General features: G+C 39.0%; 3 protein-coding genes across 6 annotated transcripts; 2 read left to right on the top strand and 1 right to left on the bottom strand.

Annotated features, from left to right (window-relative positions):
• Positions 1-27483: 27483 nt before the first annotated feature.
• LOC107829215 (nuclear intron maturase 1, mitochondrial-like) lies at positions 27484-30547 on the bottom strand. The gene has a single exon (XM_016656684.2). It carries the CDS (start codon positions 30494-30496, stop codon positions 28379-28381), a length of 2118 nt encoding a protein of 705 aa, XP_016512170.2. The 5' UTR covers positions 30497-30547; the 3' UTR covers positions 27484-28378.
• A 12693-nt stretch (positions 30548-43240) lies between these two features.
• LOC142171746 (uncharacterized) lies at positions 43241-81926 on the top strand. The gene is made up of 6 exons (XM_075235443.1): positions 43241-43571; positions 45255-45584; positions 45810-45968; positions 53106-53356; positions 53419-53860; positions 81775-81926. The coding sequence occupies exons 1-6, from the start codon at positions 43241-43243 to the stop codon at positions 81924-81926; spliced, it is 1665 nt and encodes a 554-aa protein (XP_075091544.1).
• Positions 81927-103879: 21953 nt separating this feature from the next.
• Positions 103880-112962, top strand: LOC107829214 (protein MALE DISCOVERER 2-like). 4 transcript variants are annotated; one of them, XM_016656682.2, is made up of 14 exons: positions 103880-104332; positions 104561-105026; positions 105144-105276; positions 105490-105561; positions 107363-107506; positions 107634-107774; positions 109311-109406; positions 109488-109552; positions 109638-110111; positions 111257-111447; positions 111586-111718; positions 111815-111969; positions 112141-112329; positions 112501-112962. In XM_016656682.2, the coding sequence occupies exons 2-14, from the start codon at positions 104912-104914 to the stop codon at positions 112759-112761; spliced, it is 2169 nt and encodes a 722-aa protein (XP_016512168.2). In that variant the 5' UTR covers positions 103880-104332; positions 104561-104911; the 3' UTR covers positions 112762-112962. The 4 variants fall into 4 exon arrangements, with proteins under 4 accessions (XP_016512168.2, XP_075090234.1, XP_075090236.1 ...); XM_075234133.1 differs by having other exon boundaries at positions 109635-110111; XM_075234135.1 differs by having other exon boundaries at positions 103920-104145.
• Positions 112963-144179: the final 31217 nt, after the last annotated feature.

Genomic DNA, 144179 nt, shown 5'->3' with positions numbered 1-144179 from the left:
AAGGAACCTTAGTTACTACTGTGCGGGTTGTGCAAGTCAACTTCAGCCTTGAGATAATCAATGGAATTTATGGCCTTCCCAATGTCGATAATAAGGTTTACAGAGATAGAGAAAAAGCAGGAGGAAACCAGTGGTTGGTGGACAAATTGCATGAAGGGGTGACCCCGAAGTGGTTGACAGTGCACAATGGAGTTGATTCTCAAGACTTCACTGCTAAGGCAAACACGTGGCTCTCCATTATATGTGCAAGGATCTTGCCTTCTACAAATGACACTGATGTGATACCAGAGAGGGCACTGATAATTGTTGCTATCATGGATAGACTACCCATGTACGTGGGGGAGCACATTGTTAGAGAAATCGAGGAAGCCACCCATGGGAGGTCCAAGAGCCTATTCTTCCCATCATTGATCATTCATCTATGCTATGATGTTGCGGTGTTAAAACGCCCAAATGATGATGAGAAAGGTCCGGAAAAGCCGATGATCCACCCATTGCTAAAAAGGGGACCCACTAACAAGTAGAAAAAGATGAGGATTGATGTTGCATCCTCTTTATTTGGGCAGTTCTCTGAGGCCACCATTGATCCCCGTCGGACCCTTTGTGCCTGCACCAGGGTCATTTGACCTCATGGGACTACTCTAGTCCGGCCCTCACACTATGTGGAACTTATCCAGTCAGATATATGGAGTAGATGCACACATTAGGCAGCTTATAGCTGGCCTTCCTACTGGCCCATCTGGGGCTCGCACATCAACTGGCACTGCTGCCCCACCATCCCTGGATGACGTGGTAAATGAGAAAAAAGCAATAACGGGCAAGATGGAGGCCATGAACAACATGTTGGAAAATATGAGTTGTCGACAAGGGAAGATTGAAAAGTGGCAGAGAAAGTTCAGGGAGCACAAAAAGAAAAAGAGCAAACTCCTGAACAAAATTATGGATAAGCTGAGGTCGTTCTGCAGTTCAAATAACTCTAATGATGATAAGGAGGAGGAGGAGCTCAAATTTCCTTCCACCTCCAGCTCCGACTGAGGCCGATTCAGAGAGCCCCTCTAACTATTATGCTTTTTGTTTTAATATTGTGCAGTGAGGACACTGCAATGATTTTAGTTGGGGGTGGCACACTTTATTTATATATTTATGCTTCACTTATGCCCTTTCCGGGCTTATGATTTTGTATGGATATTGTGTGCCCTTGTCGGGCTTGTGTTGTGATTAATATAGTTGTGGATTAATCGCTTTTGTTATTTTATTTTCTTTAGTAGTTTTTAGTTATTTTATTTTTATTCCTTTAGTAGTTTTTAGTTTATATTATTTTTATCTCTTTAGTAGTAATATACTTTTTAATAGATCTCCTTGAGTTTTCTTTATGCTACGATTATTTCCCGAGAAATATGTTTGTGTTGAACCGAGTGACTTTTCCCTATGATAGATGGCGTGAAAACTTTCTTAAGGGATTATTCTTATTTAGTTTTTCTTTTTTGAGTAGTAGTAGTGAATAATTGATTATTGGGAGTGATCTTTTTGTCCATAAACAAGGTTGTGGCTTGCTTGATACCAACATGATTTAAATTTTGGCATATGAATTCTTTATCTTTGAAAAAGAAAAATGATTGAAGTTTGGATCATTTTCATGACTTTTAAACTCAATTTTTGGCTCTTTGATTCATTAAATAATCTCTTTAGGCTATGAGTGAGTTTTTTTAGTCAATTTGTTTTAATTGGGTTTTGGATACATATTTCACTCGACTTTGCATGTGCCGTGTGTGGTGAGGCTTGTTGTGAGTTCTTTTGCATGATTTATAGTCTATAACTTGCCCGTAATGTGCTTCAACGCGAAATCCTAGACTAACTTGGTTTAAAAAATGATATTAGGACTTCCTTGGACCATTCTTTTGCCTTAAATTTCCTACCCTTGAATATTTTCCCTAGTCAACCTCTTTTGAGCCTTTAACTTTTTCTTTGGAAAACATGTTACAAGCTTTGACTTTTTGTTCTTTATTGATCTATCTTTTGGCATCTCACCTCCCTAAGTGCTTTGAATGTGTGAACATAGGCTAAAAGCCTAAGTTTGGGGGTGACCGTTGGAAAGGTTGTGATGTGGAAGTAGTTTATAAGGTGAAAGGATATATATATATATATATAGTGAAACTTTCCTTAGCTTTTGAAAACAAAATACAAGAAAGAAGAAAAAGGAAGGAAAAATAAGGAATTATGAATAAATGGAAGACTAGGTGATGAAATGAAAAATGAAGAAAGGGTGGAAAAGTTATTGGAGGAAGTGTATTTTGATTGTTGAAATATTATAGCGCTTGGGGAGGTTTTGAGTCACTCTAATCAAAATGGTGCCCTACCTTAACCAAAAGCCACACTACAACCCTTTAAGTCCTAATTGATTTTGAACTAAGTGTGTCTATATTAGTGGAGAAATACATGAAGGGCAAGCCTATGGTACTACTTAGGTGCATTTGAACATCTTTATGAGAGAGAGTTAATTCTTTCCATTTGATATTCTATTTATGTTTTGATTACAATTTATGAGTGTGAGATTCTCTCTTGCTTGTGAGGGAACATTGAGATTTGAGTTGTTAATTTGTTCCATTTTCCAATTGAAAAGAATGAACAAAAGAAAAGTTGTTTTATGAGGAAGAGACAAATTTTGAAGCTTTAGTGCCATGACTTGATTGCATTGACTAACTTGGCGTTTGAGCACTTGAAATGAAATGATATTCTTAAGAAGTTGTTGGTGATTCATATGCCTTAGATTAATTGTTGGTATCAATTAAAGTCATGTGTTTGTGCTTAAAGTAGACTTTTTGACTTGGTATGATATTGATGCATTATTGAGTTAAATACTTGGAAGGAGATTTAGTGCTTTGATTGCTTGAGGACAAGCAATAGTTTAAGTTTGGGGGTTTGATAAGTGGGTATTTTACCAACTTATCTCATCTTTAATCTTAGATTTTTGCTATGTTTGATTGATAAAATCATGTGTTTAATGTCATTTACTTCTATTTTACAGGTTTTATGTGATTTAGAAGTGATCGTGAAGAAACCAAGTGAAAATGAATCAAAAAGGAGCTAAAATGAACAATGGAAATTTGCCCAGTGAATTACCTTTCGCGAACACGGAGGTGTAATGCGAACACGAAGCAGCAGGAAACCAACTCTTCGCGAACGCGAAGGAATGATCACGAATGCAGAGCAGCAGGAAACCAACCATTCGCAAAAGCGAAGTAGTGATCGTGAACGCGAAGAAGAAATGGGCGGAAAAACTGGGCAGTTCTGGAATTTCACATTTTTTACCACCAAACCATTTAATACACGACCTAGCTCATTTTGTAAAATATCTTTGGCAGATCTCTGAATATCTTGGACATCTCCTTGACTAGAGAACACATGTTTTGGAGCTAGGGTTCTTGCACACACACTTGGGTCTTGAAGATTTGAAGCTTTTGGTTGACAATTTATTACCCATTTATGTTTATTTCTTCATTTTCTTGCTTTGTATTGTGTATCTAAGTGTGTACTATTTATTCCAACACTTGAATCTTGTTTGTAGGAATATTCATATATAAAGTGTGGATTAAATATCTTGTTGTGCTTATCTATTGAACGATTTTTATTTATTATGAAGTGAGTTATTGTTTCTTTAATTATTCTTGTTCTTTAATGTTTTCAAAGGGATTAGCTAACCCTAGGACTCGCCCATTTACTTTGAATTTATTTTGGAAAAGATAATTTAGGGATGGAAAAGATTAATTAACAAGAAATTGAGGCGTTAACCCTCACTTTATAGATTCTACCTAGGGTTAGGATTGAACTAGTTGTAGCATATTCGAGTGTGCTTAATCTCTTAATTGTTTTAGGGAAAATTCAATTAGGAAGTCTTGTTAGTCTTCGGAAGAAGCTAATATATAATTATTACCCGAGGCTAATTAATATAAACTCGCTCATATTTGTAAAATCATGAAATACATTGGATCGTTACTTGAGTATAATTCCCAGTGCATCCATGCTTGTAGTCATTGATCATTTTACTCGCTTTCTAAGTTAGTTTGCATTTTTTCATTTAGACATAAATATTTTCTCAAAACCTTTCTAAGTGTTTGGCATTGCATAGTAAGTGATAATTCTCTTACACGCCTAATCGCCTACATATTATTCTCAGTGGGATTCGACCCCGACTCATAGTTGGATAAATTATATTGCATGCGACCGTGTCCATTTACTTTTTAGTAGTGGATTTGGATGCCACCAATAGTTAACATTACAGTCTTGGCGTGACAATTCAAGATAGCATAATATAGGGACAACCAATCCATACCAAGAATAACTTCAAAATCCACAATACCAATAATAAGAGATCAACTATAATATCAAAACCATTAATAGTAACAACACAAGACAGATACACTCGATCAACTACTATAGAATTCCCAATCGATATAGACACAAAAGCTGAATATCAAGAGAATCACGAGGTATACTTAAGTGCGATGCAAAATATGAAGACACATATAAATAAGTATATACCGGATCAAACAACACCGAAGCATATCTATGACAGACTGAGATAATACATGTGATGACTACATCAAACGACTCCGCCTTAGGCCTACTAGGAAATGCATAGCAACGGGCCTGGCCACCTCCGGCCTAGCCTCACCTCAAGGACGACCACTAACTGACTGACCTCCACCTCTAGATAGTTGTCCCCCACCTCTGGCTGGTTGGGACCCACCTCTAGCTGGCTAGTTGGATGGTGTAGTAACTGGTACTGGAACAATGGCCTGGCTATCCTGTTGTGCTCCACCTCTCAATCTCAGGCAAGGCCACCTATAAAGCCCCATATCCCCACACTCGAAGCAACCCTTCACTCGACGTAGTTGTTGGGTCTGAGACTACCCCATACGACCCAAATCACCACTATAGAAACTTAGTATCGGAGGTGAATTGATAGGAACTAGAGGCATACTAAATGATGGCTTCTCAAAACGAGGACCATAAGCACCATGGCCATATGGAGTACTGCTAGAAACCTAAAGTGATGATTGGATCATCTTGATAGAATAACTCCACCCCCAGGCGAGGCACTAATTAAACCACAAAAATAAATAGGTCTCTTAATAGATGATACCTCTCTCCCCCGGCTGCGAATGCGCACAATCCTCTTGCCATACCAAAAGAACCCCTGCCCCCAGATGAGGCACTAATGAAATCACCAAATAACGAGGTTTTTTGTCAGACGTCACCTCTCTCCCCGACTGAGAATGCGCACAATCCTCCTACCAATCTCAACCACCTAGGTGAATGAAGTCTCAGTATCGGCCTCTCTATCCATCTAGAGTCTAATATCATAAGCAAGTCCCTCTATGAACCTCCCCACCTTCTCCTTCTTAGTAGGGACTAGGATAGCGGCATGACAAGACAAATAAAAAAACCTCGTCTAATAATGGGTGACAGTCATACCACCCTACTGAAGATGCTCAAACTGGTTGCGCAAATCATCTCTCTGAGTGAGCGGGATGAAATTCTCCAAGACAAGCTGTGAAAATGGATCCCAAGCAAGAGGAGGTGACCCTGTTGTTCTACACATCTCATAAGTCTACCACCACCTCTTGGCCGAACCCTGCATCTGGAAGATAGTGAAATCAACTCCATTGGATTCAACTAGTCCCAAGTTGCGCAAAATCACATACGATCCAAGAACTCCAAGGCATGCTCTGAAGGCGCACCACTGATATGAAAAGGAAACAACATTTGAAACCTATTTTTCCTATTCATCTCATCATCTAACATCGCGGGCCTAACCTTAGATTGCATTACAACTACAGGCTGAACCACACTAATTGGCAATACTCTCGGGGTCTGATACCACTCACCATCTGCTTTGGAGTGTGAGTGGAGAGAGTCTAGGCTCATCCCCTGGCCCGAGAAGTAACTAGGTCCATAGGATGCACACCCGCCTGAACTATGCTCTTCGTAAGGCCAACCATGTGGACCAAAGCGTCCTGAAGCACTGGGGTGGAAATAAACCCCTCTAGAACCTGAGTTGGCCCTACCGGCTCATCCTAAACTGGAATCCCACTATCTCTAGCTATTCGGGGCTCAACCGACGCTGCTCTAGCACAAGCGTTAGTAACTGTGGGTTTCACTGCATGTGCTCTATGTCATGCCCCGACCTCAGGAAGAACGACCGGTGCTCAACCAAGAAAAACTCGGCCGAGCAAGCCTGTTAGATTTTATTCTACCCAAACTCATCCATGAATAAAGAGAAGATATATCTCATTAACAACTCCAATTTCTATTTCCATTAGTAGCTTCATTTATAATTTTCAAAATATTACAAGTTTATAGATATAATGAAAAACATGTTTGCCATATATCAACACTTCTAGTTCAATTCCCAACATCAAACACCACCCACAACCTGTCTACGGAGCCTCTAAGTAAAACAGAAGAGTAGTATAGAAGTGCCGACAACAAGCCCCCGGCTATACCTCAAAACACAAAGTACAACGTCAAATAACATCGGGTCTGGAATAGAGTAGGGCTCACCAAAACCTGCTGAATAGGGAGTAACTGCTAACGAGGACCAAAATTGCCTACTAATGAACCACCTGCATCCATTGAAGATGCAGCGCCCCCGGCAAATGGGACGTTAGTACATATGGAATAGTACTAGTATGTAAAGCTAGGGAGAACCATGGAAACAGTAAGCAACGATCAATGATATCCAAATGCCCAGTTAAAACATAACAATTTTCAAAAAGCAAGATAATACTGTGAAGATGATAATCAACTTATGAAAATAATATTATTTTTGGTTGGGAGATCTTTAGCACCGATATACCACCATGAATTTAGCACGGAGTACGATCACGCCTGATCGGCTAGGACATCTCCCCACAAACAATGTGGATTGACATGTGATGCGAAAGAAAGGTGTTACCAAGAGTAGGAACCTCCATGCGCGCGACATGGCATCCGATCTCTACCTGATCGGCTAGGCCGCCTTCCCACATATGACGTGTGGGTCGACTTCATCATTTTCAATTCACAACTATCATCAATCTCATCCCAATTAAAGGGAATAATCTCATACCAATTAAGGAAAATAAACGCAATCCACTCCTACACCGGCACATGTAGTTTCAGGTGTTGGCCTTACAACCCACCCTTCCTCGGCTCGCTAATGATACTCTCAAAAATATTTTTATTTTGTACACAAATGAACATAAATACAAATGCATTTACCTCATAACATTTCATACCGTATATAGCCCCATTGGTACTTTCAACCACTTACAACATCATTATTTCATTGGCTCTCTTGGCCATACATATGATTCTTCTTTCATGGCACAATGGTCATATTTCATATTCCACGCTTTCATATCTTTTATTTCATGGATCATCATCATAAATACCAACATATAGAATATTGCGAAAATCAAAACTTTAATTTCATTAGAAATGAAGACTTTAAACACAATGAATGAGTAAAATGATTGGCAATCGAAGTGCAAGTTAAAATCATAAACAAGTAACACACCATTTATTCTTGAAATACTTTTCCCCCAAAAGGGAAATATACAATTTCAACTCATAAATATCTAACAACTCAAAACACATTGAAAATACTTACAAAGCATAGCATTTGTTAAAACAACCACATTTGGGCATGACTTGAGTATATAAGCTTTTAGGCAAATCTATTTTCGAAGTCAATTTGGGACAATTGAATCAGTGCTCATTTCATAACCTTTCTCACATCATTTCATCGGCACCATTGGCCACAAGTATAACTTTCATACTTGGCATGTTGGCCATACTTTATATCCCCAATTCACTTATTTCACTTCCAAACATCTTTATAGATTATTAACGGTGAGAGCATCTGAAATCAAGGCCTTAAGTGTGTGTGTGTGTGTGTGTATGTGTGTGTGTGTGTGTATGTGTGTGTGTGTGTGTGTGTATAAGCAATAGGAATTTTAGGCGCATTGAGTATTCTTTCCAAGTCAAGCATAAAGGACTTTCAGTTGAAATATGAGTTGAAGTTATAACACGTTAACACATAAACCATATTTTAACACATTCCCGAAGGATAACATAATGTGATAAGAGCTTTCGGAATACGTTTTGAATACATAACTTCTGACGCTTTGATTACTCGAAATAATCAAATTTATTAGGAACAACTCGAAATATGGAAATAACGAACTTGGTTCAACCACACTTGGAACTTACGGGAACATCATGGAATTCAATTCTAAGAGAGTAGTTTAGCCAACATACCTTGCTTGATCTTTCCTTAAATTACTACAACATTCTGGAAATCCTAGCAACTTCAATCTATTCAGAAATATAACACAATTGAACCATAATTATAAAGGCATTCATGGTTTCAGCTTATTTGAGCATTTTATCAAACACTAGGTGTGCAAATTTGACTACAAGGTTCTTCTACAAGATTTCCTTTACTCAACAACCCAATATTTACCCATTTGAGATCAAAAATCTTCCCACAAACCTTATTGGTACATGCATGTATACATAATACTCTCACACCCAAGAATCATACTCCCAATCACCCATCTTTTACCCAAACTCGAAATTGAAGACTGGGGTTAGAACCTTACCTATTGGATGAAGATCTTGTGAGATTTTCCTTGATTTTTGAAGATTGGGCAAGAATGGATTATTAGAATGCTAGGTCTTCTCCTGCTCTCTCTAAAATACTCTCACTTCTCTCTAAAAATGTCATATTTTTGCTTCAAAAATGAGCCCCAAATACTATTTATCAAAATGGGGTCGGGTTATAAAATCAGAAAACGGGCCCTCCGAAATTAACTTTGCGGTCACAGAAGGAACTGTAGAACAGGTATGCGGCCCGCAAAATGGGCCTCAAAAGTGATGCCAAAAACTGGAATGGTCTGGACAGGTCTGCTTCCCGCAAACCTGTTCTGCGACTGCATAATACATTGCAGATCTGTTCTGTGGTCGCATAATGCACCGCAGAACTTCCCTCCAGAAATCTCCATGTTGATTCTGCGATGGATTGTGCGGTCCCCAAAATGATTATGCGGTCGCATAATGGTCCTAAAATTAGCTCAAGTTTCTGCTTCATTCTCCGGCAGATGTGCGGTCCGCATATCAGTTCTGCGATCGCAGAATGAACCGCATAAATGCCATGTACTGCCAAAATTTTCTCAACACTTCAGTGCATTCTTCAACCTAAAATGTCTGTGCCGCGGCGAGCAAGCTCACCGCGAAAATTTTCTACAACCTTTGTACTCATTAGTATACCTCAGCACCACAAAACCTTAAATTCCTTAGCGAAATTTTTTGGGTCCTTACACTCTAGGTCGTGCTCTACCTCTGCCCCTGCCTTGGCCTCTACCCTTGGTAGTGACTGCAACTTCGGTCTTTGGCTCCTGCTCCGCTACGGCTGAAGCGTGTGTCCTCACCATCTGTCAGAAAATAGCTAGTAAAGATTAAAACCTTTAGGATAAAATAAAGTCACACAATAGAGAAAGAAAGAAATTGAAGTTAACTAAAGCCTTATAGGCTCTCTAAGATAAGTATAGACATCTCTGCACCGATCCTCAAGACTATACCAAGCTTGCTCGTGACTCGTGAGACCTATGCAACCTATGGCTCTAATACCAACTTGTCACGGCCCAAAATTCCAACTAAGGGGTCATGATGGCTCCTAGCACCGCTTGCTAGGCAAGCCAACACTTAACAATAATAAGAGATATGAATCAACATTAAACATCATAGTATGATAAATAAAAGTAAGATTTAGAAATTACATAACTAGCTTAAACCAATACAACCATCTAATAACCACCCATAATTGGTGTCACTGAGTGCATGAGCTATTAAGAGTACTAAATACAAAGTCTGAATGAAATATAATATTGTTTGACACAAGAAACTGTAATAACAAGAGTGAAGTTGACTCTAGAGTTTGTGTACGGGTGTGCAGCAGCACTACCTCGAGTCTCCCCAAACTCCAAGTTATCCATTCCTCTGACCACTGTTAGGACCCATGCTTGAATCTGCACAAGAAGTGCAGAAGTGTAGTATGAGTACGACCGACCCAATATACCAGTAAGTATCGAGCCTAACCCCGACGACGTAGTGACGAGGCTATGACAAAACACTTACCATATATACATGTACAGTTAATAAGTAACAAAAATAGCAAAATAAATAACAATAATAATAGTAGGATTAAAGGCAAATAATAGTAAAAGGAAGTATAACCCCATTTCTCGAATAAAACAACCAAAACTCTTCTCAAAACTCAAATCAATGAGGAAAAAATGATATCCGAGATTAACATATCCAAAACCACAAAGGAGGACAATATCACAACTCAAATATAAAAATTTATGACATATATGTTGTGGCGCACAATCCGATCTAACACACAAAAACTATTGCGGAGGCAACCCGATTCCATGACCATATTGTGCGGCGTGCACCCGGTCCAATCATAATACTGTATTGTAGCAACAACATGATCCAACACACCAAATCATACGGAAATACCCAACAAGCAACCAAGAGTGACAAAATTCATAACATATCATAAAAGAGGACGAATACGCATAATTTACCACGAAAAAATGAATACGAACAAAGTATGATAGACGACTCAATATCCAAGAGCCAGCCCCACTCATATATCTCAACAAGAACTCCAACAAGTCATTAACATGTGAACAATCAAGTAGTCATCCAATAGAACTTAGCATAGAAAAATAAGGCATGAAACAAGTAAAGGCATAAGGCAAGTAAAGGCATGAGACAAGTAGAGGCAAGGAACAAGTAAAGATATGTAACAAATAATGACATGTAACGAGTAAAGGCATGAAACAAGTAAGCATGTAACAAGTAAATTCAAGTAACAAGTAAGGGCATGTGACAAGTAAAGGCATGTATTTAGTAATGGCATGAAATAAAGATAGGCATGAAATAAGCTAGTTCTCCCCACATACTTTAACCCATGACAACGCATATACACTTGTCACCTCGCATATACGTCGCCCCCAACACATAGGACAAGTAGAAATAGACCCAATTACATCTTAAATTTTTCAACTCGAATCTAGTCAAATAATGTTCAAACAAGTCAAAACAAGCTTCAGGAACCTCCTAATACTAAAGAGATTCGATCTTTAACATATTTGAAAAAATTAACAAAAAGACAACTCATGCCCACTTGGTCAAAATCTGAAATAAAGACCAATTCTCGATTACTCATTCATCTCTTAGTCCAAATATGTGATTTATTTTGAGATCCAACCTCAAATCTAGGTCTAAATCTCAAAAATTCAAAATCTTAAGTTACTACCCTAAAACCCTATTTCTACTCTATGAAATCCTAGATTTAGGGATGAGAATCTACGAGAAATAATAAATATTAATCAAAAATAAGTTAAATTTACTAATCTATAAAATTGGGATAAAAAATTCTTCAAAAGTTGCCTCAACGCAAAGTCTAAATCTCAAATATTAAAGAAAATGAGCTAAAAATACAAAACGCTTCCCTTTTACCCAACTGTAGATGTCACATTTGCGAATTATTATTGGCAAATGTAATGTGACCCTCTAGATCGCGGTTACAAATAAATATCGGTGCAGATATTGCATTTGCGACCAGGCATTCCCAAATGTGAGCATCGCAATTGCGGCCCAGTCATCGTAAATCAGAACCTCCCCCCCCCCCCCCCCATGCAAATGCGAGCCAACATTCACAATTGCGGACAATGCGTCACAATTGTGAACCCATATGAGCTCTCCCCAAATATCGCAAATACGAGCTAGCATTCGCAAATGCGAGCCTTGCATTTGCGACTATGCTGTCGTAAATGCTACAACAGCAGTACCAGCAATCTCAACACTTGCCAAAACAGTCCAAAACCAATTTGAAACGCACTCGATCCCCTCGGACCCTAATACAAATATTCATACAAGTGTAATAACCTCATATGAACTCACTCGTAAGCTCAAAATATTAAATAATATCTATAATCAAGAATACAACATCATAACTCAAGAATTCACATGTTCATAACTCAAATTTTTAATTTTCATAAGCGTTGAAACGGCCTCTGGTCACCCGGGACCCCAACCAAACATACATACAAGTGTAAAATCATCATACGAACATATCAAAATCGTTAAAATATCGATCTGAGGTCGTTTACCAAGAATGTTGACCGTGGTCAACTCCAACAATATTAAAGTTTAAAAATCAAGATTTCTTTATCAAAACACATTTAAACTTTTTGAAAATTAAAATAAAGCATGCATACAAGTCATAAATCATCAAATGAAGCTATTCACGGTCTCAAATTATAAATAAAAAGTTAGAACTCAAAACGACATATCGGGTCGTTGCAAATATTTTTCGAGAAATCAAATGAATAATGATCAGGATGTTATGATTTTTAGATGAATAAGTGTTACGATTATGTAAATGAAATAAAAATGAATTGTTGGCTATTGAGCCTAAGCTTAAATATTTGATTATGATTTATAGCACTTGAGTGCTAAATAAAAATATTAATGATTATGTTTAAGGGCGACGGGTTCCAAATATTATGAAAAGGGACAAAGGTGCCAAATAATATGAAAAAATTTTGGGAGTGTCCTTAGATAATTGAGAAGGTATTTGCATAAAAGGGTCATCTTAATCGTGAAATATCGATTGCTTATTGAACCCTGTGAATTGTGTGAAAATAGGACACTCCAAATTCGGGGTCAGAGAGTTTTAGAAAATATTCTTAGTGGATTGAATTGGGTCCATGAATCTAAAAACTAGTGAGAATTCTTGATCTCTCTCAATTAGAAAATACAGGATTTGAATTGATGTCCTCTCTTTAATTCCACCTAAAGTGCATTAATTTATCCTAAAAAAATTATTTCAATTGGAATTTGGTTATTCACCATGACCGAGCGGTCTATAGAAGAGAATTTAATGATAAGCTTGCGCCTGTTTGGAGGGATCATCATAAATGATTAAAGTGTGTCGTTTACGATACATAAAAAAAATAGCCAAAGAAGCTCCTGTATAAGGAGAAAGGTATTCAAATGTAGCATGGAATTTGCTATTTCGACTATCAAAATAGTATATTCCATCGCTCCCTTTTCCTATAAAGTAGCTATTATCGGGGCCGCATGAGATACTTTTTGCCCAATAGCTACATAAACATATATATTATATTTTGACCTTATTGATTGATAATCGTATCTGTTGCTACTATTATTTTACTGGTCTATTTGTTTCCAATAACTAATTTTCGTTGACCACGTCCTATAGGGATCATCGAATCAATAGCAATAAGCCTGATTTGAAGAGGCTCATATAGATACACAAAAGCAAGAATACGACTTTAACAGTATCAGTGCTCAGCACCGGTGAATAGGATAGGATGAAAAAGGATTTCTATTTATTTTTATTTTTTTTAAAACCTTATCATATCCCTCTATTGTATATGAATTTTATGGTTTCCGTTAGTGTAAATCTATTCAGCTGAATTCAAGATAATAAGAAATTCCCCATTAGCAACAAATGTTTATCTCTTAGGCGGAGGAAATACTAATTAAAAAGCATAAAACCTAAAGATTATGTAGGCTCTCATTCTAGCAAGAAGAGACTAAGAGGGTCAGCTACCCAACAAACTTTCAAAATTAAATACCATTGCTATATAGGTAGTTGTGAACGTAAAAGATCTATTACTAAATAATTCATGGGTAGAGCCGATGAGTCTGAATTATACAAGTTTGCGATAACATCAATTAGTTGATTAAATATTAAATCAATCGAAGCTACATGTGCTATTATAGGATTATGGTCGTAACTATTGGTTTGGACGATTAGGTAGTAGTCACCCATGATTAGGTTCACTTGGTTGGAATTATGATTGCTAGCAAAGTTGTCAAAGCCACATGGCATTGTGGTGCAAAACGCCTAGGTGCTCGACTTTCATAAATGTACACATGGTGACAGATATTATGTCAGTTACTAGGGTCTCCCACCAAATATAAGACCTTGCTTAGAGCCTCAAACTTAACTATGATTTATGAAATGTTTCTCTTGCATAGATTTCAATTGACAAAATTAATTCGTTATGAAATGCTTTTATTGAAATCAAAATGCATATTGTCTTACCATGTTTCTTAAAAGTCTGGCCCCGCTTGTAATTTTATACTCACGCCTCTTGCTCGGGTCTGTTGCATCTCTTTCATGGATGCACGTATTAAGATTCAAGATGATGTGGTTACCCGCTAGGCGACTCTCCGTCTCTTCTCCAACTTATTATGGAGATACTGCTTCAGTAGCTATTTTATAGTCTAGTTAGTTTTATGCATTAAGTAATCTTTGTGAGTGAAAATCCTTATTTCCCTTGAAATACTCCTCAAACTATTTTTTAAATTTAAATTTCAATATCATGTTGAAGTCAAAATGATGCATATTTAATATTGGTAAAATAATATAGGCATAATTATAAGAATTAATGAGAGCGAATGAAATTTATTAAACATTAACATATGAAAGAAAAGGCTTAACATTTTTAATAATAAAAAAATAATCGGATACATTGGGTATTATATTACATCATATAATAGTACTTAGTCATTTTGCAGTCGCACAATTTAGGCCGACACAGCGCGGCAGTGCCTATGTCCTTGTCCTTCAGCCTGCTTTTCACCATTGCGCTCTCCATTCACGATGGCGGACTCAATCTAAACTGTCCAAAATCAATAATCTTGAATCTCCACTTTAACATACTTTATTGCTTTTAGCCTTTACATCTTTGATCCATACATCTTCGACATCCTTAAAGCTCTGAATGGATACAAAGATGGCTCCAAGTTCATGATCTCTACAAAGATGCCTATCAGTACTTCTATCATTCTTGTTCATGTTAAGAGAAGATAAAAAGTGCTTCTTCAATCTATTACTTAAACGATTTTCATCATGCTAAATATCACACAATGTTTTCATCGGGACAACATGACCCATTTTCCTTTTTTTCTTTCTTTTGGTTAAGCTTTGTTGAAAGTCATGTTGAACTAGAATCTTTTTTTTAATTTTTGACAAGTATGTTGAACTAGATCATCTTGAATTTTTTGACAACTTCAGGAGCATTTCTTAATTTATTTGACAATTTGAAGTTGTAAAACTTACACATATATTGCTCAAATTTTCAACTAGAACTAAAATTCGAAAATTCTTGAAGGAAGTACAAATACTTCTTAACACCAAGGCAAGACTGTTCCACTCTTTTATTACTAGTAAAAGATAGGCAAGTTGCACAGGAAAGAGTAGAATATGAAGAATGTCTCAGAATGTGGCACTGCATATTCTAGCTGCTGGAAACAGGCACCAGTGAACCAATGCTACTCTATTACTCAACAGCAAAATTGCATTCACTTTCTTTATCTATAGAAAACCGCCAAGAACTACAAACAACATCAGCATGTGCTTCCTTACCATGTTGATTAAATCAGAATTTTCATATACTCTTATCACTAAATTTCTTGATTAGAGCCAGTGCAGAATATCAGATTCTTTTGGATTCGTGTATTTGCTGCCTGCCCATATGTTCAGGAGGGCGTGTCAGCCATTAAATTTCCGAAGACTGAAATATAGGACATTGTAATCCCACCTTAGCCAAGCAGCATGCCTCCTGTTGTACTCGGTCACAAGGAGATTCCCGAGGCAAAACGGGGTTATCACTCTTCATCCCTCTATAATTATATTTCTCACCTTCCCCTTCAACACATAAGGGTCAAGCAGGCTATTCCAGGTCGCGACTTATCTTGAGTTAAAGAATTTCCTCAACAATCAAAAGCTGCAATATCTCGATAAGATCATATAATCCCTTACATAAGATCAGGTCACGAAATGTTTAAATTTGGAACTAAGTTTGAAGCCAGGTTCTCCCATATTAAGAAAGAAGTTTGTGTACGGTGAAAACCGATTCTCAGTCATAAAGACCGGTCGAGACAATGACGTTTCAATCGAAGGGTATCCACATGACAAGCTCGGACGAATTCCGAACTAGGGGCGTCGAGCTTCGAGTTATAAGACCAATCAACGGCAAAACTCGATATCATCGAGTCCGTGTCCGAATCGAACTACGGGGCAACACCGATCTACACAGGCCCCGAATATCGATGCCCCAAGGCAGAATCGAGCTCGAACCAAGACTGGGGGTTAGATCTAACAACGAGCTCGAGCCAGTGCTAAGCTCGCAGACAAGAACCGTTACAATCGCACCGAAGGAGAGAATCTTGGCGAGAATCAAGGAAGAGACAAACCATCATGGGTCCTCCACTATATGTATTATTTTATTATGTCGTTGTAGATAAAGCAGGGATCCTCTACTATAAAAAGAAGAGATAGACTGCAATAGACGGAGATCCTCCCAAGATACATTGAGATTTCATTGTGCTTGTTTTTCAACTCATTCAGTCTTTCTTTTCATCATTCCCATTTTATAGCTAAAATACATGTATTGTCATTTTTGTATCAAAAGGAATTTGCATACCCTTAGAACCATATCTAAATTTAACGTTATCCGATTTTTCGGGTAAACAGTTTGGCGCCCACCGTGGGGCTAAGGCTAACTGTGATTTTTTGATATAAATCTACAGTACACTCCAGCTTACAACTTCAAGTCAGCAATGGTTTTACCTATCGACCTCGAAGCCGGCCTTCAAGATGAAACCAACAACTTGGCACCCGGGGCCGAAAGGCTACCTGACGATGGCAACGAGGCTCGAGTCGAAGAACCCGAAATTCAAGTCGAAGTACCATTGGATGTAAATTCACAAATAGCTCTAGAGGCAAATCAGCGTTCCGAACCGGAAAGAAGCATTCAGGGCGGTGCTCGACCCACAGCCCGAGACACACATAACACGGGAGAAATCGGGGTCAGTTTGCGTATGATCTTCGAAATGCTACAAGCCCAACAAGCAGCGATAGCTCAGTTGCAGTGCCAAACTCAGGAACAAAGCAGGTCGTAGCCTAATCCGATTCGAGAGATCACCCACAGAAAGGAACTAGCCATAGTGAAGTCAAATGAGCCGGAATCGGGGACTACTCCCGAAATTACAAAATTGCTCGAGGAACTCACAAAACGATTCGAAGCCAACGATAAAAAAGTGAAAACGTATAACTCCAGGGTCGATCAGATCCCGAGAGCTCCACCAATGATAAAAGGGCTAGATTCGAAGAAATTCATTCAAAAGCCTTTTCCCTCGAGTGCAGCTCCTAAACCAATCCCCAAAAAATTCTGTATGCCCGAAATACCCAAATATAACGGAACGACCGACCCCAACGAGCACGTCACTTCTTACACGTGTACCATCAAGGGCAATGATTTGGAAAATGATGAGATCGAATCTGTATTATTGAAAAAATTCGGTGAAACCCTGTCAAAGGGGGCAATGGTATGGTATCATAATTTACCATCTAACTCTATTGATTCTTTTGCTATGCTTGCAGATTGCTTCGTAAAAGCACATGTCGGTGCCTTAAAGGTCGAAACCAGAAAGTCGGACCTGTTCAAGGTAATACACAAGGATAACGAGATGCTAAGGGAGTTCGTAGCTCGCTTTCAAATAGAACGAATGGATCTGCCACTAGTCACAGACGATTGGGCTGTTCAAGCTTTCACTCAAGGTCTAAACGAGCGGAGCTCGATGGCTTCACTGCGGCTGAAGCAAAATCTGATCGAGTACCCAGCTATTACTAGGACCGATGTGCAGAATCGATATCAATCCAAGATAAGAGTCGAACATGATCAGTTGATTTCTAGGTCCGTTACGAAAAAGCAAAAGTCGACCAGGGATCGATACCATCCATATAGCGGAAACGATACTACTGCTGAGTATCTGAGGCCTCATTGAACGCACCTGTGATGATTATCAAGTTTGGTGCAAAGGAAGTTACTTCGCTATTTCATGACAAACAATGTCTCAACGGGAAACGTTGTAAGGGCCAAATGATCAAAATGAACCAAGCTTATGTAGTTGGCCGGAGCCCAGACGCAAAACATGAATCCATGTGTAATGACTTGCAAAGAAAGCTCTCTTCTTTACCTATATTCTATGTTCAAGATTTATTATGCGAACAGGATCGAGTTCGAATCACTCGCTCGACTGCCGAGCCTACGGGCTACCTTTATTTCGATTTCAAGCAATCACTCACTCGACCATTAAAGCCCACGGGCTAATTCGACTATTACGCCTACGGGCTACATTGCATCGAGTTCGAATCATTCGCTCGACTGCCGAGCCTACGGGCTACCATTATTTCGAGTTCGAGCAATCACTCACTCGACCATTAAAGCCCACGGGATAATTCGACTATTACGCCTACGGGCTACATTGCATCAAGTTCGAATCATTCGCTCGACTGTCGAGCCTACGGGCTACCTTTATTTCGAGTTCGAGCAATCACTCACTCGACCATTAAATCCCACGGGCTAATTCGACTATTACGCCTACAAGCTACATTGCATCCAGTTTGAATCATTCGCTCGACTGCCGAGCCTACGGGCTACCTTTATTTCGAGTTCAAGCAATCACTCACTTGACCATTAAAGCCGATGGTCTAATTCAACTATTACGCCTACGGGCTACATTGCATCGAGTTCGAATCATTCGCTCGACTACCGAGCCTACGGGCTACCTTTATTTTGAATTCGAGCAATCACACACTCAATCATTAAAGCCCACGGGCTAATTCAACTATTACGCCTACGAGCTACATTACATCGAGTTCGAATCATTCGCTCGACTACCAAGCCTACGGGCTACCTTTATTTCGAGTTCGAGCAATCACTCACTCGACCATTAAAGTCCACGGGCTAATTCGACTATTACGCCTACGGGCTACTGTTATTCCTATTTCGAGCAAGCACTCACTCGACCATTATGCCTACGGGCCACATTATTTCGAGTTTGAAACATTCACTCGACTATTAAGCATACGGGCTACTGTTATTTCGAGTTCGAGCAAGCACTCACTCGACCATTAAGCCTACGGGATACTTTGATTCCGAGTTCGAAATAATCACTCGACTATTAAGCCTACAGGCTACTATTATTCCGAGTTCGAGCAGACACTCACTCGACCACTATGCCTACGGACAACATTATCTCGAGTTCAAAACATTCACTCGACGGCTAATAAGCTACTTTTACTCTGAGTTTACGTTAACTCAACCATTACTTTACACCTACAGATTATGTTCCTTCAAAGTTTGAATCATCGACTCAACAAGAAACATAGGGGCTACAAATCTGATCGATCAGAGAGACTACGAGGTCAACATTCGATTAAAAGTCTTCACAAAAACGAGACGACCTCGTTATATATATACAAAATTGCCTACGTGATTAATTTACAAACATGAAGAATTAGAAACTAAACTTCCTGGTCGAGCTCTTCCCCATCCTCGGATCTGTTTTTGCTACCATCATCATCATCATCATCAGAAGCCAAGGCTTCAGCTTCCGCTTCGAGCTCTTTTGCCTTTTTTACCTCTTCGGTAAGGTCGAAACCTCGAGCATGTATCTCCTCGAGGGTCTCCCTCCGAGACCTACACTTAGCAAGTTCGGCAACCCAATGAGCTCGAGCATCGGCGGTCTTCGCTGCTTCCCGGGCCTCCATCTGAGCAGCCTCAGCATCAGCCCGATATACAACAATGGACTTATCCGCCAAGACTTTCGACGACTCAACCTACGCCTTAGCCTTAACAAGTCGTGTTTCAAGCTCATCGATCTTCTTAGCTTGAACCGACTCCTTTTCCTTAACACTTCGGAGTTGAATGTCGGCCGATAATAATTTTGTTAAGATGGTTTCTTTTTCCACTGCCAGGCGGTCGAGGGTCTCCTTCCACCGATTGCATTCAGCTCGGATTTGATCGACTTCTTCTCGAAGTAACCCGATCTTTTCGATCTTTTGCTGCAACTGAGACAACGAAGGGTTAACTTCCACAGTTGAGTCATACCCATACTTTAACAGAACGAGGCTCACCTGCTTATCGAGCTCGACCCCTTCTTCACGGACCTTAGCCAAATCCGCTTGGAGATCCTTTATAGCCTCGTCCTTTTGGATGCAAAGAAGCCGCAGGGCATCTCTCTCACCTGAGACCTTCCGGAGCTCGGCCTCACACTGGCTAAGATCGACTCGAAACCTACTAATGGCCTGCACAGTAAGAAACACGAGTCAAGTATGGAAAAGAACAAAGAAACCAAGTATGGAAGAATCATTACCCGAGTAATAAAACGCTGAGCCTCCTCTAATAAAAGAGAAGCGTCACCGATATCGGAACCATCGTCGACTCCAGTAAAACAATCCCTAAAAGTATCCCATGCACCATAGCCTGCGCCGATATCGAGAATCTTCAACTCTCAATCTTCCTTCAATGCCTCCTCAGAAAAAGATGGAAGAGAAGGTGAATGACCCATTGTCATAGCCCCGAGGAAATCAATCGGAGTACTCCGGTCGAGACTCAGGTCTTCGGAACCAACCCCGACAGGCACAGCCGCTATCAACTCTGGAGCTCTAGCAACCTCGATGGCCTCCGTAGATCGGACTACCAAAGCCGATGAGCCATCTTCTTCTTCTTATTCTTCTCTCAGACGTTGGACCGAGTCAATCAAAAGGGAAATTGCTTTTTTCCTCACCCTTTGAATTTTTGGCTTGGGGTCCTCTGACCGAGAGGAAGCTCTTCGCTTCTTATCTTTCCCCTGTTTAGAGACTGGGGACTTGTTTCCTTCTTCACAGCTCGAAGGCCTCAAAGCGGCATCCCTGGTTACGCCTGCACAAAAGGAAATCGGTAACAAATAGAACGCAAAGAATACTTCGAAGAAAACAAGAAGCAAACCTCACCATGGTTCTTGGCCTCCCATCTACCTTTTGCCAAATCACGTCAAGCGCGCTCGGCATAAGAGGAGGTCGAGGCTAACTTCCGAACCCAATCCTCGAGATCAGGCACCGCTTGTGGCATCCAAGGGACAGCTGAACATTAGAAAGGACATCAGAAAAAATTGGAAAAGGACATGAAAAGTGGACAAGAATCACTTACGGTCAAAATTCCATTCTTCAGGGAACGACATCTTCTCCTCCGGAATAAGATCACGGGTCCTCACTCGAATATAACGACCCATCCAACCCCGATCCTTGTCTCCATCGATGCTCGACATCAAAGCCTTCGATGCCCGACGATGAAGTCTCATTAGTCCTCAAAAGATCTGAGGCCGATACAGTCGTATGAGGTGGTTCAGAGAAAAATCCAACCCCCCAGCTTTGATAGAGAAGAAGCGCAATGAGATCACTATACGCCATAAAGAGGGATGAATTTGGCCAAGGGTGACTTGATACCTTTTGCAGAAATAAATAATCACCGGGTCGACGGGTCCCAGTGTGAAGAGATAAGTATAAACACTTAAAAAACCCTCCACGTAAGTGGTGACACTCTCATCGGAAGATAGAATCTGCAACACGACCTCGGAACCACAGTTGCAGTCTTTTATGACGGCCTCGAGGTGATCCTCCGCTATGGAGCACGTATACATCGATACGTGTTCACATCAACCCGGAACGGAGGAAGGGTTCTCCACCTTAAAATCGATCTTCAAAGTGCACGGGCCAGGAACATAGTCATGAACGGACGGCTCCACCGGCGCCTTATCATCAAACGGCCGTGAGGAAGAAGCTTTCTTCTTCTGAGGTACGGTTTTGGAAGTTTTCGCCATTGATATAAAAGGAAAGAGTGCAAAGGAAGGCGAAGAAATAGACAGCACCAAAATTCTGGTATGGGCGGCCCTGTAGCAGCGAAATAGAGAGGATAAATAAGATAATTTGGAAGAAGAGAATGCACAAAAGTGGAAAAGGTTGTATGGAAAGACTACTTATAGACTAAGGCATGACGGTTCGGTATCAGCGGTGGCCGACCACCGTCTGACACACATTAAATGCTTCGGTAAAACCGAGCCGATGGGACATCTATCACGTACGTCAAGATCGGGTTCGATAGAAACGTCAGCATAAATTTGATCGAGCCGTAGGAAAATCATATCGTTCTTCGCCACATCTTTTCCGAGAAACGAGGGGACTATTTGTGTACGGTGAAAATCGATTTTCAGTCATAAAGACTGGTCGAGACAATGACGTTTCAATCGAAGGGTATCCACATGACAAGCTCGGACGAATTTCGAAGTAGCGGCGTCGAGCTTCGAGCTATAAGACCAATCAACGGCAAAACTCGATATCATTATCGAGCCCGTGTCCAAATCGAACTACGGGGCAACAACGATCGACACAGGCCCCGAATATCGATGCCCCAAGGCAGAATCGAGCTCGAACCAAGACTGGGGGTTCGATCTAACAACGAGCTCGAGCCGGTGCTAAGCTCGCAAACAAGAACCGTTACAATCGCACCGAGGGAGAGAATCTTGGCGAGAATCAAGGAAGAGACAAACCATCATGGGTCCTCCACTATATGTATTATTTTATTATGTCGTTGTAGATAAAGCAGGGACCCTCTACTATAAAAAGGGAGATAGACTGCAATAGACGGAGATCCTCCCAAGATACATTGAGATTTCATTGTGCTTGTTTTTCAACTCATTCAGTCTTCATGTTCATCATTCCCATTTTATAGCTAAAATACTGGTATTGTCATTTTTGTATCAAAAGGAATTTGCATACCCCTAGAACCATATCTAAATTTAACGTTATCCGATTTTTCGGGTAAACAAACTTAATATCATCAATTAAAGTACAAGTGGAAATCAACTAGTCCCCCAGACTGCCAGACTAATCAACCACTCTTGTTCGAATTCATATGACATTGTTTCCTTCTTTAAGTCCATCCGGAAAAAAGGGGCACATTTTTACGTTGTAAGCTCTTTAATATTAACACTAGTATTAGCACCCGCGCACACTAACCATGTTAAATATTTGAGTTATTTGGATTATATGTAAATAATCTTAAAATTTAAATATTTTCGATAAATATAGATAATCATTGAATATTAATTAAGAAACACTACATGAAAATGATTAAACATTTCTCAAATCTCCTAGTTATAATTCTATTTTTTTTTTTTGGTGTCATTCTCGCCGATGTCATTGGATCCAAAAAATAGTCAGGAAGTAAAATAATAACTCATATTTATGGCAAAACAATCAAAGGTTGAGACTACGAAGGACTCTTTGGATACGACTTGAGTCTTTTACTACTGCTTGAACTCTTATTTGGTGTGTTGATATTTTTCAAAAAATATTTCTATTTTAAAATTTCAGTTTCTAAAACTTTATTTTTCAATAATAATTATTTTTATAATAATGTAAGTGAAAATATTATCCTTAATTCAAAACTCATTTTAATCGGCTATCTAAAATTGAAAAAATTCTTTAGCGAGTGATTATTTTTCTAGTATGACTCCATTTTGATATTTGACATTAACCATGTTAAATATCTGAGTTATTTGAATTATATGTAAATAACCTTAAAATTTAAACCTTCTATATAATTATAGATAATCGTTAGATATTAATTAAGAAACACTACATGAAAAAAGGCTAATATTTTCTCAAATCTCGTAGTGATAATTTTATTTTTGCACCATTCTTATTGGTGTCATTAGAACCTAAAAAAGGTCACAAAGGGAAATAATAATTCGTATTTATGAGCTATGGCAAAGCACAAAGGTTGGCACAATATGAACGATTCTTTGGTTACGACGTGACTCTTTTACTATGACTTGAATTCTTATTTGGTATGCTTTTATGTTTAAAAAAATATTTCTATTTTGAAATTTTAATTTATAAAATATTATATATTTTTCAATAATGATTATCTTTATAATGATACAAGTGAAGATATTATCCTTAATTTAAAATTCACTCTAATCGGCTATCTAAAAATTTAAATGATTCTTTGGCCGGTGAAACTTTATTTCAGTATGACTCTATTTTGAGTTTATCGATATCTCTAGCCACGGATTTTGAATTTAGAATACCCTACATATACAGATTTTTTGTTATTTGAATCATTAAATGTTAGATTAATTGATTGTTTTTATATAATATTGCATATATTATCTTAAAATTGCCAAGTAGTTTTTTTCAACACCATACTTGGCTTAACCTCAATGCAAACTACTTAAATTGCATTTAAATTCAAATTCGAATATCATATCAGTTTGTTAGTAATAGTGATTTTTTTTAAAAACGACACACAATGTAAATAAAAAAAATATTCTAAGATATCCTTATCTTATAATCTATGTATTTGAGTTGAAAAAAATATTTGAAATCGATGAGATCGGCTTCCAAATTTTTTACACTCAACAAAGATGAAACAGAAGAAGAAATTTGTTGTCGTCTCTTATTTCTAGTTTTTAGATTTTTCATATATATTTTTCTATATTTATTTTCTTTAATCTTATTTTTTATGTCTTTCTTCCTTTTGTTACAAAAAATTAATTTATTTCGTAATAAAAGGATGAGTTTTAATAGAAATTGTCTACATAAAAACTTTATTTATATTTTGTCTTTGGTTGAAATTCTGTCATATTTTTCTTTTGACTTTATCTTATCAACCTAAGCATTTGCTCACCCAACCACTTAAATTAAAAAGTTGAGGATCTGTAATTTATATATAATTTATATATAACATGTGTATAATCGTGTGTTGTCAGTATATCATCTATGTATATTAGCTATAAAAAGTAAACAATAAATCTGGCTGGATATTTATGTAATAATCCATAAGATTTTGGTTTCTTGATTTTATCCATGATATGACTTTTATTATAATTATTTTAAAAACTCTCTACTAAAATATCAAAATATCTTAAATTTTATTTTAAAAATTATGTTATAATTTAAAAAATAATCTCATTTCGAAATAATTTGTTTACATTTTAAAAATAACTATTTCACGTCATACCATTTTTTTTAAATATACTTTTTGTTACACTTGAAAATCGTTATAGAAACTATCAATTAGAAACCAATATCCCTCTTGTTGAATTTGAGGAAAAAAATCTTTCACATAATCTAATGATTCAAAACTAATATTCTTCAATGAAAAAAATACTATATCCTTGCAATGTTGGTTTGACTGCAGCTAAATGAAAAGGTTTCGGCTTATACCCTTCAATTCCTTGAAGGTGTTAAATAGAAATTAATGATAGAAATTGTATAGCCAAAGTTTTGTTATTTGTTTGATGTCCATTTATACAAATTGACTCTTCAAACAAACATTTTTCAAAAAGAAAAAAAAACTTGTTTTGAATATTGATTGATTTTTGTAATGTTTCTTTCTCCAGCATGTAGGTTTACTTCATTATATATGTAAGTAAATTTTTATCAACTTTAAACTTTTTTTTGTTATCTGAATAAACATAGACGTTTACCATATATATTACATTTATTTTAAAAGAAATTCGCTTTATTCAAATCTAGCTATGTTGTTTTAAAGAACTATAATTATATAATTTTAAATGTAGAAGAGTTTTATAGTTATATGGAGTATTTTTTTTTATCTTTTTTGCCAGAGGCGAAGTAGTATTTAAATAATTTGAATTAAGGTAACAAAAGTTCCTAATATGATTGCATATGATCATTAACCGAATTAAGTATGATAACATGATAACAAAAGATAAATTTCTTCTTTATTTTAATTCAAATTTAAAAACATTATCTATAAATTGGGAGAAACGGGGCTATAACTCCCGAAACGACCGGCCATGTCATTACATTTTTAAATTTGAATTAAAATAAAAAAGAAATTTATCTTTTGTTATCATGTTATCATACTTAATTCGGTTAATGATCATATGCAATCATATGACTAACTTTTATATATATTTTTTTTTATTTTTTATTTTATTTTTTTGTATTTTTTTTTTGTATTTGACTAACATAGTCAAATATAGAATAAACTTACCATATATTATTGACATTTATTAGCTTGCCACTTGGCTTAACCACAATGTCAATTATATATGGTAACTTTATTCCTTTAATATATATATAGATTCCATTTTTTTCATTTTTTGATACTTCTATAGTTGTAAACTATTTAATCTTAACATTTTCTGTTTGATTTGATGACACACTCTTGGGATGTTGAAAACCGCAAGATAATACTGGTACCTTTGGTATATTATGTATATTTAGCTTATTTATTAGGTAACCTGGTGGAACAGTTGAGGTGTACGCAAGCCAAACCGAACACCACAGTCATAACTTTTTTTATATATTTAGGTAATGTGTCATAAGTCTTTTTTCCCTTAAATTCTACGTCTAAGCAAACGCGGTCATCTAAAATAAAGCAAAGAGAATCAGTTTTCACTTAAGCAGCAGGTCTTTTTACTTAAAAAGCATTTGACTTCAGTAAAAGTGAAGAACTCGATAGCTTTTTCCTGAAATCTATACAGTCCATAAAGTCATTTAACCTATGGTTCCCAGCTCACCCAGAGTTCCAATTGTGTATGCATTGTCAGATAGATTTTGATTCTCATCAACAATGTTGTTCGGACTCAGGTGCGGATCTAAAGCTCGAATTCTTCATCACATATATTTTCGGATTCAGGAATATGGATCCAAGTGCGAATACTGGTGCTGCAATAGGGCCAATAAATGTATATTACAACATATTTAGACTTATATTTCGATTAGTTAAAGTTAATAAACTAAACTAAATTTAATTCTTTATATGGGTACCTAAGATTTTATTCATAAGATATATCATGCATCATGTTCTCATATATATATATATATATATATATATATATATATATATATATATGAGAGAGAGAGAGAGAGAGAGAGAGAGAGAGAGAGTGTGTGTTATCTCCGTGTGACCTATAGGACACGGGTTCGAACCGTGGAATCAGCCAGCCACTGATGCTTGCATCAGGGTAGATTGCCTGCATCACAACCCCTTGGGGTGCGGCCCTTCCCGAACCCTGCGTGAACACAGGATGGTTCGTGCACTGAGCTATATATATATATGACATAAACCCAAAGATCAAACCAAATACCTAATCAATATATACTTCTTGGTCATAGATGTAGCCAAAGCACCCTAGGTAAGTTGACCAAATTCGATGTGGATCCATACCCACACCCAAATAGTGGCGGATCGAAACGGGTGCGGCGTGGATTTTGAAGGGTCCAAGCAGTATAGCTTAACAATGGTCAGAAAAGTCACATTCATCATGGAGGAGCTACCCGTAGGAAAGACCTAACATTTTTTGCAAAATTCTTACTCCAAAAAGGCCAATTGCGTAATGGCAGATGCATACTCCTATGCCACACAACCCATGTTTAGTTTAGTTCAAGCAAAAGAAGCCAAGATACGAACTTTGGCAAATAGAGCAAGATGTTATCAATGAGCAGAGTAAGGAAATTACTAATGATGTCAATGAGGAGCTTACCAAAGTGAAGAGCGAGGAATCGTTGTTTACAGAATCATTTCTACAAAGCTATGCTAATCATCCTTGTGCAGAAAATGTGTAGGCAACCCTTAAGCTCTCCCTTTACAATATATGGGCATTTCAAGCTGAAGATGAACTTTTTTTCTGCTGCAGGAAATGTCTAGGCAATGCAACTTTTATTTTTGTTGGCTTCATTTATTTCAGCATAACTTCTGAGCCATCAGTCGCAAGAACTCCATCACGTTAATTCAGCTTTGGCAGGATATTCATGCTCTGGTTCATCCTACTGCAGCAGATCACAGAGTTTCCATGGGGGAGGATAAAAGCAGATCTCTCAAGTGTTGAGAATGATGAAACTCATCCAACTTATAGATACATTTCAAAAGAAGCTATTCTTCCTGTGGTAGGGAGTGTGAAGATGGCTAGGGCTTGAGTCTGAAGCTAAAAGCACATCTGCCATGTGTCAATAATATATTCATTTCATAAACTCATCCAACTTATAGATGCATTTTCAAAGCAGTTATTCCACTCAAGTCTCAACAATATGAATTAGCAATTTTACAATAGACTTACTAAGCAATGGTCTCATAAATCTGTCTTGACCAAAAAATTTCTGAAGATGTAACTTCTTTCTTCCCTCATACCTATCCAAGTCCATCACATGAATGTGTTTTGAGTTTTTATTTCATAAAGGAATCTGCTCACTTCAATCAAGCTTAATCTGCTCTCCAGGATAGTTATATAAGATCAACTTCTAGCTATAAAATTATCTATCACAAGATAGACATGGATCATCTAGCTTCTTAAAATAAGAAGCCAGTTGGCACCACCAATAGCAACATCTATTGATTAACTTGCATATCTCATGCCAGGTTCATGATGCCGCCATTACTTTCTGAGAAGAATTTTCCATCCCCTTGTCACCACATAACCTCTGTGACAAGCTTCGCACCCCAAGAGTCTTATATTCCCACACAATATCAGATATCTCATCTTGAGGCAAACATATACCGTGCTGTTTAACTGACTTGTGCAGCTGGCAGAAAAACTTAGGATCCTGTAAGTTGATATATTCACACAACACCTTCTCATGGTCAGGGATCCAGTTCCTTGGGAACGGAGTATAATCACATGATGGGATTGAAGACATGTGGGAAAACTGAACACCTTCAATAGCATCAACAAGTCCCATCCTCAAAAGATCTGAATACTCAGGTGCAGAATTGTTGGTGTGCTCCCTCAATGGACGGCTTAAATCACGGGAGGCAATCTTATAAACCTTGGCACGAGATTTCAGTCTATACCTGGCAGCATATAACTTAGCCAGAGAGCTGCGAACCACATAAGCACAAAACCCAACAACTTTTCTCCGATTATCAGCATATCTGAACCACTCAGCCATTGTCTCAAGAAATTTGTTCATTTGAGAATTAGTATGAGCTTGACCTGAGTAAAGCATTGGTGTGCAAGGCAGTGGCTCCGGATCCCTATCACCTTTCACAAGCTTGAGCTTCCGAAACTGGCGAATACATTGTTGCAAGCTAGCAGCGGCAGAGAGCAAAGTCCCTATACCTTTTTCACTCACTATATTACCACCACTCGCTGTGTAACGTAGAGTCGGATAAATTACACGACGGCAAATAATATGATCCAAGAACTGAATTCCCCTACTAATATGCTCCACCTCTATTTTTGAATTGTCCAACCTGACCCCAAATATCCTCTCACAAAATTCGATTATCTCTTTCCTCATTTCCACCGCATCCTGTCTAGGCCCTCGAATTCCAACCAAGAAATGACCACCAAACCTAATAAAATCCATCTTCCTTGTCTTCTCTTTCCCACTTGAAGGAACAAACTCAGGCCAAGCAGGATTATGACAACCGTCATCCATAGAATATTTCCATATCGCATCTCGCTCACAAGGCCTAAAAAACTCAACTATTTTCTGTTCCATCATATGATCGAGCTCACTAAGACACACATTAGCTAGCAAAGGACTAAGAATTCCACAACAACCATAATTGGGTATCTTAGCAGCCTCCTGTGGAGCAAACTCAAAGAATGTCCTTAACCAATAAGGGTCTGGCTTACGGTCGTTCTCATTCAAAATCCTCTTTTTCGTCCGACCTTGCTTTCTTTTCTTACTATCCTTCTCTGCTTCGTCCTCCTCCTCTCCTAATCGGCTCCTCACGGGAGCTCTCAACCCTGATTTGATCAAGTTCAACACTTTCTTATCCTTCACAGCTTTTTCAAGACTACCCATAACAACATTAGCATCAACATCATCAAAAACCTCACTAATATCTCCTTTCAAGAACCACAAATAACCAGCAAAGTTACTTCTGATGGTCCTAACAACAGTATGAGGATTCCTACCGGGACGAAAAGCATGGGACTTTGATGAAAACCTAGGCTCAAAAATGGGTTCAAGAATCATGAGTAAAACTTGTTGTACCACAATGTCCTGAAACGGCGGCGTTTTAGAGGTCAGTATATTGTGAAGCTGACGCCTAGAGAGCTGTTCCGTAATGGGTTTTTCATTAGGGCCGCGAATCAATTGGTGGGTTTTTGCGTTCCAAAGGAATTTTCCATGGATAACAGTATTCCGGAGGGATGAGATGTCGGATAAGACGTGGGAGTGGAGAGCGTTGCGGGGTGGGAAAGAGCCAGTGAAATGAGCATAGGTGCGTTGGTAAGCGAGGACCCAGAGATCGAGCTTTGAGAGAAAACCGGTAATGTTAGTGAAGGGGTTTTGAGGTTGAGAGAAAGTTTTGATCCAGAGATTAGAGAGAATTTCGACTGGGTCTTCCTTGAGGAGGGCATGAGAGTCTTGTTGCGGTGACAGTGGAATGGAGTTGCGGTGGCGGGGCTTGCGCGAGAGGTGGGAGATGTAGCGGATGGACTTGGTGCACGGAAGGTGTTTGAACTTTGTTCTCAGTGACATCTGAGATTTCAGCAGACTCGTGCATGTAAATGTCGCTGATGGCATTAGGAGGTTCCAAAATTGAATCGGGTCTATTTTTACTTAACAAACGGGCATGCTTACGGTCGAACCAATGGATACCAATTTCTTAATGTTCTTTTTGCAATAAATAAAATTACATAAACAACAATAACTTCCTTAACTTCTAGATCATGCTACTTTTCAAGATGTTGTGAAGGAAAATTGGCATGTTGACTTCAGTGCTAATCTTTTCATTATTTTCAATCACAGATTGAAGAAGTTAAAGAGAGCTCTTTAGTGTGGAGTAAAGCTACTTATGAGAATTGTATACGGTTAAAATCGTGTCCACCCGATTTTTCTATGTTGACCGAGACCAAGACGTTGCATCGAAGGTCAACCCCGAAGCGGATCGGGTCAAGGCACGAAGACAAGGTGCCGAGCTCGGAATTCGAGACACCTGCTAAGATCGAGGCAGACAGCAATCGAGACCAAATAAGACACGCACCGAGCAATACCGAAGATAGCGTAATAATGGAAAAGCGAGATATTCGCGACTGGTCGAAGATCATGGCGGAAATCTCGGAACGGATCGAATCAAGAACGGTTATTTAGCTAATCATGGGATTTCCTTCTGTAATTAGAATTGTACCATATATAGAATTCATCTACTATATAAAGGGAAGTTCTAACCATTTTGTGGGGACAACTGATACAAAAGCAATATAATTTTCTTTCTCGCTCACACTCTTGTTCTTCAGCTTATTGTATTTTTATTGTCCCTGCATCAACCAGTTCGAGGATACTCTAACTCAAGGGTTGAGTTCTACTCAAATACTGGTTTGATTTACTTTATTGTACAATTCTATCATTAATCTTCATATTTTTTAATTGGTATTAAGTAAAATCATGTATCCTTAAATCCACATTATAAGTTTAATTGTTATCCAATTTTAAGGGTAAACAGTTTGACGCCCACCGTGGGGCTAAGGATAATAGTGATTGCTTAATACTAATTTCAATAACACACTACTTTACACTTGTTCTCGTAAGAATCTTTGTTTTCAAGACAAACATGTCAAACTCATAAGCAGCACCTACACATGGTGACAACAGCCTTGGATTTCATGGGGAAAATGACAATATAGCCGCCCCAGGAATCGAGGTGCCTCAGGCCAACCTCGAGGGAGCATCAATTGCAAATACCGTCTATGTCAGTTCACATGTCACCCTAAATGCAAATTTGGGCGTTGAGCCCGAAGGTAGTATACACAGGGAAGTTCGATCAGGTGGTCGAGGTACATAGGGCGGAGAAGATGGTGGAGTTAGCCTCCATTAGAGGCAAGCAATTTCACTTGGATTTGGCTTTATTTCTTGATTACCCATGGATGTTTACACCTAAAACTTGCAATTTTGAAAGGAAATTTGGTGTTTTGCCTACACTTTAAGAGAGTGTATTTTGGGGATTTGAGTGCCGATTTGGACTCGGTTTTGGAAACTAATTACATATTTGGACTCGACAGGTGTGGTTCATCAGATTTTGGTGTTGGTTCCTGGGTTGACTTTTGTTAAATTTTGAGAATTTCTTCAAAGATCAAAGATTTATGGATTGAGTTCATTTCCTAATGCATTGTTGACTTCCTTGAATGTTGTTTGGCTCGTATTTGTGCAATTGAAGGGAAATGCCGAGGTTTTGACATGAATCGAGGTTAAAGACTAGCCTAGATGAGGTAAGTATCTTGCCTAAGCCTGGTTTGAGGGTAATTTTCCTACTGTCGGTGATATTTGTTATATGTTTGGGGTGGCGTATGTGCAAGATTACAAGCATATATGCATGCATCGTAGTTCTTTCATTATCTGGGTAGAATCTTAGGCTATTATATGCCTTGTTTTGCTCATGCATCTTTGATATCATGTTTTCTCCATTTGTATGACTACGTGAGTTATTATTCATGCTAGAAATCATGTCTAGGCTATCTGCTTATTTGTTTGAGACACGATAGGGCTATTTTTGCTATGTTGACCTATTTGCATTAGCCGTAGTCATACTGTTCAATGATGATATTATATTCGCATGTTGTATCTCTGTATCAATGCATTTTTGATATATTATCTCACATGTTGTTGGTGTCCTTGTACGTTACACGAGTTTGAGTGTATTGTAGCACATTGGTATATTCTCTATGGTATATTGAATTATGTTTCTATGAGATGTTGGCATATGGAGACTTTAGTGGATTGATGATTGACTTTGGGCGATAAAGCCGTGTTGGTATTAATATTGAGGTTAGTCTTGCTACTTATACTTTCAGCCCGAAGTTAGACTTGATACTTATTGAGTACATATGGTATGTTGTACTCATACTACACTCTACACTTCATATGCATATCTAGGTGTTGTTGATCGTGATAATTTCCCGGGAGCCGGATCCGGATTTGTTGGAGATCTCGAGGTAGCACTGTTGTTCTATTCATAGGCCTTGAAGGCCCTTTCCTTTATCATATGTTAACACTATTTAGTTATTCAGACAGTATTCTATTTGATTCAAATATTGTTATTCTATACGCGCATGTACTCAGTAACCCCAGGTCGTGGGATGGTTTTAGTTGTATTGTTGTTACTTGATTTTAGTTATTTGTGATTATTTCGCTGTTGAGACTATTTCCTATTATTGTTGATATTTATTTCCGCATGTTTTTTGATGGTTTATCATAACGAGCAGTGTTAGGCGTCGTCGCGGCTCCGGTAGGAATTTGTGTCGTGACACCTAATTATCTAAACAAGAATTAAACTTAGAAGTGTTTATTTATTAAAATAAAGAGAACAAATAGTGAACTCTGAACAAAGGAAGAGTAGATTTTTATATTATCAATGTGGTGAAAATGATATAGGGTTATGAACCATCTAAAAATCCTATTGTATTTTTAAATTGAATTGACTAATTAATTTATCTGATTTATTGGTTGATAGGGTTAATATTGCTCATAAGAATCTGTCGAGCTCTTACTCGCCTATTCAAGCTAACATAACGCCTATATGTCTATAGAGTTAGAATCAACTAGAATGCACTTATAATTCCCATATAATAACCAAGAAAGACAATGAGCATATGTCTATCCTAAACACGAATCTATTCCCCAATGCCTAGGTTCAAGAACTTGCTCTAGTCAATCCTATGTGCAAACTAGAACTCCCACTTTTGAGTTCAATTCTAAATTCACAGATAGTATTTAATTGGTGATCCCATAATCAAATAACTAAGAACAAGATTGAATAAGTAAACCAATATGATTAATCAAGAAACCAAAAACAATATCCAAATAACAATAGTAATGAAAGAACCATAACCCAAGAACGTGAAGCTTAGCTCCATATAGGCATGGTAGCCAAATGATAAATCATCCAAAGAAACATAAAAATTACCAAGTTTGGCGAAAGAAAGATGAAATCCAATGAACTCCGGCCTCCAGGGTGGATTCTTGCTCTCCAAAGTCGAATTTCCCCCTCAAAAAAGAGTTCAAGAACTATTTATAGGTGTAGGGTCGAAACTTCCAAGTCCAAAATCAACAAGGAAACAATTTTCTCTTGGACAAGGGTACTTGAAAAGCCTGTCTAAGGCTAGGTCTTATTCTCGTGTGGCCTAATAAGAGGCGAGAAAATAACCTCGCGAGGCCTGGTGAGAATAGAGCTTGAGCTCGTCCTCGGCCAAGTGGGGCGCATTCTGTGGCTTGGTCACCTCCCTGCCTTGCGCCGATTTTTCTTTCGTGCTCTATTCTTGTATTTCAACATCATTTTGTGCAATTTTCCCTCCACTTTGCGTTCAAATGGTCCTTCACATGAAAGCAACTCAATTAAGATCAAACACCGCACAATAATCTCTAAAACACCTAAATGTAATGTAACTAATGTACTAAAAACATAGAATTATAGCCAAACATCACCACCCCATAGTTAAACATTGCTCGCCCTCGAGTCAACCAATAATTCATTCTACCCTTGAGTACTTTGCAACTTAGAACATTCAAAGCACACTACACCTATGACCACGGTTGATAGCGACAATTTAGCTCTAGCATATGCATTTCAACACACACTTCCCATAATTTATGCCATATTTCATAAATAGTCAAAACATAAACAACATACTCATAAATTTCCTAGCATAAAAAATTGACTCAATGTCACAATGAACTTATGGATTGAACACTCAACATTATAGAGAAGTCTCATAACGTAACCTATCTCTCGTGAAACCATGTGCCCTCATGATAAAATCAAGAAGAATACGCAGTCTTTTAAGGACTCACACATATATGACAAAAGTCACTTTCGAAAAGAAGTCACGTGCATGCAAAAGTTACCATAGACTTACCCATTATGTTAACCTCTACTAATGTAGTCTCGCTCGGTATAAAATCAATTACGAATTTGTCATGGTTGTAATGTGGGCTAAGGGATGTGAAGGATATATTTAAGAATAGTGACTAACCCTCCTAAGCACTTTAACACATCATACAATCGACTTTAAGTGAAAATTTCTTCAACCCACCTTTAATTTCACAAATAAGATCATCCCAAAAACGTTCCCTCTTTCTTTTAGCACTATTTTAACTCACACTCACTATCAAGGACAAGATCTCATTATTTCTTTTGCTAATATTTTTCTTCTTTTTTCTTTTCACGATTTTTTTTCTTTTCTTTCAACTATTTTTCTTTCTCTAACATTTTTCTGGTACTTTGTACTCCCCACTAATGGTGTTTTCCTTCAAATACAAGTGCACTTTTCTTCCTTTTTATTGGTTCCACTCAACCATTACCCAAGTTCCTTTATTACTTCTTTCTAGCGCTATTTACAATTCAAGTGCTTTAAGAGGTAAATGTATCAAAACAATGTCAATTAAGAATAAAATGTTATAGGCTTGTAATGCGGGTGCCAAATAAAAGGTCTACAGGCTCAAAAAGTCCAACTAAGAATAATTTTATTTGTGATAAGCAACACAATTCAAAAATATCACGGAAAGACTAAAATTATTTTTTAAACCGAGCAACACCTGGGATTTCGCTTCAGCTCGCATTTCGGGCAAGTTCTAGACACAAATACAATAACATGGACTACAAAAAATCTCACTAGACATGACATATGATCACTCAGGAAAACCCCATTCCGACTCTCAAATCAAGCAAGTATTCACGGAGCCAAGAGATATTAAGCATAAAGTACAAAGTGAACATAAGTCAAGAAAATGAGACATAGGCGTCATAAAATATGCTATCCAACACATAAGGCATCATCAAAGAACAACATAACACAGGGAAGACAATACACTTGCCAAGGCCTCAATATGCTACTATCAAATAAGTCAAAAGGCTCCTAGGAACCTCATAATTCTTTCTCCTTTATTTCCTAAATACTAATCTACTCTAAAGATAAAAAAGTACATCCGGTTCAAGTTACATCCCATGAAAAATAACCGAGGGACAAAGAAAAACCACAGAGGATTATTACTACCTAAGAAAAGTAAAAAGATAATTTTTTTGGATTTGTTTCTATCTGTTTTTTGTGTGTTTTTGTTAAGACTTTAATCCCTCAAGAAAAAGGTATATGAGATCATCGTCGGAAAAAGTCCAATCTTTTTCTACTTTTTATTTTCAATTTTCCATATATTTTATTTTTTTCCAAATTAAGAGTCTACTAGAATACTAAATAACTAAATACTATACTAAGAGTTTTACTACTCTATGCAAGCAACCTAAAATCAAAATAAGTAGCTAAAACAAATAAGAAGTTAACATACTAATATAATGATACTAATTATCAAATGAACTCTCTCACCCCACATTTCAAAAGATACGGTGTCCCCAATGCACGACTAAAGAAAAAATAATGAGGGTGGAGAAGAAACTCCCTTAAAGACCAAGGCCGAAGCAATAGCATCTCACAGGGTACTTAGACTACTCGTAGGAATGGTCTTGTGTGGGCATCCCATACTTAGTTCTAACTATCTCTCTCACTTTTGCACACATTCAATGGTTTTTCTTTCTATGATTATAATCCTACAAAACAAAACAAATACTACAAAAATAATACACTAAAAAAGAATAAACAAAAACAAAAGAAAGTAGTAAAGCTAAGTTTCCTCTGTAACGACCCGATCGGTGGTTTTGTACATTTGAGTCCTATTTCTACTTTTGAAGCTTTCCGAATGTGTATTTATAGTTTTATGACTTGCGGAGATGGTTGGTTTCATTTAGGGGAGGTTTTGGATTGATTTGGAACAATCGATTCTTAGCTTGGAAGCTTAATTTAGAAATATTAACCGAGGTTTGACTTTTGTGCAAGAGATCCTGAATGATATTTTGATGGTCAAATAGGTTCGTAAGGTGATTTTTGACTTAAGTGAATTCCCTAAATTAGATTCGGAGGTTCCTAGGTTGAATTGGCTCTTTTACCGAAAGTTGACAATTGAAGGTTTAAAAATTTCCTAAGTTTGACCATGGTTTGACTTTATAGCTATTGGGTTCGAATTTTGGTTTTGGGACTTGAAATAGGTCCGTTTGATCATTTGGAACTTTTCTGCAAAATTTGGTGTCTTTCCGAGTTGGTTTGGTAGGAATTAGACGTTTGGTTGTGATTTTAGTGATTCTTGAGTTTTATTATAATTTTCATGTGTTTTGCTAATTGATTCATGGTTCTGGATGTTATATTGGTGTTTTGAGACCGTGAATGAGTTCATATGATATTTTTAGACTTGTGTGGATGTTTGGTGTGGATCCCCGGGGGCTCGGGCGAGTTTCAGACGTATTTCGGATTGGTTTGTACTTGTTCTAGGTTACTGATGTGATGGTGCTGCAGTTATCGCAATTGCTAGAAATAACATTGCAATTGAGAAAAGGGAAGGGGGTTATCAGGTGTCGCAAATGCGACGCCTTGATCGCATTTGCGAAGTTAGCACTAGGTCTGGGTAGGTCACATTTGCAACCATATGGTTGTCTTTGCGAAGAGGCTGTAGTCGCAAATGTGAAGCCTATGTCGCAATTGCAGCATCTCTGTGGGTTGACATGGTTTGCTTTTGCGATCCATGTTCACATTTGCGAGTGGTCGCATTTGCGACATCCACAGTTGAACAAAAGGTTGGGATTTGGGGACTTAGTCTCATTTTATCACATTGTTTAGCCCTAGACTTGGTGGGAGGAAATTTTCATACAAAGCTATGGGGCAAGTAATTTTGACTCAATTTCAATTATATAACATGATTATTTATGAGATTTAACATCTAAATCATGGGATTTGAAGAGAAATTTTGGGGATTTTTGACTATGTTTTGAAAAATATAAATTTGAGATTTGAGAGTCGAATTGGACTCGGATTTGAAAACCAAACACATATATGGACTCGTGGAGTTATGGGTAGTCGAGATCTACCCTTTGACTAGTGTTTTGACCGGGAAGGACCATGGTTGACTTTTGTTGAGTTTGGGAGAGTTGTTTAAATATCTTAACTTTATTAATCAAAATTGGCTTTTCTTGCATTGTTTGATATTATTAAGCTGTTTTTGCTTAGATTTGAGCACAATAGAGGTGAACTTTAAGGGAAAAGCATTTTTAGAGTATTGAATTTGCCTAATTGAGGTAAGTATCTTGGCTAACTTTGTCTGGAGGAAGTTCCCTTAGGATTTGGTCTAATTGCATTATTTGTATTGTGTGAAATAACGTGTACATGAGGTGACGAGTGTGTATACGGGAGTATGTGTTGTAATTGACCGGATTAGACCTTAGGCTATTAATTTGCCTTGAATTTGAATTGTTTGTTATTTGAAGCACTCTTATTGTTATTCACTCCTCGTACCCTTGTGTTATGATTGAGATTCTTGTTCATATTGTTGTTGCGCCATGGGTTATGTATTGTTAAGGTTTTGGTATTGTTGTTTCGGCGATGTGGTGGTATATGTGCATGTGTGGTGCAGTTGATTGTTGTGTTATGAATGAGATGTGCATGCAACAATATAAGGGTAGTGTGTATACTGATGCTCATGCGGCGAGACAAGAGGGCTTATGCGCGTGTTGCTAGTAAGGGGAAATACTTCATTGTGATGCACATGCGGATAGATAAGAGGCTTATGCGCGTAAAGATATTTTGGGGAAAATATTTTAAATATGAAGCTCACACGGCGTCATAAGGGTGATTTGTGATTATGATGTGTGGTACGTCGAGGTGAATCTTGTTGTAAATCTTGTGTTGGAATGGCTTGATGATTAAAATATGTCATTTTTTACCTTACTTGATTTCACCTTGCGTTTACTTGTTTCGGTTAATTTGTCGCATTATCACATGCTTGTTTCGGTTAATTTGTTGCATTATCACATGCTTACTCTTTGTTGCCATTTATTGATTATGTTTTCTGTTGTTAGTTCTATCTTGATATTCTGCACAGGTTATATGTCTAGTGAGTGTGTTGACTTGAACCTCATCACTACTTCACCGAGGTTAGTCTTGATAGTACTGTTTGTGGTGTACTCATACTATGCTTACTACTATTTATTGTATTACAAAACAGTGATGTATTTGAGATTTCTAGTGTACTCTCAGTAGAGCTTATGGCTCTGTATTACTGGTTTTAGGATGTATGACATTTGATCAGCTTTTGACAATGTTATGTTATTTATCAGTTTTTATTTAATGATTTAAGTTTTTTATTCTACTAATCTCGTTGTGTGGAATTCATGGTGGGTGAGAGGGTTCTGCTCACATTTCGACCATGAAAGGTGTGATGAGGTTCGGGAATAAGGGCAAGTTGAACCCTCGGTATATTGTCCTTTTGAGATTCTTGTGAGAGTGGATGAGGTGGCTTACAGACTTGCATTTCCACCCAGATTATCTACAGTTCACCATGTGTTTTATGTTTCCATGCTCCGAAAGTATTATGGCGATCCATTACATGTGTTAGATTTCAACTCAGTGCAATTGGACAAGGATTTGACCTATGTTGAGGAGCCGGTGGCTATTTTGGGCAGGTAGGTTCGGAAATTGAGGCCGAATAATACTGCATCGGTGAAGATTCAATAGAGAGTTCAACCGATCGAGGAGGCGACTTAGGAGACCGAGCATGATATGTGCATCCGTTATCCTCATATTTTTTGGCACTTCAAGTATGTCTCTATAGTCGTTCGAGGACGAACATTTTTTTAAGAGGGGCAGAATGTAATGACCCGATCGATCATTTTGTGTATTTGAGTTCCATTTTCCCTTTTGAAGCTTCCTGTATGTGTATTTGTGGTTTTATGACTTGCAGGGATGGTTGGTTTCATTTCGGGGAGGATTTGGATTGATATGGAACAATCGGTTCTTCACTTGAAAGCTTAAGTTGAAAATGTTCACCGAGATTTGACCTTTGTGCAAAGGACCCCGGAACGGTATTTTGATCGTTAATAGGTTCGTAAAGTGATTTTGGACTTAGGCGTATGCCCAAAATTGGATTCAGAGGTTCCTAGGTTGAATTGGCTCTTTTGCTGAAAGTTGGCAATTTGAAGGTTTAGAAATTTCCTAAGTTTGATTATGGTATGACTTTATGGCTATCAGGTTCGGATTTCAGGACTTGAAATAGGCATGTTTGGTCATTTGGAACTTGTCTACAAAGTTTGGTGTATTTCCGAGTAGGTTTGGCAGGAATCGGACGCTTGCTTGTGATTTTAGCGATTCTTGAATTTCTTTATAATTTTCATGTGTTTTGGTATCCGATTTGTGGTTTCAGATGTTATTTTGGTATTTTAAGCTCACGAGCGAGTTCGTATGATACTTTTAGACTTGTGTGGATTTTTGGTGTGGAGCCCTGGGGGCTCGGGTGAGTTTCAAACGTGTTTCAGATTGGTTTGGACTTGTTCCAGGTTGCTGGTTTGATGGTGCCGCATGTAAGGCCCCATAAAATTTTCTAATGGTTTAATATCTTAAAAGTGAACCAACGGTATTTGCGAATAATGTTTTTGAGTGTCCAAGGAGACCTACTAAATCGAGCACATTATTTGGTCACGGAAATATATGAGAGAAGTGATTTGGAGCATGTTGATGAAGTTTAGAAGTAAAAATGGTTTGGTTGGAATAAGTCGGAAATGTTAAGTGGAACAGGGTGTCCTATGTCATGCATCCCTTGACTTTAGACAAGTATAACTCTTTCAGTATAAAAGTATTTTCCAATGAATTTTGATTCTACATTGTTGTAAGGCCCTCAATATTTCCTAAAAAGTTTAAGACCTTAAAGCGCGCCTCGAGATCTTCACTTTTTATTTTGCGTGCCATGGATGTCCACGGACAAGGGTGTCATCATGATAATTCTAAAAATACATACACTTTCATAGTTTGAAGTGGAACATATGATACAAATACAACACCTTTAGTTTAACTTTCCCAAAACAAGATACAACCCACACTATGTCTAATGAGCCTCTAATGGATACAACAAAGTAGTATGATGGTGCCGGCAACAAGGCTCCGGCTATACCTCCAAAACACTATACATAGAGGGCAAAAGATACAAGACCCCGAAAGGAAGTGGGGATCACCAAGTCAGCTGAGGATAGGGTGTACTGCTATCATTGATCAACGCCGCCTGATGTGGCACCACCTGCATCCATTAAAGATGCAGCGCCCCCGAAAAAGGGGACGTTAGTACATATGGAATAGTACTAGCATGTAAAACTAAACACCCTCTCAATAGAATGAGTAATAGTATAATGAGAAGGAAACATGGAATCAATGGGAACCTCAAACAATATTAAAGTGTCAAGTTAAGAGAAAGGTAAGTTTCAATTAAATTTGAATATTTTTAAGTTGGGAGATCTTTAGCACCGATACACCACTGTTCTTTTAGCATGAAGTCTGATCGGCTAAGTCATCTCATCCCGAGACATCCACTCACAACACCACCATGTGCGCGGCATGGCATCCGATCTCAGTCCGGTCGGCTAAGCCGTCTCACCACAATGTCATGTGGGTCGATATCACATCAAAACCAGCTAGCAATCATCTCAACCCATTTAAGGAGAATTATCTCAACACATCAATCTCATCCCATGTAAGGGGAAAAATCTCATCATATCAACACGGCGATTTTACCCCTCCATCACTCCTACACCGACACGTGTAGTTTCAGGATTAGGTTATTTCAACCTACCCTTCCTCGGTGACAAAACGATACTCCCAAAAAATTTATTATTTAAAGGATTTACAGGTCATTTCATAATCTTTCACACATCTTCCCATTTCATTGGCACAAGTGGCCACAGTTGTAATATCATTCTCGGCACGTCGACCGTATTTCATATTTCATACTCACCCCTATATGGGCGATATATTACGCCGCGTGGTCATACCTTGTGGGTGTATATATGAGCTGTGGCAGCTGGTTGAGGTTGATACAGTGTGTTTTTGTGGGAATCGGGTCTTTGGGAAATGATTGTGTGGTGAAAATTTTGGTTATAAAGCTTATTAATGTGAGTGGAAGGAATAATATTCTGTTGAGATGGTGTTTTCGGGTGTATGTGGATTGGGGTGACGTGGGATCACCTGCGAGTATATGTATGGTAAGTTCATTCAGTGATTTCGTGGCTTCAGAACGGTTCTTGGCACGTTCGAGGATAACGTTTGTTTAAGGAGGGGAAAATGTAATGACCCGATCGGTCGTTTTGAGAATTAGCATCATGTTTGGTGGCTTAACGTCTCAAGTAGCTTCGTATTGTGTATTATGACTTGCGTGTGTCGCCGAATTTGGTTTCGGATGAGTTGGGATTGATTTGGAAGAATTGTTCTTGTTTTAGAAGCTTAAGTGGCAAAAGTTGATCGGAGTTTGACTTTTGTGTAGACGACTCCGGAATGGTGTTTTGATTATTCCCATAGCTTCGTATGGTGATTTTGGACTTAGACAATCCGTATTTGGATTTTGATTTAGAGGTCCATAGGTTGATATGATGCATTTTGGCGAAAGTTAGAAAGTTGAAGGTTTGGAAGGCTGAGAGGTTTGACCGGGAGTTACGTTTTTTGATATCGGATTCGGATTGAGATTATGGGAATTGGTATAGCTCTGATGTGTCATTTGGGACTTTCATGAAACATTTGAGGTCATTCCGGGTTGATTTGATATGATTCGGTGCGAGTTGTAGAAGTTGAAAGTTCATTAGTTCAGTAGGCTTGAATTGAGGTGTGATTCATAGTTTTGATGTTATTTGTTGTGATTTGACGCCTCGAGTAGGTCCGCATTATGTTATGGAAGTTGTTGGTATGTTCGGATGGGGTCCCGGGGTCCTTGGGTGTATTTCGGATAGGCTATGGGCCATTTCTTCATGTTTTAGAGTTGCTGGTTTTCTGAAGACAATGTTGCAAATGCTCAAGCGCCTCAATAGCCGCATGTTCAAGTTGCTCAGGTTGTGTTACCTCCAGATATAGGGGAAATGTTTGGTAGTACCAGGGATGCAATCCAATTATTGACCAACCTTGCGGCTCAAGGAAATCAAGCTAATGTGCAACATGCTGCAAATGATTAGGGTTCGATTAATCCAAGGTTTCCTAGTTCATCAAGTTAGGGGTTCGTGAGTTCTAGGGAACCAGAGTACAAGATGATGCTCGATAGTTTATTCAAGATGAAAAGAAGCCTTTGTGGGCTATGAAATGCACAAGTACTGTAGCGGTTGGTTTGGCAGCCTACAGGTTTAAAGATGTTGTTGATGTGTGGTTTACCACATGGTAAGCAGACTGAGGTGAAAATGTTCTACCTGTCACATGGAAGGAATTTGAGGATGCCTTTATGGAAAATTTTGTACCTCAGGCTGACCAGGATGCAAAGTTAGTCCAGTTTGAAATATCGAGGCAGGGTGAGATGAGTGTAAAAGAGTATTACATAGAGTTCGTGCAGTTATCAAAGTATGCAACTGCTGTCATCTGCGATGAAAGAGACAGAATTCAGAGGTTTATTGCAGGCGTGGGTGACTATATTCATGGAAAAACTTATTTTGCATCGTTTGCTCCAGGTTGCACCTTCACTTCTATTGTTGGTGTTGCAAAACACTTGGAGGATAGGAAGAGACAGCAAAGGGAAAGAGAACATAAGAAGGCTCGATTCAACAGCAGTGTTAGTGGTAAATTTGGGGGTTTCTAGCAGAACCAATCCAATGAGGTTAATTCTGCACCAGCTCAGTCTAATGTGCAATCTGTGAGTTCTTCTTTTCTGATGCCTCGACTGAAGTTTAGTGGCCGGAATCTCTAGAGTCAACCCTATCTTCATAATAACAACATTCAGAATTTTCAATAAAGGATCACATATGGGAAATGTGTCCCCCACTTAAGGTAGTGCTTGTATAGGATTCATGCATGCTATCATTGTGGGAATCCAAATCATATGAAGGTGAATTATTCAAAGCTTCATCAAGGTTAGGATAAAAAAGTTCTATAGTTCCAGATAATAATACAGCTACAGGTTCGACAGCACCACCTGCTCATGGTAATCAGACTCACTATAATTGAAATATAAACAAAGGTGGGACTACGGCTACTTCGGGTGCTACATGCATGATGTATGGTATGGTGGCTAGATAGGATGCCAAAGCTTCTCCATATGTCGTCACATGTATTGTTATCATAAACTCCATAAGTGCTTATGCATTAGTTAATCCATGCTCTACCTATTCCTATCTTACCCTATACAATGCGTCCAAGTTCAAACAAAAGTGAGAGCCATTAGATGTCCCAGCTACTCTAACTACCCATGTTAATCTGACCTTGATTGTAACCAGAGTTTATAAGAAATGTCTAATAACAGTCTAGAGTAGAGACACACATGCAAACTTGTTAGAGCTAGAGATAGTACACTTCGATGCCATGATGGGGATGGATTGGTTGCCTTCTATTATGCTACCCTAGGTTTCCATGATAAAATAGTTACTCTTACAATTCCAAATAAACCTATGATCCAATTAAGATCTAGTGTTGTAGAGCCTTAAGATAGGTTTATTTCCTATCTTAGGGAAAATAGTATATTGGATAAAGGGTATATTTTCCATCTCGTAAGGGTTATAGAGGCAGATACAGAAAAGTTAACACTTCAATCAATGTCGATGGTGAATGAGTTTCCAGATATCTTTCTTGAAGAGTTGTTGGGTATTCTTCCAGAAAGAGAGATATGTTTTTTAAGTTAATGTATTTCCAGACACTCAGCGGATTTCTATTCTGCTATATAGGATGGCTCAGCAGAGTTGAGAGAACTGAAGGAACGGTTGAAGGATTTATTAGACAAAGGTTTCCTCCCAAGTGTATCACCTCAGTGTGCACCATTCTTAATCATCAAGAAGAAGGATGGTTATCTCTTAATATGCATAGACTATCGACAATTGAATAAAGTAGCCATCAAGAACAAGTACCCACTACCAAAGATAGATGATTTGTTTGATCAATTGCACGCGCAATATATTTTTTAAAGGTTGATTTGAGGTCAGGTTATCATCAGTTGAGGGTAAAGGAGAAGGATATTCCAAAAATAGTCTTTAGGACTCGCTATGGACATGATTTCGTGATGATGTCTTTTGGGTTGACAAATTCTCATGCAACATTTCTGAGTTACTAAAAGAATGTGTTAAAGCCATATTTAGATACCTTTGTGATCATCATTATTGATGCCATGTTAGTATATTCTCGTAGTCAAGAAGAGCATACAGAAGATCTCAAGCTAGCACTATAGACTTTAAGAGACCAAGAACTCAATATGAAGTTTTCAAAGTGTCAATTTTGGTTCGCGTCTGTGGCCTTCTTGGGCCATATTGTTTCAGGTAAAGGAGTGAAAGTCGACAATCAAAAGGTTGATGCGGTGAAGAACTGGCCAAGACAAACGATGACAACAAAAATCAGAAGCTTCTTGGCATTGGCTGGTTATTATAAAAGGTTCATGGAAGGCTTTTCTATAATATCTGAACTATTAACTAAATTGACTCAAAACAAGGTGAAATTTCGTTGGTCTGAAGATTACGAGAACAGTTTCAAGGAGCTGAAAGATAGATTGACATCTACACCAGTTTTATCATTGCCAGATGGTACTAAAGTATTTACAGCTTATTGTGATGCTTCTGCTATAAGTTTGGGATGTGTTTTGATGCAAAATGGTAAGATTGTGGTTTATGCTTCAAGGAAATTGAAATTTCATTAACAGAATTATCCAACTTATGATTTGGAACTAGAAGTTGTGGTATTCGCTTTGAAGATATGGAGGCACAACTTACATAGCGCTCTTGTTGATGTTTTCACAAATCACAAGTAATTAAACTTATGGAAAAGAAGATGGTTGGAACTACTCAAACATTATGACTTGGATATTCTGTACCATCCAGGTAAAGCCAATGTGATAGCAGATGCTCTAAGTCATAATTCAGTGGAAAGTCTAGCACATTTCAGAGCTGAAAAAAAGGTGATGGGTAGGGAGTTGAGTAGTTTAGAAAATATGGGAGTTTGTATATCTGAGCTAGATTATGGTGGATTCATACTGCAAGGTTCGTCTCTATCATCATTAATCTCTCAAGTCAAAGAAAAGCAATATTGTCACGACCCAAAATTCTACCAAAGATTGTGATGCTGCCTAACCCGCTTGCTAGACAAGCCAACACAATAACAATCATAATTCTAAGGCCAAATAATCAAACTTTAACAAAATACTCAATAAGATAAGAAAACCAAAAAATCTCAAGTTTGATAACATAGATAATTATCCAAGGCAGGGTCTAAACACGACCACAACTGCTAATATCGCCCAAGACTTGGATGTCGCAATCATCACAAGCATCTAACAAGAATATGAGAAATCAACTGAATATATTGTCTATCTAAATAAAGTAAATAGACATAAGAAAAAAGTAGAGATGGTGACTCCATGTGCTGTGAATCGATCAAGTAGAGCAGCTCATCACGAAGTCTCCATAAAAGATCCTATAAACCCGGATGAATTCCACTCACACCAGCCTCAGAACCTATACAAAATGTGTAAAAGTGTAGTATGAGTACAAACCATGGTACCCAATAGCTATCAAGTCAAGCCTCGAAGAAGTAGTGGCGAGGGGTTGACTCGGACACTCACTAGAAGTAAAATAAGCAGATGAGAGAATAATCTAACATGAAACTAGACATGATATCATCAACAAGTATAAAAGCTCAATATACAACTCATACAAAATTTAGTCATGCTTTTATATTAACACAAACCAAATAAGATATCAGCATCCCAATATCCGAATAAAGCATGATACCAGTCAACAAAACCTTCATCATTAATAGCATGAGTCTAAGAAAATATACATGTTCATGTTCAAGATCCCTTTCTCAATAACTCAGCACAAATCCATGTGCCTGACACATGCCACATGTCCAACAAGCACCAAAAGAATCACTGGTGCCTACGCTCACAGGGCCCAAGGTAACATGGGTAATCACCTAACTTCAGAGTGATAGATTCATAATCCAAGTATTGATCATTTTATATTAATGATCACCAATCAATCGTTGCAGTGTAAAACCCGATCCAATTCATAATATCATCAATATAATAATCAGTACCAATATTCGCTCAAGTGCCAGAAATGCCAAAATCCTCAACTTCCTCAATAACCAATTTTTCACTCATGCATATGTTTAAGAAACAATATAATAAAAGGGCACAAGACAGGATAGTAATAATACGGATAAAAGCTGAAATGGCCAAGTGATGGCTGGCAAATCATGTAACTCAACTTAACACAATGGCTCAATAAGCTATTCAATATGTCCTGTCTTAATTAGAATACTATCGTGAGTTAATTAGGCCATAGAACCCATCTAAATCATGAAGAAAATAAGGCAAGTATATGACCATGAATTTATAAGAAAGTATGACATGTAAATGTAATCCCTTATGTCAAATCAACAAGTCATAAACCTAGGCATGCTCCTAAAGCATGAATATAAATTATCCCGTAGTCATAGAATCAATTTGAACATGAATAACAACTTCACATAATTCAATAAAAGCACAACTCAAGTACATAATACCAGATATGGTCAAAACCGCTCGTTACCTTGCATATACGTGTCTCGTAAATCATGTATCAAGTACCAATTATATCACCTATGGGAGCATTCCCTCTTACAAGGATAGAAAGAGACTTACCTCCATGCAGCAACCTCAAATCAAGCAAAAGTCACCTAACCATTCAAATTCAACTCCACATGACCCAAATCTAGTCAAGAAAAACTCAATAATATCAAAAAAGCCATAGAAAACAACCCAAAATAATAAAGCTTTGATCTTTACACAAATTCCCAAAAGTTAACAAAAGTTAACTCGGGCCCACACAGTTAAAATCCGAATCAAGGTAGAATCCAACTACCCATAACTCCACGAGTCCAAATAAGTGATTAGATTCCAAAATCGAGTCCAAATTGACCTTCAAATTCCCAAAATACACCTTTTTAAGTTGTAGACAAAAACCCTAAATTTTCCTTTAAAATTCCATGTGTTAGGTGTAGAAATCCATGAGAAATTAAAATATAAAGTCAAATCAAAGTGAAAATTACTTATCTCCAATGTAGTAGTAAATTTGCTCTCCAAAATCTCCACCTCTCGAAGCCTAGGGTTCAAAATATGAGAGAATGGCTAAACTCCCAAAATTATATCACTTAATAAACTGTCCAGTTGTTCCCATCATAATCAGAGGACCTCTTTTGCGATCGCCAAGGCCAAGCTAACTGCCCAGCTGCTGTCCTTATTCTTGAATATGAAGACCCCCTCTGCGAACGCGATGCCTGATCCACTGAGCCTTCACGAATATGAGCCTAGCTCCGCAAATGCGAAGTCATTCCTTCCTCCTGGCATTACTCCTTCGCGAATGCATCCCATGCACGCGAATGTGATGCTTTAGCTCTCTTCTCTCTGTGAACACGATACCTCCTACATGAACGCGAAGAGGAAAATCCTCCTGTAAACTCCTTCTTCTTTGTGATAGTGAGGCAAGCTCCGCGATCGCGAAGCACTGTTACTCATAAAAAACCAACAATCCGAACCAACAGGAAATGACTTGAAACTACCCGAAAACACACCTGATCCCCCCCCTCCCCCGAACCCCATCCAATAACACAAAAAAATCTCTTTACCTTATCCAAACTTGTATGAATGCTCAAAACACCATGATTAACATCAGAACCACGAATCTATGATCAAAACGCAAGTTAAGCTTCTCTTATGTTCATTAACTTCCCAACTTCAACCAAGCGTTCGATTTAAGCCTAACTAATCTCGATTACATCCAAACTTTGTACACAAGTATGAATCCAATATCTTCAAAGTCAACCCCCAGTCAAACTAATGAACTCTCTAAACCTTCAAATTGTCAACTTTTGGCTAATAGCAACAAAACCTCCTAGGACCTCCAAATCCAAATCTGGATATACGCCCAAGTTCAAAAATAACCATATGAATCTATTGGAGACCTCAAATAACTTATTCGAGACTGTTTATACAAAATTCAAAACCTTGATCAACTCTTACAACATAAGATTCTAAAATAAGATTAAGTGTCAGAAATTCCTCTCAAACCTTCAGAAACCAAACCAACCATCCACGCAAGTCACAAGACAACAAACACATATATAAGAAGTATCAAATAGGGAAATGGGGCTCAAATACGCAAAAGGATCGGTCGAGTCCTTACAAATATGAAGATCCAGACTTACTGGAATTGAAGGGGAAAGTGAAGAATCAGGAAATTATCACCTTCACTCTTGGAGATAATGATGAGGTTCTGAGGTATATAGAAAGATTGTGTGTTCTTGATATGGACATGTTGAGAGAATAAATTATGGATAAAGCTCATAGCCCTCGATATTCAGACCATACAGGTGAAACAAGGATAAATCATGATATCGCAAAGTATGTGGAGAAGTTCTTAAATTGTCAACAGTTAAAGGATGAACATCAAAGGCCTGGAGGGTTGTAGCAAGAAATAACTATTCCTACTTGGAAGTGGGAGCAAATCAATTTGGACTTTATGGTTGGTTTAACACGTAAGATAAGACATTATGACTCAATTTAGGAGATAGTAGACCCACTCATCAAGTCAGCTCATTTTCTTCCAGTCAAGACAACAAACGGTGTTGATCAGTTTGCTAAGTTATATATCGAGGAGATAGTTCGATTGCATGGTTCGCCACTTTCAATTATTTTGGATAGAGGAGCTCAATTTAAAGCTCATATTTGGGTCATTTTAGAGAGGATAAGGCACCAAAGTGAGGCTTAGCACGACTTTCCATCTTCAGACATATGGTCAAGCAAAAAGGACTATTAACATAACGACTCAATAGGTTTTCTTGGGTTTTAGCTTTTCATTTCATGCTTTAAAACTTTTAATGGCCTAATTTGATGATCTATGACTTGCATGCGTGGTGTGCTTTAATTTCCAAAAAGTTTAAATGTGATTTTTTCAAAGAAAACTTTATTTTTAGAGTTGTAAGTCTCTTCGGCGGCATTACTACATATAAAATATTTCGTTAGAAGACTGAATTCTTATAACATAGCTTTATCGCATTATTTAGAGAAGAAGGAAGGACAACCATCCTATAATACCCTGTAGCCACCTATTCAAAAGTATGGCGCGCAACATACTCCTGAACAAGACTTTACTAGACACAACCTATAGACATCCCAAGACTGAATTACTCTGATACCATGTTTGTCATGACCCAGCCTAAGGTCGCGAAGGATAACTGACACTAAGTGTCAATCATTATTAAACCTATTGATAATCTACTAATCATGAATATAAACTGTTAAACTAAACAAGCATAAGCATAGATGATAAGAATTGTACAATCTAGAAAGTCGGCAAGGCTAACAGAAGATGACATATAAAAACATACTAACTACAAAGGTGCATATCTACAGGCCTCTATGAGTGCTTAATTGAACAAGTACTGGACAGAACAGGGCCCCGCCATACCCAAACTAACTGACTGTACATATACTAAAAGATAAGTAACTCCGGGAGTAAGCGGAGTGACTCCAATAGCTGGTGGATGGCCTACTAATGTGGCTCAAGCGCAGATTTATCTGCACCTGCGCGACATGAAATGCAGCACCCCGGAAGGGACGTGATTACGATATGTACAAAGTATGTAGGGTGGAAAGCATATGTAAAGCATACTAAAGTATTACTGTAAGCTAGAAATCTAAATATAAGTTGAAAGTTAAACAAGACTCTAACTAGCAACTAATCTTAAACTGAACCAAAGTTTAAGCTGAAACTGAACTACTATCTGACTTGGTACTTGTCTAGCGTTATGGGCTATATCCCCCAATCAGGTAACTATACATCTGAACTATTCTCATTTATAGTCATGCAATGCAAACTGTAGCTATATACGCGTATATAACATGCCTGGCTGGTGTTATGGGCTATATCCCCCTAGCAGGTAAATATATAATCAATAGGCCCGACTGGTGTTATGGGCTATCTCCCCCCATCATATAATCAATAGGCCTCGCTGGCGTATTGGGCTATCTCCCCCCAGTCCCCCAGCATAATCAATGTAAGCATGTATGAGGCATAACACATGTGGCAGCATCATATGGACTCAAGAGATCATAAAGGAAACCATAAACGGAATCACAAACGTAATCTGCCGCTCGTCGCCCATAAGTTGGACGGAGGAGACTATCCCCATTTTAGGGAGAAACTAGTATGTACATGAGATAATAAGGCTAATTTACTCATTAGTATCCCTCTATAATCAATTTAGAACTAAGAAACTCAAAATTTGTCCAACTCTTCGAATTTCCAACAATTTCGGTAGAGTTTCCCCTAAAACTGGATGATCCCCAAAAACACAACAAGCACCACAATATACACGGAAATGGATACTCGGACAATATGATAACATAAAACTAAAGGAAATCCAGTTATCCAAAATAGTGTGAAACGATCGACAAAACAAAATTATGAACGTAATATCGACTCATAGTGGCTAACTTGTGACATGAAAGTCTAACTATGATTTAGAAATAATATAAGCATCAACACATAATAATTAAACTTATATAATATTAAGTGAATCTATTAGGATCATATGGGGTTAGGTATACATAAACATCATCAAAGGAACGGAACAAACGGAAAACCGGATGGCATAAGCCAAATGGGCAATTCACCTTTTTTGTTTATGTTGTGTTTTGAAATTCCAACATAAATTAGTTTCTTCTATAATTCACATATGGAATTGAATACTATATAAGTATACAATACATGCATAAATTTCCCTTGAAAAACTCTTAAAATATCAAGAAGAAAGGCTAGAACATATCTAAACCAAATCATGCCGAAAACGAAATGAAAATCCTACATACCTCTTGTGTTCTTGCTTCCAAACCATGTTCCCTTTGATACACACCCTTCCTTATGCTTGTATAGATAAAATACAGAGGTGACAATATTTCTCAGATATGAATCTCTTTCCAAAACTTGAGTTATAAAAGAGAAAGTAGGACGACATTGTCTTACCTATGTCGTAGGGATAGCATTGATGTGTTCTCTTCTTGATTTTGAGTTGCGGATGATGGACTTGCTTCAAAATCCTAAGGATATTTAGGATATATAGAGAGATTTTTAAGTATGATTTGGGTCGAAAATAAGGCTTGGAGATGGATGCCACAACTTTATATAGCAAGATAATTCTCAACCAACCTTGTGGGTCCCAAAGGGAGCTGCTTGTGCAGTCTCGCGAAAATATAAATATCTTTCTACTCCAAGATCGTATGGACAAAATATTTAATGCGTTGGAAACTAGATTCGTAGATCTTCAATTAGATAGGTGGATCGCCTACTAAATCCAAGTATATTAGTAAACAAACTCAGTAACATTAGACCTAAATTTCAGTATAATTTATGAATGTAACTTGTGACGACTTTCGTCGACTTTTGTTTCACAACTCGCTTGACTTATAAACTTAACACACGACTATCATAAAAATAAAATACCTCATAAAATCACCTTCTTATCAGTTTAATCACCCTAGTCTCACCCCAAAAGTACGGGTTATAATATTCCCAACTTGCCAACTTTTGACAAAACTTATTTTCTTCGATTCGTTTAGCTTCTAAACCGTCCAACCCTCTTGGAACTTGAAGTTCATGATCTAAAATATGTGTCACCTCAAAGGTTATATGATTAACTTACTTGATGTACTTTCAAAGTTGATCTCATTTTTGAGCTTACATCAATTGACTTACAACGTACTTTTACGTACGAAAACATGGGGTGTAACAAAAAACTAGGTGTGTTAACTCAGATGTTAGTGATAGCAGAGTGGAAGGGGGAGCATATTACTATGGACTTTGTGGTGGGGTTACCACAGACATTGAAAGAGTTTGATGTTATTTGGGTAGTTGTGGACAGACAGACAAAATATGCACATTTCATTCAGGTAATGACTTCGTATACATCATCGAGGTTGGATCAAATATACATCAGAGAGATCATTTGGTTGCATGGTGTGCCTATTTCTATCATCTCGGATCGTGGCACTTAGATCACTTTGCACTTTTGGAGAGTAGTTCAGCATGAGCTGGACATGCAGGTATAACTCAACACTGCATTTCACCCACCTACAGATGGCCAGTCCGAGAAAACTATCCAGATCCTTGAGGATACGCTGAGGGCATGTGTTATTAATATTGGAGGCCAGTGGGACCAGTTTCTACCATTAACGAATTTTTCCTACACCAACAAATACCAGTACAGTATTCAACAGACGCCGTATGAGGCTCTATATGGTAGGCGATATCGTTCTCATATTGGTTGGTTTGAGCGTTATGAGGCTAAGATGTTGAGTGCAGATTTGGTTTGTGATGCCTTGGATAAGGTAAAGTTGATCCAGGATTACTTTCAGCACAGAGTAGGTAAAAACGTTATGCGTACAAGAAGGTCCCTAATGTTGCTTATATGGATGGCGAGAATGTACTTTTGAAAGTTTCTCCTATGAAAGGCATGATGAGAATTGGGAAGAAGAACAAGAAACCGAGGTTTATTGGACCATTTGAGATCGTAAAGAGATTTGAGGAGGTTTCTTATAGGCTTGCATTGCCTCACAACCAAGCAGGGGTACATCCGATATTTTATATTTTCATGCTTCAGAAGTATTATGAATACAGGTCGCATGTATTGGACTTTAGCACAGTGCAGCTTGATGAGAATAAGACTTATGAAGAAGAGCAGATAGCTATTGTAGATTGTCAGGTTCGAAAGTTAAGATCTAAGATTGTTTCTTCTGTGAAAGTGCTTTGGAAAGGTCAACCGACTGATGAGGCTACTTGGGAGTTCAAGTCCAATATGAGGAGTAGATATCCGCATAACTTTACTACTTCAGGTACATTTCTATGTCTGTTCGAGAATGAACGTTTCTTTTAGAGGTGGAGAATATAACAACCTAATAAGTCATTTTGAGTTTTAGCTTTCCGTTATATGCTTTAAGACTTTAATGGCCTAATTTGATCATCTATGACTTGCATGCATGGTCCGTTTTGATTTTCGAAAAGTTTGAATGTAATTTTTCAAAGAAAACTTGATTTTTGAACTTTATAATGGTTAGAGCTGACCACGATCAACATTGTTGGTAAACGGCCTCAAATTTGTATTTTGACAATTCCGGTAGGTTTGTATGATGATTTTGGTGTTGTAAACATATTCGACTGGGGTCCCGGTGACCTGAGGCCGTTTCGGCACAAATTGTGAAATGTTGAAACTTTGAACTTATGAACTTTGAAATCTTTGAGTTTTGAGGGTTGATTCTTGATTCTTGATGTTATATTAGTATTTTGAGCTTACAAGCTAGTTTTTTAAAGTTTATATACTTGTGTGAATCTTTGAGTAGGGCCTGGGGGCTCAGTAAGTTTTGGGGTGGTTTTCAGGCATTTTTGCATAATTTGTAGCAGCAGATGTGCTGCTGGTGTAGTGTGCATCATGAACACTGAGCTTTTCTCATGTTCGCGAAGGTTAATTGGGGGAAGGGGTGTTTTACACTACACGAACGCAATGTGAAGCTCGTGAACCCGAGAACCTGAGGGAGTTGGCCTTCACGAATGTGGTTGCCTAAACACGAACCCATAAGCCTAGGCTCTTGGAGGATGGTAGGAATTTCTTCATCGTGAATGCGACCATAGGATCTCCATCGCAAAGGTTGGGGGCGGTAGCCTTCGTAAATTAGAGGAGGCTTTCACGAACGCAATGGCCAGTTAGCTGTTGATATTTGCGGATGTAGTAGGTGCTTTGTGGACGTGAAGAACACCAGATGCCAAGGTATATAAAGGGCTGAAAATCGGGATTTAGCCACTTTTCACCATTTTTGAGATCTAGACCACGAATTTGAGAGATGTTTTAGAGGATTTTCATCCCAAATTTTAAGGTTAGTAATCCTAGTTTTGATTTATTTTCATGTATTCCCATATATCCTTTATCCCTAAATATAATACTTTTAATTGTAAAAATTGGAGTTTTGGGAAAAGATTCATGAGGGCTAATTTTGTGTAACGACCCGGCCGGTCGTTTTGAGAGTTATAGCCCCGATACCCTATCTACTTCTTTCCCTGTATCTGTTTCAGCCTATGTAACTTGCCGGGAGGTTTTGTTTTTGTTTTTGGGGTGTTGGCACACTTAGTCCCTAAACGGAAGTTTAAGTCTTAGGATTTTGTCCGTAGTCAGAACTGTGTGAAGAAGACTCTGGGATGGAATTTCGTCAGTTCTGATAGCTCCGTTAGGTGATTTTGGACTTAGGGGCATGTCCGGATTGTGTTTTGGAGGTATGTAGCTCATTTAGACTTGAAATGGCAAAAGTCGAATTTTTAGAGATTTTGACTGGTAGTGGACATTTTGATATCGGGGTCGGAATCCGATTCCGGAAGTTGGAGTAGGTCCGTAGGGTTGAATATGACTTGTGTGCAAATTTTGGGGTCAATCGGACATGGTTTGATAGGTTTCAGCATCAGTTGTAGAAATTTAAAGTTTCAAGTTCATTATGTTTGAATTAAAGGGTGATTCGTGTTATTAGCATTGTTTGATGTGATTTGAGGGCTCGACTAAGTCTGTATGGTGATTTAGGACTAGTTGGTATGTTTGGTTGAGGTCCTGGGGGCCTCAGGTGTGTTTCGAATGCTTAACGGATTGAGTTTTGGACTTATGCAATTGCTGAAGTTTTCTGAGTTCTGGTGTTTTTGCACCAGCAGGTGCGGGATCGCAAGTGCGGAGAGGCAAGCGCAGAAGCGGAAAGGAGAGGAGCTGCCTGGGGTCACAAGGCAAAGGAGGTGCCACATATGTGATGCCTGCATAACAGCTCAACGACCCGCAGGAGCGGAAGAAGACCGTAGAAGAGGATATGGGTCCGCAAGTGCGCACACGCAGGTGCGACCCTTTGATCGCAGTAGCAGACACTGAGTTTTTAAGTGGAATCCGCACCTGCGATGGGAATTCCACAGGTGCGGTGATGCAGGTACGATTCTTGGCCCGCATGTGCGAAATCGCTAGGAAGAAAAGGGCTAAGTGTAAGGGTTTGATTTCATTCTCCATTTTTGGACCTAGAGAGCTCGGATTGAGGCGAAACTTAGAGGGATTTTCAGAGGAAACTTATGGGTAACGATTCTTAACTCTTTTATGGTTATATCTCATTAATATATAGTTGATTCCACCCTTTAATTAAGGATTTGATTTGGAAATTGGGTAAAAATGATAGAAACTTCCTAGACTAAGTTTTTGAGATTTGGAAGGCGATTTGAGGTCGGATTTGAGAAATTCTTGTATGGTTGGACTCGTGAGTGAATGGGTGTTTATATTTTGTGACTTATACCTGATTCCTAGACGTGGGAACGGGAAGACTTTTTGGGGCGATTTTCTAATTTCTCGCTTTAGCTTTGATTTCATTAACTAGATTAGTTTCTTATAGTTATATTTATGATATGTAATTGATTTTGGCTAGATTTGGTCCATTCGGAGTCGGATATTCGTGGAAAAAGCATTGTTACGGATTAATTTGAGCTTGGTTCGAGGTAAATGGCTTGCCTAACCTTGTGTGGGGGAAATCCCCTTAGGATTTGGTGTTATTATGATATGTGAGCACCATGTACGCGAGGTGACGTGTGCGTACATGGGATATTTGTGGAAAAACCTGATTTTTACTAAGTAATAGCATGTTTTCATCTTATCTGAGTATACTAGCATGTGTAGTTATCCTGTTAGCCTAGAATAGTATGTCAACGTGTCCTAATTGCCTATTTCAACTCTGTGCAGCATGTTTAGTAAGCCATGCTTCGTTCTTGACTTGTACTTAGTCTAAATCATAGGTTTCATGTTGTAACTGTTATATTCATTTGTTTGAGTTGCGTATTTATTTTGGGACTACGGGACGGTATCCCGGGAGATCCCCCTGCATATTTACTTTTGAGGCTACGAGGCTGTTCCTCGGGAGTTCTCACTGCATATTTACTTTTGAGAGAACGAGGCGGTTCCTCTAGAGTTCTCCTTGCATATTTACTTTTGAGACTACGAGGTGGTTCCTATGGAGTTCTCCCTACATATTTACTTCTGATACTACGAGGCGGTTCCTCGGGAGTTCTCCCTGCATATTTACTTTTGAGACTATGAGACGGTTCCTCGGGAGTTCTCCCTATATATTTACTTTTGAGACTACGAGGCGGTACCTTGAGAGATCTCCTTGATTTTATATTTTGGGACTACGAGACGGTATCTCGGGAGATCCCCTGATGTTTATTCCCGTGTTCTGCATTGCTACTTTGCTATGTTCTCTTTGTTTAAATTCCAGTCTCTTATTATATTGTTATATTCTCCTGCTTATTTATTATATACCAGTGGGCTTGAACTGACCTCGTCACTACTCGACCAAGGTTAGGCTTGGCACTTAGTGGGTACTAATTGTGGTGTACTCATGCTACTCTTCTGCACATGTTTTCATGTACAGATCCAGAAACTTCTTACTAGCCGCATTACCAGTCAGTCGAGACAGCTTTGGAGACTTCAAGGTACATCTGCCGCATCCGCAGACCTCAGAGTTCCTTTCTACTCTTCCCCATGTCCATTATCTTCTATATTTCTTTATTTAGACTCTGGTGCATAGAGATTCTAGTTTCCTCCTGTAGCTTATGACTTATGATGTTCCGAATTTTGGGAAGATTGTGTATTAATATAGCATTGGTTATTGTACATGCTGAGCGGCATTGCTACTAGTTATTCAGTTATCCACTGTTGTTAGTTGCCAAGTTTTACTTTTGTTTTGTTATTTTCCGCAATTTGTTAGGCTTACCTAGCCGTAGAGACTAGGTGTGGCCACGATGTTATATGGAGGGAGTTTGGGTCGTAACAAGTTGGTATTAGAGCTCTAGGTTCATAGGTGTCGTGAGACACAAGCCAATTTATTAGAGTCTCACAGATCGGTACGGAGACGTCTGTACTTATCTTCGGGAGGCTATGGAACTATTAGGAAATATTATGCTCCTTGATTCCTTGTCGTACGAAAATTGTTGACTTCAAAATTCTAAACTTCTGTATTCTATTCTCTCACCGATGGTGAGGACATGTACAGGCGGATCTGATGACCAGACACCCATGCCCCTTGCTAGAGCTGCGAGGGGCCATGGACGGGTTAGAGGCCGAGGACGTCCACGCAGTGTAGCCAGAGCACCCGCACGAGCTGCTACAGAGGAGCCCCGAGTAGCTACAGCTGGAGGGTAGAAACCTGAGGTACTTGTTGTTGCACCAGCCCTCCAGGAGACTCTAGCCCAATTTCTAAGCATGTTCAGCACCTTAGCTCAGGCTGGATTGATTCCACTTGCTCATTCCACATCTTAGGCTGGAGGAGGAGCACAGACTATCGTCGTCGGTACTCCAGAACAGCGGTTTCAGGTCGACTAGGTTCCGGAGATTATACTGATGCAGCCGGTAGCTCCAGCTCAGCCCGAGGTTAGGGCAGCAATTTTTTAGGCAGAGCAGCTCAAACTTGGGAGGTACAAGAAGTACCACCCACCTACCTTTAGCGGATTGGCTACAATAGATGCTCAGGGCTTTCTGGAGGAGTGTCATCGTATTCTCCGTACGATGGGAGTAGCAGAGACGAGTGGGATTTTTTTTTACCACCTTCCAGCTTAGAAGAGTAGCTTATCAGTGGTGGCGTGCTTATAAGTTGAGTAGTCCGGATGAGGCAGCTTCACTTACATGGACTCAGTTCTCGGACATGTTTTTGAGAGAGTATGTCCCTCAGAGTCTTAGGGAGGCATGGCACGCGAAGTTTGAGTAGTTGCGCCAGGGTGCTATGACTGTGTCAGAGTATGGAGTTCGTTTCAGTAATTTGGCCCGACATGTACTGGCCTTGGTTGCCACATTCCGAGAGAGGGTTCATTGGTTTATTGAGGGACTCCACCCCAGTATCAAGATTAGTATGGTCAAGGATCTGGAGATGGATATTTCTTAATAGTAGGTTGTGACTATTGCTAAGAGATTGGAGGGCATGCTCGCCCGGGATAGAGGAGAGAGAGGCCAAAAGGTCTCGAAAGACTAGTTCTTATAGTGATACTCGTGTCCCAGCTACAGTTCGCCATGGTAGGGGCTATGGGAGTCACCCCGTTCATTCAGCTCTTCCAGCCACCAGTGGTATTCCAGTCCCTTCTAGGTCCCATGAGCCTTATTATGCATCGCCGGTGTCTAGTGTGCCTCCTACATGGGGTGCTTTTAGCGGTCAGTCCAGCAGATCTGGCCTGATCCAGTCACAGCATCCATGCCCTCCGAGGGCTTATTTTGAGTGTGGTGACACCCTCCATATGGTGAGGGATTTCCCCAGATTTAGGAGGGGTGCACCTCCACAGGCTTCTCAGCCACCACGTGCTCCACCGGGTCCTCAGGCTATGATTCCAGCACCATCTACCACCCCACATGCTCAGCCAGCTCGAGGTAGAGGTCGGGGAGGTCGAGGTCACCCTAGAGGGGGAGGCCAGGCCAGATATTATGCTCTTCCAGCTCATACAGAGGCATTCGCTTCCGACTCTATCATTACAGGTATTGTTTCGGTCTATCATAGAGACGCGTCGGTCTTATTTGATCCAGGCTCTACATATTCCTGTGTGTCCTCTTATATTTACCTGTATTTGGGCGTATCTCCGGATTCCTTGAGTTCTCCTGTTTATGTGTCTACTCCCGTGGGAGATTCTCTTATTGTGGACTGCATGTATCGGTCGTGTTTGATTGCTCTTAGTGGTTTTGAGACTAGAGCTGATTTATTATTGCTCAGTATGGTAGACTTTGATGTTATCTTGGGCATGGACTAGTTGTCACCCCATTATGCAATTCTTGATTGTCACGCTAAGACTGTGACGTTGGCTATGCCAAGTTTACTGCGATTAGAGTGGAGGGGTACCTTAGAGTATACTCCCAGCAGAGTTATTTCATTTATTAAAGCTCAACGGATGGTTGAGAAGGGGTGTGATGTGTATCAAGACTATGTGAGAGATGTCAGTATTGATGCCCCTACAGTTGAGTCAGTCCCAGTAGTGAGGGACTTTCCGGATGTGTTTCCAACTAATCTTCCTGGCATGCCGCTCGACAGAGATATTGATTTTGGCATTGATTTATTGCCGGGAACTCAGCCCATCTCTATTCCTCCATATCGTATGGCTCCTCTTGAATTGAAGGAGTTGAAGGAACATTTACAGGAGTTTCTTAATAAGGGCTTCATTCGGCCCAGTGTGTCACCTTGGGGTGCTCTTGTCTTATTTGTGAAGAAGAAGGACGGTTCTATGCAGATGTGTATTGATTACCGTCAGTTGAACAAAGTTACAGTGAAGAACAAGTATCCATTGCCTCGTATTGATGACTTGTTTGATCAGTTACGTGGTGTCAGGGTGTTTTCAAAGATTGACTTGCATTCAGGCTATCATCAGTTGAAGATTCGGGAGCCAGATATCCTGAAGACTGCTTTCAGGACTCGATACAGTCACTACGAGTTCCTTGTGATGTCATGTGGGCTGACTAATGCCCCAGCAGCTTTTATGCACTTGATGCACAGTGTGTTCCGGTCCTATCTTGACTCATTCGTCATTATGTTTATTGACGACATTCTGGTGTACTCCCGGACTAGGTAGGATCATGAGCAGCACCTGAGGACTGTGCTCCAGACTTTGAGAGAAAAGAAGTTATATGCAAAAAATTTGAAGTTTGAGTTTTGGCTAGACTCAGTGGCATTCTTGGATCATATCGTATTGAGTGAGGGGATCAAGGTGGATACGGAGAAGGTGGAGGCAGTGCAGAGTTGGCCCAGACCGTCCTCAGCCACGGAGATTTGGAGTTTCCTGGGTTTGGCGGGGTATTACCGTCGGTTCATTGAGGGATTCTCATCTATTGTAGCACCCATGACCAGGCTAACCCAGAAGGGTGCTCCATTCAGATGGACAGAAGAGTGTGAGGAGAGTTTTCAGAAGCTCAAGACAGCTTTGACTACAGCCCCATTATTGGTATTGCCTTTAGTTTCAGGATCTTATACTGTATATTGTGATGTGTCGTAGGTTTATCTCTACGCGGTATTTATGCAGGACCGTAGGGTGATAGCCTAAGCGTCTAGATAGCTGAAGGTGCATGAAAAGAAATATCCTATCCAGGACCTTGTGCTAGCAGCTATTGTTCATGCCTTGAAGTTATGGAGGCACTATTTGTACGGTGTTCCTTGTGAGATCTACACCGATCACCGGAGTTTGCAACATCTGTTCAAGTAGAAGGTTCTTAATTTGCATCAGATGAGGTGGTAAGAGCTATTTAAGGATTATGATATCACCATTTTGTATCACCCTGGGAAGGCCAATGTGGTGGCCGATGCTTTGAGTCATCGGGTAGAGAGTTTGGGGAGCTTAGCATATCTACCAGTAGCAGAGAGGCCCATGGTGTTGGATGTTCAGGCCTTAGCCAGCCAGTTTGTGAGATTGGATATGTCTGAGCCGAGTCGAGTATTGGCTTGTGTGGTCTCTTGGTCTTCTCTTTATGATCTTATCTGGGAGCATCTGTATGATCATCCCCATCTTCTTGTCCTTGAGGACATGGTTCAGCACGGTGATGCTAAGGAGGTCACTATTGGGGATGATGGTACATTGAGGATGCAGGGTAGGCTATGTGTACCCAATGTAGATGGGTTACGTAAGTTTATTCTCCAGGAGGCTCACAGCTCGCGGTACTCCATTCACGCGGGTGCCGCGAAGATGTACCATGACTTGAGGAAGCATTACTGGTGGAGAAGGATGAACAAGGACATAATGGAGTATGTAGCTCGGTGTCTAAATTTCCAGCAGGTGAAGTATGAGCATCAGCGGCCAGGTGGGTTGCTTCAGAAGTTAGAAATTTCGGAGTGGAAATGGAAGCGGATCACTATGGATTTCGTTGTTTGACTCCCACAGATTCAGCGGAAGTTTGATGTCGTTTGGGTGATTGTGGATATGCTAACCAAGTCAGCTCATTTCATTCCTGTGATGACTACCTATTCTTCCAAGCAGTTGGCTCGAATATATATCCGCGAGATCGTCAGGCTTCATGGCGTACCAGTATCTATAATCTCTGACCGGGGTACGCAGTTTATATCACGATTCTGGAGGTCCGTACTACATGAGTTGGGTACTCGAGTTGAGCTGAGCATAGCATTTTACCCTCAAACGGACGGACAGTCCGAGTGCACTATTCATATACTGGAGGATATGCTCCGCTCTTGTTTGATAGATTTTGGGGGTGCTTGGGATCAGTTCTTGCCACTTGCGAAGTTTGCCTACAATAACAGTTATCAGTCGAGCATTCAGATGGCACCGTATGAGGCTCTGTATGGTAGGCGCTGTCGGTCTCCAGTAGATTGGTTCGAGCCGGGGGAGGCTAGATTATTGGGTATGGACTTGGTTCAGGATGCCCTGGATAAGGTAAAGGTGATTCAGGATCGACTTCGCACAGCCCAGTCCAGACAGAAGAGTTATGCGGACCGGAAGGTTCGCGATATTGCATTAATGGTTGGAGAGTGGGTCTCGCTCCGAGTTTCGCCTATGAAGGGCATTATGAGGTTCGGGAAGAAGGGCAAGCTGAGCCCAAGGTTTATCAGCCCATTTGAGGTGTTGCGACGTGTTAGGGAGGTTGCTTATGAGCTTGCCTTGCCTCCCAGTCTTGTAGGGGTCCATCAAGTATTCCATGTTTCTATGCTCCATATGTATCACGGTGATCCGGCTAATGTGTTGGATTTCAGCTCAGTCCAGTTGGACAAAGATCTATCTTATGTTGAGGAGCCAGTGGCTAATATGGACAGGCAGGTTCGAAAGTTGAGGTCAAAGAACATTGTTTCTGTGAAGGTTCAGTGGAGGGGGGTCGAGGAGGCGACTTGGGAGACCAAACATGATATGCGCAGCCGCTATCCTCATCTTTTCACCACTTCAGGTATGTCTCTATACTCAATCGAGGACGAACGATTGTTTTAAGAGGGGGTGGTTGTAACAACCCGGCCTGTCGTTTTGAGAACTATAGCCCCGATCCCCTATTTACTACTTTGCATGTATCTGTTTCAGCTTATATGACTTGCTGGGAGGTTTTGTTTTGGTTTTGGGGGTGTTTTGGGACACTTAGTAGGTTAAAGTAGGTTCGTAATGTTGAATATGACTTATGTGAAAAATTTGGGGTCAATAGGACGTGGTTTGATAGGTTTCGGCATCGATTGTAGAAATTTGAAGTTTCAAGTTTATTAAGTTTGAATTGGAGGGTGATTCGTGTTTTTAGCATTGTTTGATGTGTTTTGAGGGCTCGACTAAGTCCGTATGGTGATTTAGGACTATTTGGTATGTTTGATTGAGGTCCCGGGGGACTCGGGTGTGTTTCGGATGCTTAACGGATTGAGTTTTGGACTTATGCAATTGGTGAAACTATCTGAGTTCTGGTGTTTTCGCACCTGTGGTGGGGAGACCACAAGTGCGAGATCTCAAGTGCGGAGAGGCAAGAGCAGAAGTGGAAAGGAGAGGAGCTGCCTGGGGTCGCAAGTGCGAAGGAGGTGTCGCATCTGCAATGCCTGCAGAAGCGTTCAACGACCCGCAGGAGAGAAAGAAGACCGCAGAAGCGGACATGGGTCCGCAGGTGCGCACACGCAGGTGCGACCCTTTGATCACAGAAGCGGACGCTGAGTTTTTAAGTGGAATCTGCACCTGCAATGGGATTTCCGAAGGTGCGGTGACGCAGGTGCGATTCTTGGCCCGTTGGTGCAAAATAGCTGGGTAGAAAAGGCTAAGTGCGAGGGTTTGATTTCATTCTCCATTTTTGGACCTAAAGAGCTCGGATTGAGGCGAAATTTCGAGGGATTTTCAGAGGAAGCTTGTGGGTAAGGATTCTTTACTCTTTTATGGTTATATCTCATTAATCTATAGTTGATTCCACCCTTTAATTAAGGATTTGAGTTGGAAATTGGGTAAAAATGGTAGAAACTTCCTAGACTAAGTTTTTGAGATTTGGAAGGCGATTTGAGGTCAGATTTGAGAAATTTTTGTATGGTTGGACTCGTGAGTGAATGGGTGTTTGTATTTTGTGACTTTTACCCGATTCCTAGACGTGGGCTCGGGGAGACGTTTTGGGGCGATTTTCTAATTTCTCGCTTTAGATTTGATTTCATTAACTATATTAGTTTTTTATAGTTATATTTATGATATGTAATTGATTTTGGCTAGATTTGGGCCATTCGGAGTCGGATATTCATGGAAAAAGCATTGTTACGGATTGATTTGAGCTTGGTTCAAGGTAAGTGGATTGCCTAACCTTGTGTGGGGGAAATCCCCTTAGGATTTGGTATTGTTATGATATGTGAGCGTCGTGTACGCGAGGTGACGTGTGCGTACACGGACTATTTGTAAAAAACCCTGATTTTTACTGAGTAATAACCTGTTTTCATCTTATCTGAGTATACTAGCATGTGTATTTATCATGTTAGCCTATAATAGCATGTCTACGTGTTCTAATTGCCTATTTGAACTCTGTGCGGACAAGTGTCCCCTTTCAATTGATAGGTACACATATGATAGGTGCTGAGATATGCTCTCATGTTAATAGACAGTGAAAAGGATTCATGAAATTCACCAAGGAGTGAAGTGATTGTTCAAACCGTATGAGCCACATACACCGGAGAGAAAAACATTGACTCAAGAAGGATCTCAACACTAGGCTGCTTTACACTGGATTTGATACCACATAGGTAAACTTCATGACTGAGCATGCAAAAGTACAAGTGAGCAGATGTTATCCATTTAAATCAAAACGTTCTATAAGAAATTCATCAGTATAGTCCCTTGTTGACAATTTAGGGAAGCAACTGGAAATATTAATCATAGAGTTATAACTCAATTGAAGGACGTAATTATAGAGCTCAATTCCTCAAGAGGTCGTAAATAAGAGAATTGTGATCAAGAGGCTTCACGAATACCGCGTCTCATTCAAAAAGTAGGTACATGAAATGTTTTGTGATTCAACGTTTTGGTTAAGACCATATTTATGTAGGCTCTTTAATATGGATGTGCATATACAACAAGAAAAATAATGCGGTGTTTATAATGATGTACCAAGGAGTGACTCACTTGATGACTTTAGATTGACAGGATAGTACCTTAATTAATACTCCTCTACTCCACATTCAAAACATACATTAGTACCATAGTGACATACCCCCGAATGACATCTTATACACTTCACGCAACGAGGATAGGGTCCGTTAAACTGACTCGCCCCACTTACCTGATACTTATACATCTTAGGTATTTCCCTTAGTCTTCCTCCAAACCTTCATGACGGGAGTAACAATCTCTGCAACAGCTTATTGTATGGACTTTTGGAATTACCCAAATCTACCACCCCTAACACGCTTCTGAGCATAATCACAACATGACGCAAATTATTTTCGCCCACATATCGGGCAGACCGGAATAGGTGTATCCAACCTAAGGGAATTTGTTCTTCTTGTGCCCCCTCTTTCCACAACCATAACATATTTCAAGAATCATCCAACATAAACCGAGTGGCTAACCCTGAGTGGATCTCCTCTCATATCAAACATTTCGGCTTATTAATGCCAATAATCCTCTTTCATTTCTTAGGCGCTCTCACCACATAAACTGGTGGCGGGGTAACATTAATAAAAATAGGGACACTTCCCCTAGCAACTGGTTCTTTCATACATCCCTCATTGCCTCGAACTTGTGGGTTACTCATATGGAAAATGAGACATGACGAGGAAATTAGTTTCTTATCTTGAGCTCTATCACACGATCTGGAATATCAAAGAAGTGTGAAATTCCTAAATGTCCATGTAGCCTCCTCATTATAGATATGGTCGACAATACACCGAAAAGAAGGACTCTACTAGACACGGCTCCGAGACATCCTAGGACACTTTAAACCCTTAGGCTGTGATACCAAATTTGTCACGCCCCAAAACCGAGGAGCGCGACCGGCGCTCAACCGAGTAAACCCGGCCGAGCAAGCCTGTTAGATTTCCTTCTACTCAAACTCATCCATGAATAAAAAGGAGATGACTCGGTTAATTAAACACTGAAAAGATTTTATTAACAACTTCTTTTTCATTCCCATTAGCAGCTTCATTCATAATTTCCAAAATATTACGAGTTTATAGAATTAATGAAAAACATGATTTCCAAATACCAACATATCTAGTTCAGTTCCCAACATCAACCACAACCCACAACCTATCTACGGAGCCTCTAAGTACAATAGAAGAGTAATATGGAAATGCCGGCAACAAGGGGCTATACCTCAAAACACAGTACATGAGAAACAAAAGATACATGACCCCAAAATAAAGTGGGGCTCACCAAATCAGCTGAAATAAGTGCACTGCTATCACTGATCAATGTCGCCTACTGTAGAGTCACCTGCATCCATTAATGATGCAGCGCCCCCGGCATAAGGGACGTTAGTACTGTCAAATAGCACTAGTATGCATAGCTAAAATTCCTCTTTCAAAATAAAATGTCCATGTAAGAAAAAGGCAACACTTAGAAACAACAAGTCATAATCAACAATATCCAAATGTTCAGCTAAAACATAACAATTTTCAAAATACGAACTTCATATACAATTTTGGTTGGGAGATCATTAGCACCGATATACCACTGTTCACAATATCACTATTCACAATACCAATGTTCGCAATAGCTGTGTTCACAATACCAATGCCACCGTTCTTTTAGCACGGAGTCTGATCACGACCCGACCGGCTAGGCTATCTCATTAAAGACATCAACCACAATTACTATCATTACCAATACCACCGTAATATTAGCACGGAGTCCGATCATGACTCGATCGGCTAGGCTATCTCCTTAGAGAATCAACCACAATTACTATCAATACCAATACCACCGTAATTTTAGTACGAAGTCCAATCACGACCCGATCGACTAGGCTATCTCCTTAGAGAATCAACCACAATTACTTTCAATACCAATACCACCGTAATTTTAGTACGGAGTCCGATCACGACCCGATCGACTAGGCTATCTCCTTAGAGAATCAACCACAAGTACTATCAATACTAATACCACTGTAATCTTAATACGGAGTCCGATCACGACCCGATCAACTAGGTTGTCTTATTTGAAGACATCAACCAAAATCTCCATTTCAATTAAGAGGAATAATTCTATCACATCAATCTCATCCCAAATAAGGATAATAATTCACAAAAATAACATTGGTGCAAATATATTTACCTCATCATCTTTCACATTGTATAAATGTTCACTAGTATTTTCAGTCATTCACAACGACAATATTTCCTTGGCTCTTTTGGCCATTCGCAAGATTCTTTATTCAAGGCACAGTGGCGATATTTGATATTCCACACTTTTATTTATTCCCTCTCGTATATCATCATCATAAATATCAAAAACATACATGTAATATTTCGGAAAACACAACTTTAAGTTCATTAGAAATGAACAATTTAAACACAATTGATTTCTTTCCGAGAAATGGAGTAATATAATTGGCAATTGATGCGCAAGTTAAAATCATCAACAAGGAACATACCATTTATTCTTGAAATACTTTTCCCCAAAAAGGATAATACATAATTTCCACTTATGAATATGTAAGAACGCAAAATACATTGAAAATACTCACAAAGCATAGTATTTGTTAAAACAACCACTTATGGCATGACTTGAGTATGAAAGCTTTTAGGTAATTCTATTTTCGAAGTCATTTTAAAACATTTGAGTCGAGGCTCATTTAATAACCTTTCTCACATCATTTTATTTCATTGGCACCATTGGCCACAAGTATAACTTTCACTCTTGCACATTGGCCACACTTTATATCCCAATTCACTTATTTCATTTCCAACCACCTTTATACGCTATCAACAATAATACATTTTCAATCTAGACTTTAGGTACACATAGGAGCAATTTCAAGTCTTAAGAATATTGAGATTTTCTCACACAAATAGTATACTAGTTCTCATCTAAATCACGACTCAAAGCCACAACATTTTAATGTGCAAACCATACGTTGAACATCTATATTTTGACATAAGGCTCATTCGAAATAAACAAGTTTATAGGGAATAATCCGGAATATAGAAGTTAGGAATCTTGAGCCAATCATGCTTGATCTTACGGAAACATTATGGATATCTATTCTAAGAGAGAAAGTTTAGCCAACATACCTTGCTTTGAGCTTTCCTTAAATTACTACAACGTTCTGGAAATTCTAGCAATCCCAATCTATTTTGAGACATAAGAAAATTGAACCATTATTATGAAGATATTCATGGTCTCAGCTCATTTGAGCATGTTATCTAACAATATATGTGCAAATTGGTTACAAGATTTTTCCACAAGGTTTCTTTCACTTCACAACCCAATCTTTACCCATTTGAGCTCAAAAATCTCCCCATAAAACTTATTGGTGCAGGAATTTATAAATAATACTCTCACACCCAAGAATCATACTCCAAATAAACCATCTTTTACCCTAATTCGAAATTGAAAGCTAGGGTATGGAACCTTACCTCTTAGATGAAGAACTTGAGGGATTTCCTATTGGATTTCAAGGCTTGGACAAGATCTTGATGAACAAAGTACTTGAGCTTCTTCCTCTCTCTAGAACACTCTCATTTCTCTCTAAAAATATTAGATTTTTGCTCCAAAATGAGCTTCAAGGGTTATTTATCGAAGTTGGGTCGGGTTATAACAATAGAAGAATGGATACTCCGAAATTCCGGACCAGGCTACAGACCTGGCCTCTCCAGGCTAAAGCCTGGTCTTAGCGTGCTACAGTCCTGACCTCGCCAGGCTAAAGCCTGGTCTTAGCGCGCTACAGACCTGGTCTTACACGTGGCCTCGCGAGCTCTGTAGCGAGCTACAGGCCAGCCTTTGGGTATTTGATCATAACTTCTTGTAGGAATGTCCAAATAATGAACGGTTTAAAGCGTTAGAAACAAGACTCAAAGGGATTTAATCTGATAGGTAGATCACCTCATAAGTCATTATAGTTTGGTAACAGTATACGTTTGAAGTAGGATCTTGTGCGAATTGAGACATCTTTTCCACTTAATGTATCCTACTTGTTCCACACGAATTCTTTCCATTCACAAAACTCCTTAATATGTTTCAACACACCTTAAACATATACTTTTCATTTCGAAATAATGTGGTTCCATCCCATGAGTCTCCTTTAATACTCTAACACGTTATTCCCAAATACCGTTGGCGTACTTTAAAATATTAAATCATTAGAAAACAATTCCGGGGCCTTACAATCTCCCCCACTTAGGATCATTCGTACTCGAATGAGGAGTAGTGTCCGTCCCAAACACTTAACATAATTTATCTCTTTTCTCACATACCTTTTGTCCCCAAATTTGACTAACTCCTAAATTATTTTTCAGAACTTTCGGCAGAGTCTCCCCTGTATTTGGGCCTAACCACCTGCCAGAGTAACACCAAAACCACCCTAACAACACTTACATAACTCGACAAAGCATCGCAATATATATCAACAACATTAATCTCAATATTACATACATCATATTATCAAGAGTGATATTTGGACATGAGCTGCACATATTTAAATCATAACACATATAAAGTGTCTTTCGATCCACAATCATTTGACTATACACTCAAGTGAAAATATTTTATTTCCTTAACACTTTTGGACCTCAATGTGGCCTCCTCAACTTATAGACTTCGTCATAACACATTAACGGAGGCAATCTCAACTCTCGAACTTATCTAACAAGGATGGCACATAGATACCCCTCATAATCCAATTATCCATTAACTTCATCTTCACTAGCTTTCACCGGAACGATAGACAAAGGATTTACGACTACCTTAATAGACATAGACACATGATACACCGGGTACACGGAGAACAATAATAGGGAAACATCATACTCTTAGTTTGGCCTATTTCCTTCAAGATTTCATAAGTCCTAATGTGACTACACATACTTTACGTTTATTAACAATTCAGATAGCATCCTCATGGAGAAAATATTGAGAATAACCCGTTCACTTTCTTCAACTCTAAATCTCTACGCCGAACACCCAAACTAAACCTTTGACGACCTCTAACAATTACTCTAAGATGTGCTAGCTTGAATATGACCATAAAACTTCCTATCCATTATATTTGATCACTAGATGATGATGCTTCTTTGACATATTTGAACCTTCAACCCCCATAGGTTACTATAAATAGGAATAAGGAGGTTCAAGATTGGGCTGGAATTATTCAAGAATCCATCAACGTACTGAAAAGGGTATTTCAGGAAGTTATATCCTAAGAGACATGAAGGATACTACCAATAGTACTGACATGATTAATCATTGTGATGACATCATAAATTTGACAAATGAGGCATTTATACACATTAATACCATGGAAACATGTACATGATCCAGAGATGTAAAAGAAGTGCGTCCTTTTAGACATGTGACATATGGGAGGCATGCTCGGGTGGATAAATACATTAGCATCCGTCATTTTTGGATGACTATGAGTTATGAAAGGTACAATAACAATTATTTTATTTCATATGTGCCTTGTTCGGAAATAGTAGGCCTCAAAGAGAAATAGCCAAATACGTGATACCAGTCGCCTCTTGGAATGTAGGAAAAATCAGTTTAACTCGAAATGAGAATATTCTGGCACCCTGAATATGATATGGGTTTCAAAATACATGTAGTTGCATTACGCTCTCAACATTAACTGACACAAAGAATAGATATGTCACAAGCCCAAGAGGTTGAAAAAAAAGTTGCACACATGCGAGATTATTATCATTCTGACAGCTTAACCTTTGCCAATAGTTGATCCTATATGAGAGGACTAGAGATACGACAAACTTATCTTTCAAATCAATATGCTCATGATATGTGCCAAAATCTGAAAGCATCTAATTTCAACCTTTCACAAGTGAAACCACATAGCTAGGACATCGTAATATTTGGGTGAAATCATGTATTGGCTAGATAGAGTGAACACTTTGCTATGAGCTAGACATGTTTCTACCATAACAACTCTTAAGCTACCATATCAGGCCACTTCACGGGCAACTACAATACTAGGAACAAAGTGGGTTATTCATTGAGGCATGCTCTAGGTGGACATGAAAGTCATACTGCGATGGGCGAACAAAAAGATATTCCTGTGACGAATTTGTGAAAATCTCAAATTTCCTAGAAACTTTTATGCGGACAAGTGTCCCCTTTCAATTGACAGGTACACATATGATAGGTGCTGAGATATGCTCTCATGTTAATTAAAAGTGAAAAGGATTCATGATAATATTCACAAAGAAGTGAAGTGATTGTTCAAACCATAGGAGCCACATACACCAGAGAGAAAAAGATTGACTCAAGAAGGATCTCAACACTAGGCTGCTATACATTGGATTTGATACCACATAGGTAAACTCCATGACTGTGCATAAGCACAAGTGAGCAGAGGTTATCCATTTAAATCAAAACGTTCTATAAGAAATTCATCAGGTATAGTCCCTTGTTGACAATTTAGGGAAGCAACTGGAAAATATTAATCATAGAGTTATAACTCAACTGAAGGACGTAATTATAGAGCTCAATTCCTCAAGAGGTCGTAAATAAGAGAATCGTGATCAAGAGGCTTCACGAATACCGTGTCTCGTTCAAAAATTAGGTACATGCAATGTTTTGTGATTCAACATTTTGGTTAAGACCATATTTATGTAGGCTCTTCAATATGGATGTACATATACAACAAGGAAAATAATGCGGTGTTCATAATGATGTACCAAGAAGTGACTCACTTGATGACTTTAGATTGACAGGACAGTACCTTAATTAATACTCCTCTACTCCACATTCAAAACATATATTAGTACCATAGTGACAAACCCCCGAATGACATCTCATACACTTCACACAACGAGGATGGGGTCCATTAAACTGACTCGCCCCACATACCTGATACTTATAAATCTTAAGCATTTCCCTTTGTCTTCCTCCAAACCTTCATGGCGGGAGTAACAATCTCTGCAACAGCTCATTGTATGGACTTTTAGAATTACCCAAATCTACCAACCCCTAACATGCTTCTAAGCATACTCACAACATGACACAAATTATTTTCGCCCACATATCGGGCAGACCGGAATAGGGGTATCCAACCTAAGGGAATTTGTTCTTATTGTGCCCCCTCTTTCCACAACCATAACATATTTCAAGAATCATCCAACATAAACCGAGTGACTAAACCCGAGTGGCTCTCCTCTCATATCAAACATTTCGGCTTAATAATGCCAATAATTCTCTTTCATTTCTTAGGTGCTCTCGCCACATAAACTGGTGGTGGGGTAACATTAATAAAAATAGGAACACTTCCCCTAGCAACTGGTTCTTTCATACATTCCTCGTTGCCTCGAACGTGTGGGTTACTCATATGGAAAATGAGACATGACGAGGAAATTAGTTTCTTATCATGAGCTCTATCGCACGATCTGGAGTATCAAAGAAGTGTGAAATTCCTAAATGTCCAAGTAGCCTCCTCATTATAGATGTGGTTGACAACACACCGATAAGAAGGACTCTACTAGACACGGCTCCGAGACATCCTAGGACACTTTAAAACCTTAGGCTCTGATACCAAGTTTGTCACGTCCCAAAATCGGGAAGCGCGACCGGCGCTCAACCGAGTGAACCCGGCCGAGCAAGACTGTTAGATTTTCTTCTACCCAAACTCATCCATGAATAAAGAGGAGATGTACTCCATTAATTAAACACTGAAAAGATTTTATTAACAACTTCCTTTTCATTCCCATTAGCAGCTTCATTCATAATTTTCAAAATATTACGAGTTTATAGAACTAATGAAAAACATGATTTCCAAATACCAACATATCTAGTTCAGTTCCCAGCATCAACTACAACCCACAACCTATCTACGGAGCCTCTAAGTACAATAGAAGAGTAATATGAAAATGCCGGCAACAAGGCCCCGGCTATACCTCAAAATACAGTACATGAGAAACAAAAGATACATGACCCTGAAATGAAGTGGGGCTCACCAAATAAGCTGAAAAGAGTGCACTACTATCACTGATCAATGTCGCCTACTGTAGAGCCACCTGCATCAATTAAAGATGCAACACCTCTGGCAAAAAGGATGTTAGTACTGTCGAATAACACTAATATGCATAGCTAAAAGTCCTCTTTCAAAATAAATTCCCATATAAGAAAAAGGTAATACTTAGAAACAACAAGTCTTAATCAACAATATCCAAATGTTCAGTTAAAACGTAACAATTTTCAAAAAAAAAAATTCATATACAATTTTGGTTGGTAGATCATTAGCACCGATATACCACTATTCACAATATCACTATTCACAATACCCATGTTCGCAATACCAGTGTTCACAATACCAATGCCACCGTACTTTTAGCACGGAGTCCGATCACGACCCGACCGGCTAGGCTATCTCATTAAAGACATCAACCACAATTACTATCATTACCAATACCACCGTAATATTAGCACGGAGTCCGATCACGACCCAATCGGCTAGGCTATCTCCTTAGAGGATCAACCACAATTACTATCAATACTAATACCACCGTAATTTTAGCACGGAGTCCAATCACGACCCGATCGACTAGGCTATCTCCTTAGAGAATCAACCACAATTACTATCAATACCAATACCACCGTAATTTTAGTACGAAGTCCGATCACGACCCGATCGGCTAGGCTATCTCCTTAGAGAATCAACCACAATTACTATCAATACCAATACCACCGTATTTTTAGTACAGAGTCCGATCACGACCCGATCGGCTAGGCTGTCTTAGTTGAAGACATCAACCAAAATCTCTATTTCAATTAAGAGAAATAATTTTATCACATCAATCTCATCCCAAATAAGGAGAATAATTCACAACAATAACATAGGTGCAAATATATTTACCTCATCATCTTTCACATTGTATAAATCTTCACTAGTATTTTCAGTCATTCACAACGACAATATTTCCTTGGCTCTTTTGGCCATTCGCAAGATTCTTTATTCAAGGCACAGTGGCGATATTTGATATTCCACACTTTTATTTATTCCCTCTCGTATATCATCATCATAAATATCAAAAACATACATGTAATATTTCGGAAAACACAACTTTAAGTTCATTAGAAATGAACAATTTAAACACAATTGATTTCTTTCCGAGAAATGGAGTAATATAATTGGCAATTGATGCGCAAGTTAAAATCATCAACAAGGAACACTCCATTTATTCTTGAAAGACTTTTTCCCAAAAAGGATAATACACAATTTCCACTCACGAATATATAAGAATGCAAAACACATTGGAAATACTCATAAAGCATAGTATTTGTTAACACAACCACTTATGGCATGACTTGAGTACGAAAGCCTTTAGGCAATTCAATTTTCGAAGTCATTTTAAAACATTTGAGTCGAGACTCATTTTTTTTTTTTAATTAAAAAAGATAGAAAAGCAAAAATCTAATTAACTAACTATTACAACAAGATAAGTCGAGACTCATTTCATAACCTTTCTCACATCATTTCATTTCATTGACACCATTGGCCACAAGTATAACTTTCACTGTTGCACATTGGCCACACTTTATATCCCAATTCACTTATTTCATTTCCAACCACCTTTATAGGCTATCAACAATAATACATTTCCAATCAAGACTTTAGGTACACATATGAGCAATTTCGAGTCTTAAGAATATTGAGATTTTCTCACACAATTAGTATACTAGTTCTCATCTAAAACACGACTCACAGCCACAATATTTTAATATGCAAACCATACTTTGAACATTTATCTTTCGACATAAGGCTCATTCGGAATAAACAAGTTTATAGGGAATAACCCGGAATATAGAAGTTAGGAATCTTGAGCCAATCATACTTGATATTACGGAAACATTAACATACCTTGCTTTGAGCTTTCCTTAAATTACTACAACGTTCTGGAAATTCTAGCAATCCCAATCTATTTTGAGACATAACAAAATTGAACCATTATTACGAAGATATTCATGGTCTCAGCTCATTTGAGCATATTATCTAACAATATATGTGCAAATTGGTTACAAGATTCTTCCACAAGGTTTCTTTCACTTCACAACCCAATCTTTACCCATTTGAGCTCAACAATCTCCCCATAAAACTTATTGGTACATGAATGTATAAATAATACTCTCACACCCAAGAATCATACTCCAAATCAACCATCTTCAACCCAAATTCGAAATTGAAAACTAGGGTATGGAACCTTACCTCTTCAATGAAGAACTTGAGAGATTTCTTGTTAGATTTCAAGGCTTGGACAAGATCTTGATAAACAAAGCACTTGATCTTATTCCTCTCTCTAGAAAACTCTCACTTCTCTCTAAAAATATCAGATATTTGCTCCAAAATGAGCTTCAACGGTTATTTATCGAAGTTGGGTCGGGTTATAACAATAGAAGAATGGATACTCCGAAATTTCGGACCAGGCTACAGACCTGGCCTCGCTAGGCTAAAGCCTGGTCTTAGTGTGCTATAGGCCTGGCCTCACCAGGCTAAAGCCTGGTCTTAGCGCGCTACAGGCCTGGTCTTACACCTGGCCTCGCGAGCTCTGTAGCGAGCTACAGGCCAGCCTTTGGGTATTTGATCATAACTTCTTGTAGGAATGTCCAAATAATGAACGGTTTAAAGCGTTAGAAACAAGACTCAAAGGGATTTAATCTGATAGGTAGATTACCTCATAAGTCATTATAGTTTGGTAGCAGTATACGTTTGAAGTAGGATCTTGTGCAAATTGAGATATCCTTTCCACTTAATGTATCCTTCTTATTCCACATGAATTCTTTCCATTCACAAAACTCCTTAATATGTTTCAACACACCTTAAACATATACTTTTCATTTCGAAATAATGTGGTTCTATCCCATGAGTCTCCTTTAATACTCTAACACGTTATTCCCAAATACCGTTGGCGTACTTTAAAATATTAAATCATTAGAAAAAATATCTGGGGCCTTACAGTTTATCCATGTGTTCTGCATTGCTACTTTGCTATGTTCTCTTTGTTTAAGTTCCTGCCTCTTATTATATTATTATATTCTCCTGCTTATTTATTATATACCAGTGGGCCTGATCTGACCTCGTCACTACTCGACCAAGGTTAGGCTTGGCACTTACTGGGTACCAATTGTGGTATACTCATGCTACTCTTCTACACATATTTTCATGTGCAAATCCGGATACTTCTTACCAACTGCATTATCAATGAGTCGAGACAGCTTTGGAGACTTCAAGGTACATCTGTCGCGTCCGCAGACCTCGAAGTCTCTTTCTACTCTTCCACATGTCCATTATCTCATGTATTTCTTTATTTAGTCTATGGTGTATAGAGATACTAGTTTCCTCTTGTAGCTTGTGACTTATGATGTTTCGGGTTTTGGGAAAATTGTGTATTTATATAGCATTGGTTATTGTATATGTTGAGCGGCATTGTTACTAGTTATTTAGTTATCCACTGCTATTAGTTTCCAAGTTTTACTTTCGTTTTGTTATGTTCCGCAATTTGTTAGGCTTACCTAGCCGTAGAGACTAGGTGTCATCACGACGTTATACGGAGATAGTTTGGGTCGTGACATTTTAGGGATTTGGATCTTGATTGGAGGTCCAATCTTGATGCAAATTACATAGTTGGACTTGGGAGAAAATGGATAAATGGGAATTGGTCTTAATTTCAAATTTTGACCATGTGGGCCCGGGTTGACTTTTTACTTGACGTTTCCAAATATGTTAATGATTGACCTTTTTATACTAGGTTAGTTTCTAAAGCTTGTTTTGACTTAATTGGGAATGATTTGAGTAGATTCAAGTGGTTTGGAGGCTTGTTCTAAAGGAAAAACTTTGTTAGATTGTTGATTTTGTTTCGGAAAGAGGTAAGTATTATGGTCAACCATGATTTGAGGGAATTAAGACATGATTGATCTATTTCTACTTGATCTATGTGATGGGATGACGTATATGCAAGGTGACGAGTGTATATGTGTTGCCATGGGTTAAGTCATGCTGGGAGAACTAACTTATTTCATCCCTTTAATTACACCATGTCCTTATTTATTTCATTTCATGCTCTACTTGTTATATGCTCTTACTTGATACATGTTTCTATTTGATATATGCCTTTACTTGTTACATTTCTTATTTGTCACATGCTTCTACTTGCTTCATGCCTTTATTATGTGTATGCCCTTATTTGTTACATGTTATTAGATAGATTTTTCTACTTGCTTAATGTCGTTACCTGTCTCATGCTTTACTTGCCTTATGCCTTTACTCATTTCTTGATTTACTCTACTATGCTATGTCGTATTGTGTGACCTTTAGATTGTTCTCGTGGTTACGACTTGCTGAAGTCTTTCTTGTCATATATAAGTGTGAGGCTAGTTCTTTAATATTAGGTTGCCAATAATTCTTTGTTCACGATCATATTTCCTTGGTGAACTATGTATTTTAGTTCTCTTTTATGTTAGTTGTGAGTTTCGCCATACTTGATTGTTTATTATGCATTTTCATATGAATTGGTATGTTGGATGGGGTTTCACGTCGTAACGGTGTTGATTATTAATAATATTGAGATTGGATTGGGTTGCACGCCACAACAGTATGTGTTTGGATCAGGTTGCACGCCGCAACATATATGATTTCTTATAGTTATTCTTGGTTATTGTTCTTTGCTGTGATGTTTGTGTTATAAAGTTGTATCATGATGTTATTTATGGGAACCTTATTATTTATTCTCTTATTTAATTTTATGACTTTACTCGTCTCTCTATTTTGTCGTTGCTTTCTACTTAATACTTGTACAGGTTTATAGTAAGTATTTTCTCACAGCCTCGTCACCATCTCGTCGAGGTCAGGCTCAATATTTACTAAGTACATGGGGTCGGTTGTACTCATACTACACTTTTATACTTCTTATGCTGATCCCAATGTTGGTCCCAGCGGTGCTCCTAGGGGTAATTAGCTTGGGCTTTTTTGGAGACTTGATTTAGTGTTGCATGGCGTTTGCTACCCTGGAGTCCCCTACATATCCTTTCATTACTGTTCATTGTACCAGATAGTATTGTATTTTCTTTAAGACTTTATATTTGGTACTCTTAGTAGCACATGTACTTGCGACACCAATCTTAGGAAGAGTTATAGACAACGTTGGGTTGTAGCCTTATTATGTATTTATGACATTTCACTCTTTATCTTTATTATAAAGTTGTTAACTACTAAACTTTACTTGCTTATTGTTTCTAGGTGTTGGATTTCCTAGCAAGCGGTGTTAGGCGCCATCACGACCCCATAGTTGATATTTTGGGTCGTGACAATTCAGACTTTAAAAGATATGTTGCGAGTTTGTGTTATTGACTTCAAGAATAGTTGGGATGAACCTCTGCCACTTATTGAGTTTGCTTATAACAACAACTATCATTCAAGAATTACAATGGCACCATTTGAGGCATTGTATGGTACACATTATTGTTCACCTATTGGGTGGTTTGACGTCAGTGAAGCTTAGTTGATTGGTCCAGACTTAGTGTTCGATACGATAAAAAAATTCAAGGTGATTCAAGAAAGGTTGAAAGCTGCTCAGAGTCATAAAAAATCTTATGCTAATAGAAGACATAGGGATTTGGTGTTCAAAGAAGGTGATGTGAAATTTCTCAATGTTTCGCCTATGAATGGCGTGATTCGGTAAAAAGGGGAACTGAGTCTAAGGTTTGTAGGACCTTATAAGATTCTGAAGAAGGTTGGTGATGTTGCATATAGATTAATTACCTGCATCTGGTATCCCATGTATCTATGTTGAGGAACTGTGTTCGTGATCCAGACCAAGTTATTCCTTTGGAAACAGTTAAGTGAATGAAGAGTTGACCTATGAAAAGGTTCCAATTCAGATTTTTGATCGCCAAGTCCGAAAGCTTAGGACAGAGGATGTAGCATCTACAAAGGTGCTTTGGAGGAGTCAAAAGACTGAGGAAGCAACTTTGGAGGCAGAGAAAGATATGAAGAGGAGGTATCCTCACTTATTCCAAATGAAGGTATGTAAATCTTTGAAAAACTTTGATGAGTTTTAAAATAATCAGTGAATTGTGAATTTGGTTATGTTTGGTTGAATTGGCTATGATATATGGTGTAACTCTCTATGAGGAGATTATGCTATTAATTGATGTTGGTTTGGATGAGCTTGGACTTTTGGGATAGCCCTAGTTACAAAGGGAATTCTGCAAAAAATTATGGAAATTTCCAAACTTAGTCGACATTCAAAGATGAATGTTTCCAATGGGGAGATAATGTGAGACCCTGTAAGTCCTAACTAGCATAAATGCATTAAATCCCATCAGGATTAACCATTACCCGAAGGACAGTGTAAATTCATAAATAAGTCATGTAGGAAGTGATGAAATTGAAAAGAACCAAAGGAATTAAAGTTTCAGGTCTGAAGGGAGACCCTATGTTCGACATGGATAAAATTTGAAATTTGGGAAAACATGTAAGTGCCAAAGGTCAATGTACGTGGAAGATAGGACACATAGAATGGACATACATACTGTAAGCCCACTGTCTATTTGAGTGACTGAGGCTTGAAAATTTGAGGTTCCTAGGTTTGAAGATACGGATGCCATATACGGTCCACGGAAGTGGTATACATGCCGTATATGGTCTCCACATGTTGAGTACTGAGAGTTGGCATTTTTGGATATATATACGGGCCAATATACTGACTGTATAATTGAGATATAGACCGTATGTGAGTGTCGGGAATGGAAATACGGGACAACATACGGACCATATATGGGGGATATGCACCATATATGGCCATTGTATGTGGAATACCAAGAGCGGTGAAATTTGAGGTTCAACATATGGGGCAATATACGAGACTGTATGTGGCTACCGTATATAGAGTATTGAGAGTGGTGAAATTTGAGGCTCAACATACGGCTGCCGCATACGACCCTATATTGAACATACATGTCATATGTCAAGGGATAGCGATCGTATGTTAGTGGTGGGTATAAATATGCCAGTTTCAAAATTTATTTCTCCCATTTTGTTTTAAGAGCTGTAACAAGGGTTTTGAGTCAATTTCACCAAGGGTCATCAAGGGCTTTAGAGAGGTAAGTTCCTACATTAATTCTAGTTGATTCTAACGAGATTAGATACCATTCAATCCCTAGATTCATCACAAACCCTAGAATTCAAGATTTTAAAAAAAGGATAAATCCTCGGGATTGTAGATTGGTTTTAAATAAAATTAATGATTGATTAGTGTTTAATTGAGGAGTATAAGAATGTTTTATTAATCCAAACACCCTAGAAACCAATTCAACCCTATGAACCAAAACCATAACTATCTCATTTATAGAATTTGACTTAAAAATATAATTTTTTTTGGTTATATAGAGTTAGTTGAGGACTGCAATAGCGATTGTCAAGCTTTCAATTGAAGGTTGTAGGAAAAGCATAAGGTATGCTTAGTCGTCCTCCTCTATTGGGCTTTCAAAGCCAGGACTTAAAGTTTTAAATGTTTAAAAGGGATCCTATGAGCGTGACAGACAAGCTCTCATGAGATCTCCATTGCTAATTGAAGTATATAACTTAGAAACTCTTATAATACCACTGCTAATATGTTCCAAGTCTTGCATTCATTGCATAAAAGAGTTTTACTGAAATGATTACAAAGTATGTGACAATTATTTCGAAAGATGATTATGAAATCTTTCAAGAAATGTTATCATGCGACTTGTATTGGCTTATGCCTTAGAAAATTACATAATAGAATATGTTATGATTGTGACTAAATATTTTGGGGAGCTACGAGTCATCGAGAGAGGTGAGCCCCATACCATGGACACGCATTCCACCTTGAATTCATTAGATCCATATAGATAACTATTGGTGAGAATGTGATATTATTTGTATTTGTCACTAAACGTGGGGGTAGACCAGAAGTGAAGCTAGCTACTCCCTAGAATTAAATAACTGTATAGGGAAAATACGTCATGACACGTGCCTGCTTAAAAGAAGGACACATGAAACACAAGATGGAGATAGCCACCGAATATAGCTATTCCGTTTGTCACTGAAACAAATAATGATCATAAAAGAGTATTAAATGCTTTGCGTCCGGTAACATTTAATATGAAATATTTTGCAGCATTAAGGATGATGGCCCGTTACAAGGAATTTGGCATTTATGTCTAATGTTACATCTTCATCAATGACCCGTTAAAAAGGGGCATGATCCTATGACCTCTTTCCCTAGACATAGTTATAAATAGAGAGGTCAGTTATCATTGTAAAGGGAGGAATTTTCTGGCTAACTTATGTTACATTCTATACAGCATTTTAATACAATTTGATTCTCTCGCTTTTGATCTTATCATTGTTGTGCCCGTAAACCTTGTTCGCGGACTCATTAGCTCTGTTGTTTCATCTACATTCTAAGGCTAAGTATTTCATATTTTATCAGTTATTTCATTACCTTTTGGATCAAATTAATTCACTTGTCTAGAAACCACGAACAAATCCAACTGTACCGTTTTTCTGGCAAACAGTTTGGCGCCCACCGTGGGTCCTAGATAGCCGTGCAATTAAATTGATCCTTGCTTTTCTTACTAACAAGTTTGATTGTTTTTATCTTAGCAAAAATCACAAAAGAAATGGCAGATAACAGTATTAACGGCACAAGCAACCCTGAAATTCAAGGGGAGCAACCTAATTTTGAGGATACAATTAGTGACACTCGCAATGAGGAGAACGACGCCACACCGACGCATGAAGGGCGATACCCTTGACAGGTTCGGGAGAGGACTCCTGATGATGCTGATGAGGAACATGTAGTGGGTGCAGTGAGGGTCCTGCAAGAAAAACAAGCAATCATTCTAGGCTATCTCACGTGGCAGGATCAAGTTATGATGGAACTAAAATAGGCACTATCAGGTGCTTCAAATAATGCGAACAGGCGAGATCCAATACCTCCCGAGGTTCCCGCAAACCAAACAACGCAGAGAGTCGACAACAACACTCCCAGGGGCGAAGTTGGCTCTGATGGGGCCGGGGGGAGTAGATCCGACCTCAACAACGATAACAACCCGTTCAAGGAGGAACTTTTGCGGTTCATAAAGTAAATGCCTGCATGGATCAAATCCTGGGTGCACCACCAGTATTGAAGGGCCCAAACTCGAAGAAGTATATTCAGTTACCGTACAAGCCGAGTGTGGCCCCAGAACTAATCCCGAAGCGGTTCAAAATGCCCGAAGTACCGAAGTATGATGGAACTTCAGATTCGTAGGAGCACATAACCACTTATGCAACAGCTGTGAAAGGAAATGATTTGTCTCCTAACGAAATTGAGTCTATGTTGCTGAAGAATTTGGTGAGACTCTCACGAGGGGAGCTTTAACGTGGTATTCACTATTGCCTGAGCATTCCATAGATTCCTTTGAGGTGCTCGCAGATTCTTTCATCAAGGCTCATGTCGGTGCCAGAAAGGTGCAGGCCTGAAAGGCCGACATATCCAGGATTGCGTAGGGAGAGTCCGAGTTATTACGAGAGTAGGTCACCCGATTCCAAAAGGAAAGGATGTTACTACCGGCATTTCCGGATGAATGGGAAGCTGAAGCATTAACCAAAGGTTTAAATCCGAGAAGTTCAGAGGCTTCCCGGAAGTTGAAAGAAAGTCTGCTAGAGTTCCAAGCGACGACTTGGGTGGATGTCCACAACCGATACGAGTCGAAAATAAGGATCGAAGACAACCAGGTTGGCTTCCCATCATCGACCAAAGGACGGGAGAAGAACAGAGAAAAAATGAAAGATGATATTGACACGGATAGACAGACTTTGAGGGCCCAGTTTTTGCCCTACGAGCGGATAGAAGGCCGCGGTAGGAGTTTTCGGACAGCAGACAAGTTCACCGTTGATAGAAGGACAGATCGTGGCTAGAACAACAGATCGCTAAAGGATAAAGAAATCTGGGGGTCGAGAGATTTTCCTTACCCAAAGTTATTAGAGTATAACTTCAATATCAGTGTAGTAGAGTTGGTGTCGGCCATGAGGAATATTAAAGAGGCACGATTCCCAAGACATATGAAATCTGATCCCAGTTTATGGTTTGAATACCATGGCACTAACGGCCACCGGACAAGGGACTGCCGACACCTCCGGGAAGAAGTGGCAACACTGTTAAAGAATAGTCACCTCAGAGAATTCTTGAGCAACTAAGCTAAAAACAATTATGGTCGGAGCAGAGGCGACGCTAAAACGTCAAAAGTAGGAGAAGAACCTCCACGCCAAACGATCAACATGATCTTCGAAGGGAATGAAATTAATGGGGTCAACTTTTCGGCAGCAAAGAAGACAAAAGTATAAATAACTCATAGTAAAAGGCTTCGGAAAGACAATATCGCATTCATGGACGAAGATGCAGATGGATTACTATTGCCGCATAATGACGTACTGGTAATTTCTTTAAATGTGTTGGATTTTAAAATTAAACGTGTTTTAGTAGATCCAGGAAGTTCCGCTAATATCATACAATGGAGAGTACTTGGAGCAAGCTAAACTCACTGGAAGCATTATCCCGGCAACGAAACTCCACGCTGGATTCAACCTTGCAAGCGTGACAACTCGGGGAGAAATTTTGCTGCTCACGAACGCTGAGGGAGTAATGAAGACAACTCTCTTCGAAGTGGTAGATGGAGATATGGGATATAATATCATCTTGGGAAGACCATGGCTACACGAGATAAAAGTTGTGCCTTCAACATATCACTAACTGTTAAAGTTTCTGACACCCAAGGGGATAAAACAGATAAGGGGTGATCAATCGGCAGCAAGGGAGATGAATGCAATTTCGTTTTCCAGTAACAAAGGAGAGGAACATGCGGCATAGCAATTATCGGAACCAGCACCTGCCCCCGAGCTAGAGGAAGATAATTCGGGGACAGAAGAGTTAGAAAAATATCAGGTACCAAGGTATTTTCAAGTACCGGAAGAGACGAACGCGATGAAATCCATGGTAGAAGAACTGGAGCAGGTTGCATTGTTCGAAGAATTCCTAGAAAGGAAATTCCATTTGGGAACAGGACTACACCCGGAGCACAGGTCTGCTTTTATTGAATTCCTTAAAATTAACGCCGATTGTTTTGCATGGTCGCACGAATATATGACAGGCATCCCAACGGAGATAGCCATACACAAGTTAAGCTTGGATCCCAACATACCTCCGGTAATGCAAAAGAAGCGCCCTATTGCTGAAGCAAGGAATAAATTCATCAAAGAAGAGGTAACTCGTTTACTTAAGATTGGTTCAATCCGAGAGGTAAGATATCCGGACTGGCTATCCAATGTAGTAGTAGTACCTAAGAAAAATAATAAATTTTGCATGTGCCTAGAGTATAAAGATCTTTATGAGGCATGCCCGAAAGACGCATTCTCATTACCAAATATCAATCAGATGATTGATGCTACGGCCGGGCACGAGTTAATAAGTTTCCTTGATGCTTATTCCGGGTACAATCAAATCAAGATGAACTCAGAAGATCAGGAAAAGAAATCATTTATAACGAGTTTTGGTCTATAATGTTACAATGTTATGCCCTTCGGGCTAAAAAACGCCGGAGCTACTTATCAACGGCTCGTGAATAAGATATTTGAAAAACAAATAGAAAAGACTATGGAAGTATACATAGATGATATGCTCGTTAAGTCTTTGAATGCAGGTGACCACTTGAAGCATTTGCAAGAAACATTCGACATCATGAGGGAGCATAATATGAAACTTAACCCCGAGAAGTGTGCGTTCGGGGTCAGTTTGGGTAAGTTCCTAGGATTCCTACTATCACAAAGGTGAATTTAGGTAAATACCGACAAAATCAAGGCCATAGAGGATATCCCGGATCAATTTTCTAACGTAAAAGAAGTTCAAAGGCTCACAGGGAGATTGGCAGCATTGAGCAGGTTCATTTCCCGTTCATCGAAAAAATGTCATCGCTTTTTCGCACTACTCAAAAAGAAAAACAATTTTGAGTGGACACCGGAGTGTCAGCAAGCCTTGAGAGAGGATGAAGGTACGCAATCTCCCATTTATTATGTTATCAATATTATAACGGGAGCAGAAACTCGCTACCCACATCTGGGAAAACTGGCCTTAGCTCTCACAGTCGTTGCTCGGAAGCTGAGGCCCTACTTCCAATGCCACCCGATATCTATGGTAACTACTTTCCCTTTCAGGAATATCCTCCATAAACCCGAGCTCTAGGGTAGATTGGACATATGGGCCGTCGAAATGAGCGAATTCGATACAGAGTATAAATCAAGGACTACAATTAAGTCGCAAGTCTTGGCTGACTTTGTGGCCGACTTCAGTCCGGTTCTATTGCCTTTGGCAGCTAAGGAGGCAATAATTTTGTCAGAATCGACATCGGGAGTTTGGACCTTATTTACGGATGGAGCTTCAAACATAAAAAGGTCCGGGCTCGGAATAATTTTAATCATGCCTTCGGAGGAAACCTTAAGGTAAGCCATCAGAACGATTCCTTTAACTAACAATGAAATAGAGTACGAAGCTTTGATTGCTGGGCTCGAATTGGCCTGGGGACTTGACTCTAAAGTCATCGAAATCAAATGTGATTCACAGTTGGTGGTAAATCAGGTCTACGGAAATTTTGACACCAAAGAGGAACGTATGCAATAATATGTGGTAAAGGTTCAGGCTCTATTGGCATGATTCCGGGAGTGGTCAATAACTCATATCTCGAGGGAAGATAACACGGAGGCAGATGCATTGGCAAATTTGGGCTCATCAACAGAAATCCAAGGATCCGAATCAGGGACGGTAGTACAACTGATGGACTCAGCCTTGGACACAGATGGTTACTACAAGGTGAATTTGACTAGTTTGGTCTGGGACTGGAGAAATGAAATAATCGATTATCTCAAGCATGGAAAGTTGCCCGAAGACCCCAAAGCATCAAGAGCGTTGCATGCCAAAGCTGCACGTTATATCTTCAAGAAAGGCCAATTGTACAGAAAAATCCTTTCAAGGCCCGTTGGCCCAGTTCTTAGGAGCATCAGAAGCTAACTATGTCATGAGAGAAGTCCATGAAGGGATATGCGGCAACCACTCGGGTGCAGATTCTTTGGTGCTGAAATTAGTTCAGCCAGGATATTACTGACCCCGTATAGAATAAGATGCCAAAGACTTCATACGAAAACGTGATAAGTGCCAATGCTACGCACCACTAGTACATCAATCGGCAGAACCCCTACATTTGGTTCTGTCCCCGTGGCCATTCATGAAAAGGGGGATGGACATTGTCGGACCACTACCACCGACTCCTGGAAAGGTAAGGTTTCTTTTTATTTTGACTGACTATTTTTCTAAATTGGTGGAAGCAGGTCCTTATCAGAAGATCGGAGAATGCGAAGTGGTCGACTTCCTGTGGAAAAATATAATTTGCAGGTTTGGAATACCAAAAGAGATTGCATTCGACAATAGGCCATAATTTATTGGCACAAATGTTACAAAGTTCCTTGAAGACTTGAAGATAAAGAGGATTACCTCTTCACCTTATCATCCAAACACAAATGGTCAAGGGGAGTCAACAAACAAAGTGATTATTCAAAACCTCAAGAAAAGGTTAGAAGCAGCAAAAGGCAACTGGCCCGAAGAATTACCTTGGTTCTATGGGCCTACCGAACAACGTCCAAGTCAAGCACAGGAAATACCCCTTTTTCCCTTGTATACGGTGTAGAAGTTTTGATACCGGTGGAAGTGGGGGAACTAACCTTAAGGTAGTTTGAGGCGAGCGAAGGATCGAACAACGAAGCAATGCTAATCAACTTGGAGCTTCTCGAGGAACGCAGGGACTTGGCGCATGTCAGAATGGCGGCCCCAAAACAGAGAATGGAGTGTTATTATAATCGAAGAGCCAACCTCCGATATTTCAAAGTAGGAGACTTGGTCTTGAGGAAGGTAACTCAAAACAGCCGGGAACTCAACTCGGGCAAGTTAGGCCCAACATGGGAAGGCCCTTACTAGGTTTCAGCTATCACTGAGAAATGATCATACAAGTTGGAGAACAAAAATGGAGACAAGTTGCCTAGCAAGTGGAACGTGTCTCACCTCAAACGATATTACTGCTGACGAACAAAAGTCAAACGGAAAGTATGTACTGCACTCTTTTTTTCTTCGTTCAGTTTTTGTCCCAATTAGATTTTTCTGGCAAGGTTTTTAACGAGGCAGCGACGGAAAGCAAACTACGAAGACAGAAGTGATAAGACCTTTGATAACAAGGCAAATAAGCAAAGTCCCACTCGGGGACGATTAGATAATCTTTGCTTCGATAGCAAAATCTCACCGGAAAGTTAAGTTTGCTACCGAAAAGAGGTTACCCGATCGTTCACGAGCACAAACCACTAGAGGATTATTAGGTATTCTTTCGCTCGATAGCATGGGTTCCTAATGGGAAACAAGATATGTTGTAGAGTGAAGGATTATCTAGCAATTCATTGGTGGGATCTTCGAAGGTACAAGGCTTCCAGTGTTCCAATTCGCATTCTTCGCATTCGAATACTAGGGATAATGATATGAGGTTATGGCAACACTAAATGCCAGGCAACACTGAATGCCACCTCAACCGGGGAACGTAAATCCGGAACAAAATACATCATCGGGATCAGGGATTGCGCAGCCAGCCCCGTAGAAATAAGTTGCACAAGATAGCCACAAGTCATGGCAATTTCTTTTCTGAATAGCAAAATGCTTATGTACGTTAGAAAATAGAAGGAATTAAATGAAATAAAATCTTTTTGTTTTTATCTTGTTTCTTGTCTGAACGATGATTAATTTTATCATTTTAAAGTTAAACAAGTACTTCAAATGTTTGTGCTGTAATGAACAGGAGACGTCCTCTTCAAGAGCACCGTAAACATAAGAGGGCCCTCTCTTATAAAAACCCTCACGTTAAAGGGTTGGTTCTGGAAGGATCAATGCCCGAAATCCATAATGCCATCGGGGAAAAATACACCCAAAGTTGCATACGAAAAAGATGCAAAAAGCAAACTTGCGCAAATACTTATTTAAACCCTCATATAAAAGGGATAATTCTTGGAACCGAAATGCTTCGAAGAAAAAGCATCTGAGATTACACATAATAAAGCACGAACAGATCAACATGCGTAGAATACCTAAGCAAGTATGAAAGTTAAAAGCTTGCATGAATATTCAAAACAAAAATAAGACTCAAACGACACTTGAGCAAAAAATATGTTGTTATTTACAAGGGCGCGTCAGAATGACAAAGGTACAAAATAGAAAAAGAAAGAAAAAAACTAAGCTGCAGCATCTCCGAAATCAGGAGGAAGAGAAGTATCTGCATCCCCAGGAGTTGGTTCCACCGATAGCTAAACATTTTCCCCAATTTGGTCTTCGACATCATCACCTTCCGATCCCTCTTCAGTTTTTGAAAACTCGGAACCGGAATCAGAAGAACCTGGAGCGTTAGATTGCGCCGGGAGTCCATTTTTTGCAGCCAACTCAAGCTCTCGGGCCTTAGCAATTTTGGCATCAATGTCAATGATACCAGTCTTGGACTCTTCCAAGGTTTTTTTCCTCATGTTATACATGGAATAACGTTTTTCAACAATGAGGGAAGCTGCTCGACGCTTGCGTTCTTCTTTGAGTTGATTAATTTCGGCGGAAAGCTTTTCCCGGGCTGACCTAATAGATTTGAGACTGACATCAAGCTCACGGATAATTGAACTATAGAGCCTATTATGCTCGATAGTTTTCCTGTACTTCTCCTCCAACTGGGCATGTTTCGCTACCACAACAGCAAGCTCTTCGCTTTTGGAGTTTAAGGCTGCCTCTAAGTTAATCACTCTTTCAGCGGAGGCAGCCTCACGATCGGTTACAGCAAGAATGGCGTCCAGGACTTCAGACCATTTAGCCTTGGCTTCATCAAATCTAACCCTCAGCGGGCCAACTTCTTGGCTGAAGGTTATCACTTTTTGCTCGCGATGCTGCAAACGAGCCTCCAAAACATCGGCTTTGGTGGCTCTGTTTTCTAGTTCCGAGAGGCGGAGAACAGTCTGGTCTCTTTCCGCCAAAAGTTGATCCCGTTCAGAAGTAAGTTCTTTCTTCTCATGAATCAGACTTTGAAGGCTCTCAAAAGCAAGAAAATTGGCTTGCAAAACAAGAAGAGGTAAAACTCAAAATACATTCATTCAAAAGTAGGGGAAATAACAGAGGAAGAAAGAAACATACCGCTGCGGTGTAATGCATAGCATTGTTCAACAAACACTTCCCTGAGAGTGTCTGAATCTTTTCCGAGTCTTTTTCTGAAGCCAAAAGCTTCAAATAGTTAGCAAGCTCCATCGGCCTCGAAAGCAAGTTGCACCCGGTGGAAACTGAAAGGGTAACACTCCTCCTCCTTTGTGGATCTTCAGAAGGGGCAGCATAATTTTGCCAAAAATTCCCATGAATTGGGGACTGTGGAGGAGGGATACCTTCTTCATAGTCAGGTGCGGCTGATGGAGATGATATAGCAACCGTTGTTGAAAGAGTGGATAAAGATGGGAATGATGTAGCAGTTACTGGTGATGGTAAAGGTGGGGATGAAGTTGATGGAGTGGAAGAGTGAGAAGTAGCTACATCAAATGCAGTGGTGATGGAGTGGGAGGTTCTGCGGTGCACTATGCGACCGCACAACCGTTCTGCGGTGCATTATGTGACCGCATACCAGGTCTGCGGGCCGCATAGAGACCGTAGACCAGATCAAATTCTTTCCAGTTCTGGCCCCCATTTTTGCGGTCATTTCGCGGACTGCATAACCACTATGCGGTCGTATATGCGACCGCAGAACCTGTTCCGGAGCTTTGTTTTGGGGGGTTTTAAACCCGACCATATACCATTTTGAGCATATTTCTGATATTTTAGAGTTGGATGGAGAGTTCTTAGAGTGGGGGAGCAACCTTCAACCATTATCCATCAATTATTGCTCAATAATTGAGGATTAACAAAGGAAGTCTTCACCCTAAAGGTAAGAATCTATGCCCTAGCTCTCAATTTCGAAATTTTGCAAAAATAGGGTAATTGGAAAGGCAATTATTAGGTGTGGGGGTTGTTGTCTTGCATGCATGTATCCTTGAAGTATGTGGGAAGATTATGAGCTAAAAATGATAGAGAATGGGTTGGGGAATGATGGAATCCTCCACGAAAAGGGCCTTAAAACATTGATGCACACCTAGTGTTTGATAATATTCTCAAATGAGCTAAAACCACGTTCATCTTCCTAATTTTGGTTCAATTTTGCTATTTTGCTAAAATAGATTGAAGTGGCTAATATTCCAGAACATCTTACAGTTTTAAGAAGCTCAATTGAGGTATGTTGGCCAAACCCCCTTCTTCTTAGAATTGAATCCCACGGTGTTTATGTAATTGGAGTAAGCCCTTGATCATTATAGAATTGGCGATTTCTAATGTGTTTCGGTTGAAGGATGTAAGTTCAATATTTATTCTAAATGCTTCATCATGTTATATTATTATTGAGGATATATTCAAAAATGTGGAATATGTGTTAGAAATGTTAAGACTTCATGTCAAGATCGAAATAAAGGTTGTTATGTCCAATTTGTATGAAAAGCCACTATGTGCCTAAGATTCCCAAATTACTCATATGTGAATTTAATGTCTTGAATGGGAAGCCTTATTGTTGTTGATAATGATAATGATATTGAATGTGGAAAAGGGGTCTGGAATTATGAAATACGGCCAAGTGCCAAGAATGACTTTGTAATCATGATCACTAGTGCCAATGAATTGAAAGATATGAAAGAAGTATGATGTGAGATGGTTGACTAAAAATGGTAACGTCTTGGGTGAGACGGCCTAGCCGATCGGGCCGTGATTGGACGCCATGCCGCACACATGGTGGTACTGTGCTGGAAATGATAATTGAAATTGTGGTTATGGTTGATGTCTCAAATGAGACGACCTAGTCGATCGGGTCGAGATCGGACTCCGTGTAAGAATACAAAGGCATTGTGAATTGTGGAATATCGGCACTAAAGATCACCCAACCTAATAACGTGGAAGTTGACTTGAAAACTTATGTGACCTTTAAATTGATGTTTTAATATTATTTGAAATCTATTATTGAATTTTTGACTGTTCCTCTTGTATTATTATTCATTCTATTGAGTGGTGTTTAGCTATACATACTAGTGCTATTCGACGGTACTAACGTCCCTTTTGTCGGGGGCGCTGCATCTTTAAATGGATGCAAGTGGTTACATAGAAGAGAGTGTTGATCACAGATAGTGCTACATCCGCTTCTCAACGAAATCGGTGAGCCCCATTTCATTCCGAGGTTATGTATTGTAACTTTTGCTTATATTATGGTCACTTTTTGAGGTATATCCAGGGCCTTATTGCCGGCCCAATTTTTACTCCCTTTTGTATCTTTAGAGGCTCCGTAGACACTATGTGGGTTGTATATGGGTGTTGAGAATGTTAAACAAGTTATGTTGTGTTTGATCACTTATTCCACTCGAACTATAAGAAATGTGTATTTTGAGACTTAAAGGTGCAATGACTAATGAAACGATTTAGGATTGTATGAATGAGATTCCTACTGTATAATTAATGAAATCACATCTTTTCTTGATCATGGGTTAATTGGGTAGAAAGTATCTAACAGGCTTGCTCGGCCGGGTTCATTCAGTTGAGCGCCGGTCGCGCTTACCGATGTTGGGGCATGACAAACTTGGTGTCAGAGCCTAAGGTTTTAAAGTGTCCTAGGATGTCTCGGAGCCGTGTCTAGAAGAGTTCTTCTTATCGGTGTGTTGTCGACCACATCTATAAGTTGGAGGCTACTTGGACATTTAGGAACAATACCCTTCTTTGATATTCTGGATCGTGCGATGAAACTAATTGTGCAATTGTTCCTCCTCTAACTCACGCATTCCTTTAATTTTCAGTATATTGCACCTAAGAAGAGAGCAAGAACTAGCCAAAGAGCCAACGCCGCCTTAGGAGTGGCAGTTGACCCTTTATTTGATGATGCGGGTGAATACCCGAGGGGGGAGGATAATCCCCCGACTTCTACACTATATGATTCTACTACACCGGCCCAGGCCACACCAGTTCCTACACCTACTGAGGGTGCGACGGTTCCTCCACCTGATATTCCGATTCCACCTCTAGCCCCAGCTTCCAGCTTTGGTATTTTTTATCGGGATCTTAGGGGAGCTATTCATATGCTGACTCAGATAGTGGATTCTCAGGCCCAAAGGTCGAATGTTGCACCCACATCTTCTAGCCAACAAGGGGATTCTAGTGGTTCAAGGGTGAACAGATTTTGCAGTTGGATCCTCCAGTGTTCACGGGTGCTAATCCCAAGGAGGACCCACAGGACTTCATTTATGAGATGCATAAGACTCTCCGGGTTACGCGCGCTACTGAGATGGAGGGAGTGGAGTTGGCCGCCTACCGCCTGAAAGGGGTGGCCTATTCTTGGTTTGAGCTGTGGGAGGACACTCGGGAGGAGGGGAGCCCTCCAGCGAGATGGGGTGAGTTTGCTGATGCCTTTATAGACTATTTCTTGCATGTCGAGACTAGGACAGCCTGTGCCGCAGAGTTTGAGAATCTTAAGCAAGGGAGTAGGAGTGTGTGGGAGTATCACATGGAGTTTGCGCGCCTATCAAAATATGCCATTCTCATGTTGCCTACTATGGAGGCTAGAGTGCGTCGGTTTGTGCAGGGCCTTAGCCCCTTGGTAATCAATGAGGCCGCTACAGCTGCCTTGAATTCAGATATGAACTATGGGAGGATGGTAGCATTTGCTTAAGCTACAGAGAACCGTAAGTTGAAGAACAGAATGGAGCGAGAGGGTACCAGCAAGGCCTGGTCCGCGGGCAACTTTGGGGAGTCATTCGGTGGGGGAAGTTCAGCTTTTAGGGGAGGGTCATCAGGGCCATCCCAGTCTGTTGCTCAGTCTTTAGCCAGTGCACCGCCAGAAGGGCCCAGTCAGCAGCAGGGAAGTCATTTCAGGCCCAATCAGGGCAGCAGAGGACCCCACCAGCAGGGCCGATCATGAGGGAGATTCCAGCAGCAGCGGAGACCCCCATGCCCTAGGTGTGGGAAGGCACTTGGGGATCTGCTATATGGACTTACCTATATGTTACGGGTACGGATTGAGGGGCCATATTCAGAGGGAGTGTCGTTCATCCCGCCAGGGTACGGGTAGGGGCACAATACATACATCCGGTTCTGCAGCTGTTACATCTTCAACACCCCCTCCAGCTCAAGGTACTCCAGCACCAGCGGGGCGTGGTGCAGCTAGGGGTGGTGGGCAGAGTTCAGGAAGACCCATTTGTTTCTATGCTATGAGCGGTCGCCATAATGTAGAGACTTTTCCTGATGTTGTCACATGTATATTGACTGTCCAAAATCATGATGTATATGCTCTTATTGATCCCGGTTCAACCTTGTCCTATGTTACCTCTTATGTTGCTATGGAATTTGGTAAAGAACCGAAACAGCTTCCTGAGCCGTTCTCTGTATCTACTCTGGTTGGCGAGTCTATTGTGGTCGCACGGGTTTATAGGGGTTGTGTTGTCACGGTGCATGGTCAGGACACCATGGTCGATCTCATTGAATTGGGGATGGTTGATTTTGATGTAATTATGGGAATGGATTAGCTTTATTCATGTTTTGCTAAGCTTGACTGCCAAACTAGAACTGTGAGGTTTGAATTTCCTAATGAGCCAGTTGTTGATTGGAAGGGGGAGAATGTGGTGCCAAAGGATAAGTTTATTTCTTACCTCAAGGCCACGAAGATGATCAACAAGGGGTGTATTTACCATTTGGTCTAAGTTACGGACACCACTACCAAGGCACCTACACTCGAATATGTGCCAGTTGTGAATGAATTTCCAGAGGTCTTTCCTGTCGAGCTCCCTGGGATTCCGCCAGACAGGGAGATTGATTTTGGGATTGATGTGATGCCAGGCACGCAGCCTATATCTATTCCACCCTATAGGATGGCACCAGCAGAATTGAAGGAGCTAAAGGAACAATTGAAGGATTTGTTAGAAAAGGGTTTCATCTGAGCGAGTGTGTCGCCATGGGGCGCACCAGTTCTCTTTGTGAGGAAGAAAGATGGATCACTAAGGATGTGTATTGACTATCGGCAGCTCAACAAAGTCATAATCAAAAACAAATACACACTACCAAGAATAGATGATTTGTTTGATCAGTTACAGGGTGCTAGATACTTCTCCAAAATTGATTTACGATTCGAGTATCACCAATTGAAGATCAGGGAGCAGGATATTCCAAAAATAGCTTTCAGAACCCGGTATGGGAACTTTGAATTTCTGGTAATGTCTTTTGGACTAACAAATGCCCCGGTAGCTTTCATGGATCTTATGAATCGAGTTTTCAAGCTTTTTCTCGATTCCTTTGTGACAGTGTTCATTGACAATATTCTTGTGTATTCACGAGGTCGGGAGGACCACGCAATCATCTCAAGGTAGTTTTGTAGACTCTTCATCAGCACCAATTGTATGAAAAGTTTTCAAAATGTGAATTTTGGCTAGAATCTGTCACATTCTTGGGTCATGTTGTCTCTAGAGAAGGAATCAAGGTGGATCCTCAAAAGATTTCAGTAGTAAAGAATTGTCCTAGGCCTACAATGCCAACTGAAATTTGCAATTTCTTGGGCTTAGAAGGGTATTACAGGAAGTTTGTGGAGGGGTTCTCTACTCTTGCCTCTCCATTGACTAAATTGACTTAGAAAGCAGTTAAGTTCCAATGGTCTTATGCTTGTGAAAGGAGCTTCCAGGAGTTGAAATCGATATTAACTACGGCACCGGTGTTGACCTTGCCAGAGGGTACAAAAGGGTTTGTGGTATATTGCGATGCTTTAAGAATTGGGTTTGGGTGTGCATTATTACAACACGACAAGGTTATAGCATATGCTTCTAGGCAACTCAAAAATCATGAAAAGAATTATCCAACACATGACTTAGAACTTGCGGCGGTGGTTTTTGTATTAAAATTTTGGTGTCACTATTTGTATGGGGTCCATGTGGAGGTATTCACGGACCACAAGAGTCTTCAATATATTTTCAAACAAAAAGAGCTGAATCTGAGGCAAAGAAGATGGCTTGAGTTGCTCAAGGATTACGACATCGATATTCTATATCACCCGGGGAAAGTCAATGTTGTGGCGGATGCGCTTAGCCGGAAATCTATGGGTAGTTTGGCTCACTTGGAGGTATATCAAAGGACAATGGCCAAGGAAGTCCATCGATTGGCTAGTTTGGGAGTTCGTCTTATGGACTCCAGTGAAGGAGGGGTAATTGTGCAAAATAAGGTTTAATCATAGCTTGTTGTGGAAGTCAAAGAGAAGCAATACGACGATCCATTTTTGGTGCAATTGAAGGAGGGAATCCAAAAACAAAAGACTACGATTTTTTCTCTTGGCATGGATGATGATACACTAAGGTACCAAGGGCGACTACGTGTTCCGAATGTAGATGGTCTCCGGGAAAGAATCATGACAAAGGCTCACGCTTCTAGGTATTCCGTGCATCCAGGTTCTACAAATATGTATCACGACCTCAAGGAAATATACTGGTGGAATGACATGAAAAGGAATATGGCAGACTTTGTGGCAAGGTGTCCGAACTGTCAACAAGTGAAGGCCGAACATCAACGACCTGGTGGGTTGGCACAGAACATAGATATTCCAATGTGGAAGTGGGAGATGATTAATATGGATTTTGTGGTAGGATTACCACGTACTCCGCACAAGTTTGACTCAATTTGGGAGATCGTGGACCGACTCATGAAATCAGCACACTTCTTGCCTGTTAAATCCATCGACATAGCGAAACAGTATGCTCAGTTATATATCAAGGAAATAGTCAGGCTACATGGTACTCCAGTTTCTATCATTTTCGATCGAGGGGCTCAGTTCACGGCCAATTTTTGGAAGAACTTTCAGCAAGGTTTGGGTACTCGGGTGAATCTTAGTACAACTTTCCATCCCTAGACCGACGGGCAAGCAGAGCGGACTATTCAGACGCTTTAGGACATGTTGCGTGCTTCTGTTCTTGATTTCAAGGGTAGCTGGGATGATCATTTTCCACTCATAGAGTTTGCTTATAACAACAGCTTTCATGCTAGTATTCAGATGGCACTATTTGAGGCATTATATGGTAGGAGATATAGATCTCCCATTGGGTGGTTCAAAATTGGGAAAGGATAGTTGATAGGGCCAGACCTTGTGCATCAGGCTATGGAAAAATTTAAAATCATTAAGGAGCAGTTGAAAATTGCTCAGAGTCGTTAAAAATCCTATTTGGATGTTCGTCGCAGAGACTTAGAGTTCAAGAAAGATGATTGGGTATTCTTGAAGGTTTCCCCCATGAAGGGTATTATGCGGTTTGGAAAGAAAGAGAAGTTGAGTCCAAGGTATGTCGGGCCATATAAAATCATCCAGAGGATCGGTCAGGTGGCATACAAACTTGAGCTACCACCCAAGATATGTGTCTATGTTGAAGAAGGTAGTTGGAGATCCGTCAGCTGTTGTGCCGGTTGGGACCATTGAGGTTAATGAAGAATTGTCATATGAAGAGATTCCAGTTTCCATTCTTGATAAACAAGTCCGAAAGTTGAGGAATAAAGAAATTTCCTCCGTGAAGTGTTATGGCGAAACCAACAGGTTGAAGAGGCCACGTGGGAGGCTGAGGAAGAAATGAAGAAGAAGTATCCTTACTTGTTTGAATAGCTGTGTAATCATTTATTTTTATGAACGTGTCGCCTATGAATTTTGTATCACTTGTTCAGTTAATGTAAAAATGTTCCTTTTGATTATATGTTGTTTACATGAGGCCACGGTTGGTGTTGTTATGAGTTATGTTACATCGTTGAGTTTTATACATGTTTGTAATATGTGTTTCTGGGGCTCTCTGACAGGTGGATAGGCCTAGTTACAAAGAAAACTCTAGCGAAATTTTGGAGATTTGGGGAGTTAGTTAAATTTGGGGTTGCTGGTGTAGGGTATGAAAGCTGAGTTGTATAAGATGCTAATAGTGAGCCTTGGACCTTATTAGAGGATGAATGATCTTAAGTGGGGGAGGATGTAAGGCCCGGTAAAGAATTTTCCTAAAAACTCGGGTTCCGTGATGCCAAAGTAGGCGTAGAGGTTAAGAATAGTAGAAATTCTTCACGGTGAACTTGCGAGCCGTGGTTTAGACTTTTTGGATTGAACAGTGTGCTGGGAGTTGAAGAAAAATGTTGGGCAGAAGTACGCATTTCTGCGGCCGCAGAACCACTCTGCGGACCGCAAACTGGTCGCAGAGTGGGGCAGATTTTTGGGGAATTTTTGAAGCCCAATTTCGCGGCCATTATGCGACCGCATAACCGTTTCGCGTGCCGCATTCTTGTCGTATATCCCTCCTTGGGAATTTTCGAAGGGAGGTTCTGCGGTGTACTATGCGACCGCAGAACCGTTCTGCGGTGCATTATGCGACCGCAGAACAGGTCTGCGGGCCGCATAGTGACCGCAGACCAGATCAGATTCTTTCCAGTTTTGGCCCCATTTTTGCGGTCATTCCGTGGACCGCATAACCACTATGCGGTCGCATATACGAACGTAGAACCTATTCCGGAGATTCGTTTTGGGGGTTTTTAAACCCAACCCTTTTTCCGTTAAAACACACCTCATAGACCATTTTGAGCACATTTCTGATATTTTAGAGTGAGAGGGAGAGTTCTTAGAGTGGGGGAGAAACCTTCAACCATTATCCATAAATGCTTTCTCAATCATTGAGGATTAACAAAGAAAGTCTTCACCCTAAAGGTAAGAATCTATATCCTAGCTCTCAATTTCGAAATTTTGCAAAAATGGGGTAATTGGAAAGGCAATTATTGGGTGTGGGGGTTATTGTATTGCATGCATGTATCCTTGAAGTATGTGGGAAGATTGTGAGCTAAAAATGATAGAGAATGGTTTGGGGAATGATGGAATCCTCCACAAAAAGGGCCTTAAAACATTGATGCACACCTAGTATTTGATAATATGCTCAAATGAGCTAAAACCATGTTCATCTTCCTAATTTTGGCTCAATTTTGCTATATTGCTAAAATAGATTGACGTGGCTAATATTCCGGAACATCTTAGAGTTTTAAGAAGCTCAATTGAGGTATATTGGCTAAATCCCCTTCTTCTTAGAATCGAATCCCACGGTGTTCATGTAATTGGAGTAAGCCCTGATCATTATAGAATTGGCAATTTCTAATGTGTTTGTATTGAAGGATGTAAGTTCAATATTTATTCTAAATGCTTCATCATGTTATCTTTTAATGAGGATGTGTTCAAAAATATGGAATATGTGTTAGAAATGTTAAGACTTCATGTAAGATCGAAATAAAGGTTGTTATGCCCAATTTATATGAAAAGCCTCTATGTGCCTAAGATTCTCAAATTGCTCATATGTGAATTTAATTCCTTGAATGGGAAGCCTTATTGTTGTTGATAATGATAATGATATTGAATGTGAAAAAGGGGTCTGGAATTATGAAATACGGCCAAGTGCCAAGAATGACTTTGTAATCGTAATCACTAGTGCCAATGAATTGAAAGATATGAAAGAAGTATGATGTGAGATGGTTGACTGAAAATGGTAACGTCTTGGGTGAGACGACCTAGCCGATCGGGCCGTGATCGGATGCCATGCCGCACACATGGTGGTACTGTGCTGGAAATGATAATTGAAATTGTGGTTATGGTTGATGTCTCAAATGAGATGACCTAGTCGCTCGGGTCGAGATCGGACTCCGTGTAAGAATACAAAGGCATTGTGAATTGTGGAATATCGGCACTAAAGATCACCCAACCTAATAACGTGGAAGTTGACTTGAAAACTTATGTGACCTTTAAATTGATGTTTTAATATTATTTGAAATCTATTATTGAATTTTTGAATGTTCCTCTTGTATTATTATTCATTCTATTGAGTGGTGTTTAGTTATACATACTAGTGCTATTCGACGGTACTAACGCCCCTTTTGCCGAGGGTGCTACATCTTTAAATGGATGCAGGTGGTTACATAGCAAACAGTGCTAATAACAAATAGTGTTACATCCTTTTCTTAGTAGACTCGGTGAGCCCCATTTCATTCCGGGGTCATGTATTGTACCTTTTGTTTATATTATGGTCACTTTTTGAGGTATAGCCGGGGCCTTGTTGCCGGCACCATCTTTACTCCCTTTTGTATCTTTAGAGGCTACGTACACACTATGTGGGTTGTATATGGGTGTTGAGAATGTTAAACAAGTTATGTTGTGTTTGATCACTTGTTCCACTCGAACTATAAGAAATGTGTATTTTGAGACTTAACGGCGCAATGACTAATGAAACGATTTAGGATTGTATGAATGAGATTCCTACTGTATAATTAATGAAATCATGTCTTTTTTTGATAATGGGTTAATTGGGTAGAAAGTATCTAAAAGGATTTCTCGGTCGGGTTCACTCGGTTGAGTGCCGGTCGCGCTTCTCGAGGTTGGGGCGTGACACTACCAAATCAAATTCTCCCCAAAGTGCTGAGACGGCATCTTCAGCTGTTGCAATTGTCTCAACAGGTCGAGCATCCTGTTGAGATGATGAGGATTGTATCCTTCTATGTAAAGAAGCTCCATCATCACTAGCTTCTTCATAATCGTGGATCGTCACAGTGTCTATGACTAGCCCGAAAGTAGGACCAGTCACTATCGCCACCAGAGATGATTCGGGGGCATCAACCTTTGCCCTCTTATTCTTTTCCCCGGCCGTAGTACGCGTCTCCTTTTTGGTTGATTGTTCTCTGGCCGGGGACTCAGTAAAGAAACGTTTGCGCCCGAAGTAGGCCCGGATACGCCTGTTCGAGTAAGTGCCTTCTGAGGCAGCCTCGCCGCATCAGCAGGGTCAACCAAAACATCCTCCTCGGGGACATCAACTTAGCCTGCAGGTAGACCTAATTTCGTGAGCAAGTCATAAGGGTTCAATCAAGTTCTTCATACACAAAAAGTGAAAACGAGGTAAATTAAAGTTACCATGATTTTTGGCCTTCCACCCGTACTTAATGGATAGTTCTTTCCACAAACGGGTTTCGGACGTTGTGATGTCCAAGATCTTCTAAACCCACCGGTCCAAGCCTTCTATCATCGGTGGGATCCATCAAGTTGCTGTAACAAACGAAGGTTGAAGGATCAATACAAGCATGAAAGAATATTTAGTAAGTAAAGATGTATTAAAGAGAACTTACGGGAGTGGTTCCAAGCAACCGGAAAGGATGATGTCGTTGTTGGAATAATGTCACTGGTGGCAACTGCAACGAACCATTCCATCCACCCACGGTCGTTGTCGTCGTCCATGATAAACAACAAAGCATTGTGGCCACTCTTGCATAGGTTTATCATTCCCCCGCGGAAGATTTTGGGGGAATAAAGATTCATCATATTAGCTAGGTTAGCTCCTCTCCAGTTTCTAGGCACAGACGTCGAAGGCAGGCAACCGTCCTCCACACGGAAGGAGTTACCTGTGCCAAACACACTTGGTAGCGAAGACAAAACTCCGCAATCACGGAATCAAGCTCTCCGCTCAAAGAAAACGCACCCAAAGTAAAGGGATACGTGAAAAAATATGCAAACCCTTCCTTGGGAAGGGTCACTAGCTCCGATAGGTCAGGAGCAATGATGTCCAACTCATGACAACGACAGTCCTCCTTCACATCAGGAATACTGGAAGGCCGAATAGAAAAAGGGTACCTACAAACAGCCCATGTGCGATGGTTAGCAGTAGGAAGTTTCTCTTCAAAATCCTTCGAAGTACTAAGCCTTCTTGGGATGATGGAACCCACCATTGGAGGAACGAAATCCTCGATTTTGCCCTTTGAAGAACTAGCACGTTTTGAAGAGGAAGCCATTGGAATAGAAGGAAGGAAAATTTCTGGTTCGAAGAAGATCTGAGAAAAGTTGGGAAATAAAGGTGCAAATTAGAAGTTTGAGAGATTATGAAGTACATAAGAGAAGGATGATGCGTATAACTAAAATTTTGGCGGCTAAATTCATGGCCATGATTACCTAGATAATCGGCAAAAGGCGTTCTAAATTATAGGAAGACACGTGTTCGGGGCATTAAATGCGGAGAGACAGGCGTCTAATCAACTGTCAGTGGCCTTCAAAAGAAATTATAGTAATTCCCGCCAAAAGAGTGTTTCTACCAACTTTTCGGTAACAAAAAGCTATGTCACCGGAAAATATGGGGACTATATGTATAGAAAAAACATACGACATGACACGTGGCCGCTTAAAGGAAGGACACGTGGAGCACAAGATGAAGATGGCCACCGAACATAGCTATTCCGCCTGTCACCGGAAGGAATAATGATCATTAAAGGAGTATTAAATGCTTTGCGCCCGGTAACATTTAATACATAATATTTTGCAGCATTAAGAATGATGGCCCGTTACAAGGAATTTGGCATTTATGTCTAACGTTACATCTTCATCAATGGCCCTCATAATTGACATTAAAGAAGGGCATGATCCTATGACCTCCTTCCCTAGACATAGCTCAGTTATCATTGTAAAGGGATGAATTTTCGGGCTAACATATGTTACATTCTATATAGCATTTTAATACAATTTGATTCTCTCGCTTTTGTTCTTATCATTGTTGTACCCGAAAACCTTATTCCCGGACTCATTAGCTCTACTGTTTCATCTATATTCTAAGGTTAAGTTTTTCATACAACTGTACCGATTTTCGGATAAACAAGAACATGATATGTTAGTGTCAAGTACTCCCTTAGAAAAAAATAATATTTACTTTTATAATATTAGTATACTATGTATTATCGCATTGATATTTCAAAGATTATTTTATTGCATTGCATATTATTTTCAAAGCAAAGCCCCACCTCGAGTTTAGGTGATGACGCATACTGAGTGCCACTATAATTAGGCAAACTCTTTTTTCTGTTATGTCAGACTTTGTAGACAATACAGGTGTTGAAGAGCAAGTCCTTCTAGCTTTTCAGACACTTTCAGTTTTGGTATGCCTTGTTTACTTCCACGAGGCGTTATTGAGTCATTTATTTCCTTAGTTTTAAATTATGAGTTGATGAGTTGGGGAATTGTCTCTTGCTGTCTCTTAGTCAGTTATATAGCTAGAGGCTCCTAGATAGTCATGTGGGTTTAGATAGATAGTTTTCGCATTCAAAGTTTTTTTTTTTAACATGATATTTTTATTTTATTATAATATATCAGAATTAGTTTTACTTTGGTTTTTCTTTGAATTTACACCCTAATTGTTTTATGAATATTTGCTTAGCATATGCATTGAGGAGAAGCATTGAAATTCGTGTTAGGAGGTGCGAGAGGCTGGCCATGGTGGGTTTGAGAAGATGTCGAGGCAGACCAAAGAAGCATTGGAGGGAGGAGATTAGGAAGGACATGTCACGACTTCAGTTTACTGAGGACATGACCCTTGATAGAAGGATGTGGAAGTTGAGGATTAGGGTAGAAGATAGGTAGTTGAGAGTTTCTCCTTTTTTTTACGAGTAGTATTAGTAGCACGCATGTACTTTCTTCTTCTCAGATTTGTATTACGTCATGTTGCTTGGTTCGTTTCCGTTATCGTATTTTCATGTTGTTACTATTTGGTACGTACTACTTATTCTTTTCTCCCTCTCTTTCTTTCTTTTTCTTCTTCTTTTTTCTCATCCTCCTCCTGCTCCCTACCTTTCTGAGCCGAGCGTCTATTGGAAACAACATTTTACCTTCACTAGGTAGGGGTAAAGTCTGCGTACATACTACCCTCACCAGACTCTACTTGTGAGAATATACTGAATATGTTGTTGTTGGTGGTGCTTAGCATATGCATTCATGTAGAATGAATAGAATAATGAGGTTGCCTTGTGCACGGTAGTTACATAATGGATCCCAGACGCGCGTATCCCTTCTTAGATGGGACATGTCAAAATCAACGTTACAGATTATTCAGATGGCCAGAATAAATGAGTGTAACGACAACATGACTCAAGAAAACGTCAATATAGCATCTCCACTATAAAAGCTAGCACTTGTTCATCAGTAAAGACAATCTATAATCTCTAGAATCACTATCATCACTTGAAATCCTATTATTTTTACCTTAAGCAATTTTACAAGCTCTCTGTAATCTGACTCCAAACATTCAAGCTCCGAGCGGCCATCAAATAATATATCTTTCTCTTCTTTCTTTACCATTCATCGTTTTATTCTATATTTTATCACAACGGTTTAGCTTCTTTTTTTTTGATTGAATCTGTTGCTTTTAGCAATTATAAATTTAGTTGCTTCATCTTTTCCGAATTTTAGATTAAACATTCCCACGGATGGCTGTCTAAGTATTTCGCCAATTAACAATTATTGTTGCCTAATGGCAACTTACAAGCAGGCGCGCACGTTGGCAAGCAAAGGACAAATAGTAATTGCAGGACCCAGTCAACGTCCATAAAACCGCGTCCAAGTATTTCGGAGTGTGGGGTTCCTCATCTCCACTCTTTCTTTCCGGGTCGACTGTTAGCTTATTCGGTTGGACCCGGTTTACTGGGTCCCACCTCCTAAGTGGAAAAAGTATCAGTTTTTCTGTTGACCCAAAAAAAAAAAAAAAAAAATTTAAGGCATACAGAAAAGAAAAAAATAATATTGTAAAATAAAATAAGTCCGCCCATGGAAAATATCCCCAGAAAAAAGTGGGAAAATTGAGGAAAAAAGAAGAGAGCTTGTTGCCAGGGCCAGGGGGTGGTAGCTGTGGTGTTTAACAGAAAACCTTTTCGAGAGAGAAAGAGTTTCTTTTCCTTCCTCAACCCTCTTTCAGAGAGATGGTCGAAGAGAGAAATTTTTTCTGAGATCATCCTGAAAAGGGCAGTCAAGAAAAAAATAATCTTGGGATTTTAATTCATCAATCCAAGTATTTCCTCATTTTTTCCTCTTTTGCTGACTTTTGGAGCCCTTAGATAATCTTTCTTTTTATCATAAACCACCTGCATTTTCTGGTGCAATTCTTCTAGTTTTGAAGATTTTTGAATTCTATTCAGCTTCTGAAACAAAAGCAGCAACAAAGATTTCATTGACTGCCCTTTTGTCCCTACTTTCTGGTATATTTATTTGGCATATCTTTACATTTCACACCTTTTCTTTTTGTTTCCTTTTTATTTTTTGGATTTTTGATTGCTTGTGAATATTGTTATTCTCTGATCATCTTTTTACCTTAGAGTCTTTTATGGTTTGGCTTGTAAATTACTCTTACTTTTTGTGCAATTTGACTCCTTTTCAAGAATTAATAAAATTGCTAATTTTCGTTACTTCTGTCTTTGTATTTTCAGCTAAAGTTGATTCTTGGAAGTTTATCGACCCCGGTTTGTGCAGTTTTGGTGAAAACGGAGGTGTCATAACCTAAATTTAGAAACACAGAAGATGAGAGACCCTGATATGGTCATTTGTGTGAAGCAGGCTGATATTTTTATTTTTTCATTTCAAGCTATATAGTTTGTAGTATATAGTTGTGTACATAAGCAAATAGCTGATTTTCTTTTCCTTGTTCTTGTATAATTGTCCGAGTGATCTTCATTGCTCGGAGAGTCATTGCGTATAAGAAAACTGGCGATTTTGTGTGGCATTTTGTATAGAGTCCTGGCTGGTGGCAGATATTATTACTGCCTCAACCACTGCTACACATGGTTCTGCTAGCAATGGGCGGTAGATGGAATGCTTATGGATTTAAGTTATCTTATCTGGCACTTCTGATTATTCTTTACGATGTTCACGGATGTAGCTCGCTCAATTCTGAAGGTAATTCTATGCTTGGACAGTGTTACTGGTTTAGCATTTCTGTGTTGGCTATTTCTAGTTCCTTTTGTCCATTTGATTGCTCTTCTTCGCTGACTATTGTTGATTTGAAAAACAAAGGACTGGCGTTGTTGGGATTCCGATCAAAAGTAGATTCTGATCCATATGGAGTTCTTGCAAACTGGAATCCTGATCACTGTGACCCATGCTTGTGGTCTGGTGTACAGTGTCTGGCAGGCAAAGTGCAAATTCTGTAAGTCCCTTGTTACATAAAATCAAGTCTATTAATGTGGATTTGATTTGATAAAATTAACTTACTCTATAAGTTTAATGTTCTGTTGCTAACAGGTCTGTCGATTTTTTTTTTCTTTTAAATATTACAAACAATATGCAAAAGTTGAACTCATTTGGTTTGACTTTCGTGATATCTCATTTTGTTAAATTTTTGTTTTTCCTCTCTGTTTAGGGATCTCCATGGACATTCTTTGGAAGGCACATTGGCACCAGAGCTTGGAAATCTCACTCACTTAAGATCAATGTAAGCTTTTAGCTATAAAAAAATGCTTTTTCTTTTCCAGCTCATAAGTGTTAAATGCTTATTTAGACACAAGCATCTTGAAAAGGTGGTTAATGTTGATAGACTTTTATTTACTTATGCCATACTTGTATATGATAGCGGCTTCTATAAAGGGATAGGTATGTTGTCCCTAGTTTCATGGTTCATGTTTAATTGTTTTCTTGAGAACAGTACATATTTTCTTACATTGTTGAAATAATCCTTTACCATGTTGGCTGTCAGTGGCTCATCATTTTGGTTAACATAGTTTCCGTTTTGTGTTTATATTATAAGTTTGCTGAACTGGTGAGATCACTGTAACACATTTGACAGCTGCACCCATGACCTTCCAGTGTTGCTGTCAATGGTGGTGCCAAAATCCACCCTGCCATTTTGGGCAGCTACAACTTCTATTTTGTAATCCTTCCTATGGACGGTTGTCTGGTGCAATGAGTCTGAACACAAAATTATGAGGTTTGTAATGGTTCTATGAAGTCACCAAAGAATGTCATGAAGATTCTCAAGTGTCGGGGGGGGGTTCATAGTTGTAAGATTGGAAGATATCCCTCCATTGGATCAGGAGTTGATTTTTAAGAAGAGAATCAGCATTGTCTCAGAACAAAACGATATCCTGAGATCATTTTATCCTTGAAAGTCTATATCAGTGTCCTTAATCCTTACCATTTAAACTTGTGCTAAATTGAAAAAGCAGCTCCGCTATGAATGTAAAATCATACTTATAATTCTCCAAGTGCATCTTAAACAGTAGCTGTTTTATTGATTTATAGCATCTTATGACTCACTTTTATTCTCTACACTTAAGCAGCAATAAAGCTAATTTCTCCACTTTTAGTTCCATAGACATATTTCCTTCAGTTTAACAGGACAAACTGAGCGGAAGTAATCTTTACTATATGGCAATGGAGCTATATGCCCGTTCCTGGTCCCCTAATTTTCTCCTGTGCTGTCACCTTTGCATACTAAATCTTTCTACCTTCAACATAATACCTTACCTAGTGAATCTTTTGAATCAAAAGCAACATAAGTGTAGAAAGCCTTTGGTGGATACTTGGCTAGAGATAACTCAAGATAGATTCACTTACCGGTGAAGAAAAAAAGGGAATATTTTGGAGTGACTGAAAGTACTATTGTAGTTTTTTTGAAGCTAATAGTGTTAGTATGGAGAACTGCTTACAGAGTTTTTTACTGGCCCTGAGCACAGCCATTTCATCACCTTATACAACTTTTATCGGCCCAGATCGGAATCCAACATATGCTTAGTATCACCACTAGATAATTTCAAATGATTTGTGTGGTATCGGTATTGTCAAAATCATAGATACATAGTTAAGTCACTAAGCACTTCATCCACACTCTTTGACACAATTTAAGTAAACTAGTAAGAATAATATAGATAATATAAGAAAATATATGAATAGGCTATCCGAGTAGAATTAATTGCATTTTGACTTGCAAAATTTAATAGTTGATTGAGAAGATGTTCCATTTAGAACAAAATAATTTGAATATAAGGTGATATTGCATCATCTTGGTCTGAATATTTTGAGATGGAAGCATATCATATGGGATAATGGTTGGTAATTGGAGGGACAAAAAGTAAGTAGATTGAGTAAATTGGGTGGAAGGGACAAAGGGAGGATTAGTTTGCATGTCTAGTAATCATAGTTTTCATCATCTTGCATACTATATTTTCCTATATGCTGTGCATGACTTCCTTTTGAATCTTAACAAATTTTCTTTTTGCTCTTTGATTATGTCACAGTGTCCTGTCAGAAAACCATTTTTTTGGTGTTATTCCAAAAGAATTCGGACGACTTAGAAGGCTGGAAGTGCTTGATTTGAGGGATAATAATTTGGGAGGGAGAATTCCAGCAGAAATAGGAGACCTGCAATCGCTAAGAAGCTTGTGAGTCATAATTTGTTTTTGTGCATGTAAAGAAACATGCTGCCTATATAAGTTTATGTATGTGATTATGCATGCGGCAGAACCATTAGAAAAATGCTCTTGAACTGTGTCTAACACATTTTCCCAGGTTGATTCACAACAATAACTTTGAAGGAAGCATGCCTTTGGAAATTGGGAAACTTCATTTGCTCTCCGTGTTGCAATTTGATGAAACAGTCATCTCTGCTGCCGCTGGAACAGGCTGTATAAACAGAAAATTTGGGCACTGGTAAGATTCTTTTGGTTACTTTGGAACTTTTCTTTCATGTTATAGCGCTTACTACATTATGAAACCAAATATCAACAAGCAGAGATATCTGAAATGTATGAGCCATTTTAGGCTGAATTCATACTGTCAGAGTGTGCTCATACCTCCTGCAATAAACTTTGCTGGGCGGGAGTTGGGGTTGGGGTGAAGAAAAGTTGATAGTGTTGAGTACGAATGACACCGAGGGAAATAGTGGGTTTTGGCAATGAAAATAAAGCCTGGGAGCTGGGTGATCTCACAGATTTGGTGATACAAGGATTTCATTCTGCAACAACTTGTGCTGTGGTTTATGGCAATGTAAATAAAGCCTGGTAGCTCAGTGATTTCACATATGTGGTGATACAAGAATTTCGTGATGCAATGACTTGTGCTTCTATGGTGGAAGATGTCGGATTTCTGTTAGCAGCAAATGGCATTTTTTCAGATGCAATTGATAGTGTTAATTATGAGTGACGCCAAGGGACATTGTGGTTAGTCATAGACCCTGGGAGCTGAGTTCTTACTCGTTTCACAGATGTGGTGCTGCTAGGATTTAGTTTTGCAATAACTTGTACTGCTATGTCTGAAGCTGTCAGATCTGTTTAAGCAGCAGCAAACCGCAATTCTTCAGACTTATGAAGAAATGTGGCTTCAATCGTACAGGGAGACTGGTTAAGTCAAGCAACAATAAGGCTTAAAGAATTGATGCGGTTGCCAAGCGCAATGAAATGGAGCATTCCTTAACTTCATGACCTGTGTTTCGTGGTGAATCCTGATTCCTCAGCATTCTGTGCTTGCAATATATTCATTGTCTAATTTGACATTCAATAGTAATACATGGACCTTACATCAAGTTATAAGAAAAGGTTTGTAAACAGCAGGGAGGTGATTTGCCGGTAATTGCACCCATCTAAGGCTAGGGTTGAGGATGAGGATGCAATAAATTGCATTTTTGTTAAGTAACTGGAAATTCTTGCTCTCAGTGCTTTGGATTTATCCTGCCATCAAGAGAGCACCATAAGCATGAAATTATCATAGTGGCTCTAATTTATTTGAAATTATTTATCAAGATACTCTCTCATCAGTTATCTCAGTTTTAGCTTTATCTATTTCATAGAATACTGACAACCAAAACTAATACTCCCTCCGTTTCAATTTAGGTGAGTTAGTTTGACTTGGCACGGAGTTTAAGGGAAAAAAAGACTTTTGAAACTTGTGGTCTTAAAAGCTTAAGAGGTAAAAGCTTTGTGGGGTCATGACATTTGTGTGGTTACAAAAGCTTCTCATTAAGGGTAAAATGGGTAAAATGAAGAGTTTAAAGTTGAATTATTTTCAATTGTAGAAATGTGTCATTCTTTTTGGAACGTACTAATTAGGAAAATGTGTCATCTAAATTGAAACAGAGGGAGTAGCATTATTTAAATTGTCAGTTTTTTTTATCTACTAGTACTCGACTTCTCAATCAGATCTTTTCAGTTGCATGCTTCTCTCTGATAATTTGATAGCTGTTTCTGGCAGCATCTGGCATGGCAGTCTGAGGCCATTAAAGACTGTAAACTCCTTTGTCAGACCAATTAAGGGGACACTTATACGTTACCTCGGTTATCTAACACTGTAAGTAACTAGATAGTTTTTAATCGCCATTTGTTTCTACTCAAGTTTTATCACTCTAGAAGCATCTTTGTTTTAATGAAGGTTCTCCAGAGAACTTGGAAGGGGCTCATTGGATGATCAGACAGAGTACTCTGGCGACCTGCCAAGTGAGTGAAAAAGTTTACTACACATCTTTAGCAGGAATTTCAGAGAGAGTGCACAAAAGATTGTTTTCACTCTTCTTTTTAGCAGGTTCATCTAGGCCTCATATCATCCATACTGTAAAGAACCAAGCGAATGTTGCACGCCGTAAGTTAGTTGAACAATCCAGCAACCTTGCTGCTCTTCCTGCCAATGGTGGGAAACCTATGGGTCCTGTTGCGCCAGTGCCAAGCAGCAGAAGTAGTGGGTCATTTCGTGCTGTGCCAAGTACCCAAGGAACACCTCCATTACCCTTACCCTCCTCACGTCAGCAGCCTGAGTCTCAATACAAACCAATTCCAAAGGGACAGTCAAATAGTGCTGTTAAACAGCCAGCTAATAGACAAGTTCTGCCTGGCAGAAAATCTGGAAATACATGGAAGTATATAGTTGGGGTTTCTATTGGAGTTTTTCTGCTCGTTGCTGCTGCATTCGTGTTCTTAGTTTGGAGAAGCAGAGCTGCAAGAACAATAGGCCCTTGGAAGACTGGCTTGAGTGGACAGCTGCAAAAAGCATTTGTTACAGGTACTTCAATTAAACTTTGTGACAATAATTACTGTTAGTATTCTGTCCACATCCTGATATTCCGTGACAAAATTACCATTCGTTGACGCAGTCCTGACACTGGATGCCTATTACTTGTTTAATTTAAATATGGGATGTACTGGAGTTTACCCTTTTTGAAGAACTGGAGGACTGATATATTAGCCGAGTGTTTGGTATATATACCTTTTTCCCTAATTTTTTTGCTATGAGAAGGGCTTAGAATAAGGAACAAATTCCTTTATTTTCCAGAAGAAGCATTTGCCTAGAGGGATAATCTGACAAGTAAATTAAAGTTTTTACTGGCCCTGAATTTTAGAAAAGATAATGCTGGAGATTTTCTCCACTTTTGCTTCTTCTGAAAAGTGATTGTCTTTCCTTATTCATTTTCTTTGTCAAGTACAACTAGGGGTGGCAAATGGGTTGTTTGGCCTGTATTTGGATGGGCCGACTCATTAAATAGTTCATTGCCCAACCCTGCCCAAAGTTCACTTGGGTTAAGATGGGCTGAGTCAGGATGGGCTAAACAATGGGTTGTAACCAACCCGCCCAAATTGACCCAAATTTTTTCAATATTCTCAACTTTTAAACAAGCATATATAAATATTATCTTATGTTTTTGAATAAATGTCAATTCATGCCAAATGATTTCTTTCCTCAATTTGGAGATGGGGAAGGTTGAAAAAGAGTTTTGAAAAATATTTTTCCTTCTCTTGATACGGAAAATATTTACCTCCAATTGAAGAAAAACGAATTCATAAAGAAAATATTTTTCAAACATTTAAACCAACCAAATATAAGAAAATTAGAAAATATTTTCCAGAACATGGGTTAAGGTAGAACTCTAAGATTGAGCATTTCCATGGGTCAAGGTTGGGCATCATCATGGGTTCATTTGGACCGATGATTTTTGATGTGTTAACTTGGGCTACCCCAAAACATCCCATTTTGAAAATCGTTCTAGCCCAAACCCATTAAAACTTGGGCGGGTTGAGCGGGGTCAAATGGGTTTGGGTTAGTTTTGCCACCCCTAAGTACAACTCTAGCAAACATTCTTCTCTTCAGTCACAGCCATAAGAAGGCGTAATCCTGATATTGACTATCGTACTCTGTGAAAACAATTACAGGGGTCCCAAAGCTGAACAGGTCTGAGCTTGAAACAGCATGTGAGGATTTTAGCAATATTATTAGCAGTCATGATGCATATATAATCTACAAGGGAACTCTATCGAGTGGAGTAGAGATTGCTGTTGCCTCAACTACTCTAACTTCTCTGAAAGATTGGTCTGAAAGTTCAGAAATGGCCTTCAGGAAGAAGGTTTGTTGTTTCCGTTTATATCAAAATATAAATTATCTCTGCATATATCTCGCAGTCTGACACTTCCTATAGTGACATCCTTATTGTCTTTTCAGCTGTAAAACTTATATGATGTTTTCTCTTTGTGCTACTGAATAGATTGATACACTTTCAAGAGTGAACCACAAAAATTTTGTTAATCTTATTGGGTACTGTGAGGAGGATGAACCTTTCACTAGGATGATGGTCTTTGAGTATGCTCCAAATGGAACTCTTTCTGAGCATCTGCATGGTAAAATTCTTAGCTGTCCAAAGTTCAGTTTTAATTATTCATGATAGTGGTTGATTTAGTTCAGAGTGATGCGAACTACAAGTTTCATTGTTTCAGTTAAAGAAGCCGATCCTCTTGACTGGCCTGCAAGGATGAGAGCTATAATGGGAACAGCATATGGTCTTCAGTACATGCATGATTTGAATCCTCCAGTGCCCCATTCCAACTTGAACTCAAATGCCATATTTTTGACTGACGATTATGCTGCTAAGGTCTGCGCGATCTTCACGAATATATATATATATATATACAGTTTAAGTAATTTCCCTAATGTGTACATGTCCAGACGATTGTCACCAGAAAACCTTTTCTACCATATTCAACTGAGAGACCTTTTTCTTTTATATTTCATATTGAAGTAATGAATTTTTATCTTTTGACAGATCACTGAGATTGGTTTCTGGTCAGAACTAATAGCCAAGTCAAAGTTCTCAAGTGATGATTTAGAAAATTCTGAGCTGCCACCACTTGCTGATCGTGAAACAAATATTTATAGCTTTGGGATTCTGTTACTAGAAGTAATTTCTGGAAAGTCACCTTATTCAGAAGAAAAAGAATCTCTTCTGAACTGGGTAAATCTCCATCTAATTCTCTTTCATATGCTTCCCTTATTTTCTTATTCTTGATAGTTATGAATTATGATTTGTTCCCTGGTACGCACTTTCTTGGTTGGAATTATGTGAAGTTTTTTTTTCTTTTAGACTTGTACCCACTGCAAGAATGACAACGGTTGTTTTGTTTAGGCGGCGCAATACCTTAAAGATAAGATGAATGTGAGCTCCTTGGTTGATCCAACACTGAAGTCCTTCAAGAATAATGAGCTTATGGTTATCTGTGAGGTAATAGAAGAATGCCTTCAAAAAAATACAATGAGGAGACCAACTATAAGCGAAGCGATTGCAAAATTAAGGGAAACAATTGATATATCGCCTGATGCTGCAGTTCCAAGGCTTTCTCCCCTCTGGTGGGCTGAACTCGAGCTCTTATCTTCTGAGGCAGCTTAGTCTCACTTGTTTGTTTACTTTGTAAGTTGAGACTTGCTCTACTACTACATATGAATACACAAAATATAACTGGTTTTTCGTAAGACTCAAACCCTAATATGCCTCATATTTTTCTGTTTCCCCCCATTCCTCTGTATTCTGAAGAATTTTATTGGTTCATTCTTTCATTATTCTATATAGTTTTATGCCTTTCGTGATCAATAGTCGGTTTGTACAAGCAATTTGAACAGGGTTTTCTGTGTTGTTTAAAATTTCATCTTCATTTTTCGAAGCAAAGAGATCTTATCTATTATCTCTTGATTTCCATGTCTTTTTCAAAGTTGCATGTCTCTCTGTATATATATATATATATATATGATTCTCCGGTTTAGTAATGTGCTTTTGGTTGTTTTAAGACTTGAAAATTGAATTGTGTTTCTTTAGGTTTTTTACTTGCACAATCAGGGTTTCAAGAGGTTTTGATACTCTTAAACTGTGATTAGGAGTATTTGTACGGTTGACGATCAATTTTGGCCCTCTGTTTTCTCAATTAATTTATTATGCTTCTCAGTTGATAATAATTTAAATAATTATATGCAATATTTTTTTTTATGAATATTTAAAAAATTTAACAAAGTATATTTAAACTATTTTTAAATAATTATTTAAAATACTTATTGCATTTCTTATAGCTATAATTATGAATAATTTACCTATTGTCATGTTAGTAAAATGGATTTTGATAATTGTAGTTATATCACCATTATATCACAATTAATTATTTATTTGGCTATTGTTTCATATAATTATATATTTTAGATTATTAATTCTTTTAGAATTATAAAGTATGTCCGTAGATACATACGCATATAGTAGATTATAAATTACAAAATAACATAACATAATTTATCATAATTATTAAAATTAGAAAAGTGGATTCAATTAATTATGATTGAAGAGGGGTTAAATTCGAAATTGGACCATTGTTGCAAAGATCAATTTTTTTCAAAAGGGCCAAATGTTAGATACAAATTTCGGGGGAAGTGCACAGATAGCCACTGATTAGAGTTGTCTTTACCTTTTAGCCACTATTTTAAATGTATTTACTCTTTAGCCAGTGCTTAATAAATTTTTACCCGCCGGACAAAAATACCCCTGTGCTAGACATAGGTGTTGTGTAAATATTAAGGACATGATGTCCTTAACTTCATGAATGTTGTGTAAATATTTGGGACAAAGTGTCCTGTATTTGCACCTTCTGCTGCTAAACTTTAGGACATCATGTCCTTAATTTCATATGTGCAGTGTAAATGTTAAGGGCATGGTGTCCTTAACTTCATGTGTGCAATGTAATTGTTAAGGACATAATATCATTAACTTGTATTTGCAACTTCTGTTATTAAACTTTAGGACATCATGTCCTTAACTTCATATGTATAGTGTAAATATTAAGGACATGGTGTCCTCAACTTCATGTATGCAATGTAAATGTTAAAGACATAATGTCCTTAACTTGTATTTACACCTCCTGTTGTTAAACTTTAGGACATCATGTCCTTAACTTCATATGTGCAGTGTAAATGTTAAGGACGTGGTGTCCTTAACTTCATGTGCTCATTGTAAATGTTAAGGACATAGTGTCCTTAACTTCATGAGTGATGTGTAAATATTAAGAACAAAGTGTCCTATATTTGCACCTTCTGCTGATAAACTTTAGGACATCATGTCCTTAACTTCATATGTGCAGTGTAAATGTTAAGGACATGGTGTCCTTAACTTCATGTGTGTAATGTAAATGTTAAGGACATAATATCATTAACTTGTATTTGCAACTTCTGTTGTTAAACTTTAGGACATCATTTCCTTAACTTCATTAGTGATGTATAAATATTAAGGACATGGTGTCCTTAACTTCATATGTGCAGTGTAAATGTTAAGGACATGGTGTCCTTAACTTCATGTGTGTAATGTAAATGTGAAGGACATAATATCATTAACTTGTATTTGCAACTTTTGTTGTTAAACTTTAGGACATCATGTCCTTAACTTCATATGTGCAATGTAAATATTAAGGACATGGTGTCATTAACTTCATATGTGCAGTGTAAATGTTAAGAACATGGTGTCCTTAACTTCACGTGTGCAATGTAAATGTTAAGGACATAATATCATTAACTTGTATTTGCAACTTCTGTTGTTAAACTTTAGGACATAATGTCCTTAACTTCATATGTGCATTGTAAATGTTAAGGACATGGTGTCCTTAACTTCATGTGTGCAATGTAAATGTTAAGGACATAGTGTCCTTAATATTTTATACATCACTCATGAAGTTAAGGATACCATATTCTTAATATTTACACATCACTCATGAAGAAAGGGTAAAAAAGACTTTTCGTATCAATTTTAATAGAGTAGTGACTATTTTTGCTCAACATTAAAAATACTGGCTAAAAATTAAATACCACTTAAAAAAGTGGCTATACCACGTCATTTCTACACAAATTTCAGCCAAAATAAAGGGGTTTTGGCATGGTATAGCAACATACCCATATAATTGGCAGAAAATAGCCCTAGTTATAGATATTGGCATCAAATAGCCAATAAATGTATATCACAATAATAATATGCATATCACAACATTTTTTTCTTCTTTGTCTATATCAACATGTATATTAAAATTTTGTTTTCATTCTTTGTATATAAATAATATTATTCTTTGTATATAGATAATATAAAACTATATATATAGCTATTGGTGCCTTTATATCAATGTATATCACAATAAAAATATTGTATTATTTGTATATCACAGTGTATAGCACATCAGACATGTGTATACCAAAATAGATATCATAAGTTTATTTTTCTTCTTTGTGTATATCAAAAATTAATTTTCTTTGTATACCAAAATATTATTTACTCCCGCAATTATATTTATTATTTTTATATTTTAGAACTTGCTTAAACATGCTATATCAAAAAAAAAATTCCTTTTTCGATCATAATTAATAATTATATTATTTGTATATCACAGTGTATAACATAATAATAATGTGTATATCAAACAAATTTATTAAAATTTTATTTTCCTTCTTTGTATAACACATTTCAGATTGAAAACTCTAGTTCAAGACGACTCCACATGTGTATCCCCTATTGTAACTCGTGTATATCTCTATGTACATCAGTGATATCTCATGTATATTATGTGTGTCTGTGTATATCCATAAAAATTTATGTTATATATACGATATACAATGTGATATACACGGGCGTCCATAAAATAAATTGTGTTGTATACACAATATACAGTGATATACACAGACGTCCTTAAAAGCTTGTGTGTGATATACACTGATGTACACGATATACAACATGATATACACATGTCGCAGTCGGATTTTTAGGTCTGATTTTTTACCTGAAACCAGTCTAAATCACTTCTAATCTTGCTCAATTTTTGTATATAGCCTTTTTTAGGCATTTTCAACTAATTTCAATCACGCCCACTCATTCAATCCAAACAAAAAAGTAAGAGAGAAGAAAAACGAAGTTGAAATACATATTTTTTCTCTTAGTTTTTGCTAATCTTGCTCAAATTTTGTATATAGCCTCGTTTAGGTATTTTCAACTAATTTCAATCACACCCACACATTAAATCCAACCAAAAAAAGAAGATATAAGAAAAACAAAGTTGAAATATATTTTTTCTCTCTTAGTTTTCGCTTCTGATTTTTTCTAATGTGAGATCAACCTTACCTTTTCATCCCACTAATTTTTTTTGCATAATTTGCAAGAAATTTTGCTAAACTATGAGAGAAAAGAGAAGAGATAGAAGAAGAAATACAAGGAGAGAAAAGAGGTGGGAAGCCAAAATAAGCATGTGGTTGTTTTTGAGAGAGAACATAAAAGAGAGTAATTTTTTTAAGATTTGGCTATATAATGCCAATTATTTGGGTCTATCTTTGCCAAACCTAATATAAGGCTAAACAATTGCCAATTCCTGTTATGTGTTGTTATAGGATGCCATTTTTTCCAAAATAAACCAAAATATCGGCCCAATACCACCCTTGTCCCAGTCCAAATCAGATAGTCCATCCCACTTGGCAATCCTCACTCCCCTCTCTCTACCAATAGATGCTCGACATGTCATCTACCTCTCTTCTCACTGAACAAACACACCCGCCACATCAGCCTCTCACAAAAGAAACACAATTAACCTGAACTGTCGATCTCGACATCCGACGATCAAGATTTATCCGCATATTTTTCTTTAAATTATTTCTTTTCTCCGCATTTAATCCTCGTTGTTGGATCACTGGGACCCAACAGTTCTCGATTATTCTCATATATTGTTGTTTTATTTGATTCCCTAGAAAAATCATATCTGTCAATCTAAGGAGATCTAACGGCTCCTATCCGTCCAAACCAAACCCTCTTTTTTACCCTAGAGACAGACCCTAACTCTTATTTGCATGATGGACCGCCCCCCTCATCCCCTCTCTTCTCTCGCCTCTAACTAACGAATCTTAACAACTACCGATAGTTTGCCGCTGACCTCCCTCTTCTCCCCTCCTTTCCCCATGACCTCCCGTCTCTCATCACCTCTCTTTTTCCCCTCACTTCGTCACACCATAGATCTCAGAGATAATTTATTTAGCCAATCATGCAAGGATCTCGAAGATCCAGTGGATGCATGGAAGAATCCTTTCAAATCTAGCGAGTATTAGCATCTTCAAGCTTAGAGCTCCTAAATCCGGTGGCATGTCACGACCCAAAATCCCGACTATGGGACCGTGACAACGACTAACATCTGCTTGCTAGAAAAACCAACATTAGCACAACAACAAAATCAGTTTAACAACTAACATACTTTAAAATAATAAAAGGGGTGAAATAGCATAAACACATAATAGATGTGTAACCATCACCGTCTAAGACCCTAGAATATGGTGTCACAAGTACATGAGCCACTATTAGTACTAAATAAAAGTCTGAAATGAAAGGTACAATACCGTCTAGTACAATAAACAATAGATAAAGATAGGAAGGGACTCCAGGGTTTGCAAACGCCAAGAAGCACTACCTCAAGTCTCATGGAATAGGTCCGAGCAATTAACTCTGAATGTTGATGGGACTAACACCGGGATCTGCATAAGAAGTGTAGAAGTGGAGTATGAGTACAACTTATCCAGTACTCAGTAAGTATCGAGCCTAACCTCGATGAGGTAGTGACGGGGCCATGACAAGATACTCACTATAAACCTATACAAGTAATAAGCAGAGAAACAATAACAGTGTAAATAAACATATAACTACAAAACAAACGGAATAAAAGAAGTAGATAATAGAGGTCCCCAGAATAACATCACAACCTCGTAACTCAACATGGTACATGGTGCATAACAACCAAGAACAATTACATAAAATCCTTCCCGTTGTGGCGCGCATCCTGATCCCAAATATCAATATCAATATCAATATCAATATCAATATCAATATCAATATCAATATCAATATCGTTGCGGCGCGAAATTCGATCCAATATATAGCAATATTGTTGCGACATGCAACCCGATCCAATATATAATAATACTGTTGTAACGTGCAACTCGATCCAATATATATTTAATAATACTATTGCGGCGCACAACCCAATCCAATATATGTAAATATTGTTGTAGTGTGTAACCCGATCCAATATATAATAATATTGTTACGGCAGGCAACCAGATCCAATATATCAGCAACAATCAAATACGGCGAATCTCACAACATAACATAAAAGGAAACTAAGATGCATAATTCTCTAGGGCAATCTGATATAACATAGTAGAGTGAAATATAAAATAAGTAAAGGCAATAATACAAGTAGAAGCATAAGACAGGTAAAAGCATCTATCTAATATCATGTAAGAGAACGTAACAAATAAAAGCGTACAATAGCTAAAAGCATAAAAAAAGCTAAAACACGTAACAATTAAAGACATGTAACAATTAAGGACACACATATCAAGTGAAACATGTATAAAGTGTTAGCACATAACAAGTAATAACATGAAATAAGTAAAGACATGGCGTAATTAAAGACGTAAATAATGTAATACACCTTGTATGCTCAAAAGCTATGACAACGCATATACACCCGTCACCTTATATATACGTCATCCCCACACATAAATCACATAGAAAATATACCATCAAGTCCTAATTCCCTGAAATCAAGATTAACCACGACACTTACCTCTATCCGGAACAAGATCAACAACTCCACACGACTTTCCCTTTAAAATAAGCCCCCAAACAACCCGGATCTAGTCAATTATAGTTCACACACGTCAAAAAAATCTTTAAAAACTCCCCTTGTACGAAAAACGTTCGATCTTTAACATAATTAGAAAAGTCAACAAAAAGTCAACCCGGACCCACATGGTCGAAATCCGAAATCAAGACCAAATTTCGATTACCTATTCATCCCCTAGTCCAATTATGTGATATTTTTCAAAATCCGACCTCAATTTGAGGTCTAAATCTCAATTTTATAAAATCCCTAAATTCTACCCAAAACCTCCATTTCTACCCAATGAAATCTTAGATTTGATAATGAAATTCATGAATGAAAATTGAATGAAAACAAGTTAAAGTTACTAACATATGAAGTTGGGAAGAAATTGCTCTCCAAAACTCGCCTCTATGGAGTCTAGGTTTCAAAAATGGTATAAAATGAGCTAAGTCTCGAAATCCCAATCTTTTACCCAACTAGAAGCGCCATCATGCACGAATCGACCTCAAACGGCTCGAATCCGGCCAAAAGCCATTCAAAACATCAAATAAAGCCATATGAATCAAACCCAAACGATAAAGGTCGAATCTTTAATCAAATGCTCAAAGTCAACAAAAAATTCAACCGGGCCCGCACCGCGAAACCTAACAAAATTTACAAATTCCGATAACCCATTCGAATACGAGTCAAACTATACAAGTCATCCAAATCAGACTCCGAATCGATGTTCAAAACCCAACTATTCACTTTAGAAATGTTTTTCCAAAAAAAACCCCAATTTCTCTTTAAATCTACCAATCCAATGCCAAAATCAAAGATGAAATCATGAATAATCATCAAAACCGAGTCAAGAACACTTTCCCCAATCCAAGTGGTGAAAATCACCTCAAGAATTGCCCAAAGCCGAGCTCCAAATATCAAAATATGATAAAATAAGTAAAAACATCAAATATAACAAGCTGCCAGTGAATCCGCAATTGCGGTCAAACAGTCACATCTGTAATGCTGCTTTTGTGGTACAAATCTTGCATCTGCGAGTATCCTTCAATGGGCCACCCATCGCATATGCGGCTCTGCATGCGTGGTTCCCCAAGCATATAAGCGCAAATCCTCAGTCCGGCCAATTCTCGCAGGTGCACACCTCCAACCGCAGGAGCGACTTTGCATCTGCATCCAATCCTCCGCAGATGCGGCACACCAGAACCAACAACCCATGCAAACTCTGAAATGATCTGAAACCAATCCTAAACACACCCGAGTCCCTCGGGATGCTGTACGAACATACCAACAAGTCCCAAAACATAACACGGACCTACTCGAGGCCTCAAATCCCATAAAATAACATCAAAATCACGAATCACACATCAATTTAAGTTTAATGAACTATTTCAAATTTCCAAACTTACGTCGAACATGTCTAAACAATTCAAAATCACCTTAAATTTTGCGCACAAGTTCAGAATAACATAACGAACCTATTCCAATTCTTAGAATCATAATCTCAACCCGATAACATCGAAGTCAACTCCCGGTCAAACCTATGAACTTTTCAAACTTTCAAATTGTCAGCTTTCACCAAATAGAGCCAAAACCTTCTAAAAGCATCCAAATACGAATATGGACATACGCCTAAGTCCAAAATCACCATACAAATCTATTTCAACCATCAAAACTCCGATTCGAGGTCAAATACACAAAAGCAAAACTTGGTCAACTCTTCCAACTTAAAGCTTCTAAATTAAGAATCATTCTTCCAAATAAATCCCGAACCACTCGAAAACCAAAATTGACCATACACACAAGTCATAATACATCATATGAAGCTACTCAAGACCTCAAACTACTAAGTGAAAATGAAATTCTCAAAATGATCGGTCAGATCGTTACGCATCCCATTCTGCGTACCATGGGTTTGGTGGAGTCGAGTGGGGTCGACCATACTACTTTTCAGTTGATGGAACCAGCAAATAGATGGTGGAAAACTTATGAGGAAATTAGGCTAGCTAGGGTAGCACCACTTACATGGCCCCAGTTCTCCAATATTTTCTTGAGAGAGTTTATTCCACAAACCCGCATGGACGAGTTGCGCAGCGAGTTTGAGTAGTTGCACTAGGGGAGTATGACTGTGTCCGAGCATGATATGAGGTTTACAGAGTTATATTGTCTTACAACTTCCTTGGTTTCCATATATCGAGAGAGATTCTGTAGATGTATTGAGGGACTCGCCTTTAGCCTCAGATTTGGGATGGCTTTGAAGTTGGAGATAGAGAATGCATTTCATCGGGTTGTAGAGATTTCTATGATGTTAGAGCATATGTGCGGACATGGGAGGGAGGATAGGGATGCTAAGAAACCTCGTGGGTTTAGAGGATTTGGTGGCTCCTTTTCTGTTTATCTGTCTACATATGTTGGAGATTCTATTATGGTGGACCATGTCTATCGTTCTTGTTTGGTCACAATTTGGGGTTACGAGACTAGGGTTGATCTTCTGTTGCTTAATATGGTAGATTTTGATGTGATTATGGGTATGGATTGGTTATCTTCATATCATTCTATGCTTGATTGTCATGCTAAGACCATGGCGTTGGTTATGCCAGGTTTTCCGAGGTTAGAATAGAGACGTTCCATGTGTCATGTTCCTAGTAAGTGGTGTCTTTTCTGAAGGTTCGGCAGATGGTTGAGAAGGGGTGCTTAGCGTACTTAGCCTTTGTTATAGATATGAGTGCTGATACTTCCACGATTGATTCAATTCCCTTGGTGAGGGAATTTTAAGATGTATTCCATACATACCTATTGGGCATGCCACCCGATAGGGATATTGATTTCGGTATTGACTTGGCACCGGGCACTCAACCTATATCTATTCCACCATACCGCATGGTTCCAGAAAAGTTGAAGGAATTGAAGTAACAATTGTAGGAATTGCTAGTTAAAGGTTCCATCGGGCCGAGTGTTTTACCTTAGGGTGCTACGATTCTATTTGTGAAGAAGAAAGACTGTTCTATGAGAATATACATTGACTACAAGAAATTGAACAAGGTTAGTATCAAGAACAAGTATCCATTGCTACGTATTGATGATTTATTTGATCAACTTCAGGGTGCCAGGGTATTCTCGAAGATTGATTTGAGATCGGGGTACCATCAATTGAAGATTAGGTCTTCGGACATCCCTAAGATGGCCTTCAGGACCCGTTATGGGCACTATGAGTTCTTGGTGATGTCTTTTGGGCTGACGAATGCCCCAGCAACTTTCATGCATTTGAGGAACAACATGTTTCAACCTTATCCAGATTATTTCATCATTGTGTTCATTGATGATATATTGGTTTATTCCCATAGTAGGACAGACTAGGAGCAATATCTGAGGATCGTGCTCCATACTCTAAGGGAGAAGAAGCTATAGGCTAAGTTCTCCAAACGAAAATTTTGGTTAGATTTGGTGGCATTCTTGGACCACGTGTTGTCTAATGAGGGGATTAAGGTGCATCCGAAGAAGATTGAGGTAGTTCAGAGTTGGCTTAGACCTTCTACTGCTATAGAGATCTGGAATTTCCTAGGGTTGGATGGGTATTATTGCTGCTATGTGGAGGGGTTTTCATCTATCGCAACCCCATTGACTAAGTTGACTTAGAAGGGTGCCCCATTCAGGTGGTCTGACAAGTGTGAGGAGAGATTTCAAAAACTCAAGATTGCCTTGACTACACCTTGAGTTCTAGTTTTGCCTTTGGGATCGAGTTCATATACAGTCTATTGTGATGCTTTACGGGTTGGCATTGGGTGTGTATTGATGTAGGACGGTAGGGTGATTGCCTACGCATCGCGCCAGTTGAAGCCCCATGAGAAGAACTACTCAGTGCATGATTTGGAGTTAGTAGCTATTGTACACGCGCTTAAGATTTTGAAGCACTACTTATACATCGTGTTTTTAAGGTGTATACAGATCACTAGAGTCTTCAACATCTATTCAAGCAAAATGATTTAAAGGTTCTTGCTTGTGCTAATAAGGTTCGTAAGGTTGGATATTTTGTAGCCTAGAAGGTTTTGCTTGTGTTGTATCTCAGTCGTCTTTGCCTGTCCTTAAGGACACGGTGCAACACAATGATGCTATGGAGGTGACTATTGATAAGGATAGGGTATTGAGGCGTCATGGTTGGATATCTGTTCCTAATGTGGATGGCTTGAGAGTTGATTCTTGGGGAGGCTCATAGTTCATGGTATTCCATTCACCAAGGTGCTACAAAGATGTACCGTGATTTGAAGCAGCATCACTGGTGGAGAAGGATGAAGAAGGATATTGTTGAGCATCTTGCACGGTGTTTGAACTATCAGTAGGTTAACTATGGATTTTGTAGTTAGTCTACCATAAACATTGGTGAGATTTGATGATGTTTGGGTCATTGTGGATAGACTGACCAAGCCTGCACATTTCATTTCGGTCATGACTTCCTAAACCTCAGAGCAATTGGATCGAATTTATCTTAGAGAGATAGTTCGATGAATAGTGTGCCTGTGTCTATTATCTTGGATCGAGGCACTCGATTTACATCATATTTTTTTAGAGCGATGCATCATGAGTTGGGCACACATGTTGAGCTGAGTACGACATTTCATCCCAAACAAACGTGCAGTCCGAGTGTATCATTCAGATATTGGAGGACATGTTGAGAGCCTATGTCATTGATTTTTGGGGCTAGTGGGATCGGTTTTTGCCGTTACCAGAGTTCTCCTACAATAACAGCAACCAGTGGAGTATCCAGATGGCTCCATATGAGGCCTTATATGGGATGCGATCTTGTTCTCCAGTTGGGTTGGTTTTAGCCTAGGGAGGCTAGGTTGTTGGGCACTGATTTGGTTCGTGATGATTTGGAGAACTTGAAATTGATTCAAGAGCGCATTCGTACAGAACAGTCCAGACAAAAGAGCTATACTGATAGGAATGCTCGTGATGTGGCATTCATGGTGGGTGAGAAGTTTCTACTCAAAGTTTCTTCCATGAAGGGTGTGGTGAGGTTTGGGAAGAAGGGAAAGTTGAGCCCTCGATATATTGGTCCTTTCGAGGTGTTGGAGATAGTTGGAGTGATGTCCTACAGACTTGCTTTGCCACCCAGTTTATCAGGAGTTCATCCAGTGTTCCGTATTTTCACGGTTCAGAATTACTTTGAGGACCCGTCACATGTGTTGGATTTTAGCTCGGTGAGTTGGATAAGGATTTGACTTATGATGAGAAGCGAGTGGCCATTTTTGACAGGCAAGTTCGAAAACTGAGGTTGAAGGATATTTCATCGATGAAGGTTTAATAGAGAGGTCAACCGGTCGAGGAGGCGACTTGTGAGACCGAGCATGGTATGCAGAGAAGATACCCTCATCATTTTGATATCCCAAGTATGATTCTAGACCCGTTTAAGGACGAACACTTATTTCATAGGTGAAGAATATTATGATTCGACCGGTCATTTTGTGTATTTGTGATCCGTTCCCCTATTTGACGCTCCTTATATGTGTATTTGTTGTTATGTGACTTGAGGGGATGGTTGGTTTAATTTCAGGAAGGTTTTGGATTGAAATGGAACACTTAGTTCCAAGGTTGGAAGCTTAAGTTATAAGAGTTGATTGAGATTTGACTTTTGTGTAGACAACCCTAGAATGGTATTTTTGATGGTTACAATAGATTCGTATGGTAATTTTGGACTTAGGCATATCTCCAGATTTGGATTTGGAAGTTCCTAAGGTTGATTTAGCTCTAATTGGCAAAAGTTGGAAATTTGAAGGTTTAGAAGTTCATAGGTTTGACTTGGAGTTCACTTTGAGGTTATCGGGGTCCGATTGTTGTTCCGGTAGTTAGAATAAGTTCATTATGTCATTTGGAATGTGTGTGCAAAATTTGGAACTAGTTGGCAGTTCTGGTATGCTATTTTCACATCTGCGAGGTATGGGGCGCGGGTGCGAGACCGCAGATGCCGACAAGTTAGTACAGAAGCGAGGTTGTGGTTGAGGCATCAGAGGTTTGCATATGCGAAGACTTATGGAGCATCTGCAAGATCGCAGATGCTGAGTTATTGGTGCAGAAGTGGAGCAAGCTGGTTTGAGGGAGAGTTGCGCAGAAGCAGAATTTTCCTCGCACTTGCACTATTGCAGAAGCAGAGTATTGTCCACAAGTGCGAGAGGTCGAGATTTTAAGTGGAACTCGCAGATGCGAGGTTTTTGTTGCAAAAGCGACGCCGCAGAAGCGGGATATTTGATCGTAGATGCGAAAGTGTTGGGCAGAATATATCTTAAGCGAGAGTTTAGTTTCATTTATCATATTTTGAGATTGGATGCTCAGATTGATGCAAATTTTGAGGTGTTTATCACCCAGTAGAATTGGATAAATATTTTTTTACTCGGATTTGATTATTATTTGTGATTCCATCCTTGATTTGGCTTTTTCTTGGTGAATTTAAGTGAGAAATTTAGGGATTTTGGCAAATGAAAATAAGGATTTGAACCCCGATTCGGGGTCTGATTTAGATGAAACTTGTATATTTGGACTCATATTCGATTGGGTGATTGGGATTTATGGCTTTTGTTGGATTCCAGGAAGCGAGCCTAGGTTGACTTTTTGGTTGATGTTTTGATATTTGATAAAGATCAGAGCTTTATTAATTGGAATCAATTTCTATAGTTGTGTTTGCTGTTATTGCGTTGTTTTTGGCTAGATTTGACCCATTCAGAGGCTGACTCGAGATGCAAGGGCTTTTTATAGTATTAATTTGGCTTATTTGAGGTAATTGGCTAACTTTGTGGGGTGGGGGGGGAATACCCCTTAGAATTTGGCCTTAATTGCTTATTTATGTTATGTGAAAAGTGACGTGTACATGAGGTGACGAGCATGTACATGGGTGCTATGTGGGGCTTATGACCAGATTAGACGTTAGGATATTAACATGCCTTAATTTGACGATTTACTTGATATGAAGCATGATTTAATCACTTTGTGACTACATGATCACGATCGCTACAATTGATTTAGCCATAGTCATGCTTTATGTATTGAATACCCATCCACATTTTTATGTTATTGTCATGTCCTTGTGTACTTTGTTGATAAGTTGTGAGCTTATATCTTTGATGAAACCTTGGTATCATTTTTTTGTGATAATTGTAGCACGTGTGGATATATTGAGCGGATTGATTTGGGAGTGTCAGCACGAGGTCTTTGCCATGCTATTATGTCTATTGTTGTACTTGTGGGGAGAAATAAAGGTGGCTTTATCTCGGGTTGCCCATGTGGTGAAATAAGGGTGGTGATATGCGCATGTGGCGAAATAAGGAGTGCATTTTATTGTTATGTGCACATGTGACAAAATAAGGGTGACATTATTGATGATCTTTTGTCACGACCCAAATCAGAGGGCCGGGATGGGCACCCGGTGCCTTACTCAACCAAGTACCAATGTAACGTATCTTTCTTATCACATCATCATGGGTAAATGGGCCAGCAGGGTCGCCATGAGATAACCGGAATACAACATAAGAGAATACTAGACATATGATGGCCCAACATGATATAGAAACTTATACATGTGACATAAGGGCCTATAAGGCCGACATGATCATTTGTAAACTCAAAACATAGGCCGACAAGGCCATACAAGTATCCATATACATGACATTTATCTACAAGGCTCTAAGAGTACATAAATATCACAAAGGCCAGGATAGAGCCCCACCATACCAATCAATACATGTCCAAATCATTTTTACCAAATAGGCAACTCCGGAGCAAGTGGAGTGCACCAACACCTTCCGCTGAGCTGATAGCCTACTAGGAGGACTGTCAACCTGTCTATCGGGACCAACAGGCAAAAAATTCAGTGTCCCTAGGCAAAAGGGACGTCAATACAAATAAAGTAGCAAGTATGTAAGGCATGAAAAAGGTGTATATAAAAGACATGAAAGAAACACCGAGTAAAGGACTCAACCTGTAAGCTTGAATAGCTCTGTGAATCATGAAACATTTATAATGTCATGCATGTGCGTATAAATGTCATATCATACATATGTATATGCGTACATAACATCATCAAGCCTGTGAGGGCATCCCATCATATCATCTCGGCCTCTGTGGGCAAAATCATCAACGTATACCAACTGATCAGGTGGTGGTGTGTATATAACACCATAAACTTTCCCCATTCCCTATATACATATAATATATGCATATATAACGCTATCTATTGATGGGTCAATGTACATGTATAAATGAATGCAATGCACAAGGAAGTAAGCCGATAAGATCTCTAGGGATGTCATAAGATCAATATGCCTTCTGTTAATATCATGAAATAAACTTTATCAACTTACGTATTTTCTGAGACCCATGAACAAACAATATAATAATAGGACACATGGGGAATCAAGAACATAGGCAACCCTAGTAATTCTAATAATAGAGTCATTTGTGAAAGTTGTATGTTTGCTCGTTTCGCTGTATCATATGGATCATGCCAAAAGGATAGAAGGGATAGCCTTAACATACCTTATCAACAAAGTTACAACGGTTGCACAAGTCCTCGAACCTATTACGGATGGTAATCTATATCATACAAAGGATTGGTATCAATATCAACTTAATATTCTATAGGGAAGTTCATTTAGTCATTTTATCGAACAACTTATGTGCATAACTTCATAGGGTCTTTTATAGATCCAATTCAAAATGTTCTAGCACAATAATCTTCATCTTCACTTCCCCTCATCCTCACCATGATATCCATACTTTTACAATTCCATTTCGTATCTTAAAACATGTAAAAATAGCACACACAACATAGCTCAACTTCAAGTTTGATAGTTACTAGTTTCTTCAAGAATCCTCCAACAAAATTCAACCCAACACTTGTACAAACTTAAGATTAGGTTATGGAAGATGAAACTTACCTCAAATATACCAATAACCCTCTGTTCTTTAACTCACTTAAACACCAAGTAACTTCCTAAGTCATCACAACGAGAAGGAAATGGAGTTAAAGGTAACCATGATATTCTTTACGTCGAACTTGCGCGGTTTATCTTTGGATTCACTCTAGGATCATGGGGTAACCCTTGGAGAGAATATAGGAGAGTTTAGGAACTGTTTTGGTCGAGAAAAATGAGTTAAAACGACTTAGAATTGACTTATATACAAGCTAGAGTTTTACACCGACTTTGTGGGTCCCAAGGGAGCTGTTTGCGCAGTCTCGCAAAAATGCGAATATCTCTCTACTCCAATGTCATATTGGTGAAAATTTTAATGAGTTAGAAATTATACTCGTAGATATTCAATTTTTCAGGTGGATCACCCCATAATTCAATGTACATTGGGAGAAAATCTCAGCTACATTTGACCTAATGTTCGACACATTTATGAATGTTACTTGTGATAACCTTTGCCAGTTTTTGTTCCACAACTCGCTTGACTTCAAAACATAACACATGACTATCATAAAACTAAAATAACTCATAATATAACCTCCTTATTATGTTAATCACCCTAGTCTCACCCCAAAAGTACACTTTATAACATTCCTAACTTGTCGACTTTCTACGAAACTTATTTTCTTTAATTCGTTTAGCTTCTAAGCCTTACAACCCTCTTGGTACTTGTTATACATGATCTTAAAGATTTGTAACCTCCAAGGTAACATGATTAACTTACTTTATGTAATTTCAAATATAATCTCATTTTTGAGCTTACATCAATTGACTTATGACGTACTCTCACGTACGAAAATATGAGGTGTAACATTATGAGATGATTTGAGGGTGTCTTTCTTTATGTTATTTATGTGTTGAAAAGGGGTTGATATTCTGATCATATGCATGTTTTCTTAAAACTCCGTCTTGTATTTTAAATTAGTTGTCAGTTGAATTTGACATACTTTTACATGCCCATTTTTATTTGATGATTTGTTAACCAAGGTGGATTCTTCTACATTACATTGAGTTGTTATCATATGTTTTAAAGAGTTTTTTAGTACAATATTTCCATTACATCTTATATTGCCAGTTATCGATACATTACATAGGTTAATTTGACTATTGAGTATCATGTGACTTGAAACTCGTTACTACTTTATCGATGTAGTTTTGATACTTACTGGGTACTGAATGTAGTGTACTCATACTAAATTTCTATATATTTTTATGCAAATCCAGGTGTTGGTGGCAACGGATCTTTTGAGTGAAAGCTAGCATTATTCGTGAGGATTCAAGGTAGAGCTGCATGGTGTTGCAATCCCTTGGAATCTCATCTCTCATATTAATATTGTTATTTTTATATCCGAATAGTATTGTATTTTGACATATCCTTATATGTTCAGTTAGAGCTGATAACTTTGTACTATCTAGTTCTTGGGAGATGTTTGAGTATTTCCATTTTGGTTGTTGTTAACTCTATTTCTGCTTTCATATTAAATTCTACTTTGTTATATCATGTTTTGCTGATTTCAATATTGTAAGTGATCGACTTACCTAGTTTAGAGACTAGATAACATCACGACCCCTATGGTGGGATTTGGGTCGTGACACACGTGAGTTTGAAGAATGTTTTTGCTAGTTTTGTAAAAACCTTTAGCGGGGTGCTTTTATTTTTCTTTCTATTTTGTGGTTGAGAGGTGCAAAACCTTGAAAGTACATCATGCTCCCTTTTATCAGCAGGTTACGCATCCAGCGACATACTCTTATGTCAAAATAATAATTTAATCTAAGTTTAAAGAAACTATAATGAATTCAGAACAATGGGATTTACATTGCTCTTTTTTCCTTTCTTAGATGGAAATCAATCGCAACCTCTCAGATATCAACATGGTCACAAAAGCTCCTCACAATCTGAAATAGTGGTGGACAAACGTTGGGGGGGAGGGGGGAGGTACATGAGGATGAGATTAAAAGGCATATGGGGCTTTGACTGAACAATTAAATTCCGAGCCAACATGGCATTGACAAGGTTGTTGATTGAATGTTGGGACCCGATTAAGGTGACTTTCAAATTTGTTAATTTTGAAATCACACCTATGTTAGAGGATGTGAGCAACTTTACGGAATTTCCATTTTATGGGAATAGGTAAATACTGCCATGCATTATGACATGAAATTGATGTTTACACCCTTTAGGCTTAAGAAGAAGCCAACCTTTGAGGAGTGTCGAAGACGGATGTATAAGTTTGGACCGACTGTTAGAGAGATTTGGACAATTGGAGAGTTGCGACAAACATCGAGAAGAGTTCGTTGGAACCAAAAAGAAAGCTTGAAAAGCATGCACCCAATGGTCTTTTCTCTCTCTCTCTTGGGTGCTCTGGTCTTCCCACAATGACGGAGGCGTATCAACATCAACTTACTTCCAATAGTCTTGGCCATGTTCAAAGGAAACTTAGACTTACACTTGTTCCAATGGTTTTGGAAGAAATATTTTGAGTTTTGTCTGCTTTTTCCCGAGGATATGACTTCCTTAAGGGTTGTAACTTGCTACTATAAGTATGGATAATAGAACACTTTTCCAGAGGCAACCCATGATAGAATACTTCATGGGACATGCAACATAATTTGAAGTCATGAAGCAAGGATGCAACACTGGGAAGCACCGAGTGGACAAGAAGAATGGCGCCAGTTCTTGACTCGTCTCATTGGAGATTTGATACAGTTAGGCTCTCATGGATGTATGGAAGATCAATAGTCAGGAGTCTTCAAATTTACTTCATTGAATTAATTGGGTTGAGGGAGTCCAGCCGTATACACCATTATGAGTCCTGAGGAAGTTCAACATCACTAAAGATGCCCCCTGGTCCCGCATGGTTTTGTTCGAGGATGATTGCAACAGATGAATACCAATTCCCTGTGTTAGGAGACTACAAAAAGAATGGTTCGGGTTGTTCACAGTTAACATGAAACAAAATGCGTGGTGCACCCCAGAGTATTATGATTGTATATTGGAAGATGACCTCACAACTCGGCCGAGTCAAGAAGGACTCCCACATCTGGTTGATTCGAGAACAACATTACTGGTTTATCATAAAATCTTGCCACACCACATTTTCACCCCTTCTATGTATCTTCAAGTCATTCCAGGATTCATGGATTACTTGTTGCCACCTTCTGAAAATGAAGATATGGTAGACTACATGGAAGAAGAACCCTAGGAGGATCCGAAAGAATACCTAGAAAAGGAGTTCCAGCACCAATAATAAGAACCAGAGGAAGAGTTTGAAGAAGACATAGAAGAAGATCCAGAAGTGGAAGACCATGGAGATGGTTCGGAAGGAGGCAATACAACCAACATCATTTGTTTCTCTTACTTGTATTTTGAATTTCTTAAGGGAAAATTCATAGCTCATTCATTGTACTACTTCCAGATTATCTTTGTAAGCCTTCAGGACGTACTGTATACTTTAGAAGCTTGTTTTCCGTTCAGAAATCATTGTAACTTTATCAGAGGCCCTTTTGGGCCACCTTTCGCATCAACCTTTGTATCAATTAGGGCTTGTCACCTTTATCAATGAAATACTTAATGTCCGGGACTCAGCAAAGTTGGGCGTCATAACAATGCCAAACCCACCTCGTTTTCCATCCTTAGATTCATCCATCCCTAATCATTTTCCATCATCTACACAACCATCTGCAAGCACAATACCTCCTACCGCTCCTTGTGTTATACTACTAGTTACTCGTGCTAACCCATCCAACCCGCCTATACACACACCATACGTCCAAGACTATTCCCCAACTCCTCAGATTCACTTAACTACAACTAACCTTCTCTACACCCTTGCTCAAAATACTACTACTTTTACTAACCCAAATATGTAGCATATATCCGCAACACATGTCACCGCTCATGAGAAACATAATTCACTGATATATTATAATATCCCTTATATTCGGGGTACAACGTGAATCGTAGAATGAATGTCATGAGATTTGAGACCTAAAGAATTTTGAATTTATGTAAGTGAATTCGTGAAAATTTCGTTATTAGAAAAGGTCAATGTCAAGAGTCGAAGTGAAAGTCGCTCGTAGTTAAGTTTTTCAGAATGCATTAGAACAAGGTCCAACTTCCGGTGCATGTTGAGACTTGTGTATTTAGATATTAGAGAAGATCCACATATACAATTAAAGGTCTTTGAGTCTAGTTTCCAACACCTTAAACTGTTCATCAATTCAACATCAGAGTAAAACGTTATGAATGTTTTCTTGTAGATGTGCGTAGTGCCCAAATGTCGTGGGACATGTGGCACCCAATGTTAAGTCGGTCAAACCGTATCTTTTATAAGCTAAAACTTTGGGATTTCTTGCTCATTTTCATTGAAGACCTTTTGGGAACTGAATCTCTCTATCCCCTCTCCTCCTCTCACTCTCCAAGGTCAAGGTAAGTCATCCAAGCACTTAACTAGTAAAACTTTTCCTCAAGAACATGAATCTTATCCTCAATGCATCTTGGATTCTTGAATGAAGGTTTTTCTTTTAACAAAGTTCAAGTGATGAATTATTAGGTGAACATCAACCAAGGTAGAAGATTTCTTCTAATCATATATGTGGATTTAAATAAGTATTTTAAAGTGTTTTTGATAAGGACTCATAGAACGATGATCGGAAGCCGTGAGTGATACAACCCAAGGAGAACCACACTCCAAAAGCTAGCTATTAAGGTGGGAGAGCCCAAAGATATATAAACCCCACATTAGTACATTACAATACTGATGTGAGACTCAAGTCCCATACCTTGCAATGGACCATAACAAACCACCACGCTCCGCACCCGTCGTCCCGACGGCTGTACGCTAGACTTTTCTAGCCCCGGATAAACACTGCAATACCGGCATCACCATCCATGGTACGGTGGGCACGGAAGGTGGTGGGTGGCTCTGATACCATTGTTACAAATATGGAATTTTGGAGGAAGAGGAATCTAACTATGGTTAAGCTAAAGCTAAGAAAAGAAGAAAACAATGCAAATAAGATAAAAAGTTCTTTCATTTATGCCCTGAAAATGAGCTGATGCTCAAAGCCCTTCCTTCATTTTGGCATGATCTCGTAATTACATGTGTTTGATAACGAGGCAAAAAGATAAGTCCATACTCCCAAATTTATATACATTATCCTAGTCTCATAAATTACAGTATTCTCCTTATCGGGACTTCATATTTAATTGAGTATTGTCTTCTTCCAGTCAAGAGAGCAAAGAGACTATATATACAGTATTACAATATTTTCATTACCATCGAGCTATAATCGATGGGTAGGCCCCTATTGGGCAACCTATGATCAGATGGTAAGTTTTATACCGAGCCTACTATGGTCGAGCACCTATGAGCAAGCCCAGTTGGTCGAGATACAGAGCCTAGTATGGCCAGCGCCAATGGGTGAGCCCGCTATGACAGAGCACTTATAGATATACCGAGCCTTATAGGGACAGACATCTATTTTACTTACTATAATGAGAGAGTTGAGTCAGTATCAGTAGGTGAGTATATCATTCGGATTATCTTTGACTCCCAGTTACTTTCAGTTATTATATTATCAGTTCAGTTTTAGCTTTTAGTATATTGCCTTACATACTCGGTACATTATTTCGTACAGATGTCCCTTTTCTGGGGGCACTGCATTTCATGCGTGCAGGTTCATACAGACAGATGAGTAGACCTCCTCATTAGGTGTTGCCTGCGTTCAACTTGATCGGTAAGCTCCATGCCCTTCGGAGTTGCCGAGTCTAGAGATTTATGTACATATTGTGTATATATGTATATATGATATGAGTAGGTCGGGGCCCTGTTCCGATCATAGTATATCCATCGGTAGAGGCTTGTAGACATATCATGTCAGTTAGTGTAGTATTTTGGGCTTGTGGCCTTTTATGTATATTTTGTTGGTTTGCCAGTTGTAGTAGTTATGACGGCCTTGTCGGCCCAACATTATATTGATGTTTATTCAGCATTCAGAATTGTCGTGCAATGTGGCCCATGGCCAAAGTATGACATTATATGTTTAGAGTCCCTTAGTTGCAAGTTGGTATGCAAGGATAGGTGAGGCACCGGGTGCCGGTCTCACCCCCCAGGTTCGGGGGGTGACAAGTTTGGCTCACTTGGAGGCATATCAAAGGCCATTAGCCAAGGAAGTTCACTGATTGGCTAGTTTGGGAGTTCATCTTGCGGACTCTAGTGAAGGAGGGGTAATTGTGCAAAATAGGGCTGAATCATCGATTGTTGTGAAAGTCAAAGAGATGCAATATAGCGATCCATTGTTGGTGTAGTTGAAAGAGGGGATTCATAAACATAAGACCATGGCCTTTTCTCTTGGCATGGACGATGGTACACTAAGGTACCAGGGGCATCTATGTGTTCCAAATATGGATGGTCTCCGGGAAAGAATTATGACAGAAGCTCACACTTCTAGGTATTCCGTGCACCCGGGTTCTACAAAAATCTATCATGATCTTAAGGAAGTCTACTGGTGGAATGATATGAAGAGGAATGTAGCGGAGTTTGTGGCGAAGTGTCCAAATTGTCAGCAAGTGAAGGCCGAATACCAAAGGCATGATGGATTGGCACAGAACATAGAAATTCCAATGTGGAAGTGGGAAATTATTATTATGGATTTTGTGGTAGGATTACCACGCACTCCACGCAAGTTTGACTCAATTTGGGTGATTGTGGATCGACTCATGAAATCAACACACTTCTTGCCAGTTAAGGCTACTGATACAGCGGAACAATATGCTCAGTTGTATATCAAAGAAATAGTCAGGTTGCATGGCACCCCAGTTTACATCATCTCTGATCGGGGAGCACAATTCACTACTAATTTTTGGAGGAAATTTCAGCAAGGTTTGGGTACTTAGGTGAATCTTAGTAAAGCCTTTCACTCGCAGACTGACCGGCAGGCAGAGCGGACTATTCAGATGCTTGAGGATATGTTGCGCGCTTGTGTTCTAGGCTTCAAAGGTAGCTGGGATGATCATTTACCACTCATAGAATTTGCATAAAACAATAGGTATCATGCTAGCATTCAAATGGCACTGTTCGAGGCTTTATATGGTAGGAGATGTAGATCTCCCATTGGGTGGTTCGAAATTAGTGAAGAAGAGATGATAGGGCCAGACCTCGTGCATTAGGCCATGGAAAAATTTAAAATCATTAAGGAGAGGTTGAAGACTTCTCAGAGTCGTCAGAAATCCTATTCGGATGTTCGTTGTAGGGATTAGAAGTTCAAAAAAGATGATTGGGTATTCTTGAAAGTTTCCCCCATGAAAGGTGTAATGCGATTTGGTAAGAAAAGGAAATTGAGTCCGAGGTATGTCGGACCGTACAAAATCATTCAGAGTATCGGTGAGGTGGCGTACAATCTTGAGCTACCACCTGAAATGTCATTAGTGCACCCGGTGTTTTATGTGTCTGTGTTAAAGAAAGTAGTTGGAGACCCGACAGTCATTGTTCCGATTGAGACTATTAAGGTTAATAAAGAATTGACTTATGAAGAGATTCCAGTTTTTATTATTGATCGGAAAGTCCGAAAGTTGAGAAACAAAGAAATTGCATCCGTGAAAGTGCTATGGTGAAACCAACAGGTTGAAGAGGCTACTTGGGAGGCCGAGGAAGAAATGAAGAAAAACGTATCCTTATTTATTTGAATAACCATGTATTTATGAGTTGTTCCTTATGAAAATACTAAGAGATACTTTTTATGAATTATGTATGATTTGTACATTTGATGTTAAGGGTGTTCTTTTCTGGTAATATAATTGTTTGTGAGGCCACAGTTGGTGTTATTTTGTGTTATGTTACATCGTTGGATTTCGTATATGTTGTTAGGATGTGTTTCTGGGGCTCTCTGACAGGTGGATAGGCCTAGTTACAAAGGAAACTCTAGCGAAATTTTTGGAAATTTAGGAAGTTAGTCAAATTTGGGGTTGCTGGTGTGTGGTATGAAAACTGAGTTGCATAAGATGCTAATAACAGATTTTGACCCTCATTCGAGGACGAATAATCCTAAGTGGGGGAGAATGTAAGGTCCCGTAAAAAATTTCAAAGGAAAAAAATAATGTTTTATGGTGTCGGACTAGGCTTACGTGGCTCGTAATTTTTGGGTTGAACAATGCACTGGAAAGTAAAGGAAATGTTTTGGCAGCAAAATGTGTTTCTGCGATCCATTATGCGATCGCAAAATCACTCTATGGGCCGCATAATGGCCGCAGAAGTGAGACAGGAGAGGGTCAGTTTGGATGCAATTCTACGGTCGACTATGCGACTGCATAATTGTTCTGTGGTTCATTATGCGACCGCAGAACAGGTCTGCGGGTCACATAGCGACCACAGACACAGACAAAATTTTGCCGGTTCTAGATAGTAATTATGCGACCAATATGCGGTCCGCATATTGATTATGCGATCGCAGACCTTGTTCCGGAGTTCCATTTTTGGGTTTTTAAAACCCGACCCTACTTCGTTAAATACACCCTTTGGGAGATTTTGAGCTAAAATCTGACATTTTAGTGTGAGAGAGAGTGCCCCAGAGGGAGAAGGTGTTCTTCAATAATTGTTCTTCAATTCTTGCTCAAATTTTGGAAGATTAAGCCTTAACATACCTGAGACGATTTTCTTGACAATCCTTCCAACACACGTCAATAGCGACAACATGTAACGGCAGATCGAAATAGGGGAAAATCCATAAGATATTCTTGAGAAAGATTGCACCTTACTTCCTTAGAATCGCAAAATCTCACGTTACAACTCCGACCAGTGTAAATCACGTATTCAATTTCTATGAAACGTGATGCTGTCTATTCTAATCTTAAAGGGGGGGGGGGTAAGCAAACATTAGCTTGAAATGCTAAAGTGAATATATTTGTGCAATTCACGTTCAGAAGGCTAAAGAAAATGTAAACCTTGTTATGTACTCTAATAATGTGACACCTTGCTACACCTTATATGAGTCACTTAGTGGCTTTGTAAACCACTTCATGGGCTGCCACGTTGGTGGTAAGATCCATCAAGCTTATCCAATTCTAATTAATTGTTAATTTATTAGTCTCCCACTAACCAATTACTCACATATTTAAGAATTATCTCAAATTACTTAAAATACTACTTACTTTAAACACACCTTATACACCTTACTATCATGGTCATGTGGTACCTTGTATGGATCTAGTCCATAAATACCGAGTATTATAGCTCGGGCCGTATTTTATCCCAAATTGTCAAATTTCAACAAAACTCATTTTCTTTGATTTGCTTACCCTCTCACCTTCACGAATTTACTTATCCCTTGTTTCAAATAGCATAATACTTATAATCTTAAAATAATTTCCTTCCTGAACTTATGTCGATTAGCCTACGACGAAACTTTAACGTACGAAAATGCGGAATGTAACATCTCATTTCCGAGCTTTCATCAATTTACTTATGGCGTACTTTCACGTACGAAAACATGGGGTGTAACAAAACTACCCATAAATTTCCGGCTAACAGAATCTGCCACAACATTGGCCTTTTCCGGATGATATAGAATATCAATGTCGTAGTCCTTGAGTAACTCAAGCCATCTTCTCTGCCTCAGATTCAATTCCTTCTGCTTGAAAATATATTGAAGGCTCTTATGGTCTGTGAATATATCAACATGGACCCCATATAAATAATGACGCCAAATTTTCAATGCAAATACCACCGCCGCAAGTTCTAAATCATGTGTTGGATAGTTTTTTTCATGATTCTTTAGTTGCCTAGAAGCATAAGCTATTACCTTCCCATGTTGCATTAATACACACCCAAACCCTATTCTTAAAGCATCACAATATACCACAAATCCATTTATATCCTCTGGTAGAGTCAACACCGGTGTCGTAGTCAATCTTGCTTTCAACTCCTGGAAACTCTTTTCACAAGCATCTGTACATTGGAACTTAATTGCCTTATGCGTCAATTTAGTCAATGGAGAGGCAAGAGTAGAAAACCTCCTCCACAAACTTTCTGTAATATCCAGCTAAGCCTAAGAAACTGCGAATCTCTATTGGAGTTGTAGGCCTCGGCCAATTCTTCATAGCTGCAATTTTTTGAGGATCAACCTTAATCCCCTTACTAGAGACAACATGATCCAAGAATGTGACCGATTCAAGACAAAATTCACACTTTGAAAACTTTTCATATAACTTGTGCTGATATAGGGTTTGTAGAACTACCTTGAGATGATCGTCATGGTCTTCTCGACTTCGTGAATATACAAGAATATCGCCAATGAACACTATCACAAAAGAATCAAGGATCGACCTGAAAATGCGATACATAAGATCCATGAAGGCTGCTGGGGCATTTGTTAGCCCAAAAGACATCACTAGAAACTCAAAATGCCAATACCGGGTCCTAAAAGCTGTTTTCGGAATACCCCGCTCCCTGATCTTCAATTGGTGATACCTGGATCTTAAATCAATCTTGGAGAAGTACCTGACACCTTGCAATTGATCAAACAAGTCATCTATCCTTGGCAGTGGGTACTTATTCTTGATTGTGACCTTATTAAGTTTCCGATAGTCAATACACATTCTCAGTAACCCACCTTTCTTTCTTACAAATAGGACCGATGCCCCCCAAGGCGACACACTTGGCCGGATAAAACCTTTTTCTAACAAATCTCTCAATTATTCCTTTAGCTCCTTCAATTCTGTCGGTGCCATTCCGTATGGTGAAATATAAATGGGATGCGTGTCTCGCATCACATCAATCCCAAAATCAATCTCCATGTCTGGTGGGATCCCAAGGAGTTTATCCGGAAAGACTCTCGAAAATTCATTCACAATAGGCACAGACTCAAGCGTAGGTGCCTCAGCATAGGTGTCCGTAACTAGAACCAAATGGTAAATACACCCCTTGTTAATCATTTTCGTGGCCTTAAGGTAAGAAATAAACCTACCCTTTGGCACTACATCATCACCCTTCCACTCAATAACTAGCTCATTTGGAAATTCGAACCTAACAGTTCTGGTTCGGCAATCGAGCTTGGCAAAACATGAATAAAGCTAATCCATCCCCATTATCACATCAAAATCGACCATTCTCAATTCAATAAGATCGGTCATGGTATCCCCACCATGCAACGTGACAACACAAACCCTATAAACTCGCACAACCAAAATAGACTCACCAACCAGAGTAGATACAGAGAACGGCTAATGAAGTTGTTATGGTTCTATCCCAAATTCCATAGCAACATAAGGAATGACATATGACAAAGTGAAACCGGGATCAATAAGAGCATATACATCTTGGGATTGAACAGACAATATACCTGTGACAACATCTAGAGAAGCCTCTGATTCCCGACATCTCAGCATAACATAAAATCTCCTAGGTCCTCCTAAATTCTGTGCACCACCCCTAGCTGCACCACGGACTGCGGGTGCTGGGGTGCCTCAAGCTGGAGGTGTTGTGGATGTAGTAGCTGCAGAATTAGCTGGTTGTACCGCACCCCTGCCTATAATTCGGCGGGACAAGTGGCAATCTCTCTGAATGTGACCCCTCACACCACACCCATAGTATACTGGTAGGTCCATGAAGCAGGACCCAAAGTGCATAGCCTTCCCACATTCTTTGATAACATATGCATGCAAGATAACAACCCCCACACCTAATAATTGTCTTTCTAATTATCCCCTTTTTAGTAGATTTTCGAAATTAAGAGCTAGGGCATAGAGTCTTACCTTTAAGATGAGGACTTTCTTGATAATCTTCAAGGATTGAGCAACAATTGTTGGAGATTAGGTTGAAGGTTACTTCCCCACTTTAAGAACTCTTTCTCACTCTAAAAATAGCAGAAATATGCTCAAAAATGGACTGTGGCATATGTTTTAACGAAATAGGGTCGAGTTTAAAAATCCCAAAAATGAAGCACCGGGACAGGATCTGCGGTTTCATATGCGACCGCATAATGGATATGTGGTGCGCATATCGGGCGCACAATTTGGTGCTAAAAACTGGAAAAAACTACTTGGGTCTGCAGTCACTATACGGCCTACAGACCTATTCTGCGATCGCATAATGCGTCGCAGAACCTCCCTCCGCAAAAACTCCAAGGCTGATTGTGCGACAAAAGTGCGGCCCGTAAAATAGTTGTGCGATCGCATAACTGGCCGCAAAATGGACATCAAAAATGGCCCAAAAAGTTGCTTCACTCTGCGGCCATTATGCAGCCCGCAGAGTGATTATGCGGCCGCATAATGGGCTGCAGAAATGCCCAACCCTGCAAAATATTTTCCTTCACTTCCAGTGCATTGTTCAAGCCTTCAGGCCGTACTATTATTAACCTCTACGCCTACCTCGACATTATGAAACCCTAATTTTTAGGAAACATTTCACGGGCCTTACATCCTCCCCCACTTAAGATCATTCTTCCTCGAATGAGGGTCAAGGTTCACTATTAGCATCTTATGTAACTCAGTTTTCATACCACACACCATCAGCCCCAAATTTGACTAACTCCCTAAATTCCCAAATATTCCGTCGGAGTTTCCCCTTTAACTAGGCCTTTCCACCTGTCAGAGAGTACCAGAAACACATCCTTAAAACATATACATAAAACAATGACATATCATAACTCATAACAACACCAACCGTGGCCTCACATACAATATATTTAAAAAGAAGCACCTTTACATTAACTGAACAAGTGATACAAGAATCCATATGCGACAGTTTTATAAAAAGGTCACATAGTTTATACAAACAAGTAAGGATACTTCTTTTTCATTTCTTCCTCGGCCTCCCAAGTAGCCTCTTCAACTTGCTAGTTTCACCACAACACCTTCACAGAGAAAATTTCTTTATTCCTCAACTTTCGGACTTGCTTATCAAGAATTGCAACTGGAATTTCTTCATATGACAGTTCTCCATTAACCTTAATGTCTCAACCAGCACAATAGCTAACGGATCTCCAACTACCTTTTTCAACATAGACACATGGAATACCGGGTGCACTAATGACATCTCAGGTGGTATCTCAAGCTTGTACGCCACCTCACCGATCTTCTGAATGATTCTGTATGGTCCGGCATACCTCGGACTCAATTTCCCTTTCTTACTGAATCGCATTACACCTTTCATGGGGGTAATTTTCAAGAATACCCAATCATCTTCTTTGAACTCCAAATCCCTATGACGAACATCCAAATATGACTTCTGATGACACCCATAGTCTCGAAATTATCTGAAAATGGGTAATTAGCAAGATAATTTTTGGGCATGAAAGTTGTTTATTTTACATGCATGTGATATGAAGGGATGTAGGAAATTTTTTGAACTAAGCATGATAAGGATTGGGTTGTGGGATGATGGAATCCTCCATAAAAGGACCTTGAAATCTTATGCACACCTAGTGTTTTATAAAATGCTCAAATGAGCTAGAACCATGATCATCTTCCTAATTTTGGTTCAATTTGTTATATTTCTAAAATAGATTGAAATTTCTAAGAATTCCGAAACATTTTAGAGTTTAAGGAAGCTCCATTGAGGTATGTTGGCTAAACACTTATTTAAGAATTGGAATTCGCATTATCCTTGTAAGATCCAAGATGTTGATTACAAATCGAGTATTCCGATAAGTTTTGTGATAAAGATATATGTTCAATTTGTGTTTCAAATGCTCTTATCATATTGCATTATAAATTGCGGATGTGTTCCAAACTATGGATTGTGTATCCACATATTATAATTTTATGTCGTGATTTATGTGAAAGTTATTATGCCAAGTTGTGTAGAGATTGTGATTTTGATATACCTCCACCCGTATATATTGGGGTGAGGAGGCATGACTACTTTGTATAGGGATTATGGTATTAAAGGACTGCACCTCCACCCGCATACATTGGGGTGAGTCGGTACGACCGCTTTGTGTTGGTATTGGTATCGTTGATGCATTTCCACCCAAATACATTGGGGTGAGGCGGCATAGCCACTTTGTGTAGGTTCTCGGTACTGTGGTTATACCTCCACCCGCATACATTGGGGTGAGGAGGCAGGGCCGCTTGAGTAGAGTTATGCTATTGTGCTTACATCTCCACATGCATACATCGGGTGAGGCGACGGGGCCGCTTTGTGTGAAGATAGTTACAGAGGATCTCATATTAAATCCTATAAATGTTATTGATAGCTCTTAATAAGCTTGCTCCGGTTTAAACGGTTATCTATATTATTCTATTGCCGCCCTGATTCATCTTATTCAGTAGATATTGTATTTCTAAATTCTTAAATTGGTGTTTGGTTTTCATACTAGTACTATTCGATGGTACTAACGTCCCTTTTGCTGGGGGCGCTACATCTTTAAATGGATGCAGGTGGTTCCACAGCAGGAGGTATTGATCAGTGATAGAAATACACCTTCTTCCCACCTGACTTGGTGAGCCCCATTTTATCCCGGGTTCATGTATCTTTTGTTCTTTGTGTATTCGGTTTGAGGTATAGTCGGGGCCATATTGCCGGCATTATCATTATACTCTTCTTTATCTATAGAGGCTCCGTACACATAGTGTGGGTTGTGTATTGGTGCTGGAAAAGACAAACTATGTTATGTTGTGGTTATATTACTTGTCCCATTTGAGACTTTAAAAATGATGAAAACTATTGGTAATGGATTGGTATTGTAGATATGATCACGATTTTGTATAATTAATGAAAATATGTATTATATTTATTCGTGGATGAGTTTGGGTAGAAGGAAATCTAACAGGCTTGCTCGGTTGAGCGCTGGTCGCGCTCCTTGGTTTTGGGGCGTGACAAAATCCAGGAAAACAATGAGAGGATAAGAGCTTTTGACGATTTGCAGAAGAATGTTACTATAGACATATACCTGGCATTGCAAATTGGACCCGTCAAATTTCCAGTTTTATTCCAAGTCATGGACGTATTGTCCTCTTGCAACCTGCTGTTAGGAAGGCAATGGATCCATATGGAAGGAGCGGTTCCTTCCACCTTACATCAGTGCATGAAATTCGAATGGGATTTCCAAGAAATTGTTGTTCATGGAGGGTAGAATAACCCCAGCTATTTCAAGCATTCATCTCATTTCATAGAAGAATTAGATAGAGTCATTTTTCATGCAATAGAAGTCATATGATCAATGGGTGGAAATGAGGAGTCTAGTAAGATAAAAGCACCACAAGGTCAGACATGGCCATGAGAGAAATGCTGATATATGGTTTCTATCTGGGATCTCGGCTTAGTGCCAAGCCTAATTGTATAATTGAGCCAATCCAATCGAAATAACAAATGGGCACTGTTAGTTTAGGGTATGAGCCTATATTTGAAGGAGTCCATTCTGGAAAAGCTGGAAAGAAAACATTTGTATTAGAACAGTCCCTAAGCCTGGGTCAGAGTTTCTGCAACAGAAGAGGATGTTGTGGATGTAATGGAGAATTAATTTATAACAATGATCGAGGAATGTTGTGGTAAACTAATATCAAGACATCGTTTATTAGAGATACTGAAATAGGAGAGATCTTGCAGTATTGAGCCATCCGTGCATCCCTAATTTCAAGAGCCTTGGTAATTGGGAACTGTAGGTATTTCTTTTTGAAAATACCATGATCAATTTAGGCTTGAATCGTGCCTGTGCTTTTTTGTTATATGCCTCTCTTCAGGGCGCATGGACGTAATTTTAAATGAAATGAAAAGACTTGTAATGAAACCATTGAACAAAGTACGAATGATGAGAAACATTATGAGGAGTACGACGAAAGTATGATGCCCAAAAACCTAGCACAAGAGATCGAGCAGCTCGAAAGTCAAAAGAAGCAAAATTTAGAGGAAACAAAAGTGGGCAACTTAGGGGATGAAGAGACAGTGAAGGATATCCGAGTCAGCATACACTTGGAAGCTAGACGGAAATGAGAATTGGAAGAATTACTCAAATAATACGTCGATATAATTGCTTGGTCATATGACGACATGCCCGATTTAAGTACTGACATTGTCTAACATCGATTAACAACCGACCCCGCTCACCCACAAGTCTAGCAGAAGCCAAAAAGCTTCAAAGCGAATTGAAGCAATGTTGTAAGTGTTACGAACTATCCGACGTGGTTGGCCAACATCATACTAGTGCTAAAGTAGGATGGAAAGATCTAGATATGTTTGGATTATCTGGATCTTAACAAGGCT

The sequence above is a fragment of the Nicotiana tabacum genome, chromosome 17 (assembly GCF_000715075.1).
Source record: "Nicotiana tabacum cultivar K326 chromosome 17, ASM71507v2, whole genome shotgun sequence".
In the NCBI taxonomy this organism is placed as follows: Eukaryota; Viridiplantae; Streptophyta; class Magnoliopsida; order Solanales; family Solanaceae; genus Nicotiana; species Nicotiana tabacum.
Note: the sequence above shows the minus strand (reverse complement) of the source record. Positions and strands in the feature narration are given on the sequence as shown.

Bases quoted from the DNA above. Each gene is read 5' to 3' on its own strand.
- LOC107829215 (XM_016656684.2), bottom strand. From the start codon at position 30,496: ATGCCATCAGCGACATTTACATGCACGAGTCTGCTGAAATCTCAGATG.
- LOC142171746 (XM_075235443.1), top strand. From the start codon at position 43,241: ATGGAAAATTTTGTACCTCAGGCTGACCAGGATGCAAAGTTAGTCCAG. The intron at 43,572-45,254 runs GTAAATTTGGGG...ATATTGTTTCAG, and splicing joins ATTCAACAGCAGTGTTAGTG to GTAAAGGAGTGAAAGTCGAC. The intron at 53,861-81,774 runs GTACATTTCTAT...TTTTTATCTTAG, and splicing joins GCATAACTTTACTACTTCAG to CAAAAATCACAAAAGAAATG.
- LOC107829214 (XM_075234133.1), top strand. From the start codon at position 104,912: ATGGTTCTGCTAGCAATGGGCGGTAGATGGAATGCTTATGGATTTAAG. The intron at 107,507-107,633 runs GTGAGTCATAAT...ACATTTTCCCAG, and splicing joins CTGCAATCGCTAAGAAGCTT to GTTGATTCACAACAATAACT. The intron at 110,112-111,256 runs GTACTTCAATTA...AAACAATTACAG, and splicing joins GCAAAAAGCATTTGTTACAG to GGGTCCCAAAGCTGAACAGG.